Here is a 144,179-nt window from a genome sequence, read left to right on the forward strand (position 1 = left end):
AACAATAGAGGGACTGGGAGGAGAGGGGAAAGAGAACACCCTTGGGATATAGAGTAAACAAACTGAAATTGAAAAAGAAAAGAAAGAAGAAAAGAATGAACCTCTGACCAATCAATGACTGGTCCAGCTTGAGACACATGCCATAAGAAGGAGCCCACCCCAACACTGTTAATGATATTCTGTTATACTCGATGACAAGAGCCTAGTATAACCTTCATCAGAGAGGCTTCACCCAGCAGCTGATGCAAAGACACACAACCAAGCATTATGTGGAACTTGGGGAATCCTGTAGAAGGATGGGGGAAAGGATTGTAGGACCCAGAGCAGCCAAGGACACCATAAGAAAACTGACAGAGTCAACTAAACTGGGCCCATAGCGGCTCACAGAGACTGAACCACCAACTAGAGAGCATGCATAGGACTGATGTAGGCCCTCTGCACGTAAGTAACAGCTATGTATCTTGGTCTTCATGCTCTCTAACAGTGGGAGCAGGGACTGTCTCTAACTCTGCCTTTGGGACCCTTTCCCTCTACTGGGTCACCTTATCTAAGCTCAACAGAATAAGATGTCCTAATTTTACTGCAACTTGATATGCCAGGGCTGGTTGATATTCATGAAGCCTCTCCTTTTCTGAAAAGAAAAAAAGAGAGGAGTATATAGAAGGAAGATGAGAGGAGAAATGGGAAGAAAGGAGAGCGGGGAAACTGGTTGGGATGTAAAGTAAATTAATTAAGTAACCAATCAATCAATTAGCTAATCTAAAAAAAAATGTGGACTTGGTAAGTCATCCTCTCCAGTGGAAGGCAACACATTCAAGGATATAGGGACAGAACAAACAGAACTTGGTGTATTAGAAAGGAAAGGGCAGAGAAAAAGACAGAGAAACAGAACACAAAGTTCAGTGGGTAGGCAACTTTGGAAAAGTGGATCCTGAATGAGTTAGAAACTGTGGAATGATCAAAAAATATTGCATGTGATATTCTCAAAGAACTATTATAAAAGAAGACATATGAGAAGGGAGGGTCTAATTCACTGTCCTTGGAACCCGCATGGCTTTGTGATATCTTTTTGAACAATCCAATTCTAGGTTTTAAGATGCTTTTCCACTTCTTCCTGGACATGTCAGTATATTTACTCTTGGGTTTTTTTCAGAGGACAGAGCTTATACTATGAGACTTCCAAGACCAGCATCCCACTGATGAGCATGCAACTTGAGCTATTACTGTTTGGGATTTCAAGACAGCAGATGGTGCTTTCATTTTGGACGGTGTGGATCCTATTCATGATGTTAACCAATTTTTCTCCAGCAGAGCGAAGAAAATTCAGGATCTCAGCATTACCAACCAAGCTTGTGGATGAGCTATCATGGAAATTCAGCCACTGGAGCAATTAGTTGGCAGCAGTCCTTGTCGTCATCTGACTACATATATAAGATAGGTACAAATGAGAACTGAATTCAGCTGAATTCACAAGTTGCCCATAGCAAATAGGAAGAACAAAAAAATGTTTTCTCCAGTAGGGTTGGCATGCTTCTTAACCAACTACAGGTAACGATACTAATGTCAGATGGAAGGGGAGGACCTCCCCTATCAGTGGACTGGGGGAGGGGCATGGGAGCAGAAGAGGAAGGGAGGGTAGGATTGGGAGGGGGTGAGGGATACAAAGGGAGTAAATTGTAATTAATAAAATAAATAAATAAATTTTGAAATAAGTATTTTACGTAATGTACTCTTGTGCAATGTTCTTATAAAGTAATATATAGTCATATTAATTAAATTTTTTATAATCTGTTGTAGAATCATCCTCACACCTAGGTAACATGGTTAAAAGAGAGAATAAGCAGCGACCCTAATTCTGATGATATCTAAAAATACAACCCTACTGGTAGCATGTGTCTGTAATCCTGGATACTGGAGAATGGAACAAAAAGACTATGAGTTCAAAACCAGCTTGCCAAACATCAGGACATCATAGACAGAAAAAAAGTTAGAGACATAATGAATTGACTATGCATTAGATTCTTATTTTTTACTTTGTGTGCTCGGTATACCAAATTATACTAGTTTTTCTTTAAAGTATGATATTTTATATTTGTTTCCTTAGAAACTTTTTTCCAGGTTCTCACTGTTCAGATTTTATTTATATACAATTCCAAGTCACTACTGAAGAAACTGAAAGTGTAATGCCTTGGGTTGCACCTTTGTGTACCTTCTCATTATCCAAGAACCTTCTAAACATTAATAACTTTATATCACCCTATTTTGATGGTAGCCAATTATGCTTGCAGTAGTGAATCACTCATTCTAGGTGATGTATGCTCAATTCTTATGATTATGTCTTCCTCCGTCCCTCACAAAGTCATTATTAATTCCTAATTGCTCCAAATTCTTTTCTCACATATACACACCCACGAGGCTATTGTGAGGGGAATTCATTTCTCAAAAGGGAATTTAAGACCAAGTCTCAAATGTTCAAAACTGATGAACCAGGTAGTTGACCTGAATCAGCTAATTAAGCTATAGGGAGCCACCAGGGAAAGAGAAAGCTTGCCATTAGGTTCACTTTGCTGCAAAATAACAATTTGCAGGTTTCTGGGAAAACAGATCCAGGCCTTAAACAGAACTTTTTGAAACCATGGCTATGAATCAGCTTTCAGTTTCCAATATAAGCCCAGAGCACGTGAGTGAGACACCTAATAAACTTATTCTTTATTGAAACCATTAATTAACTGTAGCTCTGAAAATAAATTCTGACTTGTTCTTTTCTTTGGGTTTTAATTGTTTTAAATTCAGTTGAATGAATATCGAGGATAAAGAAAGGTAAAACATAATTTCACTTTTTACCAAAAGTTTTTTTTTTATAATTTAATTTGTGCTTGAAATGTACTTAGATTAAAAATATACAATTAAATTTATGTCTGGGTATAGAACAATAATAAATCTATAATTGTAACTCTTTATTTTTCTCATTTTTTTTCAAAAAGTCTGAAACCCATGCTTGACCTTGAACGATGGGACCTTGAACTCCTGATCCATGCCTTCTACTTCCTGAGTGCTGGGATTACTGGCATGCACCATGATACCTAATTTTGATATGGTACAGGGTATTGAACCAATGATGTCATACATGCTAAGCAAGCACAACTGAGCTACATCCCAGAATCTATTATGCCAACATTTGTTGAAAAGAGGAAACAATGTCTGACATCATGATTGCTATGAGAATGGGAAATAGTCATGGAAGGTACATAGTCAGGAAGTATGTCAGGATGTATATTTGTCCTTCATTGGATGAAGACAGAAAGTATGTAGCCTTCTGAGTTTTGCCCTTATAAGTACTATACTAATGTAATTCATGGCCATAGGGACCTGGTTAATGGTCATCAATCTGGTCAGTGTTTAATAAAATTGATTCAAAGTTGGCTCATAAATAAAGAAAGAAAAATTTAAAAAACTGTCTATAATAGCAAGGTATATTTTTTTAAGTAGGAGATAAATATGGATCAATTACCTGTAAGACAAAATATCTATTGTAAAATACATTACCCATCTGTGGATGAGCTCAGTAGATCAGTTGCCATGCCTGATTTGAGACCCTGATTTCAGTCTTCCTCAGCAAAAACACATCCATCACGGAATAACTACACTATGGATTCTTCAATGTCATTTATCCAATTATGCTTTTATGAATATTAAAATACCCGATCAAATGCCTGTAGTTACATTGTGTTTCCCTTGAATAAATATATATGCAAAAATACAAAGATGTACTAGTAACTTACCTTTTATCTGCTAGAATTTTTTTTGAAAGGAAAGCTATATTTTAATCAGGTCAGGGGAGTTTTCCATTTTACAAAATTCCCTTAACTTTTTTAAAATCTTTTTTTATTGTACTTTAGAGCTACTTAGTCAATTTATAAGTCAAAGATTTATAAAGTAGAGGATAACAATACACTATGAACTTTTTCGGTGAAAAAGGAACCCTGAGCATTTTGGCACTTGTTTCATTCAACACAAGAACACACAGAAGTTCTTGTGGTTATGTAGATGATTCACAAAAAATACATGTGGTGTGGGTGAACTAATGAGTGCATAAATTACAAAATATTTCACAGGACGAAAGAAAGTTTGTAGTTGTTACTTCTTCAAGTAGCAAAAAGAAATAAACACTCAGAGGAACATCTTAAAGACAGTCTAGAGCAATTTTATATGTAAAAACAACATAAAATTGTGTAAGTTACTAAGATGTTTGAACTATGTTTAAAATTAGTTCTGGTGCGAGAAGAGGAAGGGAGGGCAGGATTGGGAGGGGACAAGGGAGAGGGCTACAGCTGGGATACAAAGTGAATAAATTGGACGTAATAAAAAAAATTAAAAAAAATAGTTCTGGTGCTCTCACAGTCTCTAATACACTGACCCTAGGCTGTAGTTAGAGTTTCTTAAACATCTCCTGAATATTCAGTTTCATAATATAAGACTAACAATTTAACCATAGGTAATATGTTAAGACTAGTTTGTATAATTTCATCTCTCATATATTTGATTCAAGAAAGTTTATATTATTAATACATACAAATTGTAGCCATAGAATTTTTTAGTTGGAATCATTCAAGTGTAGAGGTCATTTCCCTTGAAAGTCGTGTACCAGATTGTCTTCTTTAAGGTTTGGAATGGAACAGAGTTAATCAAAGCTTATTGGCTAACTTCATTAATAGAAACAAACAAACAAACAAAAAAAAATCAAATGTTAGGAGAGGGAAAGAAATGAATGAAACTTAGAGAAAAACTTACATTATTGGGGTTGAGTTGATGAACCCACAGAAAGGGGGAAGCTGGAGGTCAGACCTTCTGCAAACTGAGCACTCCCGGAAGAGCTAAAGAAAGAACTCAGCTTTAATTATCATAGTGGACCAGGCCAAGAAGACTGTCTGAGTGTCTGGGCCCAGATCCACAGTTCCTTACTATGTTTATAGGCTGTGCAGCATCACTTTTAACCTTTTCTGTTAAAGATGGGTTCACATTTTAGCCTACACAACTGAGACCAAAGGTCAAAAGTTCTTCCTCAGTGATATTTACAGAAGTGGAGCTCATGAGGTTAGAACAGTTATTTTGCAAGTTTTTGCTTCTCAAGATAATAAAAAGAGTTTTTAAGCAGGTACACACACACACACACACACACACACATCAAAACAGAGCATCACATGTGCTATTCTTAGCTTTAAGCACAGTAACAAAAATTTAATGCGTTCTATTCCTCTTCATAACTTTGACGCTGGGCATCTTTCCTGAAACAGTCTAGCCCTCCTCAGCCTCTACTCAGCAATATTGATGCATATTTCTGTGCAATCTCAGAAAGCCATAGTCTGGTCTGTAGATTTTTCACAATAATGTTGATAACATTTTACAGATAATGTTGTAAGGACCATACTGATAGGAGCTAGTTGGACTTTCTTATCAGCATCACTAAGTAAAGAGTTAACATTGATGTCATTTTTTTTTTTTTTTACTAATTTACTCTACTATATTCTACAGATTTTCAAAAATAAATAAATGTTGCTTTAGGAAATTATTGTCAAAAAGCCTCTAACCTCTTACAAATTAAATTGGATGGAAAATAAATTATTAGCTATCCATTTTAGAGAGAAAATATTTATTGGTAATACTTTATGTTATTTTGGGAATGGCTTGGAAACTGAGAAATTATTTTGATGACAGGTCCCTGCTCGCTCAGAATGTGACCAGGGTGTGTTATGTGTGGGTTGTTTGTCATCATTGTCTTGTGCATTCAATTGGAATAATGCTAACTTCTCAGAATTCTTATAAAGATCCAGAGTGATAAGTTATAAAGTACCTCAAATTGGATAACTATTAAATTTTTGTTACCCTATTTTTTTGTTTTTATTTGTTACCATTATGTAACGCTATTTTTTTGATACTATCAAATCATTTTTCTGATAGCCACTAATTAAGATGTTAGCAAAAAATTGCTAGAAGTTATGAGGACTGCATGTTTTTCTCATAATTTTTTAAAAGAATGGACCTAAAAGCTTTTCTATCTGTCTTATAGCCAATTCTTTAAATGATTTTGTTAGATATTTCCACCATCATTCTTCAAATAATCCTCATCGTAAATTTTAATAACCTGTCAGATTATATTCATTTTGGTGATTATTTATTGACCATGTCCTGCTTTCTTGTTTTGGTTATTTTATATGAACTAACAGTAGATCCTATATCATAAAATTGTCATTAATATTTCCATTTTCAAATTTTCTTCTCTTGTCCCATATGTAAAAATAAAATCAATATAGTGAGAATGTAATGTATGGCCAAAACAATGCTTGCTACTCCCATTTCTGAAATGATTTTTCAATAACTCTATTACTCATTATTTGAATTCTGCAATAAATATCTAAAACACAATTACTTCCCTACTTGTTCCATAAACCTCCCAAATTAAAAAGTAAGGTGTTTTTCTAATTCATTATTAAAGACATGTTAAATATCATTATTAATTTATTTTTTCAATTCCCAGTCACTGATTTCCTCCTACAGTTTTCATCAGCAGAGCTGGGTGTTGATGTTTGAATAGCACTGTACTATTTGTGTGTGAGAGGATGGGAGGCGAGTGGCTGGCTCATGCTACACTTCTACGTTATAGATGTGCTTCTGTTGGCAAAGCAGCTCATAAGTTTAATTCTCTGAGAACACAAGTTGTTGTGGAAAATTCCCAGAACCACTGCAGAACTAATACTTTTGTCTACCAAAATGTTTGATAGAAACTATTTCTAATTTTTACCAAATTAACATTTGAAAATCCTATAGGCACATTCTGGTTTGGCTTGTATTTGAGTACCAGACTATAGATCAAATTTCTTGACAAAAGAAAATTATTTGTCTAGTTTCACTGATTTGTTAGGTTTCTTACACAAAACTGTTTGAAACAATTTGATAATTTAGGCCTTTTCAATAAATATAGAGAGAATGTTAATTTGAGTTTAGGCAATGCTGCCTGTTCACTAAAATCCCATTTTATTGGAAGAATTTTAAAATTACTAATAACTTAAATAATCACTTCAATGATCCAATTGGTTGAATTATACCCTCCAAAACTGAAATCTTAACACCATCCATGCAAAGACAGCTTTATTGAAAATATGGCTGCAAAGTCCTCCTCTGTGGCCTAACAGACTGCTCCTATCAGGGGACTTGGAAAGGGGCAGGGAGGAGACCAGGGAGGGTGTGTGGGGTTGGGGAGGGAATGAGGGAGCGGGATACAGCTGGGACACAGAGTTAACAAAATGTAACTAAAAAGAAAAATAAAATAAAAAAAAAGAAATTCAAAAAAAAAGAAAAAATCATATATAAGAATTTATTTTTTATATATAAAATAATTTACATAAATTCTTCAATAAAATTTTACTGCATGATTGAACTAAAAAAAAAAAAAGAAAATATGGGATCTTTGAAGCTTGAATAAAAAAAAAAGAATCATTACTGTATTAGATCTTTACCATGTATGATGGGTGTCCTTATATAAAAAGGAAAAAAAATTGGAGTCAGTGAAATGACTCAAGAAAAAATATAGCTTGCTTTGCAAGTTTGAAGACCTGACTAATACAGAGAAACCACATAAAGCTGGGCGTGGTAATTAGTGTAAGTTTGCAATCCTAGTGCTGTTATGACAAGATAGTAGGACCCTTAGAGACCCACCAGCCAGCCAGCATGACACACACAGTCTAAAGGCAAACAACGAAACAAGCCTGCATCAGGCAACTGACTTCTTTCCTAGACTTCCACATATGCATCTTCTCAGAGATAACATGCACACACATACATGTAAAAATACCTTTTTCTGTCTCTCTGTCTCTGTCTGTCTCTTTCACACACACACACACACACACACACACACACACACACAAACTCAAAGGTGGTATCTTGGACATAGACACAGGCATAGTGGAAAAGGGCCATGAGCAAGCCACAAGGAGAAAGGTCAATGGGTACTGGAGTCAGGCTGACATGAGTAAAGAGACATCTGTATCAGAAACCAAGAAAAGCAAGGAAGCTTTTCCTTTTTCTCAGTGAGAACATACCCTGTTGACAACTTTATTTTGAACTTCCAGCTTCCAGAAATGTGATAATTCATTTTTCTGTGTTCTAAGCCATCCAGGTTTGAGTTCTTTGTGGAAGCCCTAGAAAAAGTAAGACAGGTGAAAAGCCAGCAGTGATTTTATTTGTCAGTTAATATAACATAGACTCTGGCTATTTAAAAGTAGCTCTATAGGTCCATTTTAGCTAAATCGTTCATTTACCATCATGAATCTTTTCTTCAGGGCTATTTTGGTAATACAGTTAGTAAATACTTATTGGCCATATATATATATGGCCAATATTAAATACCACTGTCCAATATTAAAATACTATTTATTTTCTTTACTTGTCTTAATGAATTTTATTCAAATAATTATGCATTGAAATTATAATCCATATTTTTAAGCACATAAAAAATTAAGTAATTTATCCAAATCATCAATTCAAACACACAAAGACTACTCAAAGTGACCATGTTCTCTGTGACGACATTGATCTGGGGGCACTAATTTCATTTTTGATAAAACAGGGTCATATACTGTAGCACAAACTGTCTTGAAATTCATAGTGATCCTCCTGACTCAGTCCCTCAAGACCTGAAATGAGAGCTGAGAACCCCCATACCCAGCTTTAATCATTGCTTATCATGCTTCCACCACCAATCAATCCCATCACTCAATGCTCTTTCACAGGACTATGGTCTCTGAATTCATCCCTTACTACTGAATATTTGTTTGTGGGAGTGTGGGGGGCTGGGTGTGGGGGTATGGGGGGTGAAAATTTTAGGGCTACAGCCATAGTTACAGTATTCAAACTTCTCTAGAACAAAACTTGTGCCCAACCATCTGCAGATAACAAGATCATGCCCATTACAGATGACGTTTGAAGATCCCTGTAGTCTATTTTGCTATCTGTAGTTATTTTAAGAAACTAAACACTAGTGAGTTTAGGGAACAGTAAAAGAATTGAAATACCATGGTATTTCATGGTATTTTTTTGTTTTTGTTTTTTGTTATTTTCCTTTGTCCCCTTTCTCTTCACAAATAGTTTTCCTTCTAGCTTCACATTTGATATTCAGATGTATGTGTGTATGTAGAGGAATTTTAATCCATAAATATGACTGCTGTGGCAAGGGGTCACATCCAAAGGCCTTCTACGTTCATGTGATCTGGCTGGAAGGCAGGCACATCCTGAGTTGCAGTATAATCTTGCTGTGATACAGACAAACCCTGAGTACGCATCTTTATTCCCAACAATGTGAGTACAGTCAGTTAATAGAAGGAAAGAGCCATGTTTGAAAGTGAGGTCTAATTGAGGATCAAAGTGACAATCAGAGGAAGATTTGACAGAATGAGTCAGAGATAGAATACACTCAACTCTCATGAGAACAGACTGAAAAAAGAAAGCAGGGCAGAGAGAGAAAGAAAAAAGAGGCAGTTTTTACCTGGACAGTTGTACAGAGACAGATTGCAAAGAAAGAACAAGCTAGACACAGGTGAAGACAGAAAATGAGAAGGAGGAAGATTAGAACATATTGCCAAAGTTAATATGAGGCCAAGCAGAGCAATTCAGTCAAAAGCCTAGAGAAGCCAAATTGAGTAAGTCAGCTGAGAGAGGAGTTTGAGCCAGAACAACTGAGTTGAACCAGCCAGCAAGAGTTGAGAAAGAACTAGAAAGGGTGAATTTATTCAGCAGTAAGCCTCCAAAATGACAATTATGGCAAATAAAAGTTACTATTACATGTGTACATTTAATTTACTTTCTGCATGTTAGAAAGAAAACATAAGATATTTGCCTTTCTGAAACATTACAGTCTTGATCTGGATGGTTCTTGTCTGATTTTGTTTTATCTTCCTCTTATGTTACCTTCTTTTTGTATATATTTATATACATATATAAATACATATATACATATGACATTTTGTTTACTGGTTTTGTATCAGGATATATTATAGAAAAAGCTGTCTTGAAACTCACTATATATAATACTCACTACTGTCTCCAGTTGATGGCAATCTCCTTGCTCGGGCTTCCTGAGCGCTGGAATTATAGTCACAAACTACCGTTCCTGGACTTCCTACCCCTTTTTCAGAGTACCCACTTCTACAAGTGTAGTATGAGCATGTTTGGTCTTCTTGTTGCCATTTGTGCTTTATTTCTTCCTCTGCACTGCCCTTTCTCTCAATGGTATCATGATATCCATCTGCCACATCTACTCTCCTGCCCCTGCATGCCTGCTTGTCCCACTGCTTGAATGGTAAATTCTGCCAGAGCCCCACCATTCAGCTCATTCATCTCTGGGTCTCATAAGCCTTTGCTGATTTTCTTCCCTTACCTAGTCGAGAACATGTGCCTTTTTCTGTGTTTGTTTGGTTGGTTGGTTTGGCTGGTTGGTTGGTTAAACTTAAGCATGTATGCTACCTTTTTTATGTGCAATGGAGTTGCATGCATTTTGATTCTATTCCATTGAGGATATGAACTACATCTTGTCAGCTGTTGGTTTGTGTGGTAACTAGAGTGAAGCAGCATCTTATTCTCCATCTGAGGAAAGAATGAATGCATGAATTACTGAATAGATGAGCAAATGAACTGATGAATACTAAAGAAAGATCTGCACGTGCCAAAGGAAACACAAGCTGAGAAAAATATTAGACCTGTAGAAAATCCCTAAATCCACTGTCTAGTGCTTTGAAACTATGAATAATAGCACAAACTAGTAACAGCTCAAGAACCCAGATGTAGGGGCAATGTTATATAGCTGTGAGCAATAGCCTGGACAATATGTACATGCTAAAGAGATGTTTACCGAAGCCAACTAATTGGGAAGAAAGACACAGATAGTAAATATCAACTGATTTTAAAGGGTAATTTCCCTTTTCCCTTTCCTTTTTAAAAGCCCTTCCAGATACACACTCTCTGCTCTTTTTCAAATTCACAGCCTCTTTTGTCAGTGTGTGTGTTTCTAAGTATATAAATACAACCTGCTTAGTCAGTAAAATATTACTTGTTTGCATTTTTCAAAGCTGATTATTTGATATTGGGTAACAAATTGGTGTGTTCTTCTCCAGGAGACACTATTTATCTGGCTCTCAGTGTTTCTTACTTACCCGAGGTTCTTTGTATAGAGCTGAGGACTTATGGGCTTTCCCTCATCCACATTAGCTAGCACGACTACTGTTGGGAAGGGAGAAATAACATAAGCACATCATAATTTTGAAAATAAAAAGAATATAAAGCAACTTCACAAGCAGATAATTATAAATAGAAATCGCTACATCAAAAATTATACATGCTTTCACTTATAAAAGTAACATGAAGAAGGATTAAAAACAGGGATTTTAATAGTGATGATTCTAGTAGGTATTTTATTTTTATCTGAATATTTATAAAGTTCCCCTTAAAGGAAAGGGCAACTTCTGTGTCCGTAGCTGGGACCACAGACTCCATTGGCCTGACCTGTGACTAGTTGACTCACTTTCTGTGGCAGCTGCAGCTGAGCGATTTATACACAGAGTACAGAAGTTTTAGTAACAACCCATGCCAACTCCTCTTCACCAGTTCCCTTTTCATTATACCATTTATCCTCTTACCCAGGCAAGAAATTATGAATTGCTACTCCACCCCTCTTCCTCCAGCACTCTCCCAACAGGGTCATTAATAAACAACTCTGCTGAATGTACTTCTAGAATTCAATTTTGGGAACTGATGTACTTTCCCCATTACCACAGTGCTTGTTCGGGTCAGAGTTATTATTCATTTGCACTGCTGCAAATTATTCCCTCTGCTTCTCACTATTCTCCTAGAATAAATTCTTCAAATTAGAACTACATGAGTAAGTGTTGTGCTTTGAATTATATCTCTCAAACAAAAAAACAAAAACAAAAAAATGTAAAACATAGTATCTTCTGTTTCTAACTCATAGTATCCATGAATGTGAGCTTACTTGAACACAATTAGGTTAATATGAGGCCACATTGGTTTAGAGTGGGTCCTAACCCTGAGACTTGCATCACTCTGAGTAATGAGAAAGTTACAAATAGAGACAAATGTAAGATGTTTTGTGCTGATGGTAGGACCAGGATGCATTGGCAGGAAAACCAAAGATAGAGAAAGGTTGCCCACCACCTCAGAAGCTAGAAACTGTAGGCTTTTGTGTAGAGCCCTCTGCAAGGACATAAGTCTGCCTACCTGCAGGGTGTGTTGTCTTGAATCTTTAGTCCCTCAAGCATCCTGTTTTAAAGGCTTGTTCTAACTGGAGTGTGAACATATAGTAGGAGGTTTTCCAGTAATTGATGATGTCTCACTGAAGAGGGTAATAGAACCACAATCCCCCTTTATTTTCTGCTTTACTCCCACTTAAAACACTAATAGTTTTGCTCCACCAGGCAACTGCTCAAGCCATCACTGGTTACCACATGCCCAAAGCAACATTCTTACAGTAATGAGCAAGAATTTCTAAGACTGTGAAGTAAAGAAAATAAAATTGCAAAACTTACAACTATACCTTGATTTTATACTTCTACATTCAAAAAGGCCCAAAATACACTACCATTGTGTTAAGCCTCTGAGTTTGAAGTTATTTGTTGGAGTATCCCCATAAGTGTGATGTGATATGAAAACACGATTTTATTAAATACCCTCAGCCATTCAGCATGTTTTTCTAATAATCTTCATATAACTCAGTTCAATTTTTTTTGAAAGCCTAAAGAAGCCCCTGTGATCTGGGTACTGCCTAACTAGTAATTAATCTGCTGAAAATTGCACTTTCACAGTTTGCCACACTTCAGAGAACGGACGCATTTACTTTCCCCCGTTTGCCTATGCTTCCAGGACCTCATACATGCAGACCTTTTGTCAAAGCATCTCCATTTCTCTTTTCCCTCACTCAACATGATTACTTACTATTGTATTTTCTTATTTTCTCATTGTATCAAGGAAACCTCTTAAGATATTTTATCTCATTCAGGCTCCCTTACTGTGTACAGATTTTAATCTAAATACTAAATTAATTTTATCGAGGATCTTTGTTTGTTTGTTGTTTATGGACTGCAGATTCCTAGAAAGTCAGTCACATCTTTGTCTGCTTTCCCACAGAATTTCTTGTATCTCACACAATGCTGTACAGTAAAGACTATTATGATTTCTCTATAGCAACTACAAAATTGTCGTTACTAGGAATATAGTTCTAATAACTATTAAAGACAGATTTATAAAAGGAATTATGTAAATGATTTTTTAAAATACAGCACATTTAATCCTCTTATGTAGAAGTACATAGAGAAGAATCAACACTATTTCTGAACAATCTCTAAAAAAATGAATTTTAGAGTGATTAAAACACCAATGCAAGGTCAAACTGTTCTGAGCTAATCAGACAAGAACTCATCCTGTTTCCCTCAGAATTCAAAAGGCCATGTTCTTAATGATTTGCTCTTTAAATATTTGTTGATATTCCAATAGAGGGAGCAACACAAATAATGGCCAGGTGTTGAAATTAACACAACTGTGTTTGAGCAGAAAAGAGTTGGAGATTTAACTTTCAGCGATAAAATGAAAAGGAGAGATCTGGTATACATGAAATGTAGATGAATAAGCAAATTGGAAGATCGCTAATGTCCTATGCTTAGAAAGAAAGCAGGCAGAGGAAAAGGTGTAATAATTAGTTGGTCAAACAGAACTTTATTCCTAGGGACTATGTCAATCCAAAAACCAAACAACTGAAAGAACACATTGAATTGTAGAATGCTGGTTGATTGACAATCATCGAAAGTGTAATAACCTGTTGAAATTTTCTCCGAACTCTAAACTTCTTAGGAGAGGCATGAAAGCACTATAGTGCTGTGATATATATATCATAAAAAAGCTTAAACTTGATGATTGTTATTGATTAAATTTCTAAAATTAAATAACATAAAATGTATCAGTGATAAAGAATACAATTTATTTTCTATATTTTAAATTTTTTTTCACAAGATGTCCATGAAAAAAAAATGTCAGTTTTAGCAAGCCACTGGAGAAAATTTATGTAAGAACATATCACACATATACATAGGAGCACCACTAAATGAATTCATTTGTTGTATTTGTGTAGACATATGTGTATCCATGTAAAAATAATAATTAATGAAAAGGAGGTCATGAATTTAAAGGGAAGTGAGAAGGAAAAGTTGGAGGGAAAAGAAGGGTTGGAAAAGATTAAATACAGTAGTGAGTTATGAAATTCTTAAACACAAAAGAAATTTGATTAAAAAAAAGCAAGACTGAACTAATGAAGAAAGGTCACAACATTAAAAACACACCTGAAGCCTTTGATTAACAAATTGTATAGGATTTCTAGAAAAACCACCTTCCATAAGGAAGTGAAACAAAAAAGATACAGTGGAATAAATGACTCATTTTATAGAAAGTCCTATGATGAAAGCAGGAAGAATAACAAGCATAGAAGTTACAGAAGGGGAACAAAGAATAAAACAGGTGACCAAAGTTCTAAGGAGGCATTGATTGTCTAAAATAAATAGTAAGAAGAAGCTGACAACAATGAAGATCGGTAATCCAGTGTCAGAATTCATGTCTCATTAGTGCTTTGCGTTAAAGTAGATTTGAGAAAATGACAACAACGGAAAACACCACGTATTTGAGTAAATAAGAAATGATGAAAGAAACAGAAAAAAAATATTCTGGGCCAGATAAAAATTGTATTTTTCTTTATGAATAAAGAAGGCTAATTTGATTCACTTTTCCTCAGAGTGTTCTTATATATACTCTGGATATACACAGACCAGGGCCACATAATGAATGAGAAAAAAAGTGAAATGCAGTGTTTGAAGAAAAGGTCATCCTCTGGGTAGGATAGCAGCAAAAGACATAGGAACTGTATTCAAGGACTAAAGAAATAAACAAGTTCACCAAATATTCAAATGTCAATTTAAAGGGCCTTATGTAAAAGTGGATCTGACTTGAGGCTAGGAAGGTACAGTTAGGACGCAGAGAGGAATGAGAAAGAAAGAATCCTGGAGACAGCACAGGTAAAATGCAAAAAGTGAAAAATACAGAAGATGTGAGGACAAGCTGCTATGAAGGTTAATGTAAAGGGGAGACTTGTTGACCTTATTTGTTGTTGTTTTTGTTTTAGCAAACCCACTTTGTTTAGTGTTATTAAATGCTTCTACCTCCCTTCCAACCACCCAACACTGGGTAGGAGAGAAAGAAAGTTAGTGGGGACAGGGGGAAGAGTTCTCTCTGCTGCTTCCCGCTGAGAAGGGTCATAGGATTCTGTATGGGCAATACCAATATCAGTCGTCCAGGAATCCAGAGGTCCAGGTAACCAACAAGTGAGCAAGCAAATGCAGCAGCTGGATGAACCAGCAGCAAGCAGTACTCCTCCAAGAAGCCATGTCTTCTTCTTCCTCTTTCTTCTTCCTCTGGGCTGTCTTTTATACCCACCGAAGAAGTCCTCAGAATTTAACTAATCCCACCTGGCAAAGACCACAGGTGTGGATAAATTAACTTGGAATGTTGACAAAAACATGTTTACATATCATAAAACAAAATGTCCACAACAGAGGCTAGCAGGAAACACTTGATGATCCAATTAAGCAACACATTCTAGATAGGAATGAAATTGTTACAAGAAAATGTGATGGGCAGTGGAAGAAAAGCTGGAGGGCTTGTAACATTGGAGATGTTTCAACTTTGGTTAAACTGAGACCTGTGCGATGATATGATGAGAGTGAAAAGTATAATGAAAGGCTGGGGACATACTTCAATGAGAAAAGTGGCTGACGGCAGGTATTTGGACCTGAATTCAATACCAGCAACATGTTAAAAAGGATAGTCAAGGTGGTGGCACATGCTTGTCATTTCAGAACTGGGGAGGCAGAAACCTGGGGATACGGAGCTACTTCATAATACCTAGCCAATGAGAGACTTTGTCTCCAGAGACTGATGTATGGCACTTGAGAAATAACTCTCAGGTAGCCCTCTGATCTTTACATTCACACATGTGTACATATAGCCACACACATGTTCACTCACTCACTGGAGTACATACACAAACACACATACACAAATACATTTTCCCCCTTGGATAATTAAATGGTTTATTATTACTATTATTATTATTATTATTATTATTATTATTATTATTATTATCATCATCATTTATTACAAATTATTCAATTTGTATCCCACCTGTGGCTCCGTCCTTCATCTCCTTCCAATTCCACCCTCCTTCTTTCTTCATCCTCTATGCCCCTCCCCCACTCCACTGATAGGGGAGGTCCTCCTTCCCTTCTATCTGACCCTAGCCTCTCAGGTCTCATCAGGACTGGCTGCATCTTCTTCCTCTGTGCTCTGGCAAGGCTGCAACCCACAGGGGGAAATGATCAGAGAACCAACCACTGAGTTCACGCCAGAGACAGTCCTTGCTTCCCTTACTAGGCAACCCACTTGGAGACTGAGTCTATGGGCTACATCTGAGCAGAGGTTTTAAGACCTCTCTATGCATGGTCCTCGGTTGGGGTATCAGTTTCACGAACACAATTTTAAGGGCAAGTAATACAGTCAGTCTCCTTTCCACAAAAACAAAAACAGAAACTCACTTTAGGAGATGCAGATTAATTTCAACCAGAAAGATAAAGTAAGTTTAATTTATGGTTTATAAGGTTGGTTTATTATTTATACAAAAGCATATCTGAGCACTATTTCTCCATTTTTATTTATTTATTTATTATCCACACAAGAGGAAACTAACTTGAAATAAAGTAAAACCTATTTAGAAGGCAATAACTTTTGTTTTAAAATTACTATAGGTTATAGTTTTCAACAAGAGAATTTGGGAAACTTTACATACTTGTTTCATTTTGTTGGTGATTAATAATAGTATTTCCTTTTTGAAAATCTATCATCCTTACTATTTTCAGTATGTTACTTTACCAGTATTGAAAATATGGTTGTTGTGGTTTCTTCCAATTTGATGATAGAAATATTTAATAAGGATGTATTGCTCTTTGAGCAGGCTATGCAAGAATCATTAACTGTGACTAATATGCTACCCTCAAGATGTGCAAGAACAGCCTCATTAATCACATCAAATTGGTGCTAAAGATATTGCCGACATAAATGGTGTGTGTGTGTGTGTGTCATCATTTATGAAACACCTTTGCAGTTAAAGAACAGAGACAATGACTTAATTAAACTTTGCCCATTGTTGACTTTTTTCCCCCAAATATCAAACACCAGTGTGTATCTGGACAGCTGTTCTTCCCAGCCTGCATTTGGAAATGCTTAGTGGCATGGAGCCATTCAAGCAAACACAGGGTGAACTCCACCTGGCTCTTTTTCTGCAGTCCTCTCATGCTGTGATAAGTCATAAAAAAAAAAAAAATACTGGCTAAAGTGACTACAGATGTTATGTGAAATAGCCAGTATGTTTTCCACCTGTCTGTATTTGCCTAAGGGGTCAGGGACAATCAAATTAAAGCAATATGCAAGATGTGACAGATGTTTGTCCTATTGAGATAAATCTGAGCAAGTTGCAGAAAGGTAGGATAGATGTAATACATAAAACAATACACAGAAACCATTTTAAAAGGTGTCCTGAGAATATCATTTCTAAATAAAGACCCATTATTTTATGCCCTTCCCTTCTAATTAAACCCATAATTGGACACTTTATAGTTCCTAGTAGAAGCATAATTAGTCATTCTTTTTATAGCAGTGTAATTTGTTGGGAGTTAGGATGTTGAAGCAGAAGCAGGGTCATTTTGGAGACATTTTATCTCTTTCTGAGGCAACAGGTAATGACAAGGTTTGTAGTCTACTTTGTTGGGAGAACTTTGATGACTGTTTCTCCATCAAATTAACGTCCTTGGATCTATCTCATGTTCCTCTCTCAATAGAAGTAGTACCGTCTGCTACTTTGGAGACTAGTGCCAGGTGATGAAATGGCCTTTCAATAACTTATTGACTGGAACGTCACAAACATGTCAAGATCAGGGAAAGGGGAGTTTGATGTGACATTATGATTATATAAGTCCTGAAACAAAGCACTCACATGAACATTTTCTCTCTGTGTCCTACTAGCTTGATTTCTCTTGTCAAATACACAATATATGGTTTTTGGCAAAGTTTTCTTCTGATCTTTATCTTTTTCTTCCTATCTGAAAACACTTTATGCTTTGAAATATCAGCCACTGCCCCTAAAAATTATTATACTTAAAAAATGTGAAGTGGACAGCAAAACCATAAAATCAATCAACCAAAAGACATTAACTCTTTTGAAGGCTGTAAAATTTTACAGGATATGATGAAATAGCATTCTTTGCATTCTGTGCAAAGGATCATCCGTTCCAGTTCACATCATTTGTAAATACTTTCAGGGACATAACAGAGGGTTGTTTGCGTGTGTGTGTATGTGTGTGTGTTTGTTTTAACTTTAGGGCGAGAACCTATTATGATTTCTGGGCTATATTGTTTCTTAATTTCATTGCCATACTGTGACACATGGGTCTGAATACAAGCAGTCTGTTTGCTGGTCTAAGTGACTGCCAGCCACAGGTTGATTTAGATGGCAGCCTATGTGGCTATTGTAAGGCCAATGAAAATTACATGAACGATTTTTCTTTCTCTGCTGAAGTTTCCAAACTCTCAATCACAAGGCAAGTCAGGCACACAAGCTAAATGGAGATTTGGAAGCCTGCTTCTTGTTACAGCTTCGCTTCTTGCACATTTAGGAGTATGTGAGAAAACTCTGGTCTTTTGTTGAATTATCTAATATTGGGCCATTTTTAAGTATTGTCAGTGTTTAAGAGATTATTCATTGGGATTCTTAAGTATATCGATGCTTTAAAATTTATCCTGAGTGATCTGCATGTTTCTTGCTTGTTAGCTGTCAGGCCCTGTTCTATGCCCAAGGGTGCCTCAATGTCTGTTTTTTGCAGTGACTGAAAATCTGGAATTACCTTGTTAATGACAGTTCAGTACAAAAGAGCACTCCATTTCTCTTGCTAAATCCTTGAAAGCATAAGATGTATAAATCATCCCTGACCTCCTTGACTGTGCATGAAAGAATCCAAACATTTTTGGGCACTACTAGTGGACATAAAGAACATTTTGGGCAAGTGGGATAGGTATACCTCTCTTGTCCTCCAAAATAAATCATATGGAAAGATGAGGACACCTCAAACTAAAGAGGATGCTAGGAGCAGTAAGGGATCCTTGTCCTACCAAACAAGTCTGTCAGTCACACAGCATATAGGACGATGCGCCTGCCAACACAGATGAAATGGATGGTCTCGTTTAACAAGCAGTAATCAACTAACTGAGCTGGAAATTTCAGTTAGATTGGGCTGATGCGTATACGTTGACAATAGGTTAATTTCTAGGGCAGTTCAAGCATTAGAAAATTCCTCAGCTAATAATGTGGCTTATTTGTGTGTTGTGTGTGTTCTCCACGTTTCAAAGAACACTGCAGCCTCAAAACACGTTTTGAGAAGATTGGAAAAGTGTTTGTCCCCCTCCCTTTTGAGTGAACAAAGAACACAAGAAAAAAAAAAAAAAAACCCAGAGATTGCTGGAATCGTTTCATTCATATTAAACTGTTTCATTCATTATTTAAATAAAGATATATCTTTGCAATTGTACTTTAATGTATAAAAATTTGTCCGTTGTTTATTATGTAAAACGCTGTTCAGTTTTGTCATTGTTTAAGTTTACATGTGTGTTGCATGTTTATATTATTGAGACCTTAAGATTCAGCTCAGACATATTATATGTTTAGACTTTGAATATTGTATGCAAAGTTTCAGCTGACTAGAAGTCAATCTGTGTAATATTATCTGTAGATGATCATATATGTCCTCGGATTAGAGCTGGAGAGACAAAAGAGTGCACTGTGAGACACTTCAGCTTTCACACATTTGTAAAAATTCTGTCTTATTTTATTTTGTCAGGGGAGGGTGGAAGGGTGGAAGGCAGTTATGAAGGGACAGGTAGATGAGTGGGATTGGGGTACATGGGAAATTTACAAGGAATCAAAAAAAAATTAAAAAACATTGTCAAGAGCAATTCTATTTAACAACAAAAACAGGGTGAGTGGATTCATGCTTAATAAACTGAAGAAATAAGATATCTATATTATCATGTGAAAGGAAAACTAAAACATAAATATAAAATTTACTAACACCAGAGTTGTCTATAAACAGGATGTTAATTCCATAATGGGAAGATTAAGAAAATCAACAGTACTGTGACTCCGAAGTTTAACAACTAAAAATAAGTAAGAACTTAAATTTTCTGGAAGTGTGTGTGTGTGTGTGTGTGTGTGTGTGTGTGTGTGTGTGTAAAATAACAAACATTGTAAAGCTATACATTATTCACATTTTATCATTATTTTGACATGAAATTTTTATTTTATTTAAACATAAAAAATTTTTCAGTATTTTTTTCCTTAAATAAAAAAAAAAAAAAAAAAAAAAAAACTTTTCCAAGATATTGCCCATGAAGTGAATGAGCACAGAGAAAGAGCTTTATTGATAGCCCTGGAATATCTCCCAAATGTTCTAAACAGGCAGTGTTGTGATCCAGGTGCCCACCAGTTGTGCTGATAAAAATCTGGCTGTTTATTACTACTCAACAGTTGGAAAATATAGCCATGCACATAGAAACAGCAATTTCAAAATGTGTAATACTGTTAGCCTAACCGACAAAACTGGCAGGGAAAAAAACCATGTGCCGCCACAGGAAATAAAAATGTAATTGATGGTTCATATTTTAGTTGTCAGTGATGATCTAAGCCTTTTGAATACGAAGGATGAATCTACATAGCGAGGTCAGAAGTGACAACAAGGGCTAAAATACAAGACCTGTGTGAGGAGAAGTCAGTCACTCCAGTCATGGGAGATAGCTACACCCTGATTTGCTCTGTTTAATATTTAAGACATTTTGAAAGTTTTAATTTTTTTTAAACTAAAGGTTCTATGTGTTTAGAATTGGAAAAATATAATTGAGGAAATTAGTTTTAATTCCTTAAAAATTCTTATTAATAACTTTATTACGTTTTTTCCAGTTATATGGAAAATAAATATATCATTACAATTCAGAATAAAATGTATATGAGAAAGTTTGATGATTTTATTTTTTATAGTTCGAAGGAAGAAAAAGTTGATGTAACATTGCCTTCTCAGATTGGGCATTCTGAATGAGCTAAATGCAAAACAGATTATTTTACATGACTTTATTACTATAGTCTGACACTGCAGGGTTTCTTTTTTTTTTGTTGAGTAGTTTGTTTATAAAGTAGAAAACTTATTTAGACTAAAATTTAGGTCAGATTGTGGAACAAATCTGGGTTTAGCTATTCGTGTTATAGCACTGGCATGAAGGTGTGTTAAACCTTTCTTTTTTTATCATCTCTACCCCAGACTATAACTACAAAGCCTAGGGAGTTATGAATTTTTTATCTTATTATTTTATTATTATTATTAATTACAATTTATTCAATTTATATCCTGGCTGTGGCACACTCCTTCATCCCCTGCCAATCCCACCCTTCCTCCCTCTTCTCCCCCTATATCCCTCCCCTAGTCCACTGATTGATAGGGGAGGTACTCCTTCCCTTTCCTCTGACCCTAGCCTATCAGGTTTCATCAGGACTGGCTGCATTGTCTTCCTCTGTGGCCTGGCAAAGCTGAACCATCCAGGGAAAGGTGATCAGGGAGCCAGCCACTTAGTTCATACCAGCGGCAGCTCCTCCTGCCCTTACTAGGAACTCCACTTGGGGACTGAGTCTATGGGCTACAACTCAGGCAGGGGTTTAGGTTTCCTCCATGCATGATCCTTTGTTGTGGTATCATTCTCTTCAGGGGCTCCTGGGCTCAGTTTGTTGTTGTTGTTGTTGTTGTTGTTGATGTTGTTTTTTTGTTTTTTTATTTTTGTTTTTGTTTTGGCTTTGTTGGTCTCCTTGTGGAGCTCTTGTCCCATCCAGGTCTTTCAATCTCCTCTTTCTATCATAAGATTCCCTGCACTTTGTCCAAAGTTTGGCTATGGCTCTCAGGATCTGCTTCTATACCTTGATCAGGAGAGTATTTCAGAGGCCATCTGTGGTAGGCTCCTGTCCTGTTACATGTCTTAGGCTTCCAATGTCCATCATGACATCTAAATAAGGATTGAGCATCTTCACTGTGGTCTTCCTTGTTGTTTAGCTTCTTTAAGAGTATCAATTTTAGTATGTTTATCCTGTATTATATGACTACTATCCACTTATGAGTGAGTAAATACCATGTGTGTCTTTCTGCTTCTGGATTACCTCAATAAGATGATCTTTTCTAGTTCCCACCGTTTGCCTGCAAATTACATTATTTCCTTGTTTTTAATAGCTGAGTACTATCCCATTGTGTAAAAGTACCACACTTTCTGTATCCATTCCTCCATTGAGGGACATCTGGGTTGTTTCCAAGTTGTGGCTATTATGAATAAAGCTGCTATGAAGATGGTTGAGCAAATGTCCTTGCTATATACTTCATCATATTTCAGATATATACCTATGAGTGGTGTAGCTGGATCATGAGGTAGCACTATTTCTAATTTTATGAGAAAGCACTAGATTGATTTCCAAAGAGGTTTTACAAGTTTACATTCTCACCAGCAATAGAGGTGAGAATGTACCTCTTTCTCCAATACTCTCCAGCATGTATTGTCACCTCAGGAATTTTTCAATTTTTTTATTAATTACAGTTTATTCACTTTGTATCTCAGCTGTAGCCCCCTCACTCATCCTCTTCCAATCCTACAATCCTTCCATCATCTCCTCCCATGCCCCTCTCCAAATACACTGATAGGGGAAGTCCTCCTCCACTTCCCTCTGACCCTAGTTTATCAAATTTCATCAGGATTGGCTACATTGTTGCATTGGCCTGGTAAGGATGCTCCCACCTCCCAGGAGGTGATCAAAAAGCCAGTCACTGAGTTCCTGTCAGAGACAGCTAATGTTCCTATTACTAGGTAACCCACTTGGACACTGAGCTGCCATGGCTACATATGAGCAGGGGTTCTAGGTTATCTCCACACATGGCCCTTGGGTGGAGTATGAATCTCAGAAAAGACTCATATGCCCACATTTTTTAGTTCTGTTGCTCTCTTTGTGGAGCTCCTGTTCCCTCTAGGTCTTTCTTTCTCTGCCTTCTTTCACATGATTCCCTGCACTCTGCTCAAAGTTTGGCTATGAGTCTCAGCATCTGCTTTGATACCCTGCTGGGTAGAATACTTCAGAGGCCCTCTGTGGTAGGCTCTTGTCCTGTTTCCTGTTTTCTGCTTCTTCTTGTTTTCTCTTTCTCCCTTTGTCCGTCCCATTTGTCTTTCTGAGTGAGGATTGAGCATCTTACCCAGGGTCCTCCTTCTTGCTTAGCTTCCCTAGGTGTACAGATTTTAGCAAGCTTGTCCTATATTACATGTCTAGTATCCACTTATAAGTGAGTATATACCATGTGTCTTCCTGCTTCTGGGATACGTCACTCAAGATCTTTTCTAGTTCCCACCATTTGTCTGCAAATTTAATGATTTACTTGTTTTTTAATAGCTGAGTAGAATTCCATTGTGTGTATGTACCACAATTTCTGTATTGATTCTTGAGTTGAGAGAGACATCTGGTTTGTTTTCAGATTCTGGGTATTACGAATAAAGCTGCTATGAACATGGTTGAGAAAATGTTTTTGTTGTATACTTGAGCATATTTTGGATATATGCCTAGGAGTGGTATAACTGGTTCTCGAGGTAGCACTGTTCCTAATTTTCTGAGAAAGTGCCAGATTGATTTCCAAAGTGATTTCACAAGTTTGCATTCCCACCAGCAGGAGGAGGGTTTCCCTTTCTCCACATCCTCTCCAGCATGCATCATCCCTTGAGATTTTGATCTTAGGCATTCTGATGGTTATAAGGTGAAATCTCGGTCACTTTGATTTGCAGTTCTCAGATGACTAAGGATGTTGAGCATATCTTTCAGTGTTTCCCTGCCATTCTATGTTCCTCTATTGAGAATTTTCTATTTAGCTCTGTACACCATTTTTCAGTTGGATTACTTGATTGGTTGCTTTTTAATTTGTTTAGTTCTTTATATATTCTGGATATTAGCCCTCTGTCAGAGATAAGGTTGGTGAAGATCCTTCCCAGTTTGTAAACTGTCATTTTGTTCTGATGACAGTGTCCTTTGCTTCACAGAAGCTTATCAGTTTCATGGGGTCCCAATTACTGATTGTTGATCTTAGAGTCTGTGCTGTTGGTGTTCTGTGCAAAAATTGTATCCTTTGCCAATGAGTTCTAGGCTCTTCCCCACTTTTTTTCTAATGGATTTAGTTTGATTTTATGTTGAGGTATTTGATCCACTTAGACTTTAATTTTATGCAAAGTGATAAATACGGCCGTATTTGCTTTTTTTTTCTACATGTAGACATCCAGCTAGACCAGGACCATTTGTTGAAGATGGTGTCTTTTTTGCCATTGTTTGGTTTTGGCCTCTGTGTCAAAAATCAAGTATCAGTAGATGTGTAGGTTTATTTCTGGGTCTTTTATTTGAATCCAATTATCCACCATTCTGTTTCAATGCTAGTGTCATGCAATTTTTATTACTGTTGTAAGTAAGCTTGAGATCAGGAATGGAGAAACCTCTAGAGGATCTGCTATTGTACAGGATTGTCTTAGCAAATCTGTTTTCTGTTTTTCCATATGAAATTCAGTATTGTTCTTTCAAGGTCTGTAAAGAATTGTGTTGGTATTTTGATGGGAATTGCATGGAATCTCTAGATTGCATTTGACAGGATAGCCGTTTTTTACTGTGTTAATACTACAGATCCATAAGCATGGGAGATCTTTCCATCTTCTGATATCTTCTTCAATTTCTATATTCAGAGTCTTGAAATTTTTTTCCAAACAGGTCTTTCACTTGCTTGGTTAGAGTCACAACAAGGTACTTCATGTTATTAATGGCTATTGTGAAGGGTACAGTTTCCCTAATTTCTTTCTCAGCCCTTTTGTCTCTCTTATACAGGAAGGCTAGTGATTATTATTATTATTTTTTTTTTTGGTTAATTTTGAATCCAGCCACTTTGCTGAAAGAGTTTATCAGCTGAGGAGTTCTCTGGTAGAAATTTTCGGGTCACTCATGTAGACTATCATATCATCCACAAATAGTGATACTTTCATTTCTTCTTTTCCAATATGTATCCCTTGATCTCCTTTAGTTGTCTTATTGCTCTAGCTAGGACTTCAAGTACTATGTTGAAGAGATACGGAGAGAGTGGGCAGCCTTTCCTTGTCCTTCATTTCTTTGGGATTGGTTTAAGTTTCTCTACATTTAGTTTGATGCTGGCTAGAGGCTTGCTGTACATTGCCTTTACCATGTTTAGGTATGTGCCTTATATCCTTGATCTCTCCAAAACATGAATGAATGTTGGATTTTTTTTTCAATGCTTTATTGGAATCTAAACAGATGATCAAGTTGGTTTTTTTTTCCTTCAGTTTGTTTATATGGTGAATTAAATTGATTGATTTACATATATTGAACCACCCCTGCATGCCTAGGATGAAGCCTACTTGATCATGGTGGATGATATCTTTTATGTGTTCTTCAATTAGGTTTGCAAGTATTTTAATGAGTATTTTTGTGTCAATGCTCATAAGAACGATAGGTCTGAAATTCTCCTGTTTTTTTCTGTCTTTGTGTGGTTTAGATAACAAGGTTACTATGGCCTCATTCAAAGAGTTTGATAATGTTCCTTCTGTTTCTATTTTGTGGAATAGTTTGAAGAGTTTGGGCATCACCTTTTCTTTGAAGGTCTGTAGAATTCTGCACTGAAACTAGAAAATATTGTTGATTTTCTCTAAAAACCAGCTCTTGGTCTCATTAATTCTTTGTATTGTTTTATTTGTTTCTAATTCATTGATTTCAGCTCTGAGTTTAATTCTTTCTAACCATCTACTATTCTTGGGTGTGTCTGCTTCTTTTTTTCCTAAGGCTTTAAGTATACCATTAAGTTGTTTGTATGAGATGTCTCAAACTTCTTTCTGAAGACACTTAGTGCTGTGAAATTTCCTCCTAGCACTGCTTTCATTGTGTCCCATAAAATTGGGTAAGTTGTGTCTTCATTTTCATTGAATTTCAAGAAGCCTTTAATTTTTTTTTCCTGATCCAACTGTCATTGAGTGGAGAGTTGTTTAGTTTCCATGCATGTATAGGCTTTTTATTTCTGTTTTTGTTGAGGTCCAGTTTTAGACCATGGTAACCTGTTAGGATTTAAGGGAGTATTTCAATCTTCTTGTATCTGTTGAGGCTTACTTTGTGTCTGTCTATATCTTCAATTTTGGAGAAGGTTCAACTGTATAGTCAGTTTTGGAGAAGATTTCATGGGGTGCTGAGAAGAAGGTATACTCTTTTAAGTTTGGGTGAAAAGTTCTGTAGGCATCTATTAGCTCCATTTGATTTAGGGCCTTGTAAGTGTCATGAACAGTGTAAGTGTCAGATTTAGCATCTGTCTAGATGATCTGTCCCTTGGTGAGAGTCGAGTGTTGAAGTCTCCCACTATTAAGGTGTTGGGGTCAATGTGTGATGTGAGATTAACAATGTTTCATTTACAAATGCAGGTGCTCTTGTATTTGGGGCATAGATATTCAGGATTATGTTGTCCTCATGGTAGATTTTTTTCTTTGATGAGAAGGAAGTGTCCCTCCTCATCTTTTTTGATTAATTTTGGTTGAAAGTCTATTTTCTTAGACATTAGGATAGCTATTCCAGTTTGTTTTTTAGGTCCATTTGATTGAAAATCCTTTTCAGCCCTTTACTCTGAGGTAGTGTATTGTCATTGTTGAAGAAGTGAGTTTCCCCCAGCATAATTGAAATCCAAGAAGATGACCTAACATCTATGCTCATGAAGAGGATAACATAGAAAACAAATAAAATACATAAAGACCTAGAGGAAGATAAACTCAAGCAGATTATGGCCATCTGTAAAGAAATAGAGGAAGATGCAGCCAAACAGTTTGTGGCCTTTAGAGAGGAAATGCTTAAATCACTGGATGAAATAAAAGAAACAGAGGATTGTTCAAACAAACAGCTGAAGGAATTGATGGAAAAACAGAAAATACAGTCAGACAGGTGAAGGAAATCAACAAAACAGCTCAAGATCTAAAAATAGAATTGGAAAAATTAAAGAAAACACAAGTGGAGGAAATTGTGGAGAGAAAGAGCTTAGGAAGAAAACAGAGGTAAGAATAACCAATAGACTACAAGAGGTGGAAGAAAGAATCTCAGGTGTAGAAGATACAATGGAAGAAACTGATGTATCTGTCAAAGGAAATTTTAAATCTAAAAAATTCCTGATACAGATATTCCAAGAAATTCAAGCTACCATAAAAAGACAAAACGTAAGAATAATAGGAATAGAGGAAAAAGAAGATTTCCTGCACCAAGGCCCAGAAAATATTTTAAACAAAATCATTGAAGAAAATTTTCCCAACTTAAAGGAAAGGCCAACAAGAATACAAGAGACCTATAGAACACCCAACAAATTTGACCAGAAAAGAAAATCCTCCTCCCGCCACATAATAATCAAAACAGTAAGTATACAGAACAAAGAAAAAATACTAAAAGCTGCAAGGGAAAAAGGCCAAGTAACATATAATGGCAAACCCATTAGAATCACACCTGACTTTTCAACAGAGACTATGAAAGCCAGAAGGGCCTGGACGGATATCATGCAGACCCTAAGAGAACACAGATGTCAACCCAGGCTACTATGCCCTGCAAAACTCTGAGTCCTCATAGACGGAGAAAACAAGATATTCAATGACAAAAACAAATTTCAACAATACCTTAAACAAATCCAGTGTTACAGAAGACACTAGAAGGGAAAATACAACCCAAGAAAACTAGCTACTTTCAAGAAAACACAGGAAATAATTAACCACACTACAGTAAAACAAAAAGCAACCAAACACACAATCTTATGACCACAGCCAACATCAAAATCAAAGGATCTAACAGCCACTGGTCATTAATCTCTCTCAACATCAATGGACTCAATTCTCCAATAAAAAGACCCAGACTAACAGAATGTAAACGTAAACAAAACCCAGCAATCAATTTCATATGGAATAACAAGAAACCCAGAATTGCTAAAACAATCCTCTACAATAAAAGATCTTCTGGAGGTATCTCCATCCCTGATCTTAAGTTGTACTATAGAGCAACAGTTTTAAAAACTGCATGGTACTGGCATAGAAAAAGAATGGTGGATCAATGGGACCGAACAGAAGACCCAGAAATAAACCCACACACTTATGGACACCTGATCTTTGACAAAGATGACAAAACCATACAATGGAAAAAAGATAACATTTTCAACAAATGGTGCTGGTCCAGCTGGATGTCTACATGTAGAAAAATGAAAGTATATCCATACTTATTGCCCTGCACAAAACTGAAGTCCAAGTGGATCAAAGACCTCAACATAAAACCAGGCACATTAAATTCGTTAGGAAAAAAAAAAGTGGGGAATACCCTTGAACTCATTGGCACAGGAGACAACTTCCTGAACAGAAGACCAACAGCACAGGCTCTAAAAGCAACAATCAATAAGTGGGACCTCATGAAACAGAAAAGCTTCTGTAAATCAAAGGACTGGGAAAGAATCTTCACCAACTGTTTCTCTGACAGAAAGCTAATATCCAGTATACATAAAGAATTAAAGAAGCTGAAAAGCAGCAAACCAAGTAATACAATTAAAAAATGGGGAACAGAGCTAAACCGAGAACTCTCTGTAGAGGAATATCGAATGGAGGAGAAATACTTAAAGAAATGCTCAATCTCATTAGCCATTAGGGAAATGCAAATAAAAACAACCCTGAGATTTTACCTTACACCCATCAGAATGGCCAAGATGAAAAACTCAAGGGACAACACATGCTGGAGAGGTTGTGGAGAAAGGGGAAATCTCCTCCATTGCTGGTGGGAATGTAAACTTGTACAACCACTCTGGAAATCAATCTGGCGCTTTCTCAGACAACTAGGAATAGCGCTTCCTCAAGATCCAGCCATACCACTCCTAGGCATATACCCAAAAGAGGCTCAAGTACACAGAAAGGACATTTGCTCAACCATGTTTGTAGCAGCTTTATTTGTAATAGCCAGAAGCTGGAAACAGCCCAGATGCCCCTCAACTAAAGAATGGATGCAAAAATTGTGTTTATCTACACAATGGAGTATTACTCTGCAATGCAAAATAAGGAAATCATGAAATTTGCAGGTAAATGTTGGGACCTGGAAAGGATCATCCTGAGTGAGCTGTCCCAGAAGCAGAAAGACACACATGGTATATACTCACTCATATAGACATATAACACAGGATAAACCTACTAAAATCTGTACATCTAAAGAAACTAATCAAGAGAGAGGACCCTGACTAAAACGCTCAATCCCCATCCTGAAAGGCAAAAAGGATGGACATCAGAAGAAGAAAACAGGAAACAACCTAGGAACCTGCCACAGAGGGCCTCTGAAAGCCTCTGCCCTGCAGACTATCAAAGCAGATGCTGAGACTTATGGCCAACTGTTGGGCAGAGTGCATGGAATCTTATGTAAGAAGTAAGTCTTTTCTGAGACTGACACTCCACCAAGGACCATGTATGGAAATAACATAAAACCTCTGCTCAGATGTAGCCCGTGGTAGCTCAGTGACCAATTGGTTTCCCATAGTGAGGGGAACAAGGACTATTTCTAACAGGAACTCAATGGCTGGCTCTTTGACCTCCCCACCCCCCAAGGGAGGAGCAGTCCTGTTAGGCCACAGAGGAGGACTTTGAAGCCAGTCCTGAAAATACCTGATAAAACAGGGTCAGATGAATGGGGAGGAGGTCCCCCCCCCATCAGTGGACTTGGAAAGGGACAGGGTGGAGATGCAGGAAGGAGGGTGGGATTGGGAGGGAATGAGGAAGTGGGATACAGCTGGGATACAGAGTTAATAAAATGTAAGTAATAAGAAAAAAATAAAAGAAAAGAAGTAGGAAATAGTAAGAGCTGGAGAGGACAGAAACCCCACAAGGAGAACAACAGAAGCAGAAAATTTGAACACAGGGGTCTTCTCAGAGACTCATACTCCAACCAAGTACCAGGCATGGAGATAACTAGAACCCCTGCACAGATGTAGCCCATGGCAGTTCAGTGTCCATGTGGCTTCCATAGTAATGGAGAGAGGGACTGCCTCTGACATGAACTGATTGGCCTGCTCTTTGATCACCTCCCCCTGAGGGGAGAGCAGCCTTAGCAGGCCACAGAAGATGACAATGCAGCCACTCCTGATGAGATCTGATAGACTAAGATCAGAAGGAAGAAGAGGAGGACCTCCTATCAGTGGACTTGGGGAGAGGCATGCATGAAGAAGGAGGAAGGAGGGAAGGACTGGGAGGGGAGAAGGGAGAGAGGCTCAGGAGGGATACAAAGTGAATAAAGTGTAATTAATAAAATATAATAAATAGCATAAAAAAGTTGTGTTTCTTGATGCAGCAGAATTTCAGACATTGCCTCACAACCATTCTGTTAGTCTGTGTCTTTTTATTGGGCAGTTGAGTCCATTGATATTAATAGATAATAATGACCAATGAATTTTTGTCCCTTTTATTGTGGAGTTGGTGATGATAGTGTGCTTGTTTTCTTTTGAGGTTATCTATGTTCTGTATTTTCTTGGGTGTAGCTGATTTTGTTGGATTGTAGTTTTCCTTATAGTACCTTCTGTACAGCTGGGTTGCTGTATAGATATTAAGTTTAGATTTGTCATAAAGTATTTTGTTTTCTCTTTTTATGTTGATTGAAGGTTTTGCTGAAGGTATAGTAGTCTGGTTTGACATCTGTATTCTCTTACAGTCTGTATGACATTTGTCCAGGCCCTTCTGGCTTTCATGCTTTCTGTTTAGAAGTCTGGTGTGATTCTGATAGGTCTACCTTTGTACGTTTCTTGGCCTTTTTCCCTGCTGCTTTTAAATATTTTTTTTTTCTTTTTTCTGTACATTTAGTGTTTGACTATGATGTGACATGAGGAGTTTCTTTTCTGGTCCAGTCTATTTGGTGTTCTGTAAGCCTCTTGCTTTAAGTTGGAAAAATTTTCTTCTACGATTTTCTTGAAAATGTTTTCTAGACCTTGGAGCCTGGAATCTTCTTTTTAATCTATACCTATTATTTTTAGATTTCGTCTTTTTGTGGCATCCTTGATTGCTTGGATGTTTTGTGTTTGGAACTTTTCTGATTTTATTTTTTCTTTGAGAGATATATCAATTTCTGCAATTGTATCTTCAGCATCTAAGATTCTCTCTTCCATCTCTTGTATTCTGTTGGTAATGCTTACCTTTGTGGTTCCTGATCTTTTCTCTAAGTTCTCCAGCTCCAGGGTTTTCTCTGTTTGTGTTTTCTATATAGATTCTAATTCTGTTTTCATGCCTTGTACCATTTATTTCATCTGTTTGAATGTGTGTTCCTATCTTTCCATGATGATATCTATATTTTTATTCATTTCATCTTTATGTGACTCTTTTTATGTGGCTATATTTGCTTGTATTTGTTTGAGAGTTGTGTTCATTTCCTCTTTATGTGCCTCTAATAACTCTACAAGCATAGTTTTAAAATAATTTTTCTGTGTTTCCAATAAATTAAAATATCCATTGATGTTAGGGGGTTGCTGGTGAAGCCAGAATGCCCTGATTTTTGTTGGATGTGTTGTTAGGCCTGCCTCTAGCCATCTGATAGTCAGTAGCCTTCTCTATTTTTTTCTGGAGCCTGTACTGAAGACTGGGTCCATCTGTCTCTGGAGTCTGGAGTATTCTCAAGGAAGATGAGACTGGTCCACCAATTTGAGAGTGGGTGTTGGTGTTTCAAATGCAGTTAAAGGAGGAAGGTCGCACTCACAAGTGCATGGAGCAGGAGTGTGCATGGAGGTGTGCCTGCCTGGAAGGGTGAGGGAAATGGAGAAGCACAAATGCAGGTTGTGGTATAGGCAAGCCCAGGCGCAGTGCACCTGCACAAGAGCCATGAATGTCTCAGTGGCCCACAGTTCTCTCTTGGTATTGTGCTCCAGGAGCTCAGATCTGCCTGAGCTGCACAATCTTGGCTTCAGGAATTGATTGGCTGGACTCTACTGGAAGACCCACAGAACAGGGGTTTCAGTGTTGAGAACACTGTTCCTGGGATCCTTAAGTAGCCAACAGAGGGGGTGTGGGTGGGAGGGATCTGAGGTCTGGATGCTAGTGTAATAGGACTAGGGTCTGAGGCTTTGTATTCAGTCTCTTGCAGAAGCACTCACTTGCAGGCATGGGTGACAAGCACAGAGCGCCCACATGCATTCACTGACAGGTTTCTGTGGGAAGCACTGAGGCCCATGAACTAACTTGCAGGTATGTGTGTGAAGTGCAGAGAGCCCACAGTGTTCTACTCTCTGATTTGGGTCCCCTGTTTGGCCAATAGAGTAAGGAGGCACCCCATACCAGGGGTTACGCACTACAAGCCACTGCTGCAGCTGCTGCCACAGGAGCCAGGGAAGATGCAGGGGGTTGATTGTCACTCTGAGCCCCGGGTCTCCCAGGAGACTCGTGTAGGACAAGGCAGCAAAAACATCGATTAGGGCTGAAAAGATGGCTCCATGGTTATGAGAGTCTATTTCTTTTTTAAAGTTATTTACTTTTTATTCTGGTTGTAGCCCCCTCCTGCATCTTCCCCCACTCTCACCCTTTCTCCTTCCCCTAGTCCGCTGATAGGCAAGATCCTCCTCTCCTTCCATCTGACCCCAGCCTGTCAGGTCTCATCTGCACTGGCTACATTGTCCTCCTCTGTGGCCTGACAAGGCTGCACCCCCCAGGGGGAGGTGATCAAAGAGCCAGCCACTGAGTTCATGTCAGAGACAGTACCTACTACCCATACTAGGGAATCCATTTGGAGACTGAGCTGCCTATGGGCTTCCTCTGAGCAGAGAGTCTAGGTCCTCTTCATGCATGATCTTTGCTTGGAGCAGAGTCTCTGCAGGTCCCATTGGGCCCATATTGTTTGGCTCTGTTGGTCTCCTTGTGAAACTCCTGTCCACTCCAGATCTTTCTGTCTCCCCCTTCTTCCATAAGATTTCCTGAACACTGCCTAAAGTTTGGTAGTCTCAGCATGAGTCTCAGCATCTGCGTTGATACCCTGGTGGGTAGAGTTTTTCAGAGGTCCTCTGTGGTAGGCTCCTGTCCTGTTTCTTATTCTTCTCTCATTTCTAATGTCTATCTTGTTTGCCCTCCTGAATGAGCATTAAACATCTTCCCTAAGGTTCTCTTTGTTGGGCTGGAGAGATAGCTCAGCTGTTAAAGGCTAGGTTCACAACCATAGATAATTTTTTTTTTTCGGAGCACCTGAGTTCAGTTATCAGCACCTACAATTACCCATAATTCTAGTTCTAGGGCATATGACACACTTTCTGGTCTATGTAGGCACTTACGCTCACATACATAATCACCTCCATACAAAAAATACATAATTCAAAAAATTTTAATTAAAAAAATTAAATTCAGGGGTGGAGAGATGGCTCAGCAATAAAGATCACTGTCTGTACTTCCAGAGGTCCTGAGTTCAATTCCCAGTAATCACATGGTGGCTCACAATCATCAATACCCTCTACTGATAGCCTTATGAAATAAGTTTCTAATTAACTTAGATTATTTTTAATACTTATTGGTAGTGGTTGTGGGTTTTTTTCCCATTTTTAGTGTGTAATTAAATATTTGGTTGTAGGATAGATGCCAAAAGTAGGAGAAGACAGGAAACAGGACAGAAGCCTTCCACAGGGGACCTCTGAAAGTCTCTACCGAACAGGGTATGGAAGCAGATGCTGAGACTCATAGCCAAACTTTGGACAGAGTACAGGGAATCTTATGAAAGAAGGAGGAGATAGAAAGACATGGAGGGGACAAGAGCTACACAAGCAGACCTAGAGAGCCAAAAACACCTGTGCACAGGGGGCCCTCTATAGACTGATGCTCCAACCAAGGACCATGCTTGGAGAGGACCTACACCCCCTGCTCTGATGTAGCCCATAGGCTCAGGTTAAGTAGCTACTGTCTTTTCTCTGGGTTTAGTCTTGTGGGGGAGAGGATATGATTTCACTGAAGGGTAAAGACAACTGGAGAATTCATTTACTGGTGTTGGTTACTGTATCAGTCCTCGGCCCTCTCACTCAGTTTCTCACAGTAATCTGCCCTCAGAAACTCTGTGTGTGTGTGTGTGTGTGTGTGTGTGTGTGTGTGTGTGTACACACATGCACACATGACCATGTTCGTGTGCATGCATGTGCACTTAAATCGAAAGTGTTTGACTTACTACATTCTTCTCCTCCAACAGAGAGCATCTTTCCTTTTCCGTGAGAAGGGTATGAATAAGATAGGAATGAAAATATACTTTTCAGTTTTTGGTTTGGCAAGATGGGAAACTATATATATATATATGTAAACTACATGTATAGAGTGATTTAATAAAAGGGGGGGAGCTAAAGAATGGCATCCTTACAAGACATCATATCAAATCCTCCTGTTCTGTTGGTTGAAATTTCCCTTCTATTTCATTCTATTTTTAGTTTTTATTCATTTGACCTAAATGACTGACAGTCTTTTTGTCAAAGTTATTTTTACCTAAAAATAAAAACTATACATAATGATATACATATAGTTATAGATTAGATAGCTACATATGTATACATAAATAGATACATAGATAATCATTTGCAATAAAATGTAAACGTATAAAACAAGAAAATGCTGAAGGTAAATCACAGTACACCCTTTGATGTTGAATATTTAGAGATCTTCTTAAGTCTATAAATAAAAAAAATTAGATGTTAAATTCAGTTCCCAATTAGTCTGTTAATCTCTCTGACTGGCTGCACTGCTAATTCTGATGTAGCTGGCTACAGCACATATTTTGCAGTTTAAAATATCATTCGGTTTAATGCTTCAGCATAGTGGTGGCCCTCACCTCCTCTGGGGTCCTTTCTCTCACACTTCTGATGCCTAGTTCCACACTGGAGAACATGATGCTGTGTTGTGAGCAAGAACATAATTCAGAATTTTGATAAGTTAATTTTTGCCCTTATTTAGAGGTTAAAGAATAAAAACAAACCTCTTGTATGTGGTATATTTGTTTGTTTGTTTTTAATTTTCTCTAGTTTACATATTCTTATTTTGGAAAATCTCTTCCCTCTAGTTTTTGCACTGAATCATTCCAGTAAAATAGTTCTGGGCTTGCTCTTGGTTTGTTTTTTTTGTTGTTGTTGTTTTGTTTTTTGTTTTGTTTTGTTTTCATTTTGAAGGGTGTCTACCTAAAAGGGCCACAGCAGGGAAAAGAAAAAGGAGGCATGCAGTGTTCAGCATGGGGCAGCTCTGCCCTAGAGTGCAGAGGGAAGTCTCTATATGGGGCATTTGATACTTTTAAGGCTGCCTGTATCATTCAGGGTTCCTGCCAGAAACAGATGGTACACTCAAATTAGGCTAATTTGAGGAGGATTTAATTAAAGGGCGATTTACAAAAATGAGGGTAGTGCATACAGAAACCGCAAGGGATGGCACAGACTCTCATGCCATTACCTAAACCCATAGGCTTGAAGGAAGTGGGTAGGGAATCATCACAGGGTCCCAGCGGCCCAGAGAGCTGGTAAAGAGGACCTCCTACAAGAGCTAATGCTTCAAACAAAGGACTAAGGATCCTCGTAGGAATACTGCATGGAGGAAGATGGGAACTTTTCTAACCCTCTCTGTCTCTGTCTCCCTCCTCTCTCTCTCTCTCTCTCTCTCTCTCTCTCTCTCTCTCTCTCTGTGTGTGTGTGTGTGTGTGTGTGTTTGTCTCACCTATTTCCTTTATTTGTATTTGGTGGGATTTGCAATGTTTGGTGACATTTAGATGTCATCTTCTAAAGCAGAAGGATAGAAAATAGCTTTGCTTCATCTAGAATACATTCATGATAGAGAGGTAGGGTGATTTTAGAATTTTGGCTTTTTTGATGGTGTCAGCAGCAGACCATACTGTACAGAGTTAAAAGAGCTAGTGACACTGTCCAGTATCCTGTGGTGACAGCAATGGCACTCCCTTAGATGACCTTGTGTCTGCCTCTAGCCAGTTGAGTATCTTGTTTCCCTGTTGTAGCTGGTGTGTGTATGTATATGAGTGTGTGTGTGTGTGTGTGTGTGTGTGTGTGTGTGTGTGTGTGTAATAACTTATTTGGCAGCTCAAATTCACCTGAGGCTACTTGTGATTTTTAGAACAGAGAATTGTTATTAGCTGGAAAGAAAACACAAGCATACAGTAAGTGGATCACAGAGGTGACATTGGAAGGCTACCAGGATACAGGAGAGATCCAGGCTTTTATCCTAAGTTTTTCACCCTGAAAGAAATAAAAAGGAATCTGCAATTGCTCCTATTCCTTAATTAGGACTGAAAACAACCCCAATAAGCCTTCTAATATTCTAAGAAGAGAACTGTAAAAGCCAGCACAAAGCACCTCCTATATGACTCAGTTTTAACATAGAATAATCTGGCACAAAGAGACCCTTGGAGGTGCTGAGAAACTGAGCAACTATTTTTCTCAAAACAGAATGCCAGGAATGGGGGGGCATGCGGAAACTGCAGGGTGAGCACATACTTCTAATGACACTGGGTAATTCTGGGAAAACATCAAGCAGCAGCCCAAATCCCTACATTCTGGGCTCAAGACACAGTCTGAAACCCTGGATTCCTAACAGTGCAGCTTCTCTGGCATAGCTGAGATTCAGGGACAGTTACACTGGTGATTACAGTTATAATGTGCATTTAACAGTATTCACTTCCCACCCACACTTCCCACACACTTCACTTGCCTACCCAGCTCTTATCTGCCAAACAAAAGTGTAATAAGGACAGATGTCCAGTTTTTGAAGTAGATTTGCATCTGGCTTATACCCTCTGAAACCCAAGTTGATATTTGGTTCACTGTGTAAGGAGTTTAAGACACAGTGGAGCTGTTAACTGGTTAAGACAGGAGGGATGGATACCTTTTTACAAGGGACTGCTTATTTCATAGGATCGGGTATGCTGAAAGCAGACATCATGAAGGAATGTGAAATGGAAGGATGGAGCATTCAGGGAAGTTGTTGCTTGGGGAGCATTAGGACCTGAGTTCAGAATCCCAGCACCCATGTAAAAAATCAAGAAGGGTACCACATCTATAATCCCAATGCTGGGAAGAAGGAGGCGGGTGAATCCCTGTTACTTACTGGGTAGTCATCTTAGCTAAATCAGTGCGCCTCAGAGTCCATGACAGACCCAGTCTACAAAACTAAGGGGGAAAGTATTTGAGGAACACACTAACATCAATCTCCAGCCTCTGTAGCATTCGAGGCCAGCCCTGGAAGCCACCTGAGGGTGTTAGAACAATATCAGAAATGCCAGGAGTGTAAAAGACTTTCCAAAAGTGCAGATCCTTGAAGCAGCCCTTCCCTATTAGCTGAGCTTTAGTCCCAAATCCAACCACAGGTACTGTGGACAGCTACAGCTTACCTAAAATTCAGCTAATTAAAAGGCAATAGAGTTACAAGTCTCAGTATCTCCTTCCAAACCCTGGTGGGTAGAGTCTTTCAGAGGTCCTTTGTGGAAGGCTCCTGTCTTGTTCCATGTCTTTTGAAACTTCCAATGTCTGTCTTGTTTGCCTTTCTTTTTTTTTTTTATTCATTTTGTATCCCCTCATAAGCCCCTCCCTCCTCCCCTCCCGATCCCACCCTCCCTCCCCTTTCTGCATGCATGCCCCTCCCCAAGTCCACTGATAGGGGAGGTTCTCCTCTCCTTTCTGATCTTAGTCTATCAGTTCTCATCAAAAGTGGCTGCATTGTCCTCTTCTGTGGCCTGGTAGGGCTGCTCCCGCCTCAGGGGGAGGTGATCAAAGAGCAGGCCAATCAGATTATGTCAGAGGCAGTCCCTCTTCCCATTACTAGGTAACCCACTTGGACACTGACCTGCCATGGGCTACATCTGTGCAGGGATTCTAGGTTATGAGGATTAAACCTCTTCCATAGAGTCCTCTTTCTTGTTTAGCTTCTTTAGGAGTATAGATTTTAGTACGATTATCCTATATTATATGTCTAATATCCATTTATAAGTGAGTATATACCATGTGTGCCCTTCTGCTTCTGGGATACCTCATCAGGATGATCTTTTCTAGTTCCCATCATTTGCCTGCAAATTTCACGCTTTCCTTGTTTTTAATTGTTGAGTAGTATTCCATTCGTGAAAATGTACCACGCTTTCTGTATCCATTCCTCTGTGGAGGGACATCTAGGTTGTTTCCAGGTTCTGGCTATTACAAAAAAAAAAAAAAAAAAAAAAAAAAAACCCTGCTATGGGCACAGTGCCAGAAACCTTATGGAAGAAGAAGGAGATAGAAAGACCTGGAGGGGACAAGAACTCCACAAAGAGAACAACAGAGCCAAAAAAATCTGTGTCCAGGGGGGACTGCAGAGACCAATACTCCAACCAAGGACCTTGCATGGAGAGGACCTAGACCTCCTGTTCAGAGGAAGCCCAAGGCTGCTCAGTCTCCAAATCGGTTACAGGAATACAGGGGATATCTCTGACATGAACTCAGTGGCCTGCTCTTTGATCACCTTCCCCTGGGGGGGTGCAGCCTTTCCAGGCTTCAGAGGAAAAGGATGCAGCCAATTTTGATGAGACCTGATAGACTAGGGTCAGACAGACTGGGAGGAGGTCTTCCCTTTTCAGGGGACTAGGGAAAGGACATAGAGGGAAAAGAGGGAGGGTAGGTGGAACTGTGAGGAGACAAGAGAGGGGACCGCAGCAGAGATACAAAATGAACAAATTGAAATAGATAAATAAATATTTTAAGACTTTCAATAGAGTTTGGGTGGCCTCTCCATGTTTTTGAACTAGCGCCCCCTTCTTGAACAGGCTTTAATGCACCTGATAGGAAACAGAGTCTTCAGCAGCTGAGAGAAATGGATCAGCAACTACCGTAGGAATGAAAAAATAGAGATGGGACCTTCGTTTTAAGGAGCATGAAGTGAGAGCTAAGAGGATCATTTGTATTTACCTAGGAAATTATTATACACAAGCAAAGGGTTGCTTAAAAGGAAATTGAAAAAAGAGAGATTCGACAAAGAATAAATTTTCTCACCTGTAAATGTTTTTCTTTCTCTGGGTTTATTTAAATAACATAGTGTGTCTCTAAGCTTTTATGATGACTGCTATGGACAAGAAGTTTCTACATACATTTTATTTACCATGAATCAGTTATATTTTATTATTTAATAGCACTGTGTTCTTAGTTATAGCTTTTAAAAACTTGATGTGGTCCTGTGATACAGTCTTTTATAGATTCCTTTTTTTTCTGAGATTTTTATGTAAATTAAGCATGAGTTTTATAGTACTACCAAAAAAAAAAAAAAACTGTCCATAGATAAATTCTTTTTTTTGTTGTTGTTGTTTTTTTTTTTTAATTTTTTTATTTTTATTTTATTTTTCTTTTTAGTTACATTTTGTTAACTCTGTGTCCCAGCTGTATCCCGCTCCCTCATTCCCTCCCCAACCCCACACTCCCTCCCTGGTCTCCTCCCTGCCCCTTTCCAAGTCCCCTGATAGGGGAGGACCTCCTCCCCTTTCATCTGACCCTGTTTTATCAGGTATCTTCAGGGCTGGCTGCAAAGTCCTCCTCTGTGGCCTAACAGACTGCTCCTCCCCTGGGGTGGGGGTCAAACAGCCTGCCCTTGAGATCCTATTAGAAATAGTCCGTGTTCCCCTTACTTTGGAAAACTACTTGGTTACTGAGCTACCACAGGCCACATCCAAGCAGAAGTTCTAGGTTATATCCATAGATGGTCCTTGGTTGAGTGTCAGTCTCAGAAAAGACCCTGTGCCCAGATATATTTGGTCCTTGTGGAGCTCCTATCCTTTCCATATCATACTAACTTCCCTTCTTTCATATGATTCCCTACACTCTGCCGAGGGTTTGGTTATGAGTCTTAGTGTCTGCTTTGAAACACTGCTAGGTAGAGTCTTTCAGATGCCTTTTGTGATAGACTCCTGTCATAAGTTCAATGCACATCCCATTTGTCTTTCTAAATGAGGATTAATCACCTTCGCCTGTGTCCACTTTCTTGATTATCTTCTTTAGGTGTGTAGATTTCATTATGTTTATCATGTCTTGTAGGTCTATATAAGCGAGTATATACCAAGTTTGTCTTTCTCCTTCTGGGATACTTCACTCAGAATGATCTTTTCTAGATCCCACCACTTGCCTGCAAATTTCATGATTTCTTCCTTTTTGATTGCTGAGTAGTATTCCATTGTGTAAAAATACCACAGTTTCTGTATCCATTCCTCCGTTGACGGACATCTGGGTTGTTTCCAAGTTCTGGCTATTACAAATAAAGCTGCTATGAACATGGTTGAACAAATGTCCTTGTTGTGTACTTGAGCAAATTTTGGGTATATACCTAGGAGTGGTATAGCTGGGTCTTGAGGTAGCACTACTCCTAGTTGTCTGAGAAAGCGCCAGATTGACTTCCAGAGTGGTTGAACCAGTTTACATTCCCACCAGCAATGGAGGAGGGTTCCCTTTTCTCCACAACCTCTCCAGCATGTGCTATCACTTGAGTTTTTCATCTTGGCAATTCTGATGGGTGTAAGGTGATATCTCAGGGTCGTTTTGATTTGCATTTCCCTAATGGCTAATGAGGATGAGCATTTCTTTAAGTGTTTCTCTGCCATTCGACGTTCCTCTTTCGAGAATTCTCTGTTTAGCTCTGTTCCCCATTTTTTAAGTGGATTACTTGGTTTGTTGCTTTTCTGCTTCTTTAGTTCTTTATATATACTTGATATTAGCCCTCTGTCAGATAAAGGGTTGGTGAAGATTCTTTCCCAATCTGTAGGCTGTCTATTTGTTTTGATGACAGTGTCTTTTGCTTTACAGAAGCTTTTCAGTTTCATGAGGTCCCATTTATTGATTGTTGCTCTTAGAGCCTGTGCTGTTGGTGTTCTGTTCAGGAAGTTGTCTCCTGTGCCAATGAATTCTAGGCTGTTTCCCACTTTTTTTTCCAGCTGATTTAGAGTATCTGGTTTTATGTTGAGGTCCTTGATCCACTTGGACTTTAGTTTTGTGCAGGGTGATAGATATGGATCTATTTTCATTTTTCTGCATGTAGACATCCAGTTGGTCCAGCACCATTTGTTGAAGATGCTGTCTTTTTTCCATTGAATGGATTTGGCTTCTTTGTCAAATATTGAGAATTCATAGGTGTGTGGGTTTATTTCTGGGTCTTCTATGCGATTCCATTGATCCTCCTTTCTGTTTCTATGCCAATACCATGCAGTTTTTATTACTGTTGCCCTGTAGTACAGCTTGAGATCGGGAATGGAGATACCTCCAGATGATCTGTTGTTGTACAGGATCGTTTTGGAGATTCTGGGTTTTTTGTTTCTCCATATGAAGCTGAGAATCTTTTTTTCAAGGTCTGTAAAGAATTGAGTTGGTATTTTGATGGGAATTGCATTGAATCTGTAGATTGCTTTTGGCAGGATGGCCATTTTCACAATGTTAATCCTACCAATCCATGAGCACGGGAGATCTTTCCATCTTCTGAGATCTTCTTCAATTTCTTTCTTCAAAGACTTGAAGTTTTTCTCAAATAGGTCTTTCACTTGCTTGGTTAGAGTCACACCAAGGTACTTTATGTTGTTAGTGGCTATTGTGAAGGGTGTTGTTTCCCTAATTTCTTTCTCAGCCTTTTTGTCTTTGGTATACAAGAGGGCCTCTGATTTTTTTGAGTTGATTTTGTATCCTGCCACTTTGCTGAAGGTGTTTATCAGCTGAAGAAGTTCTCTGGTTGAATCTTTGGGGTCGCTCATGTATACTATCATATCATCTGCAAATAGTGACACTTTGACCTCTTCCTTTCCGATTTGTATCCCCTTGATCTCCTTTAGTTGTCTTATTGCTCTGGCTAGGACTTCAAGTACAATGTTAAAGAGATATGGAGAGAGTGGGCAGCCTTGTCTTGTCCCTGATTTCAGTGGGATTGATTTAAGTTTCTCTCCATTGAGTTTGATGTTGGCTATAGGCTTGCTGTATATTGCCTTTACTATCTTTAGGTATGTGCCTTGTATCCCTGATCTCTCCAAGACTTTAAACATAAATGGGTGCTGGACTTTGTCAAATGCTTTTTCAGCATCTAAGGAGATGATCATGTGGTTTTTCTCCTTCATTTTGTTTATGTGGTGGATTACATTGATGGATTTCCGTATGTTGAACCACCCTTGCATTCCTGGGATGAAGCCTACTTGGTCATGGTGGATGATATCTTTGATGTGTTCTTGGATTCGGTTTGCAAGTATTTTATTGAGTATTTTTGCATCAATGTTCATAAGAGAGATAGGTCTGAAGTTCTCTTTTTTTGTTGGATCTTTGTGTGGTTTAGGTATCAAAGTGACTGTGGCTTCATAGAATGAGTTTGGTAGTGTTCCTTCTGTTTCTATTTTATGGAATAGTTTGTGGAGAATTGGTGTTAGTACTTCTTTGAAGGTCTTGTAGAATTCTGCGCTGAAGCCATCTGGTCCAGGGCTTTTTTTGGAGGGGAGACTGTTAATGACTGCTTCTATTTCCTTGGGAGATATAGGACTATTCAGTCTTTCTACCTGATCTTGACTTAATTTTGGTAGATGGAATCTGTCAAGAAAGTTATCCATTTCATTTAGATTTTCAAATTTTGTGCCATATAGGCTTTTGTAGTATGACCTAATAATCGTTTGGATTTCCTCAGTGTCTGTAGTTATGTCCCCATTTTCCTTTCTGATTTTGCTGATTTGTATGGTTTCTCTCTGCTTTTTAGTTAGTTTGGCTAAGGGTTTGTCTATCTTGTTGATTTTCTCAAAGAACCAGCTTTTTGTTTCATTGATTCTTTGGATAATTTTATTTGTTTCTAATTGATTGATTTCTGCCCTTACTTTGATTATTTCCAGCCTTCTGCTCCTCTTGGGTGTATCTGCTTCTTTTTTTTCTAGGTTTTTCAGTTGGGCCATTAAGTTGTTTGTATGTGATGTTACAGATTTCTTCTTGTAGGCACTTAGTGCTATAAATTTTCCTCTGAGCACTGCTTTCAATGTGTCCCATAAATTTGGGTTTGTTGTGCCTTCATTTTCATTGAATTCTAGAAAGTCTTTAATTTCTTTCTTTATTTCTTCCTTGACCCAGCTGTCATTGAGTAGTAAGTTGTTCAGTTTCCATGTGCGTGTCGGCTTTTTGTTGTTTCTGTTGTTGTTGATGTCCAGCTTTAGTCCATGGTGGTCAGATAGTATACAAGGGATTATTTCAATCCTTTTGTATCTGTTGAGGCTTGCTTTGTGACCAACTATATGGTCTATTTTGGAGAAGGTTCCATGCGGTGCTGAAAAGAAGGTGTACTCTTTTGAGTTTGGGTGAAAAGATCTGTAGACATCTATTAGGTCCATTTGATTTAGGGATTCTGTGAGTGCTTTCATTTCCCTATTTGGTGTCTGTCTGGTTGATCTGTCCCTTGATGAGAGTGGGGTGTTGAAGTCTCCCACTATTAAGGTATTAGGATCAATGTATGATTTAAGCTTTAATATTGTTTCATTTACGAATGTAGGTGCTCTTGTATTTGGGGCATAGATATTCAAAATTGTGATGTCCTCTTGTTGGATTTTTCCTTTGATGAGAATATAGTGGCCCTCCTTATCTTTTTTGATTAACTTGGGTTGAAAGTCTATTTTATTAGATATTAGGATGGCTACTCCAGCTTGTTTTCTGGAACCATTTGCTTGAAAAACATTTTTCCAGCCCTTTACTCTGAGGTAGTGTTTATCTTTGTTGCATAGGTGTGTTTCTTGGATGCAACAGAATGTTGGGTCTTGTTTCCGTAACCATTCTGTTAGCCTGTGTCTTTTTATTGGTGAGTTGAGTCCATTAATATTGATAGATAATATTGACCAATGCATGTTAGTTCCTTGTGTAATGGAGTCGATGATCTTACCTTGTTTCATTGCTTGTTTTCTTTTCATTTTTGTTGGGACATTATCTGTATGCCCTGTTTTCTTGGGTGAATTCGTTTTCGTTGGATTGGAGTTTTCCTTCTAGTATCTTCTGTAGGGTTGGTTTGCTGTATAGATATTGCGTAAATTTAGTTTTGTCATGGAATATTTTGTTTTCTCCATCTATGTTGATTGAAAGCTTTGCAGGGTATAGTAGTCTGGGTTGACATTTGTGATCTCTTAGAGTCTCCATGATGCTTGCCCAGGCCCTTCTGGCTTTCATAGTTTCTGATGAGAAGTCTGGTGTGATTCTGATAGGTCTACCTTCATATGTTACTTGGCCTTTTTCCCTTGCTGCTTTTAATATCTTTTCTTTGTTCTGTAGATTTAGTGTTTTGACTATGATGTGACGTGATGTGTTTCTTTTCTGGTCTAGTCTATTTGGTGTTCTGTAGGCCTCTTGTATATTTATGGACATCTTTCTTTAAGTTGGGAAAATTTTCTTCTATGATTTTTTTGAAAATATTTTCTGGACCTTGGAGCCTGGAGTCTTCTTTTTCATCAATTCCTATTATTCTTAGATTTTGTCTTTTCATAGCATCCTTGATTTCTTGGATATTTTGTGATTGGAACTTTTCTGATTTTACTTTTTTTTTGAGAGAAGTATCAATTTCTGCAAGTGTGTCTTCAGCTCCAGAGATTCTCTCTTCCATCTCTTGTATTCTGTTGGTGATGCTTACTTTTGTGGTTCCTGATCTTTTCTCCAAGTTCTCCAGCTCAAGAGTTTTCTCACTTTGTGTTTTCTTTATTGATTCTAATTCTGTTTTCATGCCTTGCACCATTTCTTTTATGTGTTTGAATTTGGATTCCTGTCTCTCTACGATGGACTCTATTTCTTTGTTCATTTCCTTTTTGTATGCCACTAATTTCTTCTCTACTTGTGCCTCTATTTGTTTGGCTATGTTTGCCTGTGTTTCTTTAAGGGTTTTGTCTATTTCTTCTTTCTTTACCTCCAATTGACTGGCCATCTCTTTGAAAGATTTGTTCATTTCCTCCTTATGAGCCTCAAATAATTGAGCAAGCATGGCTTTAAGGTCATTTTCCTGTGCTTCTGATGAATTGGAATATCCATCGATTTTGGGGTTTGCTGGTGAAGTCATGATGTCCTGATTTATGTTGGAAATGTTCTTTCGCCTACCCCTGGCCATTGGCTTATCTGAGACCTTCCCTGTTTGTTTTTTGGATTCAGCCGATCAGACTGGTACTGTCTCTCTCTCGAGTCTGGAGAATTCTTCAGGAAGTTGAGAGAGGTCCCGTGTCCTTAGCGTATGCTGAGGACTAGCTGTACAGGCAGGACACTTGGCAGAGATCGGCGTATCTGGGCTGTCTGCTCTCTGGTTTGGCCCTGCTTCTTTGATGTGCTCCGCCAGTTCCGTGCTGCTGTCACTGCCAGGTTATGAGGTCTTGCTGCAGCTGGAGATTTCAGGGTGGTCACGTCAGTGGGAATCGGGGTAACCAGCCTTTCTGTTCTCTGGTTTGGCCCTGGTTAGTCTTAAACTGGAGGGCTGATGTGCCCCGCCAGCTCAGTGCTGCTCCGCCGCCAGGTTAGAAAGTCCCGCTGTAACTGGAGACTGGGTTGCTAGTCCAGATGCTTTCTGGGAAGTCCTGGGGTCTCTTTACTTTGCTCTCCAAGCTTCGGAGGCCCAGCGCCTGGTGTGTCTAGCTTGTATGGCGTTTCTGTCTGGTTTTGGTGAGTATATAGCGTATTCTCTGTCACTGTGGTATTGGGCGGGCCGTACCGTCAGTGATCGCGATCCTGCGGAGCTAGTATGGCGTCTAGCAGACTCGGGCCCTGGGAGGATGGTGCAGCTGCCGCGCGTGAATCTGGGGCTCCGAGACACAGTACTGCTGGCCTTTGCCGATAAAGGACTTGGGGCTCAGCCTCAGTGGCTGCAGGCCCCAGGCAGTTAGGTCTGCGCTGAGAAAAGCGAGATTTAACCTTGTTGCGACTTTGGAACTCGCCTGAAACCCCTCAGAGCACACAGCAGCCGCACTCAGACCACAGCACACAGACCATCAAGCCTGCTCAGCTACAGAGCGACCAGGGAGCCCATAGATAAATTCTATTGTAACCAACTGTCAAGAAATAATCACAGAATGGTTTAATCACTGAATTTATTCTGACAGACTGTTATGATGTGTATAAGAAAACTATCTCTAAAATCAGCACGAGCACAATTTAAATGTAAATGTTTTGCTTTCATGTGTCTTCTTTGAATCCTTGTAAACAAAGAGAAGTGAGGGTCAGCCCTGAAAGGAAATGTGGCAATTGAATAGCCATTATTAATCTTCAATGCGTAGTGAATTTCAAATATCAGTAATATCAGTCAATAAAATTTATATGTTCAGGAACTGAACTTTTTCCAGCTCTATCAGGCAGTAACTCTGTGTTCCTCCTTGCTCCACCTCATGCAAACATTGTTATTCTATCCATTTGATGCTTACCTATTCCTTGTCTGCTCTCTTCTGTTGGGTTATTAAAAGTCACCATCATACTGAAAGCACATCTTAGCCCTTAATTGTCTCCAGTAGATCCTAACTAGGAGCTCACCATTGGTGTGGCTCTTCTGACCAGGGACTGGGCATGACTCCATCTCTGCCTTGAGCCACTCCTGGCAGGAAACTCTTCAGCATGAAATTTAGAGCTGCAGAAGACCCCTGAATTTGTTGCTTCCCATGATCTCTGCTGGGTTTTGACAACATCCTCATGCGGCCTTTCCTGAAATCTCTGCCCAGGCTGTACTTAATTCCTAACAAGCACCTGACCCCCATGGATTACCTTCACGAACCTACAGGAATTGCATGATTGCTTACTGCTGTTATACTGAGGAGAAAATGGCAATGAAAACTTAGCTCCATTTTCATATCCAGATATCCTCACCTTGCTGCTATGGTCCCTACCTCTTCATTGATATTCCAGGGTTCTAGGGCACCTTTTGGAATCGCTAATAGCAAAGTTGGCTTAGAAAGAAAAACTGAAAGGTTATTTGCAATTAAAATGAGAAGTGTCAAGTACTAACCTACAAGGGAAGTAGTAAGAACTATTGTCTAAGTGCTTTTTAAGAATAATATAATGAAAGCAAGAATAGAGCAAGCAATTAAACTCACATGAAGTAATTTTAAGGGTACATATTAACATCCATTAATAGAGACATAGGAAAATCACAGATTTTCTGAAATTGATATTCTGTGCTATAGTATTAACTGCGTAAATGGTAGATAAAAAATAAAATAACTTTAAAATAACTTTTGTTAAAACATATATAAATGTATATGTATATGTGTACATATATACATACAACATATAATAAAGTGGGATTCAATATTTTCTTTCTTTAAGTGATAATCACAATAGTTATTTAAAAGTTATGTAAGAGGAGTGTGGCATACAAGACCAAATTACCAGAAGTGGTAAAGAGAAAAAGACAGCAAGGGCTTTGAGCTACCAACCCTAAGACTCAGCTCTATCAGGCAGTAATACTTAATGATTCATTGTATGAGTCATGTGGTATGGGTAGAAAGCTTCATGTGTTATGTTAATGCTCATCTGAGATATCAAATGTAAAGATCAGAGTTTGGTAGATTCTAAGTGTGATATATGTTTAATTTTACTGTGACAATGGTATATAGAATTATGTGACATTCTTCATTTATCCATTCTCCTGTGGTACTGTTCCTCAGTGTTACACTCCTGGTGTCCTCTACTTGAGAACCCTCTCCTATCATGTTGCTCTTTGAAATTCTTTTTGTCCCTTAGCCAGATACTCTCTGTTTCTTGGCATATTCAACAATTATAGTATGCAAAGTATTCCTTCCTCTCTAACAGGCATTGTGTTTTGTTTGTATTTTATGAGTGTCTATGATGTTCTAGTGATATTGTCTTACTCCAAAAACTCTAATGAAGCAAATACTATTCTTACATAAAGCTAAGGGTTATGTAGATTTATTTATTAAGCAGTAAAGAAGGAGCTACTAAACCATCTGAGTCAGATCCATCAGTCTCCTGTAGCCACTTTCTAAAATTATTCTTTCCAGTTGCTTCAACCTCAGATTTGCCACTCTCAGCCATTTTGAGCTGCCATTGTATTTCACTCAGTAAATTGTGAGCTCCCCAAATTATTATTTTTTCATTGTATTGTCATCTAAAACAAAAAGGGCAGCCCGTAACTGTAGAAATTTAAAATAAAAAGATTCTCTAAAGAACAGAGTTTGGAAAGATTTCAAGACTATAAAGACTGAGAGAATTGTCTTAACTTTTACAAGCTATACAAAAGAAATCTGAATCTTTGGCATGTCACTACTGATGATACATGTCAACTTTCATGGGGTCAAGAGATAAATAGTAACCTAAGCTGCTTACTTCTGATGCTTTTGCTCCTGCTCAAGGATGCCATGTTTGTTGCATGAAGTCACAGGCCCTGTTATACCTGCTACAATCAATACTGCAATTAAAGTGTAATCCTACTTGAAGGAATTGATCAAACAGGCCCAAACCAATATTCTCTATTTAGTAGAAATTCAAAACAAAAAACCATTAGTAAACACATTAAGCATGCAAAGGAATGACTCTTCCTAAGAGTGATAAACAAGATTTTGCAGAAATTAAAAAAAAAAAAGTCAAAACAGCAAGTGACCACTCTAAAGAAAGAAGTACTTGCAGTTATAGTCTTTTCCTTTCAAATTGTAACCATTCCGTGGATTCAACACAGAGCTGAAAAGATGCTTGGCTCTTTTACATTTTTTGTCAATAAGATTAAGATATCAATGGCAAGCTACCATAGCAGATGAGATCAGCATTTTGAGCTGTAAAAGAGAAGGTCTTTGATTTGTCTGTACAAATTCAATAACAACTCATTAACTATAACTGTGACTTATGACTTGTATCTTAGAAGATAATTCCTCAATATTTTGCCTTGTGAAATAAGGTAAACGATTTCATGTAATCTGAGATTTGAAGAGCTCCTTAAATATCATTAGAGGAAATGCCTGAGTAGTTAAAGTCTTTTAGAGCTTGAGGACAAAGTCAAATAAAGGTTAACCTCTAAGTCTGAAACTTAGAAATATAATAACTTTTCAATAACAGATTTAATTAAGTATATTGAGTGCATACTATTAGGTAGCTTTTAGATATTAGCAAGTTTGGAGGACATTGGAGCCAGACACTTTCTTCATAATCAGTAGCTGCAAAACAAAGTCCTAGTCCAGCAGGATGTTAATTACAGGTCAGGAGAAAGAAGCCTCAGTCACATTTCTGGCTCTGGCAAGGATGCCATGGGCTGCTTGCCGTTGAAGTCATTGGCAGGCAGTTATATAAATCTGGCTCTAAGGTTTTTCATAGGTTTAGTAAAGAGCAAGACACTTTCTGGCAAAGAGCAAAGCATACAGTCTATGCTGTACACCACTGACCTTGGTCCTGAAAATGTTACTGAACAGGCCTGCCACCCACCTGGACAGGATCAAAGTTGTATATTCTAGAAAATGTGAGTTCTGTGTAAAATGTGGATTAGAATGACTGTCTCCTCAGATTTTGTTTGCCATTGCCCCTTAAAAATGTACACTCCTGAAAGGCAAAGAGGATGGACATCAGAAGAAGAAGAAAACAGGAAACAACCTAGAAACCTGCTACAGAGGGCCTCTGAAAGCCAGAAGAAGAAAACAGGAAACAAACTAGGAACCTGCCACAGAGGGCCTCTGAAAGCCTCTGCCTTGCAGACTATCAAAGCAGATGCTGAGCCTGATGGCCAACTGTCGGGCAGAGTAAATGGAATTTTATGTAAGAAGTGGGAAATAGTAAGAGCTGGAGAGGACAAGAACTCCACAAGGAGAGCAACAGAACAAGAAAATTTGAACACAGGGAACTTCCCAGAGACTCATACTCCAACCAAGGACTATTCGTGGAGATAACCTAGAACTCCTGCACAGATGTAGCCCATGGCAGTTCAGTGTCCAAGTGGGTTACATAGTAATGGGAAGAGGGACTGCCTCTGACATAATCTGATTGGCCTGCTCTTTGATCACCTCCCCCTGAGGGGGGAACAGCCTTACCAGGCCACAGAAGATGACAATGCAGCCGCTTCTGATGAGAACTGATAGTCTAAGATCGGAAAGAAGGAGAGGAAGACCTCCCCTATCAGCAGTCTTGGGGAGGGGCATGCATGCAGAAAAGGGAAGAAGGGTGGGCTTGGGAGGGGAGGAGGGAGGGGCTTATGGGGGGTTACGAAATGAATAAAGTGTAAATAATAATAATAATAATAATAATAATAATAATAATAAAGTATACACTCCTCTGCTCCACACTGAAATAAATTCTGCTAATCTTCTACACTGTGTTGTCTGTGTCTTGTCTTCATTCTTTCAATAGAAAGTATCCTATCAGGGAGATATGGCAACAAAAACATACTGAGATCCCTGAGACAATGTCATGTCATTTACATAACAGCTGCATGTTGATTCTCTCACTAATTAATTTTATTATTTGGTGATGCATGTTTCATACAATTGGAATAAATAGCTCAAGAGGAAGAAGAAAAAGAAGAGACATAAGTAGAATTTAAATAGGATTACCAATGCACTTCAGGAAGTATCTAAAATGAAGAAACTTCAACCACACTCCTCAGCAGGCCCAAACTCCATTTATAATTGGTCAATATAAAATAGCCAAAAAGACAATAAAAACTTTGTGGTTTTCTTTTGTTTTAGTGGGGTTTTGCTGTTTTTGTTTGTTTATTTGTTTGTTTGTTTATTTTGCTTGTCTGAGAGAGCAAGAAAGAAGGTGAGGTTGGGTGAGTGTGAAGGTGGGGAAGAGCTGTGAAGTGCTGGGAGTGGGTAAAGAATATGATGAAAACACATTGCATGACAATCACATTTTAAATAAAAAAGAGTATTCCTCCTGTAAATACTACGTCTCTGTGCATAAATTCATTATTGTTCTATTGTTTTACTATATTGAATATTATGACCATTTCACATATTTCGGTTTCACATGTTAAATCCTTCCCACCAATAAAGAAGCAACAACTGCTATGCTACTTCCAATTCCAAATTCCCCAAAAGGGAATCTAGTTTGTTTTGATTGTTGTCTATATCCATTCACCATGGAACATTTCTGCTAAACAGAAGCAATGGCGTAATGATTTAGAAGTAAGAACTTTCTCTTGGAGATCAGCTCTTTTCTGAAAGGCAAATACAGGGGGAGAAGGAGAGTGGATCTGGGAAAGAAGAGGGGTGCTTAGAGGGGCTGGAAGGAGTGGAGGGAAGGGCAACTGTGCTTTGAATGTATTATATAAAAGAAGAATCTATTTTCAATAATAATAATAAAATAGCCTGAAGAAGAAAGGTATTCAACCCTTTTCAATTAATGAGACCAAATATATTTAAGCTTCCGAGAAAGCTGTAAACTGCTGAAGTTTCATTAGAGCCCTTCTGGGTTGAAATTCTTATTTGAAATCAGAGAAACTGTGGCGTTGCACAAAGCCATGATTACAAAGATACTAAAAAGTTAGTCAGTGTTAAAGAACACTAGAGATAAGAGCTGTGTTGCATAGTATAATGGTACACTTGGGGTAATTCTCTTGGATGTTGTCCAAACTAGATGAAAGATATCAAGCTGCAATTGTTGTTAAGAATGAATGCCCTGCATTTATACAACTTCTTGGTTCAGTTTCCATGGTAGCATTACATCAGGAAAATAATTAATACGTTTCTCACGACTAGTAAAGAATAAACCCACTCTAAGTAAATATCCATCCACTCTGCAAATGAGTATTGTAATTTTTTGTTATCATGAGGCAGTACTTTAAAACAAATCACTCATCACTCAAGCAGTCCTCCCAAACAGGGATCTTTTTCCATGTAAAACTGTATGTTCAGGGCTAGGGAGAAAGTTTAGAAAAGCGCCCACGGTATAATCACAATTACCTTTGATAGACCCACAGCAACAATTGCCTAAAATCCCGTAACTGGAGAGACAGAGACAAGGGCGTCCTTGAAGATTTTTGGCCATATCCTTGAAAAATTACTGAGCTCTAGACTCAGTGAGAAACTGTCTCAAAAATCAAGGTGGAAAATGCCTAATGTTCACTACTACCCTACACAAACACATACACACCACATAGATTCAGTCACATGGCGGAAAAGACATTCTCAAGACCAAAGGCAGGCTCCTTAGTTTGCTAATGCAAATAAATTACAAAGATTTCAATATATCCTTAATTGGTGAAATTACTCTCTTACCAATATAAACTCTCAAAATGTATTTAATGGCATATTTAAGTTGCATTTTACAAGTGACCAAGCCTAACATTTTTTGATGAGATGCTATGTGAAAATTCTTTGTAACAAAAAAGTATATACAAGTAAGGCACCAATTATATATTATAATAATAAATTCTATGGGATTTAAAACAACAAAACCTAAAATATTCTTAACCTATTTAAAATGTTAATGAATTGTTTTTGAAAAGTTAATTATTTCCAGCAATATACAACATATACTGCATGGAATATGCTTTTGAGAAGCTAAAGATCAGAGGAGCAAGGGGGAATTAAAACAGGAGTTCGATTTAATCTCTTTGGTAATATTAAAACTTGATTTTAAAAGATAATGAAATTCAAAAACTCTAAATAGTCATCAGGTGTTCATCAAAGTTCACTTGGGAACCTTGAAAATTCTTTAAGACTTGGTTTCAAATTATCTTTTAATTGCAAACCCTTCTTACATAAAAATTAAGAAAGAAATATATCAATAAACAATATTAAAACCACTATGAACAAATTAGTAAAAAATTTAAGAAACAAAAACTATCCATGGAACCATTCCCTATGAATATATCCTGAGGATAGAGCTGATCAGTTGTTAAAATTAGCAATGGTTTTCGAATGTTCTGTGAGTTTTGCAGACACGTTGGAAAACAATGCTCTCTGGTACTTAAGTCATTTCCTCGTGTCTGCAGTGCTATGTCTCTAAACTGCTCTTTGATGTGTGATGACCTGAGGCTCCTTCAGTGACCGTTTACACTCATGTTGTGGCCCTCTACATAGGTTGAGGAGAAACAAATGGTTATTTTTCAAAATGCCTGTTGTTTTCTTTTTCTACAACATTTTCTTATCTGTGTTTATTGACTTGAAATCTTATAAACAAAAAGACATGGGTGCCTAGAGCAGATATCTTTTCATTATTCAAACGTGTAGGCTAACAATATCATTAAGTGAATAGGTAAATAGAATATGAATTATAGAGAAAATTTCTACTAAAACATTTTTCTGTAGTATATTATGTCTTAATGATATGACTTCTGAGACCCAAATCATATTACATTTGCCCAAGATACATGACTATGCTGTACTCTACTTTACTCTGTGGTTAAATAATTAGCAGAGAAGATGGTAAATTATATTTTATTATTATTGCCTATTTACCTAAATTCCTACTTAAAATACATACAAATTTCACCAAAGGTAAAGAGTAGAGAGGGATAAAGAAGATATTCTTTAGAGAGCATTAAATCTCCTTTAAAGATTTATTGTTATGAAATTAGAAGGCAAATAAACCATAGATTTGGAGAATATTTATGAAAGATTCAGCAGATAAATGATTTACATCTGACTATATAAAGAATTATTACAACAATAAGAATGTGAACAACTCAATTTAAAATTGTGTAAAATATCTAAACAAACATATCTCACTAAAGGAGACCCAGATGGCAAGTAAGAACATAATATATAATCAACATTATGCCATTAGGAAATACAAATGTACATGAGCTATTACTATATACCTATCATAGTATATATATAACCCAAAACCTCAGCAATATAAATTATGAAATAAAACTCTTCTTTATTGAAAAATGGTACATCCATTTTGAAAAACAATTTGGCAGTTTCTTATAAAACTAAATACACCCTTTTCTCTATACCTCAGTAATTGTACTTTGTGGTATTTACACAAAGTGAATTGAAATTTTTTTTGTTGACACAAAAACTTATGCATGGATGTTTATAGCAGCTTCATTCTTAATTCAAATTACAAACAAGAATATGTCCTTCACTAGGTGAATAACTAAAATACAGCCTTTTCACATAATAGAATATAATTCAGCATTAAGAAAGTAAGTTAATCTTGGAAAAAAACCTGGAGGGAATTTAAATGTATTACTATGTGCCCGTTTGGCTAAACAAAAGGGTACCTGGGGAGCTACTGAAACATTTCCTGTGAATTTGTGTTCAGGGTTATTTCTGGAAGACAGTAGCATCTGAACTGGCAGATTATGAAGATGGACGCTCCTCCTCAGTAAGGACAGGCAGCCACCAATCTCCTGAGGTAGCAGTAGAATGTTAAGGACACTCTTCTTTGGATTGCATGAACTGGGACATAGGCTGTACCTTATTGACTCTGTCTTTCCATTTTCATTTTCCACATCAAATTTGTTAAATAACCTCATAAAGTCTATCATGTTTCTCTGTGTTCACTAGCAGAAATTAATTCTCGCTTTTGGTCCTGCTGTTTTCATTTTTTTTTTCCAGTTGTTTCAATTTTCTGTTCTTTCTTTCTTAAAAATTTGTCTTTCAAGCTCTTCTTCTTTTCTCTCCATTGGAAGCAGAGTGGATTTGTCACGTTTATGTGGGCATCAGATCACTCCCATCCCCATGATGTACTTTAGCCAATGCTTGTAATTATTTCTTTAGTCATGTTCCCTCACTACCTGGAAGCAACCAGAGAAAAGGAGAATGTCCTATTAATGCTTGACTAGCCATCATGCTTAAGACTTGGCAGCTCGGTATCTATTTGCTGTCATTAGTTCAAAGAAAATAATTTTTTTTTCATTATCATCTGGTATTTGGATGAATCATGAGAGCATTTATATAGAATTCTAATGAGAAAAATTAATATTAGAAAATGCATCATGTTTCTTTGAGGCAATATGATGGTTTTCTTAGTTTTTTGATATACTTGGGAATAATGGGTTTGAAGGAAACAAACAAATTTATTTTCTACTCACACTTTTTTTGTATAAAGAAATGTCTTGTACCATCAATCCAGGTACCTGCCTAATTTTTCAATCATTTATTCACTTGATTGAAAAAAAAAAACAGGAATGGCTTTCAGAGGATATCTCTGGTAGGCTCCCATCCTGTTCTCTTCTGCCACTTCCAGTGTCTATCCTGTTTGCCCATCTGAATTACTATTAAACATCTCCTCTAGGGTCCGACTTGTTGTTTAGCTTCTTTAAGTCTGTATATTTTAGTATGTTTATCCTATATTATAATAGCTAATATGCACTTATAAGTGAGTATATACTATGCATGTCTTCCTGCTTCTGGGATACCTCATTCAGGATGATTTTTTCTAGTTCCATCCATTTGCCTGCAAATTTCATGATTTCCTTGTTCTTAATAGCTGAGTAGTATTCCATTGTGTAAATGCACCACAATTTCTGTACCAATTCTTCAGTTAAGGGCATTTAGGATGTTTCTAGATTCTGGCTATTCCACCCAGCAGGGAATCGAGGCAGATGCAGACTCACAGCCAAACTTGGGGCAGAGCACAGGCAGTCTTATGGAAGAAGGATGGAATAGAAGGACCTGGAGGGGATAAGAGCTCCACAAGAAGACCAACAAAGCCAAAAAAAAAGGGGTGGGGGGCATGGAGTGCCAGCAGAGATTGCTCAAAAACCAAGAACCATGCAGTGAGAAGACCTAGACCCCCTGGTCAGATGTAGCCCATGGCAGCTCAGGCTCCATGTGGGTTCCCAAGTAAGGGGAGCAGGGGCTTTCTTTGGCATGAACTCAGTAGCAGGCTCTCTTATCATCTCCTCCTGAGGCATGCAGCCTTTCTGGGCCACAGAGGAAGACAATGCAAAGAGTCCTGATGAGACCTGATAGGCTAGGGTCACATAGTAGAGGAGAAGGGCTCTCCCTTTCAATGGCCTAGGAGAGGGGTACAGGGGAAGGAAGAGGGAGGGTGGAACCAGGAGGAGATGAAGGAGGGGGCTACAATCAGGATATAAAGTGAATAAGTTGTAAACAACAAAAAAATGTTTTAAAGTTAAAAAAACAATAAAATAATTTTAAAAAAAGAAAGAAAAACATATGCCACAGTATGTATATGGAGGTCAGAGGACAATTTGTATGAGTTGTTTCCTTCTACCATGGTATCAAACTCTGGTCATTAGGCTTGATGGTATTTTTACCCACTGAGCCATCTCACCAGCCCTCAAACTTCTCCTTTTTAGAGAGTAGAAATCATTATCACTTCTTTAATGCTCTGTTTACTAGCCCTGCTTAGCATCCTTTACATACATGACCTTAGGGCTCAGTCACTTCAAGTTGGGGTTAAGCCTGCTTAATTTTGTAATATGTATGAAGCTGTCAAAGAACTTCAACACAATTAGTATTTTCAAATGTGTTTATATGCCTCAATGAGCCATTCTAAACTTGTAGAAACTATGACTTCTTTTTTTTCCAATTTTTTTCATTTTTATTTTTTTAATATTAGTTACAATGTGTTAACTTTGTAGCCCTGTTGTATCCCACTCCCACTTTCCCTCCCAATCCCTCCCTCCCTCCCTCATCTCCTCCCTGCCCCTTTCCAAGCCCACTGATAAGGGAGAACCTCCTCCCCTTACATCTGATACTGGTTTATAGCTATGACTTGTATTTAATTAATTTTTGAACTTTTGAGTAGATGTGTCTTAATAGGTTTAGGGAGTTTTCTTTGCTCCACCGATTAAAGATTTAGCATGTCTATATTTATAACTTTATCAGCTATTTGCTTACTTGATTTTTTTAGTTCACTTTTGCCTTCCACCCTGGGAAGACAAAAATTCAGGGTGATAAATAAACTGCTTTCTCTCCCTCCCCAGTAATAAAGGAAGTTGAAGTACCTGAGGTTTTATTTCAACAATATTTACCAATTTTGTTTACATATCCAGTAGAGCTACAGCCAAGCTTACTCGTGATTGCTGCTTTAATGAATTATTTTGATTGCTTATTTCAGAAAGGCTCGCTGTTTTACATTAAATCCTCCTCAATTATTGAAATGCTGATTTAAATTCTCTATTGTGGACTGGTGAATTTTCTTTAAATCATTCTCACTGTTTTCTAACAACACATACTTATCTAACAGAGGAATACCTGCCTGTCTCCATGTAATTATTTAAATCACTCAAGTAAATTTAAAATTACTCTCTTCTAGTTAAATTACACATTATAAATTTTAGCTGAAAACCAGCTGTGATAACGCTACTTATCCTTTCTATTCCTTAAATACAAAATAGTAATTTATTGTTTCCCTAAAATTGTTTAAAAGTTATTGTCACTACTGAGAAACATAAATAGTCCAGCTTCCCAGAATTAGGGAATATCCATAATAAATACTAAAAGGTCACTATTAGTTCAGCAAACATTTATTAATATAAACCCATATAAATAACAAGTATAATTTTTCTTAAAATCTTCATATAAAAGGCTTTCTAGTTATAAGAGTTTATTTTAGAAAACATGATAGGTGCTCAGGTAAATCATTTCATGTGACATTTTTAAGATTTGAATATCTATGTCCCTGATGTAATATGTGTGTATGGTTATATCTATCTATCTATCTATCTATCTATGAGAAATTTTATATATTAGTGTGTATAATATATAGAGAGACAGAAAAAGAATATAGACACATATTCAGCTTTGTCACTAAATATACCGTAACAATGAGTAAAGAGAAGCCATTCATACTTAGAGTACGAGTATTATCAATCCCCAACAGGCATCAAGAATGAACCTTTAACTTTTAAACACTCAAAGATATGCTTTGCTCTTCAAACCTATTAACCACCATCTGCCTGGTCAACAGAAAAGACTACATCCTCAGAATAAAAGTGTCTGTGCTCTGGATTACATTGTAACTTTTGCAAATTTAGGAAAGAATTCTCTTTCTTTGTTATTATTTATTACAATTTATTCACTTTGGGAATCATATGAAAGAAGGGGAATTAGTATGATATGGAAAGGATAGGAGCTCTACAAGGACCAAATACATCCGGGCACAGGGTCTTTTCTGAGACTGACACTCAACCAAGGACCATCTATGGATATAACCTAGAACTTCTGCTCGGATGTGGCCAGTGGTAGCTCAGTAACCAAGTAATTTTCCAAAGTAAGGGGAACAAGGACTATTTCTAACAAGATCTCAAGGGCAGGCTCTTTGACCTCCCCACCCCCCCAGGGGAGGAGCTGTCCTGTTAGGCCACAGAGGAGAGCTTTGCAGCCAGCCCTGAAGATACCCAATAAAACAGGGTCAAATGAAGGGGGAGGAGGTCCTCCCCTATCAGTGGATGTGGAAAGGGGCAGGGAAGAGACCAGGGAAGGAATGTGGGGTTGGGGAGGGAATGAGGGAGCGGGATACAGCTGGGACACAGAGTTAACAAAATGTAACTAAAAAGAAAAATAAAATTAAAAAAAAAAAGAATAGAAATGGTTTCTACCAAGAGTCTACAGCCAGGTGGTCTGATCTCCAAGCAGGAAGAAGGGAATAATATGGAGAACAGTATGTGGCAAGCCTCGATTCACTTCCCAACTGGTATGCCATGGCATGAATAAATTGGCCAACTTGGAACTCATAGACAAAGTTCCAGGAGAATGTCTGTCAGTATGTATGAAAGCAAGAGAAATGTATTAGAAATACTGTGGTTTCAGCAGGGTCTAGATTCTAAGATTAAAGTAGGTGTAATATAGGTCATCTGGAGTAAATATTTAAAAACTAGCATATTGTCTGTCACCTGCCTTTTCCTCTGTACTATTCCTTAATTTTCAGAGAGAAAGAGAGTGAAAAACAAAATTAAAATCACTGGAAATGAAAAACAAAACAAAACAAAACAAAACAATTTATTCACTTTGGATCCCCGCTGTGACCTTCTCCCTCAACTCCTCATAACCCACCCTCCTTCCTTCTTTTCCTTCTATGCCCTTTTCCTAGTCCACTGATAGTGGAGGTCCTCCTCCCCTTCTATCTAACCCTATCTTGTCAGGTCTTATCAGGGCTGGCTTTACTGTCTTCCTCTGTGGCCTGGCAAGGCTGCACCCCCAGGGGGAGATGGTCAAAGGGCCAGCCACTGAGTTCATGTCAGAGAAAGCACCTGCTCCACTTACTAGGGAACCCACTAGGAGACAGACCTGCTTATGGGCTACATCTGAACAGGGGGTCTAGGTCCTCTACACCCATAGTCCTTGGTTGATTCATCAGACTCTGCAGGGACCCCTGGGCCCAGATTTTTTGGTTCTGTTGGTCTCCTTTTGGAGCTCCTGTCCCCTCCAGTTCTTTATATTTCCCACTTCTTCCATAAGATTCCCTGCACGCTGCCCAAAGTTTGTCTATAAGTCTCAGCATCTGCTTCCATACCCTACTTGTTAGAGTCTTCAGAGGCTCCTGTCCTCTTTCCTATTTTCTCCCTCTTCTGATGCCTGTCCTATTTGCCTTTCTGAATGAGGATTGATCAGTTTACTCAGGGCTCTCCTTCTTGCTTAGCTTCTTTAGGTGTACAGATTTTAGCATGTTTTTCCTATATTATATAGCTAATTTTACTTATAAGTGAGTATATACCATGTGTGTCTTTCTGCTTCTGAGATACCTCACTCAGAATGATCTTTTCTAGTTCCCACCATTTGCCTGCAAATTTCATGATATCCTTGTTTTTAATTGCTGAGTAGTATCCATGTGTAAATGCACCACAATTTCTGTATCCATTTCTTAGTTGAGGGACCACTGGGTTGTTTTCACATTCTGGCTACTACAGATAAAGCTACAACACACATGGTTGAGCAAATGTCCTTGTTGTATAATTGAGCATATTTCAGATACATGTTTAGGAGTGGTATACCTGGATCATGAAGTAGCACTATTCCTAATTTTCTGAGAAAGTGCCAGATTGATTTCCAAAGTGGTTGTATAGAAAGGTATTCTCAATTACCCTTTCATTCTTCCCTCTCCTTCATGGCTTTACCATGAATATATATGCCTTTATACCACAAACTTGTCCCATGACATTTTCATGTTTGACACCAATGAAGATGTTCTGAGTTTAGTTTGGATATGAAGCATCCTCCAAGCTCATGAATTTATAAAGGCTTTGTTGCCAACCTGTGCCACTATTGCAAGGTTATAGAGCCGTGAGCAGAGATCTAGAAGGATGTTGTGTCATTCTTGACTCCCCTAGGTACTGCAAACATTTCTAAAAATGCTTCCTAACCTCTTTTTCAGTTCTTTCTTGTTTAAATTATACAAGTTAAATGAGTATGTTATGCTCACCTTTGTGATTGTGAGAACACAGTTGAGCAAATCAACTCAAGTGTAGAAAACTTTGTTTTGACCTTTGTATCTAATCCTCCAGGACAAGGTAATTTGACCACATTTCTCTTTAGCCTGTGTCAAAGAAGACAAATCAAGGTAGAAGGGTGTGACATAGAAAACCTGTTTAGCTAATAGCATCTATGAAGCAGAGAATGCAAAAAAACAGAAGAAATGTACAGGAATGGAAATACATCCCCATTGTTCTACTTTCTCCATTTAGATTTATTACCAAAAGACCCATTCTGCCTCAAACTCATCAACATATTCATCCAGTGTTGAGCAATCCACCCTCATGACATTTTTCCCAATAGTGTCACCAGCTAGAGAACAAGATTTCAAAATCCACATGAAGCTTCAGGAATAGAGCATATATCACATCCAAACCATAACATCCAAATGCAGTATCTACAAGAAAACAAATTCTTCAAGTCCTCACATTTTTAATACTTTCTCTCATGTGATAACTATCAAATACTGATGACTAATGTCCTCCCCATCCCAGGTACACTAAGCACCTGTACTTCCCTATCTGAGGACAACTTCCAAAGACACTCCTTCTGAAACTTGAGTTTCCCCCTCTCTTATTGGACTATCCCGTGCTCTAAAATGTATGTTGCATAGTTCATCTTGAAAACAAACTTAAAATTTTTTTCTCCTGCTGCTCCTTCATTTTTCTGTCCTTTGCAGGAATATTTCTTAATAAAATATGTATGTTTTTTTTCTTTCTCTACTAATCTTCTAAATTTAGTACATTTAAAATTTTTCCACTCAGGTGTACTGTTTCTGTCCTTATCATGATGCCACTGAATCTCAAGTTGCTAAAGCATTGGCTGAATTCTCAAGTGACACTTACATGGCCAACCAATAGCAGCACAGATGATTGAAACAGTGGACAATCACTTTCTCCTTGAAAGGTGTTATTCATTTGACTTCTGTGGTTCTCCCCTCTCTTTCAGCTTCTTTCATCTCAGCTTCATGCACTGGCACTATTTCATATCCTTAAAAAAATGTCTCCGTGAATTTCCTAGATGTCTTTGACTTTTGTTATCTGTGATGTTGATAGATTTAACTTCTTATCCATACAATTATCATCCTTAAATTATACCTCAAAATTTGCCTCTGAAATCCAATTGTCTATTTTCATCTCTCTATTTGGTGTGGAGGTTTAACATTGTGAAAACATGCTCCTAAAGAATGAAGATCTTCTGATGAGAACTGATAGACTAAGATCAGAAAGAAGGAGAGGAGGACCTCCCCTATCAGTGGACATGGGGAGGGGCATGCATGGAGAAAGGAAGGGGGAGGGTGGGACCGGGAGGGGAGGAGGGAGGGGCTTATGGGGGGATACAAAATGAATAAAGTGTAATTAATAAAAGTTAAATAAAAAAAAGAATGAAGATCTTGGAACCTCACTGCTGTATTTCAACAATGAATCAACATTTTATAGTGACATAAAATACAAATTTGCAGTGCTTTAGTTTCTTTCACTATTGAGCATGGATAATATTACTATCTACAGCATAGTATTGCTGAATACTATGACCCAATAAGGATTTAATTTTGCTTATTATTTCAGGAGAAATATTATTCAGTGAAATGAACAGGACATATTCTTATGTCTCTCTGATTAGTAAGAGATTTTGAATGACTGATTAAATTTCATCAAGTTCTTTTGTATAACCCACTAAATGGTCATGAGGGTTTGGGGGTTGTAAGTACATGCACAATGTGGTCTTATAGCAATAGATTTTCTATTATAAGTGATAAACATTGAATAATCTTTTCATACTGTATGGTTTTTCAAATATAACTTTAAATTTATTTGCTGGGCATTAGAATACATTTATCCACAATTTTTCATTAGATTTTTTTCAATTTATATTTCCTGGTTTTGTCCAACTTTGGTGAGAAGGATTATACTGGCTTCAGAAAATGAAATGGTAAGCTCTGCTTTTCCCTCTAAGTCAAAATCAGATCATACAGTGAGAAAATTATGTTCCTTAATCAGTTGTTAGAGTTTTCTTATTAAATTGCTTATGTCCAACGGTACTTTGGTAGGCAAACTTTCTCTCTTGGCTGGCAATACTTTTTGTTCTATGATTGTCTCTTCTGCTGCTCTTTCCTCATGGTTCTTTTTTTTTTTCAGATTTTATGAGTTTAGTAATTTGATTTATTATTCGTTTGTTTGTTTGCATACTTGCTTTTATGAAGTAGGGTCCTGCTCTACAATTCAGGCCAGCCTCAAACTCTTAAATACCACTGCCTCAGCAGCATTGAGGTCTAGGATTACAAGCTGAGTTTCCTGTAATCTATTTCATGTTCTTTGAAATTCAGGTAATAAACAGGTCTTCTGAGAAATTTAATTTAGAAACCCAATTTTGTAGAGAAATTGTGTTTTCTTATCCAATCAATATAGCCACTCTATACCATAATCATCTTAAATTCTTTGCTGAGGCACTTCATATACCCCATTATTTAAATTATTGACTAATTTGTGCATAAGTAAATGATTGAGTTTTTAGTTCTCCAAGGATAGCTCTAATTTTACCTTGAAGCAATATCAATTATGCATACCAAGTTTACCACTAGGGTCTCATAAAAGTTCCTAGAGTGGATAAAAAGCCACAAAACATAAGGTAAAAATTTACTACAGTTTGAAAAGTATGTTTATAGCAAAAGCTAGCTAGCACTAGAGTAATTGGTATAATGTATGTCAAGCTTTTCCATGGTGTCCTCTTATTATTTATATATACAAATAATTCCAGCTTTCAAATTCCATCGGTCCTTGTAAGAGTTTAGTAAAGAGCACATTTGTTATGTCACCTTTGCCAAAATGCTGCTCTGTAGATATTTATTCCCATGCACTCAGTTCATGTCATGACTAAGTTAAATTTCCTTGAAAGTTCTGCACTGATGAATGAGCAAGAATATTCTCTCTGAGGAGTCCCTGCAATTGTCTGAATATTTGGTCATTCACTTCATAAGAAGTGTATAGCCATATGCATCACGTGTATCATAACATTTGCATCAAATGTTTACTATGAAGATACTATGGTACAGACACGTGTTTGAAGCAGAAAGACAAAATAATAATACAAGGTAAGGAAAAGAGAAATCCTGGGCCTGGAGAGATGGCTCAGAGGTTAAGAACACTCACTGTTCTTTCAAAGGTCCTGAGTTTGATTCCCAGCAACCACATGGCTTATAACCATGTATAGTGAGATCTACTGTGCAGGCAGAATGTTATATAAACAATAAGTAAATCTTTTTAAAAAAAAAAAAAAAGAAAGAAAGGAGAAATCCATGGAGCTGTCCCATGCACTAACTCATTAGACAAGATACATAAGCTCCCTCTACCTCTAGAAAAAAAAAAAAAAAAAGCGTAGCAACAGGACTGTAACATTTTTGCCATGCAAAGCCTATTTCCAGCCCAGCATGTAAGAGTTTTATTAGGAACTGGGCACATGACCTTTATGGCCAGTGACTACTGGCATTCCAGAGTCACCGAAGGAGAGCAAGTGTTAATAAAAATTACATGATGTGAGCCTTACATTAAGTTACTTCACAGTTTAGGGAGTTTTTCCAAAGCCAAGTTCTCAGACACCAGGAGATCTGCCTTTGACCTGCTGTGTTAATACAGGCCCAGAAATTTTCCAAACACACTAATATTCTGATTGGTTGGAGATTTTTTAAATAAAATTATAATTAAAATTCATCTTAAGTAAGCTCGTCTGAGAGGATAGGCTTAGTCTTATCGTAAGGAGCCAATCAGAGAATTCTGTGGTCTACCAGAATCAGGCAGAATTTAGCATCCTTATCCTTTCTGCTCCTCTCAAGATGCTTGCATACAACAATCGCTTCCTTAATCAAACAACAGAGATCTTCAGGGAGATTAGGGCAGGCCTTTGGACTTAAGAGTTCTCAAGACTTTATTGCCAGTCACAAAACAGACCCGTATCATGTCTATAATCCTGGCACTCAGAGAGACAAAGGCAGGCAGCTCTTTGTGAGTTCAAGGCCAGCAAAGTAAGTCCAGGACAGCCAAGGCTACACAGAGAAACCCTGTATCAAAAAAATAATTGTCTAATTCATTTATCTTCTTCAATAATCACTGTTCATTTCTTTTTATAAATATTAATACAAAGGTTTTTTTAAGTTTTATTCATGTATCATTTATTGCAATTTATTTACTTTGTATCCCAGGTGTAGCCCCCTCCCTTGTCTTCTTCCAGTCCAACCCTTCCTCCCTCTTCTCATCATATGCCCCTCCCCTAGTCCTACAGAGCCAAAAAATCTGGGCCCGGAGGGAACCTACAGAGACTGATGTTACAAGCAAGGACTATGCATGGAGAGGACCTAGACCCACTGCTCAGAGGTAGCCCATAGACAGCTCAGTCTCCAAATGGGTTCTCTAGTAAGGGGAGCAGGGACCACTTCTGACATGGACCCAGTGGCTGGCTCTTTGATCACCTCCCCCGGGCCTGGTCACAGAGGAAGACAGCCTGTCCTGATGAGACCTGATAGGCTAGTGTCAGATAGTAAGTGAAGAAGACCTCTACTATGTTTGTTTCTGCAGTGACATAGTAAGAAATTTAACTTATAGTTTGCAAATTCTGTTTTTACTATACCTATAATTTTAATAAATATTTCAGTTCTATCCTGCTTTTATTTTTTGAGACAGAGTCTCATCTAACACAGGCTAGCCTTGAGCTCACCATGTAATAGAGAATGGCCTTTAATATCTGATCCTCCTTCCTCCAACTTTCAAGTGAAGGAATTATACACTTACAGCACCACCCTGGTTTTATGCAGTGCTATGACCAAAGTCAAAACATTCCTTGCATGCTATGTAAGCACTCTACCAACTGAGCTATATCCCAGATCCCATTCACTTGTTTTCACCAAGTTTTTACTTTGAGTGACCCAGCAAATTTTAAATTAATTGATCGCAGTTATATGAAGAAAAATTGTACCATTGGAGATATATAAACAAAAAAAATGGCTCTCTAATCCATAGCAGAAACCATTCCACAAAAGTCCTGAACCTTGATATTAAAAAAGTAAGGAAGTGTAGTCTAATATGCCATTTCTTTTTTCACCAGCTGTTTGTCTATACATGTTGTGGTAAAGGAACAATCGTCTATTCAGAATGCAGTAGAGCTGTGGAAGCTACTTGTCAGAGAGAATGAAAATTGTTCTCATGTGACTTTGGATAAATCATTATATAATAGATATAATGACACACAGATTCTTGCCATCAGGACTGGAATTTAAAGATCCCTCATAGAAACTGAGGACAAGCAGAGACAGATAATCTCAATCTGAATTAATTTCATCATAATTAAGTCTGTGGTAAAGTTTATGGAATGCAAGGAGAAACAATGTCATCTGAGGTGAGGCATCTTTGCAGCAGCCAGGAAGAAAGTCTGCTGTATCCTTCCTCAGAAGCACACATACTGCTTTGGTTGTGTGATAATTCATGAAAGGAGAAAACAGGACAGAATTTTAGAGTAAAATAAGATTTTCTCTTTGAATTGTGAAATTATAATTGGCCAATCTCTAGCAACTGCCTCCTAGAATTTGTGTTTTCCAAATGTTAATAGACCCCAAGTTAGCAATAAATGTGAACACTGAGTGGAAATCTTTGTTTTGTTTTTGTTTCATCAGGGCATAGAGTCCTTTCTGGTATATTCTTGCCATTCTCCAAACTAATAAATGATGACATATATTAAGTCAGGAGTATTATGATAACCAATTTTTAAAACTGTCGGTTACAGATTATTTAAACTATCCAAAGACAGTTCTTATAAAACACAGTGTTTATGGAAGGGTAGCATTATTTAAAGCATATATTTCCTATGTTTCATTTAATGTACAGTTCATTTTCTAGGCATACATATGTATTAGATGTATGATAGGTAGATAGATAGATAGATAGATAGATAGATAGATAGATAGATAAATAGATAGACAGACATAGATAATACATACAATTAGTATGAGATTAGAACTGAACTATTTAGAAACCTTAGTGGAAAGGGAGCTACTGTGTTTATTTATAGTTTAAGTTTAGGGGTTATTCTTCCACTTGGAATCTAGATGTAATTTTTTCCCAAGGTTTTGTTCAGTATTGGCTAAACTACAATCATAAAATATTACTTCAACCATAACAAGGTTCTCCAGAAAATTCTTACTTGTTACAATAAAAGCATTCATTTGTAAAACCCTAAAATAAAAATCAATTTACTCCTAAGTATATGTTTACTGATGAATTTTAAAAGAAACTTCATAAGGGACAGCCCACATCCTTAAAAGGATCATGACATTGCATTTGTGATCTGAATGAAAGCATAATATAGAAATTAAATTAGGTTTCCTTTTTGAATTGACATTCTAATTTCTGCTGGGAGTGGGTAACTAAATTTGGACTGTGGACACTTTCCTCACAATTCAGAATTTTCAACGGCATTTAAAACAAATTACAACCGCCTTCTCTGGATCAACACTCTAACTCATCAATAGAAATCGAAACAGAATTTGAAATAGATACTTTATGCTGCTGCCAAGAGGAGAAAGTTCAAAGTGAAAGGTGTAATTAAAAGTATGACTATGCAGACATAGTCACAAAGAGGAGACTTCTCACAAGGCAGAAAAGAAAAAGTGGAAAACTGAAGCATGTAACGCCCCCCCTCCAACCTCCAGTTGTGATATTTCCACTGCTGACTAAATCATTTGAGCTTGAGAATCTCAGCTTTCTGGTATAGGGCCCAGTTGCTATAGAAACTTACAACTGGGAGCTAAATAAAGTAATTTCTATGCTAGTGTTGGTGTCTATAACTTCAGCACCTGATGCTAACCAAATTGTGCTCAATAAACAAATTTAAACTTTAAAAGCCTGCAATGCGATCACAATGCTTTCTATACAACTGATTAATCTCAATTGATCTTGGCTCAGAGCACAAGAACATAAGAAATCTCAGAAACAGAAAAAGACTACTTAAGGCCAATATACCTGCATCCTTTGTTTCTCTTATCTGATTTCCTGCTTTATCCCCCTACTTCTATCCTGTCTTAGTTCTAAAATAAAAAGTCAGCTCCCTCACTCCTCAGCTCATCGATAACCCTGCCTTCACTGATCCCTTTTAGACAATTTATTCTATATTAAACCACTCCCTCTTGGCCTCCCCCTTTTCATTTATCCTACTCTAAACCTAAAGAACAAAGAGATCAGGCAGCCCAATAGGTACTTATTTCTTAATCCCCCCAGCTGGGCCTGTTACTGCACATTTGATTATTAGATTACTCAGTATTTGACAAGAAAACAAAAATCAAAAGCTGCCCTTTGATGCCCATGTTTGTATGGGCATGCCTTACCGTTATGGCATAAGGCAAACTTTTTCATGCTGTCAAGGATCTCTCTATCTATCTACCTCTATCTCTCTCTCCCTCTGTCCTTCCCTCCTTTTCTCTCTCTCTCCCTCTCTCTCTTTTTCTCTCTCTCCCTCTCCCTCTTTCTCTTCCTCTCCTTCTACTTGGCTTTTGGAGACAAGGTTTCTTTATGTAGCCACAGCTACCCTAGAAGTCATTATATAGACCAGGCTGGCCACAACCCAGAGACCTTCAGAGTGTTTTTTGTTTATGCACATACATATGTGTCCATCCATTTCTCTTCCTCAGCATTTGATTACATAGGAATAATTGTGTAAAATCTGTGATCTCCAGTGGGAAGACATTTCCAGGTCACTGTCACTCTGAGGATTTAATTAAGGAAGAAAAAATATATTATCTCATTAAAGTGCATGGATGAGGTTCCTACAAGCACCAAATATATATTTATGAATTCGTTGCTTCTTATGAAACATTCATTATGATATGTAATTGAGCAGGACTTCCACGTGTTCGAATGTTGTGTTTATTTCACATTGTGTAAAACTTTGGCCCTAGTCCCAGTGTATACTTTGCTGCCTCAGATGACTCTGAACTGGAGCAATCCAAGATCCATCCAGAACAGAATGTTTGATGCCAAAATGGAAGATCTTTGTTTAATTAGGAAAAAAAATAGAAAGATGATACAATCAATTTTCTAATCATTTATTGTCTAATTCTTTTTTCTAACAGCCATTGTATTATGTGCAGAGAAAAAAGACTTCTTTTATAGAAGGAATATGGAGGAAAGAACTAAGGAAGAGGGAGAGGGAGAGCAGGGAGAGAAGCCAGAAAGGAGGAGGTGTGAATCCAGTGCCTCCAGTCCCCGTAAACTGAAGCACTATTTTTTAAGTTTTTCTTTGAAATGAAAACAAAGATTTTTAGAAGGCAATATTTTCTTTTAATTATCAAGATGCTCTCAAACACCAGGGGAGATTTTGAAACACCAAAATAGGAACTGATAATATGAGCTCACCATGCATTCATAAATCTCTCCCCTTGGGTTCCTCTGGATTCTAACTGCTTGCTTGGCTTTAACCCAATGAGCTTTCAAAAAAGCAAAAAAGGAAGTGCTGGGGGTTAAATCTAACGTTTAACCTGCCACTGCCACTCCGTGTTTGACCAAAATTCTCATTAAGAAACAACATGGAGCAGTTTTTACTGCAAAAAAGAGGGGGGCACCCAAGAGAATTATGGAAATATATTAGGTTAACTTTCAGATACATGGAGCTGCCTATATGTCAAAACAAAAACATCTTGAGAGAGATGAGCTATGTCAGAAACAAAGTCAGCCAACAATTGTCAGCTGGGATTTTTGAATAGCATTTAAATCTACCCAGCAGCACTCAGGAACAGGTGACTTGTAAGAGGTTGAGGGAAATGAAATTCTCTTAGCAATGGAAATAGAAAGGACAAAATTTATTCTCTCTTGCCGTGTGTGTGTGTGTGTGTGTGTGTGTGTGTGTGTGTGTGTGTGTAAATTTTGTAGGTGTCTTTCTTTCCTTTTCTTTCTTATATACATCATCCTGATTCTCACATATCTGCCTATATATGAATAGCTGATGCATCATATAGAATTCCTAGCACTTGATAGGCAATTTGTGAACATTTCATATATAGAAAGAAAAAAAGAAGGAAAAATGGAATAATTATCAGCTCAGAACTCTCACTAATCTAAATGCTGGAAGTGGACAGTTTAGACTGGGCTGAGGGTAGGTATCAGACCGCTTATGCTTTGGCCTTAAGCTGTAAGTGGCAGCTGCCAAGTAGCTCCAGCTAGGCGGTCAGTTGCCATTGGCTAGTAGAATTTGGCATTTGGGTCAAGCAGCTGCAAAGCAGAAACAGCCTGGTAGCTTTGAAGGAAAATATTCTGGCTCCAGGCTGCCAGCCAGTCACAACAGGAGACATTTGAGGACATCTGCCTGTGCCCACAGTGCAAAGCACAGACAGGGCTTGTCTATGGCAGAGTGCTCCCCACAGGAAGAACCATGGTCCAGCGTGTCACTAAGGCCTCCTGGCCAAAGCTGAGGATGAGGCATCTTGCAAGTGTGACATGCTCTGTGGGAATACCCAAGTGTGAACCTGAGTGGGACCTTGAGATCAAGCTCCTATCCCAAGTGTCCACAAGAAATCACAGAGAGAGAGAGAGAGAAAGATATGAAGAGACAGAGAGACAGAGAAAGACAGAGACAAACAGACATAAATCTTAGGGCCTTATAGTGAGCTTGTGACATAGTAAATACTAAAGAGTAGGTTTAATAATTCCTACTCCAAAGCTCTTCCACAATAACTGAATCAAGGCAAATCACTTCCATTCTTAACACCATTGCTTTACTCAATAGCAATGTTCAAAGTTTACTCAAAGGTATTGTAAAGCTACTGAAATCATCTTTAATTCCACTTTCATTAAAAAAAATCCAGAGTGTATTTTAAAATAAATTTGCAAAATAGAAATAATTATAAACACAGTTTTATCATTTTAGCTCCCAAGAATATTTATCATATTACCGAGTCCCAGGTACAATTCCAAAAGAATTAGAAGTTCTTTATTCTCATCCTCTATGTGATTTTCTAAATTCAAAGACTGCATCACAATATGGTTTAAAAATTTTTAACCTTAAAACTTTATTTTCCTCTAATTTGTTTCCAGGCTTACCTCTGAATTACCTAGGGAGCTTTGGTGGAAGATACTAAATATTTAAAGGTAAATCATTTAATTTCTCATTTGATTGTTTCAAGAGACATTTCATGTATTTAATATACCATATTATAGGAAAACAACAAAGGTAACTTAGAGGTTAGATCAAGAGACATTTCAGAGCCAGAGTCAAAAATAAAAATCTAAGTTTCTTCAATACATTCATATATGGTACATTCTCTTATTCTGTCCTCTATATCTCTTTTCCATGTCATATCAAATATCACTGCAAATTTGAGGAAATAAGCATTAATTTGGACATTATTTATGCATGATGCATCATTGTGAATGGGACGCTAATTTAGGGAACTAGAAACTGCATACTGTGTGTTTTCCTTTATCGTCTTTCTTACTTTTTTGGTATAGATAAATTGTATCTGTATGTATCCACAACATAATAGAATGCCATCAAGTCTCCCTAAACATCATTTATTTATTTCATTTGACAATTTTAAAGATGAATACAATGTATTTTCAGCATCTTGGGCCCTTGGTCCCCTCTCTCCTACTTTTCCAAGACTCTCCTCCCCCAGGGTTGTTCCTAAAGGGTATAAACATTCTGTTTCTTGATTGACAAAATATCAACTACTTTAAGAATAGTTACTGCATATGTACATGAGAGGTGAATTTCATTCTTTTGTTTATTATGAGATCTTTTATTATATTATTGATAGAGAAAATTCTAAATCAATATTCAAAGCTCTTATTTGGTCTCTACCAAATGAAGATACTTATGATTTCATTATTATTACATGCTATAGGGACAAAGAGACTTTATGAGAAATATGTCCTACCATTTAGCACAGTGACAACCTGCTTTAGGCTTCCCCAGGATCAGTCAGCGTTATCTTTCTAAAAATCATGCAGCCAGCTCAAGTGGTATAAGGGAGAGGCAGAGAACATTCCTTTGACCCAGATAAGGCTGCCAATTATAGGAAACTGTAGCCCTGACTATGGGCTTTCTTGAATTCATGCTCAGGCTATTTGACCCTGGTGTTCTTAGAGCCTATCATAACAGTGCACATACACATCACCATACCCTGATGCTGTCTATTCTAAGGCCAAGTGAGGACGGTCCGTCTTCTTGATGGTTTGATAAACAATCAAGTCAAATAATTTCTGAATTTATATTTTAAAACCAGCCTTCAATATAACTTTGCCTAGGGTAAATTTTCTAGTCTTTGTAATTTCATTTTCATGTGTTTTCTTTGCTTTCTCTTACACTTTTACTAAATATCTTCTTCATGAAATGACTAAAATAAATGGTTCAAAACTCTTAATTTATATCTTCTGGTTACAGTAATTTTTCTCTAAATATACTCATTTCCATTGCTGCTTCACATTTTATTAACATTCAAGCCTACACAAAAGCATGTTTGAATTTCAGTCTTCATTAAGATAATGAAAGAAAGACAGAAACATACTCACAAGGTGGGGGAGGTATTTACAAGCCGAAGTGTGTGCATTTGACATTTGGATTCATTTAATTGCAATTCATATTGGTTATTTGTTTTCCTAGATTTTCAAAAGAAATGAGAGTAGTGTGTTTAAATGTATCGTGCAACAAAAACTATTTCTTCTCCAAGACTTCTATGATGTGTTTTATACACACTGAAAATAAAAGCAAGAGCATTAGACATTTGACACAGATCAGACTGGAAAGCTGAGCCTTTGTGAGAAAATTGCTTAAGATACACAAACCATTATTATGCATCTAGCAAGTTTAGTAGGGGAAAAAAAAACCCAGCATGAAGAGTAAATGTCTTCATGTGCAAGCATTCTGGCCTGTTCCAAACTTTAGCATGGTGATGAGCAACATTGGCTCCGCAAAATGTCTGTAGACGATACTGTAACAGAAGTGCAAAGGAAGGGTGGAAAACAAAGGCAAGCTAGCCTGGGGCTGGCCTGACCGTAAAAAAAGAAACCAGACTTTTTGAAGCTGCACAGAGAACTGCAAAACAAAGCATATATTTTGCTTTTGCCCCATTTTCTCAGCACTAATTGCAGCAGCTATCACACAGTATTATGTCATACATTAAGAGTGACTGACAGAATGCTGTGAAAAAGGAGGCTCCAGGGAACCAGACCAGAACTGGTTGAGTTGACCCATTACTTAAAACTAATAGGTTTAATGCAAAAGCCTTGCATCAAGCAGGAGGGAACTTAGTCAAGTCAGAGGCAGTCAGCGAAAACTCAGTAAATGTCTGACTGACATTGACACTGTTCAGTCTCATCAAGTGGCTGATGAGGATGAGGATGTTACATTGTTCCCTGAGGATAGAAATGAGCCAAATAATGACAACATGTGGGAGGGAGACAATTTAAAGGATTTGGAAAGCATGACAATTACATTTCAGTTTCTGATGAGTGGAATAGAACCACTTAACATTGCTAGGTCAACACGCCCCCCCCCAACATGAACTAGGGACAGATGATGTAAAATAGATGCTTAATAGTCAAAGTATGGGAAGAAGGAAATTTCCCATGACAATGCGCTTCAGGTAGGCATTTCTATGGCAAAGATAACCTGAGGACAGACAGAAAAAAAAAGCAGACCAAAGGAGTTGCTGTAGGGTGACTCACACTTACAATTAGCACCATATCATCAGAGTACATCCTTCCAATAGAAATCAATTTAGTCCAGCAGAGAAAATGTCATGTGTCTATTGCTTAAAGAATTACAGGAAGATGAAACCACAAGAAGGGGATGATGGAGTAACTCAGAGATAATAGCCGTAAAATGTGAAGAACAACAGAAAAGTTAAAAGCGCTCAGAACACATTGATTTTCAACGTGTGAGTTGTGACCCTTTGGGAATAATAGGTCAGATGTCCTGCATATCAGATATTTACATTACAAAGTATCACAGTATCAAACCTGCAGTTATGGTGCAGCAACAAAATGATTTTACGGTGTAAGGAGCACCACAACATGAGGCCCTGTGTTAAAGAGTCACAGCGTTAGAAAGGCGAGAACCACTGCGCTAAAGGAAGAGATGGGGCCACGCTGTGATTTAGATCTCTTAGTACAATCCCCTGACTACGGCTGGTCTCCAAGGAGCTCAAATCAAGTACCTTGTTAAGCTAAAAGAGAGGGTGCTGCTCGACTATCAATGGTTTCCCAAAGACATGCAATATGACTGGTTCTGTGGGTGAAGAAGAAAGCAACAAACGGGATTAGCCACTGCTTCAGTGGTTAAGAGCTATGTCTGAAACCAAGCTGGCAGGTGTAGAAAACATCTGAAGTGTCTTCATTTCCCAACTACTCTCCATCCTTTCTTGGTGATATTCATTAAGGTGAAGCAGAATTCACAAGGGCACAGCTGTAAACAGGAAATGTGGCTTGAAGTGTCATTAGCATCGCAGAGCTGTAGAGCGCTAAAATGGTTGATAACTGTCACCTCAGTGAGCATGAATCAGAACATCCATTGTTAAAACACAGCATGAAATTCCTCAAAAATTCAAAATAGAGCTCAAATGTAATTCAGTGTTACCAATTTTGGATATGTTTAACCAAAGAAAATGAAGTCACTGTTTCATAGATATATACCCTCCTGTATTCACTACAGCATTATTTATTAATAGTCAAGATAATGGAATAGTCTATGCACCCATCAGCTAAAAAAATTGTAAAGAAAATCACACACACATATGCACACACACTCACACATGCACACCAACTGGAATACTATTTACACTTATACACAGGCAAACTTAACAATGTTATGTTAGTGAACTCAATGCTGGCTCTTTGACCTCCTCCCTACCCCCCAGAAGGAGGAGCAGCCTTGCTAGGCCACAGAGGTGGACATTGCAGCCAGTTCTGAAGATACCTGATAAGCTAGGGTTAGATGGAAGGGGAGGAGGACCTTCCCTATATGTGGAATTGAAAAGGGGCAGGGAGGAGATGAGGGAGGGAGGGTGGAATTGGGAGGGAATGAGGGAGCGGGCTACAGCTGGGATAAAAAGTTAATAAACTGTAACTAATATTGAAAAAAATAAAAGAAAAAAAATCAATGTTATGTTAGATGAGATAAGCCAGGTACAGAAAGACAGAAAAAGCCTTCTGTCACTTATACATAGATTCTAAACATGAAGTGCACAGAAAAAGAAAATTTAATCCAGTTATCAGGGCTTCATATAGAGGAATGTATACATTCAGGGAGTTATGGAGAGATGTCATCAAAGGATATAACATTTGAATTAGTAAAAATGAGTTATAAAATAGTTATTTTTATAACTTTTATAAAAAAAGTTATTTTTATAACTTTTATAAAAAAAGTTATTCCACATTTGAGTGACTCCAATTAACAATATTGCATTAAATTATTGGAAAGCCGAAGGAAAATAAATTTTAAGTATTCTCACCAAGAAAATGGCAAGTATGAGGGTAAATTATAAATTAATAATTTGAATAGCTTTTCCATAGGTTAATATATGCCAAAACTCTGATTGAGATATATAATTTGTAGGCTTATATTCACAAAACCTACTTTATTTAGGGTTTTTAAGTACCTTTAACTCCCTCTCCTTCACCCCCTCCTACCTCCTCCCCTACAACCTTAGGTAGGAGATTGATAGGGAAAAGGGCTATAGACCTCCTGCTGATTAGAATCCTTGGATTGTTAGGGATTACCAGACTCAGTAATCAAGATACCAGCCGTCCAGTCCAAAGGCCAATATGAAGCAGCGGAAACCTAAACTCAGTTGGATTGCCCAGAGAAGCTCTTTGGAACTTTTCTCTCTGTGCAGCCAAGTGTTGAAACAAGAAGACCAGCACAGCAATGTCGATTCAAAAAGCAATGCCTTACTCTGCCTGGGTCTCTATATATGTCCTTTCCTCAAAGTCCACCCACGATGCTATCAGCAGGCCATATTCACACTACTCCTACGAGAGAGCAAAACACCATGCGCCCTCCCACAAGCCAACCCAGGCAAAACCTCATGTGCCCAGCTCCCAATAAAACATTACATGACCAAACTGAGTTCAAAAACTTCTATGTCAATAACTCTTACCTGTTATTTTAAAATAAATACATGGGCCAGCAACATGGTTCAATGAGAAAAGATGACCTAAGTTCAAACTCAGAACCAACAAGGTGGAAAGGGAGAACCAACTTCTGAATTTGTCATGGGACATTCACATTTGCATTAGGGCTTGTGTAAGACCACAAACAAACAAATCATTAAATGAAATCATAAGTTTCACTACAAAATGTAACTTTGAATTTGAGGGCCAGGGCAACTCATTACTCAAACTGTTGTGTTTGAAAGGGTTTTGTTTGTTTGTTTGTATTGTTTTGTTTTCTTTTGTTTTTAATTTCTTTTTATTTATTTTTTATTAATTACAATTTATTCACTTTGTAGTCCAGCTGTAGCCCCTTCTCTCATCTTCTCCCAATACCATCCTCTCTCCTTCATTTCCTTCCATGCCCCTCTCCAAGCCAAGGGATAAGGGAAGTCCTCCTCCTCCCCTTGCTTCAGAACCTAGCCTATCAGGTCTCATCAGGATTGGCTACATTGTCTTCCTCTGTGACTTGGTAAGGCTGCTCCCACCTCAGGGGGAGGTGATCAAAGAGCCAGCCACTGAGTTCATATCAGAGACACTCTTGTTCCCATTACTAGGGAACTCACTTGGATAATGAGCTACCACGGACTACATCTCAGCAGAGGTTCTGGGTTATCTCTATGAATGGTCCTTGGTTGAAGTATCAGTCTCAGAAAAGACATACGTGCCCAGATTTTTTTGGTTCTGTGGCTCTCCTAGTAGAGCTTCTGTATGCTCGAGGTATTTCTGTCTCCCCTTTCTTTAATAAAATTCCCTGCATTGTGCCCAAAGTTTGTCTATGAGTCTCAGCATCTCCTTTGATACCCTGCTGGGTAGAGTTTTTCAGAGGCCTTCTGTGGTAGACCCCTGTCTTGTTCCTTATTTTGCCCTCTTCCCATGTAACTTATTTGCCTTTCTGAATGAGGATTGAGCATCTTACCCAGGGTCCTCCTTCTTGCTTAACTTCTTTAGGTGTACAGATATTAGTATGTTTATCCTATATTATATGTCTAATATCCACTTATGGGTGAGTATATACAATGTGTGTCCTTCTGCTTCTGCGATACCTCACTCAGGATGATCTTTTCTAGTTCCCAACAGATGCCTGCAAATTTCATGGTTTCCTTGTTTTTAATTGCTGAGTAGTATTCCATTGTGTAATGTACCACCCTTTCTGTATCCATTCCTCTGTTGAAGGACATGTGGATTGTTTCCAGATTCTAGCTATTATGAAAGAGCATAGTTGAGCAAATTTATTGAGTATATTTTGTATATATGCCTAGGAATGGTATAACTGGATCTTGAGGTAGCACTATTCATCATTTTCTGAAAAAGCACCAGATTGATTTCCAAAGAGGTTGTACAAATTTCCATTCCCATCAAAATGGAGGAGGGATCTCATTTCTCCACATCCTCCCCAGCATGTATTGTCACTTGAGTATTTTTTCAAATTAAATTTTTATTTTTGAGTTTTAAAATGGGAGGGGCCAAGATGGCGGCACCAGGAGAGCACTGTGTCTGAGAAGCGGGACAACACTCTCCATGCAGCAACAAGGAGACTAAACTCTGGGCCCTAAAATTACAGCGATCTTGTTTCCCAGGTGAGGGGAGGCTCCCACAGCATGGGAATCGGTTGGGTCCACTCTCGGGCCGCACAGCCAGAACCCGGAAGAGATCAGGGGTAACACAGGCTTTGGGTTTCCAGGCTGGAGCTGCAAGCCTGCATGTCCTGATCACTTTCCCAGGCTGATTGGTGGGCACAAGGGTGCCAGAGACTGACAGTACCAGTCGCAAGAAAACCCCATGGGGAAGGAAGTTGCGAGACTGATCACGGGTCACCCAGTCTTTCCCTGGAAGGTCTCGCTGACCACAGGTACCTGCCGCCATCACAAATGAGCTCCCGCCGCGCACAGAGAGCAGATGCGCGCCCAGCTCAAAATCCCTACTCCCTCTTCAGAGAAGGCAGAAGGCGTCCAGCAGAATCTGCCACAGACCACATTGTCTGTACCCCAACCCGAGATTGGGGCTGAGAAAACCCAATTCTTTCGAGCACTCACCCAAATGCCACCATAACCCTGCCTCGGCAGAGCTGAAGGATAATGAGGCACACAGCAGCTTCACAGTGCCAGGACCCCAGTGCTGCCGGCTGTTCCTAGCAAACAAACTTCAGCTGGGGATCTGGGACTGTGGTCATTCAACATGTCCTGAGATTCTCCTGGGTCCAGCACAATAAGGTCTAGCACCAAGTCCTATCACCAGCGCATCCCCACAACCCCTGGCAGAGAAACCCCAGCACAGGATCGGACTGAGAAATACCAACCGCTTCTGGCACTCCCCTGAGAGCACCTCCATAAGCTTGCCCTAGTGGAGGGAAAGATCAGAGGGGAAGGACAGAGAGGCAGCCTGCCACAGGACACAGCACCCCCTCTCCAACACACCAAGCGGCCCCTAGCAGAGAAACCCAAGCTCTGGATCTGAGGACACTCAACCCTACCTGGTACTCTCTCAGGATCATCAAACATAGGTTCTTCCACCAGGCTGCTTCTGGCAGAGAGATCTGGGGCCGGGATCTGGGATTGAGAACACTCAACCTAACTCTTTCCCGAGCTACCCCGGGACCAGTCAACATAACCCCGCCTGGCAGAGGGAAAGGACAGAGAGGCAGCACACAGGAAAGGTGAACACCGAGTCCTGCGGCCACAGTGTCACAGAGCTGACTGTTAGCCTACCCGTGCATTTTCCCCAGCAGAATCAAATCAGAGAGTAGAGAGCAAGGGGAACCCTGTGTATTCCAACTGGTCCTGCAAGAGAGTGAGTGAGCCTTCAAGGGAGAGTTTGCCCCAGACCCAGGGCCTCTCCACAGAAGCAACCAGACGAGATCCCTGCCACCCACACAACCAGTGTGGGCATCATAGGGATTCTTGGAATAGTGACCCCAATGTTAAAGCCTCTGCTTTGTGGGTCCCCCAGTGTAATCCAGGCAAACAATCCCTGGATCTCAGACAGAACTGCATAATAGTGGCCTGCAGGCCACTGCAATAATCAAAGAATCCGTGCATGCACACTGTGCCTCCTAAAAGCACATGCAAATAGCACCAGCATCACATTCCTTACTTAGGCAAAACTGAAACCACAACGCATACTCCCAAACCAGTGAACCTCTCTCATCTTCCTGAAAAAACAGTCCAGAAAACAGAAAGAGACAATCATAACCCGAACTACAAACTCGAGGAACAAACAGTGAGGGTTATAAATAACCAGATCGCTGAAGGCAGACGTAACAACACTCCCAACAAAAATCAGGACATAATGACCTCACCAGCAACCCCACAAAACAATGGACAGTTCAATTCACGAGATATACAAGAAAACGACCTCAAAACTATGTTTCTCCAGCTATTAGAGGCCCATAAAGATGAAATGAACAAAGTCCTCAGAGAAATAGCCAAAGAAAACGAGACGAACCAAGAGGAAACAAATTGAGCTCTCAGAGAAATGACCATGAAAATTGAGGCAAACAAAGAAGAAATGCACAAAGCTCTCAAAGAAATGTCCACACAAATAAAAGCAAATAAAGAAGAAATAAAGCTCTCATAGAAATACAGGCAATTATAGCCAAAGAAGTAAAGGCACAATTAGTGATATATAGAGAGGAAAAAGACCAAAAAAATAGAAGCTGTCATTGAAAAGCAGGACTCCACATTCAAACAGATGAAGGAAATGGTGCAAGACATGAAAACAGAATTAGAATCAATAAAAAAACACTAATAGAGAAAAACCAGGAGCTGGAGAACATAGAGAAAAGATCGGGAACTACAAAGGTAAGCATCACCAACACAATACAAGAGATGGAAGAAAGAAACTAAAGAGCTGCAGATACATTTGCGGAAACTGACACGTCTCTCAAAGAAAAAATAAAATCAGAAAAGTTCCAAACACAAAACATCCAAGAAATCAAGGACACCATGAAAAGACAAAATCTAAGAAAAATAGGAGTAGGAGAAAAAGAAGACATCAGGCTCAAAGGTCCAGAAAATATTTTCAAGAAAATTAAAGAAGAAAACTTTCCCAACTTAAAGAAGGAGATGGCCATAAATATACGAGAGGCCTACAGAACACCAAGTAGACTAGACCAGAAAAGAAATTCTTCACATCACATCATAGTAAAAACTGAGCCTACAGAACAAAGAAAAAAATTTTAAAACCAGCAAGGGAAAAAGGCTAAGTAATATATGAAGGTAGACCTATCAGAATCACACCAGATTTCTCAACAGAAACTATGAAAGCCAGAAGGGCCTGGACAGAAATCATACAGTCCTTAAGGGACCACAGATTCCAACCCAGACTACTATACCCAACAAAACTTTCAAACAACATAGACGAAGAGTTCAAAATATTCCATGCAAAACCAAATTTAAACAATATCTACATAGTAACCCAGCTCTACAGACGTTACTAGAAGGGAAACTCCAAACCAAAGAAAACAACTACATCTAAGGAAACAGAGGAAATAGATAACTACACACACACACACACACACACACACACAAATACAAGCAATGAAACTCAGTGACACCACCAACCCCACATCAAAAGTAAGTAACAATTGTTGGTCACTAGTATCTATCAACATCAACTGACTCAACTCCCCAATAAAAAGACACAGACTAACAGAATGGTTGTGGAAACAGGATCCAACATTCTGTTGCATCCAAGAAACACACCTATACAACAAAGATAAACACTACCTCAGAGTAGAGGGCTGGAAAAATGTTTTTCAAGCAAATGGTTCCAGAAAACAAGCTAGAGTAGCCATCCTCATATCTAATAAAATAGACTTCTAACCCAAGTTAATCAAAAAAGATAAGTACTGCCACTATATTCTCATCAAAGGACAAATCCACCAAGAGGACATCACAATTTTGAATATCTATGCCCCATATACAAGAGCACCTACATTCGTAAATGAAACAATATTAAAGCTTAAATCACACATTGATCCTAATACCTTAATAGAGGGAGACTTCAACACTCCACTCTCACCAAGGGACAGATCAACTAGACAGAAAACAAATAGGGAAATAAAAACACTTACAGAGATGCTAAATCAAATGGACCTAATAGACATCTAAAGATCTTTTCATCCAAACTCAAAAGAGTATATCTTCTTTTCAGCACCGCATGGAACCTTCTCCAAAATAGACCATATAGTTGGTCATAAAGAAAGCCTCAACAGATACAAAAAGATTGAAATAATCGCTTGTATTATATCTGACAAACATGGACTAAAGCTGGACCTCAACAACAACAGAAATAACAAAAAGCCGACACACACATGGAAACTGAACAACTTGTTACTCAATGACAGCTGGGTTAAGGAAGAAATAAAGAAAGAAATTAAAGACTTCCTAGAATTAAATGAAAATGAAGGCCAAACATACCCAAATTTATGGGACACATTGAAAGCAATGCTCAGAGGAAGATTTATAGCACTAAGTGCCTGCAAGAAGAAATCCGTAACATCACATACAAACAACTTAATGGCCCAACTGAAAAACCTAGAAAAAAAAAGAAACAGATACACCCAAGAGGAGCAGATGGCTGGAAATAATCAAACTCAGGGCTGAAATCCATCAGTTAGAAACAAATAAAATTATCCAAAGAATCAATGAATCAAAAAGCTGGTTCTTTGAGAAAATCAACAAAATAGACAAACCCTTAGCCAAACTAACTAAAAAGCAGAGAGAAACTATCCAAATCAGCAAAATCAGAAATGAAAAGAGTGACATAACTACAGACGCTGAGGAAATTCAAATAATCAGTAGGTCATACTACAGAAGCCTATATGCCACAAAATTTGAAAACCTAAATGAAATGGACAATTTTCTTGATAGATTCCATCTTCCAATATCAAGTCAAGATCAGGTAGAAAGACTGAATAGCCCTATATCTCCCAAGGAAATTGAAGCAGTCATTAACAGTCTCCCTTCCAAAAAAAAGCCCTGGACCAGATGGCTTCAGCCCAGAATTCTACCAGACCTTCAAAGAAGTGCTCACACCAATTCTCCTCAAACTATTCCACAAAATAGAAACAGAAGGAACACTCCCAAACTCATTCTATGAATCCACAGTCACCTTGATACCTAAACTACACAACGATCCAATAAAAAAGAGAACTTCAGACCTATCTCTCTTATGAACATTGATGCAAAAATACTCAATAAAATACTTGCAAACCGAATCCAAGAACACATCAAAGATATCATCCAACATGACCAAGTAGGCTTCATCCCAGGCATGCAAGGGAGGTTCAACATACGGAAATCCATCAATGTAATCCACCACATAAACAAACTGAAGGAGAAAAACCACATGATCATCTCCTTAGATGCTGAAAAAGCATTTGACAAAGTCCAACAGCCATTTATGTTTAAAGTCTTGGAGAGATCAGGGATACAAGGCACATACCTAAAGATAGTAAAGGCAATATACAGCAAGCCTATAGCCAACATCAAACTCAATGGAGAGAAACTTAAATCAATCCCACTGAAATCAGGGACAAGACAAGGCTGCCCATTGTCTCCATATCTCTTCAACATAGTACTTGAAGTCCTAGCCAGAGCAATAAGACAACTAAAGGAGATCAAGGGGATACAAATCGGAAAGGAAGAGGTCAAAGTGTCACTATTTGCAGATGATATGATAGTATACATGAGCGACCCCTAAAATTCAACCAGAGAACTCCTCCAGCTGATAAACACTTTCAGAAAAGTGGCAGGATACAAAATCAACTCAAAAAAAATAATCAGAAGCCCTCCTGTATACCAACAACAAAGGGCCGAGAAAGAAATTAGGGAAACAACACCCTTCACAACAGCCACTAATAACATGAAGTACCTTGGGGTGACACTAACCAAGCAAGTGAAAGACCTGTTTGAGAAAAACTTCAAGTCTCTGAAGAAAGAAATTGAAGAAGATATAAGAAAATGGAAAGATCTCTCATGCTCCTGGATTGGTAGGATTAACATTGTGAAAATGGCCATCCTGCCAAAAGCAATCTACAGATTCAATGCAATTCCCATCAAAATACCAACTCAATTCTTTACAGACCTTGAAAAAAAGATTCTCAGCTTCATATGGAGAAAGAAAAAACCCAGAATCTCCAAAACAATCCTGTACAACAACAGATCATCTGGAGGTATCGCCATCCCCGATCTCAAGTTGTACTACAGAGCAATAGTAATAAAAACTGCATGGTATTGGCATAAAAACAGAAAGGAGGATCAATGGAACCGCATAGAAGACCCAGAAATAAACCCACACACCTATGAATACTCGATTTTTGACAAAGAAGCCAAAATAATTCAATGGAAAAAAGAAAGCATCTTCAACAAATGGTGCTGTTCCAACTGGATGTCTACATGCAGAAAAATGAAAATAGATCCATATTTATCACCCAGCACAAAACTAAAGTCCAAGTGGATCAAAGACCTCAACATAAAACCAGATACTCTAAATCTTTTAGAAGGAAAAGTGGGGAACAGCCTAGAACTCATTGGCACAGGAGACAACTTCCTGAACAGAACACCAACAGCACAACAGCACAGGCTCTAAGAGCAACAATCAATAAATGGGACCTCATGAAAATGAAAAGCTTCTGTAAAGCAAAGGACACCATTATCAAAACAAAACGACTGCCTACAGATTGGGAAAGAATCTTCACCAACCCTTTATCTGATAGAGGACTAATATCCAGTATATATAAAGAACTTAGGAAGCTGAAAAGCAGCAAACCAAGTAATCCAATTAAAAAATGGGAACAGAGCTAAACAGAGAATTCTCAACAGAGGAATATCGAATGGCAGGAACCCTCCTCCACTGCTGGTGGGAATGTAAACTGGTACAACCACTCTGGAAATCTAGCGCTTTCTAAGACAATTAGGAATAGTGCTTCCTCAAGACCCAGCTATACCACTGCTAAGTATATACCCAAAGTTTGCTCAAGTACACAAAAGGAATACTTGCTCAACCATGTTTATAGCAGCATTTTTTGTAATAGCCAGAACCTGGAAACAACCCAGATGTCCATCAACGGAGGAATGGATACAGAAATTGTGGTATTTTTACACAATGGAATACTACTCAGCAATCAAAAATGAGGAAATCATGAAAATTGCAGGCAAATGGTGGGATCTAGAAAAGATCATTCTGAGTGAAATATCCCAGAAGGAGAAAGACAAACACGGTATATACTCACTTATATAGACCTATAAGATATGATAAACATAATGAAATCTGTACACCTAAAAAAGATAATCAAGAGAGCTTACATGGGGTAAGATGATCAATCCTCGCTTAGAAAGACAGATGGGATGTGCATTGAACGTATGACAGGAGTCTACTGAGCACATCTGAAAGACTCTAACTAGCAGTGTTTTCACAGCAGATACAAAGACTCATGACCAAACCTTTGGCTAGTACAGGGAATCATATCAAAGAAGGGGACCAAATATATCTGGGCACAGGGTCTTTTCAGAGACTGACATTCAACCAAAGACCATGCATGGATATAACCTAGAACCTCTGCTCCAATGTAGCCTGTGGTAGCTCAGTAACCAATTGGTTTCCCATAGTGAGGGGAACAAGGACTATTTCTAACAGGAACTCAATGGCTGGCTCTTTGGCCTCCCCACCCCCCAAGGGAGGAGCAGTCCTGTTAGGCCACAGAGGAGGGCTTTGCAGCCAGTCCTGAAGATACCTGATAAAACAGGATCAGATGAATGGGGAGGAGGTCCCCCCCATCAGTGGACTTGGAAAGGGGCACGGTGGACATGAGGGAGGGAGGGTGGAATTGGGAGGGAATGAGGGAACGGGACACGGCTGGGATACAGAGTTAATAAAATGTAACTAATAAGAAAAAAATAAAATTTAAAAAAATTATTTTTTTACATTAATTACATTTTATTCACTTTGTATCCCAGCTGTAGCCCCTCTCCCTCATATCCTCCTAATACCAGCCTCCCTCCCTTACCTCCTCCCATGCCCCCTGCCAAGTCCACTGATAGGTGGATTCCTCCTCTCATTCCATCTAACCCTAGCTTATCAGGTCTCATTAAGACTGGCTGCAATGTCCACCTCTCTGGCAGCAGTGTATCAAAGCAGGTGCTGAGACTCATAACCAAGCTTTGGGTAGATTTCAGGGAATCATATGAAAGAAGGGGGAGTTAGTAAGAACTGGACAGGACAGGAGCTCCACAAGGAGAGTAAGAGAAGCAAAAAATCTGGGCACAAGCGTCTTTCTTAGACTCTTACTCCAACCAAGGACCATTTATGGATATAACCTAGAACCCCTGCTCAGATGTACCCATGGCAGCTCAGTATACAAGTGGATATCCTAGTAAGGTGAACAGAGACTATCTCTGACATGAACTCAGTGGCTGGCTCTTTGACCACCCACCCTGAGGGATTAGCAGCCTTGCCAGGCCACAGAGGAGGACATTGCAGTCACTTGAGTTTTTGATCTTAGCCATTCTGATGGGTGTAAGGTGAAATCTCAGGGTCATTTTGATTTGCATTTCCCTGATGACTAAGGACTTTGAGCATTTCTTTAAGTGTTTCTCTGCCCTTCAATATTCCTCTATTGAGCATTCTCTGTTTAGCTCTGTACCCCATTTTTAAAATGAATTATTTGATTTGTTGCTTTTTAACTTTTTTAGTTCTTTGTATATTCTGGATATCAGCCCTCTGTCAGATATAGGGTTAGTGAAGACCCTTTCCCAGTATGTAGGCTATCATTTTGTTCTGATGACAGTGTCCTTTGCTTTACAGAAGCTTTTCAGTTTCATGAGGGCCCATTTATTGATTGCTGATCTTAAAGCCTGTGCTGTTGCTGTTTTGTTCAGGAAGTTGTCTCCTGTGTCAATGAGTTCAAGGCTCATCCTCACTTTTTGTTCTAATAGATTTAGTGTGTCTGGTTTTATGTTAAGGTCTTTGAACTACTTGGACTTTAGTTTTGTGCAGGATGATAAATGAGTCTATTCACATTTTTATGCATGTAGACATCCTGTTAGACCAGCACCATTTGTTGAAGATGCTGTCTTTTTTCTATTGTATGGTTTTGGCTTCTTTGTAAAAAAAAAAAAAAATCAAGTATCTTTAGGTGAGTGGGTTTATTTCTGGGTCTTCTATTCAATTCCATTGATCCATCATTCTGTTTCTATGCCAGTACCAAGTTATAAGTTTTTATTACTGTTGCTCTGTAGGTCTGCTTGAGATCAGGGATGGAAATATTGCCAGAAGATCTGTTGCTATATAGGATTGTTTTAGCAATCTGGGTTTTCTGTCTTTCCATATGAAATTGAGAATTTTCAATTCAAGGTCTGTAAAGATTTGAATTGGTATTTTGATGGGAATGACATTGAATCTCTAGATTGCATTTGGCAGGATGGCCATTTTCACTATGGTAATCCTACCGATCCATGAACACGGGAGATCATTCCATCTTCTGATGTCTTCTTTAATTTCTTTCTTCAGAGTCTTGAAGTTTTTTTTTCAAACATGTCTTTCACTTGCTTGGTTAGAGTCACACCAAGGTACTTTATGTTATTAGTGGCTATTTTGAAGAGTGTTGTTTCCCTAATTATTTTCTCAGCCACTTGGGTTTTCATATACAGGAAGGCTACTGATTTTTTTTTTTTTTTTTTTTTTTTAGTTAATTTTGTATCCAGCTACTTTCCTGAAGGTGTTTATCAGCTGAAGGAGTTCTCTTGTTGAATTTTTGGAATCACTCATGTATACTGTCTTATCATCTGGAACTAGTAATACTTTGTCTTCTTCCTTTCTGGTTTGTATTCCCTTGATTTCCTTTGGTTGTCTTATTGCTCTAGCTAGGACTTCAAGTACTATGTTGAAGAGATACAGAGAGAGTGAGCAACCTTGTCACATCCCTGATTTCAGGGGAATTGATTTAAGTTTCTCTCAGTTTGATGTTGGCTATAGGCTTGCTGTTATTGACTATTATCTTTACTATGTTTAGGTACATGCCTTGTATCGCTGATCTCTCCAAGATTTTAAAGATGAAAGGGTATTGGATTTTGTCAAATGCTTTTTCGGCACATAAGGAGGTGATCATGTGGTTTTTCTCCTTCAGTTTGTTTATATGGTGGATTACATTGATGGATTTCCATATATTGAACCACCTCTGCATGCCTGTGGTGAAGCCTACTTGGTCATGGTAGATGATATCTTTTATGTGTTCTTGGATTCGGTTTGCAAGTATTTTATTGAGTATGTTGCATCAATATTCATAGGAGAGATAGGTCTGAAGTTTTGTTTTTTTGTTTGTTTGTTTTTTGGTTGGGTCTTTGTGTGGCTTATCAAGGTGACTGTGGCTTCATAGAATGAATTTGATAATATTCCTTCTGTTACTATTTTGTGGAACAGTTTGAAGAGAATTGGAATTAGCTCTTCTTTGAAGGTCTGGTAGAACTCTGCACTGAAACCATCTGGCCCTGGGCTTTTTTTTTTTTATTTTTGGAGGGGAGACTTTTGATGACTGCTTCTATTTCCTTGGGGGATATGGGACTATTTAATCAATTTACCTGATCTTGTGTTTGAAGGTTTTATTTCTGTCATTTCAATTTATAGTCTCATGAAGCCATGGCATTTTTATTTCCTTATATATTTATGCAACTACAGAGCATCCTATTTAAAGCCTTTCTTAGGAATTTATTTTTTGCCTATTAAATAAAAGGTAAGAAATTCAGCTATTTGCTGTAATGAGGTAAAAATGAATATCCAGACTTTGCTTAATTCAAAAGTTTCATCATTTCCTAAAGTCTCAATTAGTTTGCCCAGCATTTTTTTTTTTGCCACAGGCATAAATGAGAACCAAAATGGGCCATTAATGGACTGAAAAGTACTCAAACACAGAGAGAAGAGAGTAAACAAAACAATATGAGTAGTCTAGAACAAGATAATTGGACTCTGAATAATTAAATCAATTCTATAAAAGCATCTTCCTTGGGAATCTCTATTTTAATGGCATCACAATGAGATGACAATTAATTTATACAAGAAATGAGACACAAAATAATTATAATTGCTATAGTAGATATAAAAAATCTAGTGAAAATGTAGGAATTCTTTCCTAGGTGGTAAAGAACAGAAATATCAGGAAAAAGACACAAGGTAAATGACCTTTATTCTCATTTGTGTTTTATTAGTTACAGTATTTATTAATTATAATACATATATGCCAATAGCTAGATTATAAATGAATAGATACAAATATATGGATATTTGACTATTAAATATTAAATGAAATATTGCAGGACACATAAAGCCCTCCTGTCTTGGTGTTGAGTAGGAAGGTACATTGAATTTGTGTTTAGCTGTAACTATGAGATATTCACCAAAGGAATAAATAGGTTTTATTTCCACTTCTCCTGAATACTGTGAAAACAAACTAGCATGATGTTATGATTGAAACAAATTTGATCACTCTGTGATGTGCAGATTAAATGAGCATGGTTAGCAGGGGGCTGGCTCAGCATTTGACTCAGCTTCCCCTGTGACTGCCATAATTCACCATACCCCTGGAATGGCTAATCATCCACATGCCCTCTGAACCAGTTTTGTTAACCTGCCACCTGAGCTATTCTTCATTTGTGGCAATCTGGGGAGGGCAAAAGGAAAATGAAAGTACATACAGTTTTTCCTCCAGCTTTATTGGTGTATAACTGACAAACATTGTCATGTCTGTATCATCATATGCATCCAAAGAACTACATTGTATATTCTGATATTTTTCATATATCTTGAAATTATTATACCTGCCAATGTGCTTAAAATATTTACTACTTTACATAGTTTTTTTTTAAGTGTAAAAATGTATCTTTTTTTAGTTACACTTTACTCACTTTGTATCCCCCCCCTTGGTTCCCTCCCTCCTCCCGTCCCAATCCCTCCCTTCCTCCACCCTCTGCCTGCATGCCCCTCACCAAGTCCACTGATAGGGGAGGACTTCTTTTCCTTCCTTCTGATCCTAGTCAATTAGATCTCATCAGGAGTGGCTGCCTGCACCGACCAGCAGGGCTCCAATGGGGTTCCTAAGGGAGGAGAATGGAAGGAATGGGGGGGGGGGACAAGAAGCGCAAGGAAGAAAGCCAAGTCTGTTTGTCTGATCAAGGCTTCATTTATTAGAAATTTTTACCAAATTATATAGGGAGAAGGCAAGAAAAGGGGGAAGGTAATTAGCTGCTGCAGGAGACAGGAAGACTGCTTCATTGTGTTACATAGGGTGCCTGCAAGATAACTTAGGGATGTTTTCTCACAGATGCTCTAACAAATGGATGTCCTTACAGTCTCTCACCCATGAGTTAGGGTCCTAGATAACTTTCACTAAATAGCTTTAGGTCTCCACTAAATGACCTTTGCTCACTATTTGGCTTTGGCCTAGCAAACACCTTTTGTCTCCACTAGATAGCTTTGACTCACTAATTGACTTAGGCTTCAGTAGATAGCTTAGTCTTCACTAGATGGCTTTGGCTTTGGCTTCCGTATATAGCTTTGGCTCCTGGCAGCTGCCTTGTCTTCTGCTGTGGCCAGGTAAGGCTGCTTCCCACCTAAGGTGGAGGTAATTAAGGAGCAGGCCAATCAGTTCATGTCAGAGACAATCCCTGTTCCTATCACAATGGAACCCATTTGGATACTGAACTGCCATGAGCTACATCTGTGCAGGGGTCTTAGGTTATCTCCATGCATAGTCCTTGGTTGGAATAGCAGTCTCAGGAAAGAACCCAGTGCTCAGATTTTTTTGGTTCTGTTGCTCTCCTTATGGAGTTCCTGTCCTCTCCAGATCTTACTGTTTCCCACTTCTTTCCTAAGATTCCCTGCACTCTGCCCAAAGGTTGCCCATAAGTCTCAGCATCTACATTGATAGTCTGCAGGGCAGAGCTTTTCAGAGGTCCTTTGTGTCAGGCTCCTCACTTGTTCCCTCTTTTCTCCTTCTTCTGATGTCCAGCCTCTTAGCCTTTCTGGATAGGAATTGAGCATTTTAGCAAGAGTCCTCTCTCTTGATTAGTTTCTTTAGGTATACAGATTTAGTAGGTTTATCCTATATTATATGTCTATATGACTGAGTATATACTGTGTGCATCTTTCTGCTTCCGGGGTAGCTCACTCAGGATGATCTTTTCCAGATCCCACCATTTACCCAAAAATTTCATGATTTTCTTGTTTTTTATTGCTGAGTAATATTCCATTGTGTAGATATACCACAATTTGTGCATCCATTCCTCCACTGAGGGGCATCTGGGGTGTTTCCAGCTTCTGGCTATTACAAATAAGGCTGCTACAAACATGGTTGAGCAACTGTCCTTATTGTGTACTTGAGAATCTTTTGGATATATGCCTAGGAGTGGTATAGCTGGATCTTGAGGAAGCGCTATTCATAGTTGTCTGAGAAAGCGCCAGATTGATTTCCAGAGTGGTTGTACAATTTACATTCCCACCAGCAATGGAGAAGGGTTGCCCTTTCTCCATAACCTCTCCAGCATGTGTTGTCACTTGAGGTTTTTTTTTTTTATCTTGGCCATTCTGATGGGTGTAAGGTGAAATCTCAGGGTCGTTTTGATTTGCATTTCCCTAATGGCTAATGAGGTTGAGCATTTCTTTAAGTGTTTCTCTGCCATTCAATAGTCCTCTACAGAGAGGTCTCTGTTTAGCTCTGTTCCCCATTTTTTAATTGGATTACTTGGTTTGCTGCTTTTCAGGTTCTTTAGTTCTTTATTTATACTGGATATTAGCCCTCTGTCAGATAAAGGGTTGGTGAAGATTCTTTCCCAATCTGTAGGCAGTCATTTTATTTGATGACGGTGTCCTTTGCTTTACAGAAGCTTTTCAGTTTCATGAGGTCCCATTTATTGATTGTTGCTCTTAGAGCCTGGGCTGTTGTTGTTCTGTTCAGGAAGTTGTCTCCTGTGCCAATGAGTTCAAGGGTATTCCCCACTTTTTCTTCTAAGCCATTTAGTGTGTCTGGTTTTATGTTGAGGTCTTTGATCGAGTTGGACTTTAGTTTTGTGCTATTGTTATATACACACGTGTGTACACATGCATATGAACATAAATACAATTTTCTTAGTTCATTTAGTGTTAAATATGTTGATGCGAGATTTTCTTTTTACTCATATTGGACAAACAATTAGGATAGGTTACTGTAATGAGTTGGAAAGAGTACTTCCCTATCTCAGCATTCCTTAAGTGGCTGAGACTTTCTTTTGGGGTAAAGCTTTAGGAAATACACTTCTTCCATGTAAGCTTGGCTCTTGTTTTACTTGTTCAGATCTTGTTTAGGCAGCCATGTTGTTGAGATATCATGAATGAAGCTTCCCTGTCATTTTTTAGGAGACAAAATCTCTGGATGAATATGGTTCCTTGGTGTGGTGTGCATGGATCTGTGCATTAGTACTTGTATTGAGTCCACATTCTAGCCATTGGGAATAATGCTGGGATTAACATGAACTATGAAATATTTCTCTAAAGAACTATTTTAATTCCCTGGGGATTTATATATGGTCAGAAATAGAATTTGGGCATCATATGGCAAGCCTATTTTTATTTCCACTGTTTTACATAATGTAAAACAGAGCACAAGGATCCTCTTTCTTTTTTTAAATATTTTATTTAACTTTTATTAATTACACTTTATTCATTTTGTATCCCCCCATAAGCCGCTCCCTCCTCCTCTCCTGATCCCACCCTCCCTCTCCTTTCTGCATGCATGCCCCTCCCCAAGTCCACTGTTAGGGGAGGTCCACCTCTCCTTCTTTCTGATCTTAGTCTATCAGTTCTCATCAAAAGTGGCTACATTGTCCTCTTCAGTGCCCTGGTAAGGCTGCTCCCCCTCAGGGGGAGGTGATCAAAGAGCAGGCCAATCAGATTATGTCAGAGGCAGTCCCTCTTTCAATTACTATGGAACCCACTTGGACACTGAACTGCTATGGACTACATCTGTGCAGGGGTTCTAGGTTATCTCCATGAATAGTCCTTGGTTGGAGTATGAGTCTCTGGGAAGTTCCCTGTGTTCAAATTTTCTTGCTCTGTTGCTCAAGGAGAAGAGTTCCTGTCCTCTCCAGCTCTTGCTATTTCCCAATTCTTACATAAAATTCCATTCATTCTGCCCAACAGTTGGCCATCAGGCTCAGCATCTACTTTGATAGTCTGCAGGGCAGAGCCTTTCAGAGGCCCTCTGTGACAGGTTCATAGGTTGTTTCCTGTTTTCTTCTTCTTCTGATGTCCATCCTCTTTGCCTTTCACGATGGGGATTGAGCATTTTAGTTAGGGTCCTCTCTTTTGCTTAGTCTGTTTAGATGTACAGATTTTAGCGGGTTTATCCTATGTTGTATGTTTATATGAGTGAGTATATACCATGTATGTCTTTTTGCTTCTGGGACAACCCACTCAGGATGATTCTTTCCAGGTCCCACCATTTACCTACAAATTTCATTATTTTCTTGTTTTTTATTGCTGAGTAATACTCCATTGTATAGATGTACCACGATTTCTGCATCCATTCTTCAGTTGAGGGGCATCTGGGCTGTTTCCAGCTTCTGGCTATTACAAATAAAGCTGCTACAAACATGGTTGAGCAAATATCCCTTTTGTGTACTTGAGCCTCTTTTGGGTATATGCCTAGAAGTGGTATGGCTGGATCTTGAGGAAGTGCTATTCCTAGTTGTCTGAGAAAGCGCCAGATTGATTTCCAGAGTGGTTGTACAAGTTTACATTGGCACCAGCAGTGGAGGAGGGTTCCCCTTTCTCCACAACCTCTCCAGCATGTGTTGTCACTTGAGATTTGATCTTGGCCATTCTCATGGGTGTAAGTTGAAACCTCAGGGTCGTTTTGATTTGCATTTCCCTAATGGCTAATGAGGTTGAACATTTCTTTAAATGCTTCTCTGCCATTCTATATTCCTTTACAGAAAGTTCTCTGTTTAGCTCTGTTCTCCATTTTTTAAGTGGAATATTTGGTTTGCTGCTTTTCAGCTTCATTAGTTCTTTATATGTACTGGATATGAGTCCTCTGTCAGATAAAGGGTTGATGAAGATTCTTTCCCAATCTGTAGGCAGTCGCTTTGTTTTGATGACGGTGTCCTTTGCTTTACAGAAGCTTTTCAGTTTCATGAGGTCCCATTTATTCATTGTTGCTCTTAGAGCCTTTGCTGTTGGTATTTTGTTCAGGAAGTTATCTCCTGTACCAATGAGTTCTAGGGTATTCCCCACTTTTTTTTCTAACTGATTTAATATGTCTGGTTTTTATCTTGAGTTCTTTGATCCACTTGGACTTCAGTTTTGTGTAGGGTGATAAATATGGATCTATTTTCATTTTTCTACATGTAGACATCCAGTTGGACCAGCACCATTTGTTGAAAATGCTATCTTTTTTCCATTGTATGCTTTTGTCATCTTTCTCAAAAATCAGGTGTCCATAAGTGTGTGGGTTTATTTCTGGGTCTTCTGTTCCATTGATCCACCATTCTGTTTCTATGCCAGTACCATGCAGTTTTTATTACTGCTGCTCTATAGTACAGCTTGAGAACAGGGATGGAGACACCTTCAGAAGATCTTTTATTGTAGAGGATTTTTTTTAGCAATTCTGGGTTTCTTGTTATTCAATACGATGTTGAGAATTTTTTTTTCCAGGTCTGTAAAGAATTGTGTTGGCATTTTGATGGGAATTGCATTAAATCTGTAGACTGCTTTTCATAAGATGGCCATTTTTACTATGTTAATCCTGCCAATCCATGAGCATGGGAGATCTTTCTATCTTCTCATATCTTCTACTAATTCTTTCTTCACAGACTTGAAATTTTTTTTCATTCAAGTCTTTGACTTGCTTGGTTAGGGTTACACCAAGGTACTTTATGTCATTTGTGGCTATTGTGAAAGGTGTTGTTTCCGTAATTTCTTTCTCAGCCCTTTTGTCTTTTATATACAGGAGTGCTACTGATTTTTTTGAGTTAATTTTGTATCTGGCCACTTTGCTGAAAGTGTTTATCAGCTGTAGAAGTTCCCTGGTGGAGTTTTTGTGGTCACTCACGTATACTATTTTATCATCTGCAAATAGTGATAATTTGACTTCTTCCTTTCCCATCTGTATCCCCTTGATCTCCGTCAACTGTCTTATTGCTCTAGCAAGGACTTCCAGCACCATGTTGAAGAGATATGAAGAGAGTGGGCAGCTTTGTCTTGTCCCTGATTTCAGTGGGATTGCTTTAAGTTTCTCTCCGTTCATTTTGATGCTGGCTATAGGCTTGCTGTATATCGCCTTTACTATGTTTAGATATGTGCCTTGTATCCCTGATCTCTCCAAGACTTTAAACATGAATGGTTGTTGGATTTTGTCAAAAGCTATTTCAGCATCTAGGGAGATTATCATGTGTTTTTTTTTTCTTTCAGTTTGTTAATATGGTGGATCACATTGATGGATTTCCATGTATTGAACCACCCCTGCATACCTGGGATGAAGCCTACTTGGTCATAGTGTATAATATCTTTGATGTGTTCTTGTATTCGGTTTGCAAGTATTTTGTTAAGTATTTTTGCATCAATGTTCATAAGGGAGATTGGCCTGAAATTCTCTTTCTTTGTTGAGTCTTTTTGAGGTTTAGGTACCAAGGTGACTGTGGCTTCATAGAATGAATTTGGTAATGTTCTTTCTGTTTCTATTTTGTGGAATAGTTTGAAGAGAATTGAAGTTAGCTCTTCTTTGAAGATCTGGTAGAATTCTGCCCTGAAGCCATCTGGTCCTGGGCTTTTTTTGGATGGGAGATTTTGATGACCGCTTCTATTTCTCTGGAGGATATAGGACTATTTAGTTGATTTACCTGGTCCTGATTCAGCTTTGGAAAGTCAAATCGATCAAGAAAATTGTCCATTTCATTTAGATTTTCAAATTTTGTGGCATATAGACTTTTGAAGTAAGTCCTAATGATTGTTTGGATTTCCTCAGTGTCTGTAGTTATGTCCCCCTTTTCATTTCTGATTTTGTTGATTTGGGTGGTGTCTCTCTGCCTTTTAGTTCGCTTGGCTAAGGGTTTGTCGATCTTGTTGATTTTCTCAAAGAACCAGCTCTTGGTTTCATTGATTCTTTGAATTGTTTTATTTGTTTCTAATTGATTGGTTTCAGCCCTGAGTTTGATTATTTCCAGCTGTCTCTCCTTTTTGGTGTGCCTGCTTCTTCTTTTTCTAGGGTTTTTAAGTGAGCCATTAAATTGCTTGAATGAGCTGTCTCGAATTTCTTCTTGAAGGCACTTAGTGCTATGAACTTTCCTCTTAGCACTACTTTCATTGTGTCCCACAAGTTCGGTATGTTGTGCCTTCATTTTCATTGAGTTCTAGGATCCTCTTTCTTTACATACAGGAATACTTGCTTTCCTGTGTGTGTGTTTAACAGTAGCAGTCTGAATGAACACACAGGGGTATCTTGTTATGATTTTGAACTTAGATTTTCCTGATAACTGGTGATAATTGACATCTTTTCAAACACCTGTTATCTAATTGTTTGTTTTCTTTGGGACAGTTTCAGGCCATATCCTATTACAGTTTTTAGTTGCTTTAGTTTTGCTTTTGAATTTGTTTTGCATTTTATATTGGCATTTTTCAAGGATGTTTACAAAGATCTTCCATTCTGTAAGATGGCTTCTCAGCTTTCATCATTTTTTTTTTCCTTTGCTGGACAGATTTTTTTTTTTCTAATAAAATCCAAGTTGTTCTATTTTCATTCTTGGAATTATATCAAAGAGATCATTTCCAATACCAACAGCCCTAACGTTTTATACTAATAATTTGTAGTTTTACTCTTATGATTTTGTATTTAAAGCAATAATGTGAGTTTTTATGCCTTATGAGATCATTTTAAATAAGAAAATGTCCATTTCCTCAAAACCATATTTAATTTAATCATCTTTTTCTTTTCTTTTCTATCTCTTTGGATTCCTTATTGAAGACCAGTTAACATTACATGCTGGCACTTATTTATGGACTTTCTACTCTATTCCTTTAAATACCAGGATTGGTTGAGGAGGAAAAATACCATAGAAATTGGAATGCATTAAATCTGTGGGTCACCTTGAGTGGAAGGAACTTTTTTTTATTGTTTGTTATTATTAGTTACATTTTATTAACTCTGTATCCCAGCTGTATCCCGCTCCCTTATTCCCTCCCAATCCCACCCTCCCTACCTCAGCTTCTCCCTTGCCCCTTTCGAAATCCACAGATTGGGGAGGACCTCCTCCCCTTTAGTCTGGCCCTTTTTTATCAGGTATCTTCAGGGCTGGCTGCAAAGTCCTCCTCTGTGGCCTAGCAGAACTGCTCCTCTCTTGGGGGGTGGGGAGTCAAAGAGCCTGCCATTGAGTTCCTGTTGAAAAAATCAACAAGATAGACAAACTTTTACTCGGAAGGAAATTTAAACAAATTAAATCTTCTACTCTGTAAGCAATGGGTGTCTTTGTTTTCTGTTTTTAAGTTTTTGTTTTTTTTTTAAGAAATTTGAATATTTATTTGGTTGTGGTAATATTGTGATTATATATATATATATAATTTATTTATTTTGTTATTAATTACGATTTATTCACTTTGTATCCCAGTTGTAGCCCTTTCCCTCATCCCCTACCAATCTCACCTCATGCCCCTCTCATGCCCCACCCCAAGTCCACTGATAAGTGAGGTCCTCCTCCCCTTCCATCTAACCCTAGTCTATCAGGTCTCATCAAGGCAAGCTGCATTGTCTTCCTCTGTGGCCTGGTAAGGCAGCTCCCCCATCAGGGGAAGTCAGCCACTGAGTTCATGTCAGAGACAGTCCCTGTTCTCATTACTAGGGAACCCACTTGAAGACTGAGCTGCCATGGGCTACATCTGTGCAAGAATTCTAGGTTATCTCCATCCATGGTCCTTGATTGGGGTATATGTCTCAGAAAAGACCCCTCGGCAGAGATTTTTTGGTTCTACTACTCTCCTTGTGGAGCTCCTGTCTGCTCCAAGTATTTCTATATCCCACTGCTTTCATAAGATTCCCTGCACTCTGCTCAAAATTTGGCTATGAGTCTCAGCATCTGCTTTAATACCCTGCTCAGTAGAGTCTTTCAGAGGCCCTCTGTGGTAGGCTCCTGTACTGTTTTCTGTTTTCTCCCTCTCCCGATGTCCATCCCATTTGCCTTTCTGAGTGAGGATTGGTCATCTCACCCAGGGTCCTCCTTCTTGCTTAGTTTCTTTAGGTGTACAGATTTTAGTATGTTTATCCTATATTATATATCTAAAATCCACTTATAAGTGAGTATATACCATGTTTATCTCTCTTCTTCTGGGACAAAGACATTTTTCTCAACCATGTTTGTAGCAGCTTTATTCATAATAGCCAGAATCTGGAAACAACTCAGATGTCCCTTAACAGCAGAATAGATACAGAAATTGTGTTGCATTTACACAATGGAATACTACTCAGCAATTAAAAATGAGGAAATCATGAAATTTGCATAGAACTAGAAAATGGGTATCTTTGAATTTATGTCTTCAATGTATTTTCACCCATGATTCATCATTTCTACCCCAAAATCTTTTCCCTTCTTGGTAAAATTATTCCTAATGATTTTATTGTTTTTAAGCTAATGGAAATGAAATTTTGTATTCATTTCTTTATTTATATGTGCATTGTTAGTATGTGAAATGTTGCTAATTTTTTGGATTTTGTTTTGTATCTTGCAATCTTACTAAATTTATCATTTCTAACATTTTTTTTGACCCATGGGTCTTCTATGCACAGGTTAATATCATCTACAAAAAGACATAATTCTATATCTTCCCTTCAATTTATGTGTTTATTAATTTATTAATATTTATTTATTTATTAATTTATTTAGTTTTATTGAAAATAGGTTCTTCTCTCATACAATGCATTCCAAGTACAGGTAGAATGTATTCTCTCCACTCCTCCAAGCTCCTTGCTCCACCACTCTTCTTTCCCCAGATCCACTCCCTATTCATTTATTCTTCAGAAAAGGGCAAGCCTCCAAGAGAGGACAGCCACAGGACAAAACAAGACACAATAAGTACATGTAAAAATCGTCTAAACTAGGTTGGACAAGGCAACTCAGTAGGAGGAAAAGACTCCCAAGAGTAGACAAAAGAGTCAGGGACTTTCTGAGCAGTCACCTACTCCCACTTATAAGAGTCCCACCAAAGCACCAAACAAATAGCCATAACATGTATGAGTAAGACCATATAAGCCCCATGAGGTACCCATGCTTACCTTTTCAGTCTCTGTGAAGTATGTGAACCCTGCTTATTTTATTCAGTGCACCTTGTTCTTCTGGTGTCCTTTGTCCCCTCTGACTCCTATATTCTCTCCTCCCCCTCTTCCAATGGGTTCCCTGAGCTCCAAGAGGAAGAACCTGATGGAGACCTCCAGTTAAGATTCTCTGCATATTGTCTAGCAGTGGGTATCTGCAACCATTCCCATGTGCTGCCTGAGAAAGTGCTTCTGAGGACTACAGGACAAGGCCCCTTCAGGAGGAAGTGATCAAAGAGCAGGCAACAAAGTCCATGTCAGAGATAGTGTCTGTTCTCCTTACTAGGGAACCCACATGAAGAATGAGCTGCCTATGAGCTACATCTAAGCAGGGGGTCTAGGTCCTCTCCGTGCATGGTCCTGGGTTGGTGCAGCAGTCTCTACAGTCCCCCAGGGCCCAGATTTGTTAGCTTTGTTGATGTGCTTGTGGAGCTCCTGTTCACTCCAGGTCTTTCTATTCCTCAACTTTTCCCCAAAGCTTCCAGAGCTCTGCCCAAAGTTTGGTTGTGAGTCTCAGCTTCTGCTTCTATTTCCTGCTGGGTCCTATGGTAGATGTCCTCTGGTCTTTCAGAGGACATCTACCATAGGCTCCTGTCCTGTTCCCTCTGTTCAACTGCTTACAGTATTTATTCTATTTGCCCTTCTGAATGAGAATTAAGAATTCTCCCTAGGGTCCTTTTTGTTATTTAGCTTCTTTAGCTCTATGGATTTTCGTATGGTTATCCTGTATTACATGGCTAATATCTGCTCATAAGTGAGCATATACCATGCATATCTTTCTGATTCTGTGTTACCTCACTCAGGATGATCTTTTCCAGTTTCATCCATTTGCCTACAAATTTCATAATTTCCTTGCTTTTAATGATTAGTATTCCATTGTATAAATGTATCATAATTTCTTTATCCATTTTTTCAGTTGAGAGACATTTAAGTTGTTACCAGTTTCTGGCTATTCCAAATAAAGCCACTATGAACATAGTTGAACAAATGTCCTTGTTGTGTAGTAGAACATCTTTTGGACATATGCCCAGGAGTGGTATATCTGGGTCTTTAGGTAGACCTGTTACCAATTTTCTGTAAGTTCCAGATTGATTTCCAAAGTGGTTGTAAAATATGCACCCCCACCAGCAATGGAGATGGGTTCCCCTTTCTCTTCAACCTCACCAGCATGTGCTGTCTATTGAATTTTTGGTCTCAGCCATTCCTATGGGTATAAAATGAAATATCAGAGTTGTCTTGATTTGCATTTGCCTGAAAGACTAAGGATGTTGAGCATTTAAGTGTTCCTCCGCTATTCAATATTCCTCTGTTGAGAATTCTCTATTTAACTCTGTACCCAATTTTAATGGGGTTATTTGGTTTGTCAGTGTTTAATTTCTTGAGTTCTTTATATATTTTGGATATTAGCCCTCTACCAGATGTAGGGTTGGTGAAGATCTTCTCCCAGTCTGTAGGCTGTGGTTTGGTTTTGTTGACAGTGTATATTGCTTTACAGAAGCATTGTAGTTTCATGTGGTCCCATTTATTAATTGTTGATCTTAGAGCCTGGGCTGTTGGTGTTCTATCCAGGAAGTTTTCTCCTGTGCCAATGAGTTCAAGGCTCTTTCCCACTTTTTCTTTTAACAGATTTAGTGTGTCTGGTGTTATGTTGAGGTCTTTGATTCACTTGGACTTCAGTAGTTTCTTAATTTTTAATGTGTATGGGTTTTTTCTATTAAAATATTTTCTATTATAGTGGTTTCAAACTGACATTCAATGAATGACAATTTTTAGAAAAACAAGAACCCTTCTGACTGGGCACCATAATTGACTGTATGTGGTTGTCCATATTAGTTCTCTGATACAAGTCTAGCACATTTGATTAAGAGCAAAAAAATATGATAAAACCCAAATGAAAGCAAATCAGAGCTCATGTTTTTTACATACAAACAGATGTGACTAAAATAAGTGCAGGTAGCAAATTTTGACTAAGAGGTTGTTACAATACATGTGTCTATAGCATATGGTTCATAAATAGTTTTGTCATTCTTGAAAATTAGTTTTTTAATTCTTATTGAGATGAACTTAAGATTTTATTTATAACATGTTACAATATTGTTTAATAAATGGGTTGAACATATTTGAAACCTTTTCCTTAGCTATGAATTAATCTACAAAGCATTTTAAAGGGATAAATGTTCAAGCTGAGAAATTAGCACATCTGTTTCGTGACAGTGACCAATGAATTTGTCTTGATTTGTTATTTAAAAGTGGTATATCTTAAAATAGTTTCTGACTGTGGTGTGGTTTTCTAGTTAACCAGAGATTTTTTTTAAATAAATCAGAAATAACAAATAAAAGCTTAATTTTTGTATTTCTACCAAAACAATCCACAATGAACAAAGTAAGTCATAATCTTCGATCTAGAAGAATTAATTCACAGTTGTTGCTATTGCTTTAACTCATGACATTCTAATTTCCTCTATTGCTTTAGAGGCACTGTGAATATGCTACTCTAAAAACATACATCATATCTATATGATGGTAAATTAAAAAACTATTTAATGTCTACATAATTTTTGAATCATAGAATTATTGCATAGAGCAAAAGAATTTTTCTCCCTTAATCCTCTTTGATTGCTAAAACTTGTTGATAAATGAATTCTGAGGAGAGTAATACATGTCTCACTTCAGTTGGCTTATGTGCAAATGCAAAGACTAGCCTCCATGTGTAATTGAAATGGAATTGAATCCATCTCCACTGAGTTAATACTTCTCTCCTTCATATGTTGGATTGTTAGCAGTTTTCTAGAGTGCTGAGAAACACATCAATACAAAGTTTGGATATGAGAAACTTTTGATGGTATATTTCCTAATCTTGAATTTTAATATCTGTATTGCAAGCACTAAACCTACTCTCCAGTGTATAATGTATGTTCAGTAAATGTTGCCTGCATGGCTTCCTGTATGTTTATATACAAAAACTCATATTATTTTTCTATAAATTGTTACTGGTTTCCCTGCATGCATTGTCTAAATTGGAGTCAATATATAAGTTTGGTTTAGGATTTGGTCTTTCATAGGAATCTGGATTTGTCATATTTTAGGCTTGCAGGCCATACAGTGTATTGTCAATAGAACTCACCTCTGCTCTTATAGGCTCAAAGCAGCATATAAACATATCCAGCAAAGATGGGAATAAATATATTTCAACACTATTATCATCAGCTTTTGGTAGTTAGAGTTTATTCAGTATACTATAGCTGACACATGACATAGACAATTTCAGTTGAACATAAATTGAAATAAAAATGACTCGGTACTGTGTCTCGGAGCCCCAGATTCGAGCAGCGGCTGCACCATCCTCCCAGGGCCCGAGTCTGCTAGACGCCATACTAGCTCCGCAGGAGCGCCATCACTGACGGTACAGCCCGCCCAATCCCACAGTGACAGAGAATACACTATATACTCACCAAAACCAGACAGAAACGACATACAAGCTAGACACACCAGGCGCTGGGCCCCCCAAGCTTGGAGAGCACAGTGAAGAGACCCCAGGACTTCCCAGAAAGCATCTGGACTAGCAACCCAGTCTCCAGTTACAGCGGGACTTTCTAACCAGGCAGCAGAACAGCACTGAGCTGGCAGGGCACATCAGCCCTCCTGTTTAAGACTAACCAGGGCCAAACCAGAGAACAGAAAGTCTGGTTACCCCGATTCCTACTGACATGACCACCCTGAAATCTCCAGCTGCAGCAAGACCTCATAACCTGGCAGTGACAGCAGCATGGAACTGGCAGAGCACATCAAAGAAGCAAGGCCAAACCAGAGAGCAGAGAGCCCAGATACCCCAATCTCTGCCAAGTGACCTGCCTGTAAGTGAGTGCACCCTTGAGAATCTGCAGATCCCCTGATCCTGGGTCCTTCTAAAACAGAAGCCAGGCATCAAACCCCCTCCCACCCATATACCCACTTTGGGAAACAGAGGGGCACTTGGAACATTGAAGTTCCTGCTCTGTGGGTCTAATTGAGGAGTTAAGGCAGTTAATGCCAGAAATTGTGCTGCTATCATCACTAGCACCTGCGACATATACATTGCAGAGCCCCTCCCACACACTCAAGGGTTCAACATTAGCCATCACTCTGTCCCTCGAGACACACGCCCATGCCCACTTACACACACACACACACACACACACACACGCACGCACGCACGCACGCACGCAAGCTTGCATTTGCCTCTGTTTGTGCCTGTGTACTTTCCTCCCACAGGTACAGCTAGTCCTCAGCACACGCTAAGGACACGGGACCTCTCTCAACTTCCTGAAGAATTCTCCAGACTCGAGAGACAGTACCAGTCTGATCTGCAGAATCTAAAAACAAACAGGGAAGGTCTCAGATAAGCCAATGGCCAGGGGTAGGCGAAAGAACACTTCCAACATAAATCAGGACATCATGACTTCACCAGCAAACCCCAAAATCGATGGATACTTCAGAAGAACAAGAAAATGACCTTAAAGCCATGCTTGCTCAATTATTTGAGGCTCATAAGGAGGAAATGAACAAATCTTTCAAAGAGTTGGCCAGTCAATTAGAGGTAAAGAAAGAAGAAATAGACAAAACCCTTAAAGAAACACAGGCAAACATAGCCAAAAAAATAGAGGCACAAGTAGAGAAAAAATTAGTGGCATATAAAAAGGAAATGAACAAAGAAATAGAGTCCATCGTAGAGAGACAGGAATCCAAATTCAAACACATGAAAGAAATGGTGCAAGGCATGAAAACAGAATTAGAATCAATAAAGAAAACACAAAATGAGAAAACTCTTGAGCTGGAGAACTTGGAGAAAAGATCAGGAACCACAAAAGTAATCATCACCAACAGAATACAAGAGATGGAAGAGAGAATCTCTGGAGCTGAAGACACACTTGCAGAAATTGATACTTCTCTCAAAGAAAAAGTAAAATCAGAAAAATTCCAATCACAAAATATCCAAGAAATCAAGGATGCTATGAAAAGACAAAATCTAAGAATAATAGGAATTGATGAAAAAGAAAACTCCAGGCTCCAAGGTCCAGAAAGTATTTTCAAGAAAATCATAGAAGAAAATTTTCCCAACTTAAAGAAAGAGATGTCCATAAATATACAAGAGGCCTACAGAACACCAAATAGACTAGACCAGAAAAGAAACATCACGTCACATCATAGTCAAAACACTAAATCTACAGAACAAAGAAAAGATATTAAAAGCAGCAAGGGAAAAAGGCCAAGTAACATATGAAGGTAGACCTATCAGAATCACACCAGACTTCTCATCAGAAACTATGAAATCCAGAAGGGCCTGGGCAAGCATCATGGAGACTCTAAGAGATCACAAATGTCAACCCAGACTACTATACCCTGCAAAGCTTTCAATCAACATAGATGGAGAAAACAAAATATTCCATGACAAAACTAAATTTACGCAATATCTATACAGCAAACCAACCCTACAGAAGATACTAGAAAAAAAACTCCAATCCAACGAAAACGAATTCACCCAAGAAAACAGGGCATACAGATAATATCCCAACAAAAACGAAAGGAAAACAAGCAATGAAACAGGGTAAGATCACCGACTCCATTACAAAAGGAACTAACATTCATTATTCAATATTATCTATCAATATTAATGGACTCAACACCCCAATAAAAAGACATAGACTAACAGAATGTTGCGGAAACAGGATCCAACATTCTGTTGCATCCAAGAAACACACCTATGCAACAAAGATAAACACCACCTCAGAGTAAAGGGCTGGAAAAAAGTTTTTCAAGCAAATGGTTCCAGAAAACAAGCTGGAGTAGCCATCCTAATATCTAATAAAATAGACTTTCATCCGAAGTTAATCAAAAAAGATAAGGAGGGCCACTATATTCTCATCAAAGGAAAAATCCACCAAGAGGACATCACAATTTTGAATATCTATGCCCCAAATACAAGAGCACCTACATTCGTAAATGAAACAATATTAAAGCTTAAATCATACATTGATCCTAATACCTTAATAGTGGGAGACTTCAACACCCCACTCTCATCAAGGGACAGATCTACCAGACAGACACCAAATAGGGAAATAAAAGCACTCACAGAATCCCTAAATCAAATGGACCTAATAGACGTCTACAGATCTTTTCACCCAAACTCAAAAGAGTACACCTTCTTTTCAGCACCACATGGAACCTTCTCCAAAATAGACCATATAGTTGGTCACAAAGCAAGCCTCAACAGATACAAAAGGATTGAAATAATCCCTTGTATACTATCTGACCACCATGGACTAAAGCTGGACATCAACAACAACAGAAACAACAAAAAGCCGACACGCACATGGAAACTGAACAACTTACTACTCAATGACAGCTGGGTCAAGGAAGAAATAAAGAAAGAAATTAAAGACTTTCTAGAATTCAATGAAAATGAAGGCACAACATACCCAAATTTATGGGACACATTGAAAGCAATGCTCAGAGGAAAATTTATAGCACTAAGTGCCTACAGGAAGAAATCCGTAACATCACATACAAACAACTTAATGGCCCAACTGAAAAACCTAGAAAAAAAAGAAGCAGATACACCCAAGAGGAGCAGACGGCTGGAAATAATCAAACTAAGGGCAGAAATCAATCAATTAGAAACAAATAAAATTATCCAAAGAATCAATGAAACAAAAAGCTGGTTCTTGGAGAAAATCAACAAAATAGACAAACCCTTAGCCAAACTAACTAAAAAGCAGAGAGAAACTATCCAAATCAGCAAAATCAGAAAGGAAAATGGGGACATAACTACAGACACTGAGGAAATCCAAACGATTATTAGGTCATACTACAAAAGCCTATATGGCACAAAATTTGAAAATCTAAGTGAAATGGATAACTTTCTTGACAGATTCCATCTACCAAAATTAAGTCAAGATCAGGTAGAAAGACTGAATAGCCCTATATCTCCCAAGGAAATTGAAGCAGTCATTAACAGTCTCCCCTCCAAAAAAAGTCCTGGACCAGATGGCTACAGCGCAGAATTCTACAAGACCTTAAAAGAAGTACTAACACCAATTCTCCTCAAACTATTCCACAAAATAAAAATAGAAGGAACACTACCAAACTCATTCTATGAAGCCATAGTCACCTTGATACCTAAACCACACAAAGATCCAACAAAAAAAGAGAACTTCAGACCTATCTCTCTTATGAACATTGATGCAAAAATACTCAATAAAATACTTGCAAACCGAATCCAAGAACACATCAAAGATATCATCCACCATGACCAAGTAGGCTTCATCCCAGGAATGCAAGGGTGGTTCAACATACGGAAATCCAGCAATGTAATCCACCACATAAACAAACTGAAGGAGAAAAACCACATGATCATCTCCTTAGATGCTGAAAAAGCATTTGACAAAGTCCAACACCCATTTATGTTTAAAGTCTTGGAGAGATCAGGGATACAAGGCACATACCTAAAGATAGTAAAGGCAATATACAGCAAGCCTGTAGCCAACATCAAACTCAATAGAGAGAAACTTAAATCAATCCCACTGAAATCAGGGACAAGACAAGGCTACCCATTGTCTCCATATCTCTTCAACATTGTACTTGAAGTCCTAGCCAGAGCAATAAGACAACTAAAGGAGATCAAGGGGATACAAATCGGGAAAGGAAGAGGTCAAAGTGTCACTATTTGCAGATGATATGATAGTATACATGAGCGACCCCAAAGATTCAACCAGAGAACTTCTTCAGCTGATAAACACCTTCAGCAAAGTGGCAGGATACAAAATCAACTCAAAAAAAATCAGAAGCCCTCTTGTATACCAAAGACAAAATGGCTGAGAAAGAAATTAGGGATACAACACCCTTCACAATAGCCACTAATAACATAAAGTACCTTGGTGTGACTCTAACCAAGCAAGTCAAAGACCTGTTTGAGAAAAACTTCAAGTCTTTGAAGAAAGAAATTGAAGAAGATCTCAGAAGATGGAAAGATCTCCCATGCTCATGGATTGGTAGGATTAACATTGTGAAAATGGCCATCCTGCCAAAAACAATCTACAGATTCAATGCAATTCCCATCAAAATACCAATTCAATTCTTTACAGACCTTGAAAAAAAGATTCTCAGCTTCATATGGAGAAACAAAAAACCCAGAATCTCCAAAACGATCCTGTACAACAACAGATCATCTGGAGGTATCTCCATCCCCTATCTCAAGCTGTACTACAGGGCAACAGTAATAAAAACTGCATGGTATTGGCATAAAAACAGAAAGGAGGATCAATGGAACCACATAGAAGACCCAGAAATAAACCCACACACCTATGAATACTCAATATTTGACAAAGAAGCCAAATCCATTCAATGGAAAAAAGACAGCATCTTCAACAAATGGTACTGGACCAACTGGATGTCTACATGCAGAAAAAATGAAAATAGACCCATATTTATCACCCTGCACAAAACTAAAGTCCAAGTGGATCAAGGACCTCAACATAAAACCAGATACTCTAAATCAGTTGGAAAAAAAAGTGGGGAACAGCCTAGAACTCATTGGCACAGGAGACAACTTCCTGAACAGAACACCAACAGCACAGGCTCTAAGAGCAACAACCAATAAATGGGACCTCATGAAACTGAAAAACTTCTGTAAAGCAAAAGACACTGTCATCAAAACAAATAGACAGCCTACAGATTGAGAAAGAATCTTCACCAACCCTTTATCCGACAGAGGGCTAATATCCAGTACATATAAAGAACTAAAGAAGCAGAAAAGCAACAAACCAAGTAATCCACTTAAAAAATGGGGAACAGAGCTAAGCAGAGAATTCTCAAAAGAGGAACATCAAATGGCAGAGAAACACTTAAAGAAATGCTCAACCTCATTAGCCATTAGGGAAATGCAAATCAAAACGACCCTGAGATTTCACCTTACACCCATCAGAATGGCCAAGATGAAAAACTCAAGTGATAGCACATGCTGGAGAGGTTGTGGAGAAAAGGGAACCCTCCTCCATTGCTGGTGGGAATGTAAACTGGTTCAACCACTCTGGAAGTCAATCTGGCGCTTTCTCAGACAACTAGGAGTAGTGCTACCTCAAGACCCAGCTATACCACTCCTAGGTATATACCCAAAATTTGCTCAAGTACACAACAAGGACATTTGTTCAACCATGTTCGTAGCAGCTTTATTTGTAATAGCCAGAACTTGGAAACAACCCAGATGTCCATCAACGGAGGAATGGATACAGAAATTGTGGTATTTTTACACAATGGAATACTACTCAGCAATCAAAAAGGAGGAAATCATGAAATTTGCAGGCAAGTGGTGGGATCTAGAAAATATCATTCTGAGTGAAGTATCCCAGAAGGAGAAAGACAAACTTGGTATATACTCGCTTATATAGACCTACAAGATATGATAAACATAATGAAATCTACACACCTAAAGAAGATAATCAAGTAAGTGGACATGGGTGAAGATGATCAATCCTCATTTAGAAAGACAAATGGGATGTGCATTGAATGTATGACAGGAGTCTACCGCAAAAGGCATCTGAAAGACTCTACCTAGCAGTGTTTCAAAGCAGACACTAAGACTCATAACCAAACCCTTGGCAGAGTGCAGGGAATCATATGAAAGAAGAGAAGTTAGTATGATATGGAAAGGATAGGAGCTCTACAAGGACCAAATATATCCAGGCACAGGGTCTTTTCTGAGACTGACACTCAACCAAGGACCATCTATGGATATAACCTAGAACTTCTGCTCGGATGTGGCCCGTGGCAGCTCAGTAACCAAGTAGTTTTCCAAAGTAAGGGGAACAGGGACTATTTCTAACAGGATCTCAAGGGCAGGCTCTTTGACCCCCCCCCCCAGGGGAGGAGCAGTCTGTTAGGCCACAGAGGAGGACTTTGCAGCCAGCCCTGAAGATACCTGATAAAACAGGGTCAAATGAAAGGGGAGGAGGTCCTCCCCTATCAGTGGACTTGGAAAGAGGCAGGGAGGAGACCAGGGAGGGAGTGTCGGGTTGGGGAGGGAATGAGGGAGCGGGATACAGCTGGGACACAGAGTTAACAAAATGTAACTAAAAAGAAAAATAAAATTAAAAAAAAGAAATAAAAATGACTCTCAAAATATAGTTAACACAAGTGAATTTTGTTGTATATATCATTTGAATCCACATCTATAGAGTTTGTGAACATTTATGATATTTGTGCTTCATATAAGTAAATTAATTGTTCAAGCTTTCATATATTCCAAAATACCTAAATGTTGTAGTATTTAAAACAATAAAGTCTTCTTTCCATTGTCCAGATGGTGTGAAAACATGAATGGAATTAGGTATGGAAATATGTTTCTTGCAAGGTTAAAAAATAGAGCTCACAAATGGAATTTAAAACCCTGTTGTCTCAACCTGTGACGTTTATTTTGTTAGCTTATTAAATGGTATTAATCTGTAAAATGGGAAAGATAAAAAACTTTATTACATTAACTTTGAAAATAAGAAGAACACTTGCCTAAACCCCTTCAATAATGGAAAGGAAATATCTTTAGCACCATTTTAGGTCTCTCTGGATGGGAGGGCACGTCTAATTTCTTTTAGTGTGACCTTTCAGTGTTTCCATGTCTTTCTCTAAAAGGCATGTTGATGTCAGCAAGATCCTTCAGTATATTATGGAAAAAATATTCAGCCTAAATGTCAGAGAGAACAATATCATAGAATTGACATTGCTGGTGAAAGCCTGGAAGAATCAAACAAAACTGATTAGAAAGATTTTATAAGGAAAATGCTATCTAAATACCCCCCGAAATTTCTGCTAATGGCTTGCCTCTCCTAAAAGTACTCCCCAGTCATTTGATCTCTTTCACATATTGTTCATTCATTTTAGTCCATCTTAGTGTCTTAGATGCCATTCAGTGGTTTAGAACTATTTGGCAGGCATCCATATACTATCTGCAACAAAGAATAGAAATTTTATTTAAGTTCTTTATCCCAAAGATCAAATTGCAATCACTGTTAGGTGAAGTATCTGTCTATTAACTGTTTTAATGGACATGTTTACTTTTTATAACATTAACTGTAATGAAAGCTAAATGTATGAACACAGCCACTGACTGCTTGTAATAATGCTATGTCCTAAACAGGTATCCTATCTAACTCACACTTACAGAATCTTTGAATTGCTAATTTATGACTTATTGATTCTACTTCTATGTTTTATTGCCTCTAGTTAAAGAAGAAGCTTTTCTTTGAGATTGTGAAAATGAAAAATAGATTTGCAAGAGAAAGGTGCACCTGGGAGCGCACAGCAAAGTCTGATTATGGGAGAACCTCTTTGATCCTAATTCCCTGAATCACATACAGGTGTCGAACTTCCTCAAACACCACAGATATTAACTAGGTGAGACAAGAGGTGACTTGTACAACCACTCTCTGCTGTTCCAGACTCTTTCCTACCACGGCCCTTCAACTTGTCACACTGTAGGAAAAGCTCTCCCCAAGAGCAATAGCATCAGCACACTCTATGCTCTGTGCACAACACAGACAACTAGAAATGATTAGTTTACCTTGCAAATTTAAATTGAAGTTTTTACGTTGTGTTCACTCATCCTTTTCTCAAAGTCAAAAGCAAAGTATTTGATTTCTTTCAGGCCCAACTAATTACAGTTTTTGCTGAAAACCCAGTTGAAAAATATAGCTGGGTAAGAATCAAGGCACATTAGAAGGAATGCCAGCATGGAGTTCATAGCCTATGGAAATAGTTTCAAATTTTGCTAATTTATATGAATAAACAAATATTAATCCAGCTGCTTGGATATACTTTTAAACATATTGTTTTGTTACTGGAATTTAAACTATTAAAGAATATACTTTAACATAACACAATAATCAAGAGTATTTTATTTAGGACTTAAAAGTATGACTTAATTTTTTTAAAACTATTACTAGTTTTAAGACTATTAAAAAGCAATTCAGTTATAAGCCTCGATTTCCACATTTATGATACGACAGTAGTAGGCGCCCTCTCCTTACACAATCATCATGAAGAGTAGATGAAATTCTTAAAAAGTTGTTGGTCCAGAGCCTTGTGAACAGTCGACACTGATTTCTGAGACCTTCTTTAGTTAGTGTAGAGGGAAATAAATTTATGAAGTATTATCCACAGATTGGTCACATGAACCAATCACACTGACACATCAGAAATGCAAAGCTTGTTATATATAAGAAATAGGATTTCTGTCCATTTAAAGTAGGCCCAAATACTAAGGGACTGCAATGAGTACAACGTTTTTTCTGATTTCTCATTACTATATTCCCTACATAAGATCCAGACATATGGGGCAAAGTAACTATTAGATCAACCTGAAGATTTCTAATTGTGAAAATGTTTGTAAAGTTCTGAACCAAAGCATAGAAAATAGATTTCATGAGAAATATGTTTCTTATGAAACATGAAGCATACCTATAAAACTGAATTATCTCCCTTACTTGACCAATGCTGTTTTTTTCTTTTAAGGTACTCAATTGGCCATGTCATTTAGTCTTATGGATTAATCAAGATTATTCAATCTTGTAAAATTAAACAGATAATATGTCAATTGGACAAGTATTTATTCACTTAGGTATCTTGGTGAAAACAATTCCGATAGGTGACAAACACAATATGATAATGTAATACAATTCATATATTTCAAAACTCTTTGATTTTGGTTGGAAAGACTCATTTCATCCAGACAATAGCATAGATTGATAATTGCTTACATTATTTTCAATTGAATTTCCAGAAATTCATTGCAAAAGAGCTGACTACTATAAATGTCCAAAATATCATCATTATTCATTTTCAATGTACTTAGTATTTAAAAGTATTTAAATTAACTGTCTTATATCCCCACATTCTTCAGCTCTGTGATTTTCTAGTTCCTTGATATAAGAGAACCATAGACTTATTATTGCTAAATTGACATAAAAAATGAAAATCACAAAAAACAATGATAGTTATAAAGGCAAAAACTCTGAGAAACTGTACATTAGCTCAGTGAAAATGATTCTGCTCATGTAACTTAGAGACATCTTTGGAAATGTTGCCTTTCATCCATGTTTAAATCTTCCTTAACTACACCTTCTGAGATGCTATTCAACAGTTTCTTGAGGTGGACTTTCAGAAAGCAATAATAGCATGGCTCACTGTGTCCCTGTTTTAGATTTTGGTCTTGCAGCTTAGTTGATCTGGAACACCCTCTTCTGCCAAGCTAATTCCAGTGTGAATTCAAGATACAACTTATGTGTTTCATTTTCCTGGAAAAAAATACATTAAGCTTCTCAAGTTTCATATTATATTCTATGCAAGCCTGAACCAGAACATCTATGAACATTTTATCACCATCGGGACTCAGCTAGTTCCCCTGCAAAATAAAAAAGTCTTTGAAAACAGAATGAGCCATATATACCCAAAGCAATACCTGCCACAAAGCAGACACATAATTCAAGTTCAAGAACAATATAATTAATGGGTAAGTTAAGAAGCTTTGGTAGAAATTAGAAACAAATATTGTATAAATGTATATAATAGAAACAAGCACCCAAGGGCAGTACTACTTTCTTACAGCAACTTTTAATCTTTCTGTAATTTTATTTTAAAAGGTTGTCCTAGGGCAGAAACTCTGAGCATTTGTCAACTTTTTGACAACTGTGAAATCAATAACCAATATTTTCAGGGCACTCTTAAAAATGAGGTTAACAAAAGAGAGAAAAATTAAGAATGCCAGTCAGAAGACAGAAGTGAGGAAAATGAGTTCTGCTCCACTTGAGTTAATGGTAATATGTGTCTTCAATAAATCTCCCTTTCCTCTAAGCCAAGTCTTCTGTTGTGTTACTGTAGCTGCTGAAAGCATGATGGTCCATAAGCTAACTGATCATCCTGATAGAGCGCAGCACAGACATCACTAGCCCAAAGCCTTTACAGATGTACTGGGTAAACAATTAGACTGAATCTCCTGAGGATGCTTTTAAAATCTCTCCTATATCATATTCATTGTCCATGTTACAGATGTCCATGTTACAGTAACTTCTACTGGGCAGACTATCTATGCTGCAAGGGTGATACTGTCTCAGCTTAGAAACAACAATGTTAAAGGTAATAAACTGTAAGACAGGTAAAGTATGGCACCTTTCTTTCTCCAAGCTTCCAAAACAAAACATACTTTTTAAAAATAATTTTTTATGTTAATCCCAGGTTATTTACTTTGTATCCCAGCCATAACCCCCTCCCTCAATCCCTCCCAATTCCACCCTCCCTCATCTCCTCCCTGCCCCTTTCCAAGTCCACTGATAGGGGAGGTCCTCCTCCCCTCCATCTGACCCTAGCTTATCAAGTATCTTCGGGACTGGCTGCCATGTCCTCCTGTCCCCATACTTTTACAAGAGAGGAGACAGCACATTTATGCAAGCAGAGTTTCACATGGCATGGAATCCTTCAGAAAAACAACTCCAAGACCCAAGGAAATCCCTGCATTTTATTCTTAGAATTGGTGAAGAATAGACACCCATGTAGCAATATGACTGAGCAAAAGATTATACTATAATGACTCCAGAAGAAAGGGGGGCGTAAGCCTGTCTACTAGGGTTCTGCATGGTCTCTCTGTGGGTTTCCAGCTTCCTGCTTGTGGGACAGAACCCATTCTGGAATGAGAGTCTTCTGATCTACTATCAGTCAAGGCAGGTCAGGAAAGTTCTTTATAGCCAGCTCTTACACAGAAAGGCAAGGGGAAGGTTAGAGCAATATTTATAAATGATATAGCTGTCTTTGGCGGCGGGGTGGGAGGGTGCAGAAGGATTCTAGTTTCTATGACTCACCTAGAGAACGACAGATTCTTATTTCTGTGATCTGCCTTGGGGTGGAAAGGGAAGCGGGAAATAGGGCAGAAAGTAAAAAATAAGCTGCTCCTGAGGCCCTTCCACTGTCTTTCAGTTCAAAGTACTCAGCACGACGACGCATTATACTTAGGGAGGCCATTCTCTGAGCTGCAATAAAGCACTAAGCTTGAGAAGCCGCAGTCTCGCCATTCTTAATAAAATGAATTTTCAGAAATTTAATCCAATACCTCATTTCTAAAGAATTCTCTGCGTAGCTGTGTGAATGTAACTCCATGGGTGTTCCAAAAGAAAGTGATGAACGCATTCCTGTCTACCTCCGGGAGTTTACATTCTTATTTCATCACGCTCCTCTGTGTTGTAAAATTATAAAATGCCTGCTGTTCAGGGGCCAGCTCAGATTTTCTTCCAGCTAGCATTATACTCAACATAAAAATGCATGAAACGTAGATGATACTTTACCTTTATAAAATAGCCTTTCTCTCTCTCTCTCTCTCTCTCTCTCTCTCTCTCTCTTGTTTGACTGTTTCATCTGATGACTCTCAGCCCACCTTGCAATTTATGTGACAATGATGGCTGCTTGACCGGAGCACCTGTCTTTCAAGTGCTTCACCATGTGCCCCAATCCTGTGTGAAACAGTGATAAATTCCATCTGAAACACATGGGACAATAGGTAATTTTAAAATATATATTTTTCCTGAATTCTCACTTTCTTCTGTGAAGTCTTTCATTCTATTTCTGAGTTCAGTTGATTGATTCTGAACTAGATTAAACTCAAGGTCTAGAGCAACAAGCTGAGAAGGAAATGGTAAAGACATATTTTAAAAGTGTCTTAGTTTTATCTTCTGATTAATTCAATAGAAAAGCTCTTTTATGGATAAAAGTTTCTTTTAGTAAGCTGTAGTAGTCTCAGTCACTACTAGACTAAAGCATTGCAAAGAAGAACCTGAAAAATGCTGACAACTTAATACTTACATGTAAAAGAATAACTGACTATTGAAAAGATAGATTTTAGGCACTGTTTCTAATTTTACTGTCATGCCACCTTCTCTCAGTGTGTGTCTGTCTCTGTGTCTCTATCTCTGTCTCTCTTGTGTCAGTCTCTGTGTGTGTGTGTGTTGCTTAATTAGTTCAAAAATTGAAGTAAAAAGTTTTAACTAGGAATGGTAAGTACATAACAAATGAATATTAGATACATACTAAAAGTTGACCTTGAATAAACTTCACAGAAAAGTAAAAGTATTTTTTTTTTTGCTCATCCCTGCAATTAAGGGATTTTGCACTACTTTCAAATAAAATTACTAGCTGCTAAAATATTAAGAACCTCCTCAAAATTCTCCCTTATCTGCTGATGCCTTGAAACCCCATTAAATTTTTTCCTGCTTTTTCCTTTAATCCTCATATGAAAAGAAACCTCACCTGGGAAGGGTAAAATGAAGCAAATCCAAGTCAATACTCATGCTTCAGAAGTGCTTATGCCATGAAATGCTGTGGGGGAACTTTTTATATAACAATAGGGACTATATTGGGATGATAAAGATTTTCAATCTATACCCATACCCTTGAGTAGCAGTGTCTTATGTTATCCAGAGAACATGTGATAGGAAATTACAATAGTCTCTATACTGTTTATACACCATAATTTGTAGACTGAAACAATTTAAAATGTTCTTTTTCCAAAGTACATTTTCTGCATTAAAAACAAACTCTTTGAGGTCTATTAATTTGTAATCATGTTTATTGTTATTCAACACAATGGAAGATGCCTTGATTAGTATATTTAGAGAAAGTTTTATTCATCTACATTTTCCTTCTTATGACCATCCACATTAACCTCAGATGACAGGGAATAAAAGTGCACAGTACAATAATTGTTACTTGTTGCCCTAGTACATGATTTCAAATTTAATTCCTATGGGGTTTTATTTTTGTGGGAGTTAGTGGGACATATGTGTTGTATAATATGTGGAGAGGCTTGTGGATTGCCTCTCTCTCTCGCTCTCTCTTAGTGTCTGTCCTAGTCCCCTGACGCAGGGTGTGCCTCTAAGCCCAAAGTTTATCATTAGACTAACTAGCCACCTAGCTCATGGAATTGCCTTTGTCGACCTGCCAGTGGTGTGTTTATAGGCACACACAGCCACACCCAGCTTTTACGGGGGTGAGGGGAGTCACACTGGAATCCATGTGCTGCTGCAGCAGGTGCTCTCAGCTGCTGAGCTGCCACCCAGTATTGTAATTACCATGTGAATGCTACTCATACTTAATACTCGATGTATTTCTACCTAACCAGTCTGCTGTACAGAACCTCCAACGCCGCTATTCTCTTCTCATGAGATTAACTACTTGCCTGTTTTTTTTTAATATTTTTATTTTTTAAAGTTAAAATACAATTATATCATTTACTCTTTCCTCTTCCCCCTCCCTTTTTATTTATGTCACCACATTGCTCTGTTGCAAATACATGGTCTCTATATCTTCAATTTGTGTGTCTGTGTGTGTGTGTGTGTGTGTGTGTGTGTGTGTTCCTAAGTAAATAAAGCACTCCCTTACTTCATATAATATCATTTGTATGTCTATGATTTCAGGACTGACCACTTGGCAACAGATAGACAATTCAGAGCATCTTCACTAAAAAAGACTATTTTTCCTCATCTCAGTGTTCCTTAGTAGCCTGTAGCTATTTGCCTACGGTTAAGGCCTATGATATTTACTCCTTCCATGGTAGCATGTCTATTGTGGTCATTCCTGTTTAGTCATAGCAGAAGAGAGAACAGAAAGATTGTTCAAGTCTGAGAGAAAGGAAGTTTGCTGTGAAACTTCATCACCTAGAAATATCAGAGAAGCTATACTATGAACTCTCACTCCTTAACCAAGAGTTAAGCAAGAGTTTCTGCATACTAGTTCTTGCTAAATTATATATATATATATATATATATATATATATATATATATATATATATACACACACACACACACACACACACACTCACATACATACACTAAGGTACACTAAGGATTGTTGAAATAGTGAATATTGTAGGTTCCAATGATGATGTTACTATTCTATTCCTGTGAGGAAACACCATAGCCAAGACAACTTACACAATAAAACATTTAATTAGGGGCTTGTTTACAAGTTCAGAGTTTATGGTCATCATGGTGGAAAGCTTAGAGGCAAGCAGGCAGGCAGGCAACATAGCTGGAGCAGTAGCTGAGAGTTTACATCTGATCCTCAAGATGGAGGCAGAGAGAGAGAGAGAGAAAGCTAGAAAGGTACTAGCATGGGTTTTTGAAATCTCAAAGCCCTTGTCAACTGACCATGTCTCCTTTAAGAAGGCCATGCCTCTTTACCTTCCTAAATTCCCAAAATAAGGAACCAAACATTCAATCAAATATATGAACCTATACACACCATTTGCATTCAAACCACCACAGATACTATACATTCTTTTTATCTGCATGTAATCTTATGCACAATTAGCTTCCATTACTTCACTCTGTTTTCTTTTCTTTTCTTTTCTTTTCTTTTCTTTTCTTTTTTTTTCTTCATAAGGAAAGGCTCACCAAGTAGGGCATCTGCATGACAAATAGTGTTGTATCATACACCACAGTTCTATTGGGCCTGAGGGAGGGCAGAGAACCAGTAGCAGATGCCTGCTATTATTGAAGGAAATGGAAAAAAAAATCTATTGAGATTCTTGTTGGCAGACTTTAAATTCTATCTTCTTTTTTTTTCTTTCTGAGATGTAATTATTTCATTGATATTCAATAAATAATCTGTTGCTCTTAATCTAGCTATTTTATAGCTAATGGTTAAAAGGTAAAATTCTCATTGTCTATTATCAAATTCTGAAGAATGTTTATATGTTTATGCTAAAAAATGGGATCTCATGATAAATGACATTTCATAAGGCTGCAGGGTTTTTCAGCAAGTACCATTAAAAATATAAAGGCACGCAGAGGGTTTTAAATCATTTACAATGGGAAAGGTGCACACAGGAATTCTTAATGAATGTATGGCTACAGGGATGTGCCAAGCACCGCTGTAGCAGCAATGATTGAGATGCTCCACAGTGTTCAGAGATCATCTCCCAGACCTCTTCTCAGAAATGGTCCACAGTGTACAACAAGAAAACGGACCATAGTAGCCGGAGGGAGGAGATGGTCTCAGGGAGGGTGAAATAATATGTGCATGGTGGATGGTGTCTGCACAGTCGGGCAGGATGCAGCAAATGTCTCATACAGCTTGCTTTGGTTGTTGTTGTCCGTTTGGTTCACTCTTTAATTTTCTTTCTTTAATTTTCTTTTTTTTTATTTTTCAAAGAACTAAAGATACAAAACAAAATATGCTTTTGTTTAAACCGGGCTATAAATCTCAGGAATGTTCTTAGGAAAATGTTTTATAAAAACATGAAGCACAAAGGGATACATATACTAATCTATGAAGACAAAGTATGATCATTGAGCAGGAGATCATGTAAAAATCCTCCTTCATTTTTTTTAACTTTCATTAATTATGCTTTATTTACTTTGTATCCCCCTATAAACCCCTCACTCCTCTCCTAATACCACTTTCCCTCCCCCTTCTTGAGGCATGCCCCTCCTTAAGTCCACTGATAGGGGAGGTCCTCCTCTCCTTCCTTCTGATCCTAGTCTATCAGATCTCATCAGGAGTGGCTGCATTATCATCTTCTGTGGCCTGGTAAGGATACTCACTCCTTCATTCTTATGTTGCTTCCCTCCTGCTGAAACCAATGGCTTGAAGGAGTCAAGATGGAAATGTGAAAGATATTAAAAGTAAGGTGGTTTTAAGTTAGGTTTTGCATCAAATGAGCTTAAGACAAATGATAAGTAGGTGATTCCTAGGATGTGAAAACTTTTCTATACTATGATAATAAGAAAACTTTTTAGTGTACTAAATATGAGTAAGTTAGAATATATCAGTTCTATTATTTGTAATTCAGTGAAGCAGCAAATTCTAATGAAAAGAAGCACTGAAGTGGGCGGTGGGCATTGAAATGCTGAATCCTAGAAACATATGACTTTTCCAACCATTCCACAGAGTCCATGCTTTATTAACTCTTTTTTTTTTTAAGGCAGAAAAGTACTAAGAGTACTAAGAGAACTCTAAAAGGATACTCCAAGGAAAAATGCTACATCTCTGATATTTTAAGTATTATTTACCTTGATGATATAGTCTGATGGTCCAGGAAAACTCTAATAATTAAAGAATTAAGCTGAAAATATGCATATATATATATATATATATTAAAACTTTAAATCAATAAAAGCTTAAACAACTGTCAAAACAGTTTAAGATTCCTTTATATATTAGGAGCAATGTAAGTATTCATTCTTTTTATGGCTCATTTCCCACTGTAAGAAAACTTAAACTTTACTAAAGTTTTAATATTAGACTCTGTTGAAACAAACAGACAATGGACAGATTAATAAGACAAAAAGAAAATGAATTCAATACTGTGCATGTGCACAAAAGAGCCATGAACTGTATGTATCTCAATGTATTCTGATGATTGATGATTAAATGTTCATTTCGGGGGAGGAGAGGTGAGAAATAATGGGAATCTTGTAAAAGTCATCAAGGATTCATAGGGAGGTAGACACAGAACAAATTTCCTCTGGGCTCTGGTTGTGGAGTTTGATTTTCAGTTTGTTTCTATGTGGTATAAAGATAATCTTCCTTGGTTAATTGCAGTCTACCTCAAACATGAATGGCAACTGTGTTCCTCTTTGGTAGTCTCAGCCTGTCAGCAGATAAAGAAAGTCTGGAGAAAGTTCAATTACTCTAGGAGAGAGAGAAAATAGTATTAAATAAGAGTAGTCCAAAGTCAATCCTTAAGGCTGAATATATTCCTTTAGCTTAGCATGTCAACAAGTCCAAGCATTCCACTTTGAAGTATTATTTTCAGAACCCCAACACTACCAAAATGGAAAGTCTGCTATTTGTTGATGACATGAGCAAGCAGTGTTACAGAAAGTATCAAAATAGCTTTTGGCAAGTACTAGACACTGCTGGTGTAAGATCGACATATGCTAAGCCACTTGAGTTTCACAGTAATCTTAAACACCAATTACTGGTGAGAAAATAAAGATCAAACTCTTTTCTTGTCCAGTGTTCTACAGCCCTGGCACTTGATGTCCATATCAGTCTATTGCTGTGTGAAGTTTTGTCTTTCTAAGTCATCCATAAATTTCTTTACATGGGTAATTCTAAACAAAGGAACAACCTTGTCTCTCTTTTCCCCATGCCTTTTAGTTCCTTCATTACACCAACCTTAAACTAGCATTATGTTTCCAGTCTAGATTCTGACCACAGAATTGCACCTGGGATTCCTCACCTTCAAGCCTTGCTCCAGTTATTCCTCACAATTCTATAAGAAAATCCTGTCATAGAACCCTCTATGACTTTTTAGATAGCGTATTTGTTTTGTTATATCATCAGATTCCTACTCTAAAGTCCCCTTGACTTTTTTCCTCTGGAGATGTCAAATTCATTGATACACAGAGTAAAATATAGAAGACAGAGTTTATTTCATAGCAAGCTACATTATAAAGAATGAGAGTAGATAATGGCTAAATAGAACATTGTCATGATCAGTATATTATATATGCTTTGTGCTTTATTTGAAGTCTGTAGAACAGCAGCATTGCTTAGTTAAACTTGCTCCACCCTGATGACAGACAGGTTTATTTAAATTGATTCTTATGCAGGAAGAAGTAACACAATATATTTCAGAAAGTGACTATCCTAGTTAGCATTAATTGTCAATTTAATATGTCCCCAAAATCACCTGCAAAAGGAATCACAGCTGAGCAGTTGTCTTTATCACTTGGCTTGTGGGCATGTCTGGGAGATGCTGTACATTGGTTTATAAACCTCAAATCGCTAGAATGAATCCCTGAACATGTGAACCTAAGCTCAATAAGGAAATCTGAGCATAGGTAAGCCAAGTATACCAAAGGGAAAACAAAAACTAAAAAGCAAACTCTTCCACAGTTTATTCCTTTGAGCTTCCACCCTTGCTGCCCTCAGTGAAGGGCTGTAAAGATAAAATGGAAATAAATTTTCTCCCACTAAGTTGCACCAATATAACTTTCTACTAAATGGTAATCTTATAAGATTTAGGGCTCATAGAGCCAGGTTCAGCTAGCCATCAGTGGCTTTCTGGACAGTCTGTGATGTCATTTTGCTCTCAGAGCCAAGGTGAGCCAGGTCCTATTCCTTAGACAGGGAATTAAAGCACTACTGTTTCATTTCTTGGTTTTAAAGGCTGTTGCTAATGAGGGACGGATGCTACATCAACTCAATCTCAATATATTCTGAATTTTATAATGTCTGACTAATTACATAACAATCATAAAATGAATCCACATAAAATTATTTATAACATGGCAGCCTCCTTGAGTATCATTCCTAGGTTCTTTTACATTTTTAAAGTGATTCTGCATTTAATTCATTCATACCTTGAGTGAGTCCTTGCCACTTACAAAAACTAGCTTACAAAATGTCCCTTGCAAAAAAAGAAGGGGACATTGAAATGGAAAAACAATATGTGATCTCTGCCTTCAAAGAGGCTACTTCTAGTCTACTAGAAGACATTATAGTAAGTCATTTGAAAACACCATAATGCAGTGCAAAACTTCTCATAGTGTAGAGTCGTGGCTGACAGCAGCAGAATTACCTGAAAACGTCACACTGCAAATATTCTGGTATCTTACCTAGAAAAATATTAAACTTATACACACTGGATTAGGAACTTTGGAGCTGGGGTCCAGCTTCCATTCTAGCGATCTGAGGTTTACAAAACAATGTACAAAGCGTAAGATGAAGTTGCTCAGTCCACCTACATCAGCTCACTGTATGATTCTAGGCAAGTACCTTACATATATTAACTCAAAAAGCACAGCTCTATTCTTAAAAGGAATAATAAATAGTTTATTCTGGAGCCATTTTTTTTTCTTAGTAAAAAAGGCATGGGAACATTGCCGTAAATTCCATATTCCAAAGTGGAAGCAGTTTCATGGAGTTTTATAAAACAAAGAAGGTCATAACTCAAGGCAATATTAAAATACTTTGGTGGGCATGTCAGAGAGGCATTTTCAGAAAGATGGGAGAAGCTTTTCTATAGGCCCAAGATGTTAGGGGAATTCTTGGAAGCTAGGGGTCTGTTAGGTTAATAAATTCTAATAACTTTATCTATAAGTCAAAAGATGTTAGTTCTAACACTGAGATGTGCAAGGATGGCTATTCCAGACATGTCTGCAGCCACCATATCCTTTCAGGACTTTTCGTTCATATATGTATAGTTTCTTCTTCATAAAATAATTGTAATATAAAAGACAAAACATGCCTGATGAAATTATTGAAAAGATAAAAATAATTTATTAGGCATAAAAGTACCTGAAAAATATGAACACACAATAAATGTGCTTTTCGTTTGTTTCAAGGTGTAAAGTGTTTAAAATGGTATTTGTCTTAAAACAAATAGCTCTTAAAAATAATCTTATGAAAGAAGGGGGAGATAGAAAGACCTGGAGGGAACAGGAGAGCAAGGAGAGCAACAGAACCAAGAAATCTGGGTACAGGGGTCTTTTCTGAGACTGATACTCTAACCAAGGAGCATGTATGGAGAACCCCTGCTAAGATGTAGCCCATGACAGCTCAAGTCATGGACAATCTCCAAGTATGCTCCCTAGTAAGGGGAACAGGGACTGTCTCTGACATGAACTCAGTGGATGGCCCTTTGATCACCTCCCCCTGAGCGGGGAGCAGCCTTAGCAGGCCACAAAGGAAAACAATGCAGCCAGTCTTGATGAGACCTGATAGGCTAGGGTCAGATGGAGGGGGAGGAAGATCTTCCTTATCAGTGGACTTGGAGAGGAGTCCTCCTCATGGGAGGAGATGAGGGAGAAAGGGTGGGTTGGGAGGGAATGAGAGAGGGAGTTGTGGCTGGGATACAAAGTGAATAAACTGTAATTAATATAAAAATTTAAAATTAAAAAAAATATTCAAATACCACTACAATGTCTAAAACTAGGTTAAAATTTTAAGTTTTACTCAGAAGGCTGTTCTATTTTTAAGCAATAGGTGCTGTAGTGTAATAACTAAGAACATGAATGAGGGAGCTAGAAATATCTGGGTTATAAATGGGGGGTTTCTTTTCATTAAAAGAGACTTACTGGGAGTTTATTATCTATGTGCATATCACTGCATGTATTGGCATTCATTAAAAGGAACCAAAGTGACCATCAGTTAACTCTACTTCTAGGTGCGGTGTTTAATATTTGATTGGTAATGTTTGAGTATTGCTTTAATGGTAAGGATAATACTTTTTTTGGGAGAAACACCTGATCCTTGCAGTACATTTTCTGCATGTGAGATGCTACATGAGAAGGCAAGTTTCTGTTCTCTGTCTTAAATTTCATCTGCTATTTTGCTAGAAGAAATAGAAGACTTATTTAAATAAACAAGAAAGAAGCCTCCTAACCTGAAAATGGACCTTTTAGATTCTATTGGCTGTAACTTTCTGCTTTCCAGGAATTGGGGTAACAGAAGCATCTCTCTGTGCTCCCTGCTTCTCACAGTCTGCCAAGCAATTAGCATCTCTTAACATTTCCAGGCAGCTGTTTAATGAAATGCTTGTTTCTCCAGAAAATCATTTTGCATGTAAAACTGTCTGGTCCTCTGCAACTAACAAAGGTGTTTCCAGTCCAGAAGATGCTCTCTCACTGCCAAAACAAATGTTCAGATATTAAAAAGTTCCTTCCAAAAATGTTGTTAGACCTATCTATAGAATATCAATTAAAGCAAGATGAACACTTTAAAAAGTATGTAGCTCAGTGGGTGAAATGCCTACAGGCAATACCAATGACCTGAATGCTAGGCTAAACCCACGTGGTAGAAAGGAAGATTTGAGTAATGTTTTCCTCTGACGTCCATTCATGCTCACTGGCATAAGCCTGTACCCCCCCCACACACACACACACATACACTACACACAAATACACACAGACAGATACACACATAATAAGTAAAAGAAAAAAAAAGAGTATTGACAACTTTTTTTGTTAGAAAATATCTTCACCCTTTAGTACTTTCAGCATCTTTTGAAATACCAGGTAAATTTCTTCATTTGATTTCAGAAATGGATCCTGAGAGGGAAATCAACTCTTAGAGATGATTTAAATAAAAAGCAAAGTGGCATTTTAACTTTTCCCACAAGTTCTTAGCTCCGTCGTCTCATAAGTACTAGACCTTTGCCTTATTCTTCAAGCTTGCAAAGATGAACAGATTTCTGCCCAATCTTTTGTAAGCATTTAGGGTTCTATTTTCAAGACACAGGCTTAATTCCCTTATCTTCTTATTTATTCAGGACAACCTAGAAAGGTTTAGGGCTTAAGTTTAAGTGAAAAAAATGCAACTGCAGTACCAAAACACCACTTTCTGACACTTCTACCTTGACTGCATTCACAATTAAGCTCAAAGCTCTGGGCTTAACTTCTCATTAATGCACATGTTATTATAAAACTTTGCAAAATGTGGCAAAAGTGATGATATCTTAAGGATGGAACAGAAAATCATTCTGTATTAAGGATGTATCAAGGTCATAAAGAACACACCTTGACAACTGATATCGCACTAGAGTTATTGTTAAGGCCCAGACCAGGGAGAATCTGATCTTTGGAGAAGGTTAAAAAGACGGAATGATTCCTGGTGTCAGTGCAAGAGCAATAGGATATTCCTAGGATCAGAGCAAGGAGATCTGTTTCATTGGTTGTATTGTAATCAAACTGTGATACGTTCACAGTCGGATGGAATGGTTTCTCAATTTTCCCTGATCTGATACTGATCATGTCATAAACACAAGGCCAAGCAAAGTGAATTGCGTTGTGACTTCCAGCACAGGCTTTTATAACTATTATGCCCTGAAGGTACACAGAGAGAGGAAAGGATCAGGAAATACATCGATTTAACATGAATCCTAATATCTCCAGTTATATTAGAAATGATTAAGCTAGACTGTATTGTGTTTTATTTACAGAAGAAAATGAATGGGAAACATACAGTTTTACCGTATAAAACTTCAACCGAGCACTGCTCTCTTAATTCAAAGTATTCACCAGAAATACTCGATTCTTTTAATGTTTTAGTTTTACCTTGCCATATAGAAATTTCTAAAAATAAAATCTCTCTTTAGCAATATAGGAGTACATCAGATAGAGCACAATGAACATGCACACACATAGCTGATTGTCTTGATTTGGGCCTTTTCAAATGAAATGAAAACTTCAGAATTTGTCAAAAGGTCTTGGGACTTTTGTACTCCACACAAAACCTAACATACAATTTGCTCAAAATGTCTCAGCTGGAAATAAGCTTGGACTTTATTGGCTGTGATGAATAGAATATTCCCAAGTGGTTGAAGTCTTTGCATTGGATCAACCTGGATTCTTAGCAAGCAAATTCTAAAAGAAGAGAAGGTTTTATAGTCTGGTATTGTGGAGAATAAAGATATTGTGTTCTTTAGCTAAAAATAATTATCATCTAGGATTTAATCATGTTGGTTCTCTATTTTAGTATTATTACTGTTTAATTCTACTTTAAAAAAAACAGAAAGGTAAAGGGAAACGGTTGTCATTAACACATCCCTATTTTATATTAAATATTTATTATGACTCCTACTATTTCAGGTTTATAAGAAATGGTGTTTATGGTTAAACTAGACTGTATTGTGTTTTACTGACAGAAGAACAACTGCATAACAACACATTACATGAAGCCTAAATTAGTTGATTTAAACAACCTGGGTTTGAATATTTTCATGTCCACGAGTTTCTTTTCAATAACTATTTTATACATGCTAGTCAAAAAAAAAAAAAAGACAATTTCTAGAGGTTCTGAAGCATGTTAAAAATTAAATATATTTTAATTATTTGTTAAATTCAGCAACTAGTAAGTCATGTGAAAAGAATTGTACCAACTTTGCTGTTACTATAGCTCCACCTAATATCTGATATATATCCCTAACATTATCCTGTAAATGTTGGAAGTTGGTCTGATGCTTATATTTTGATGCTAATCACTAGCCCTCAAGAGCTGGTTACTGCCTGGGTACAACCTATCTGATTGGTTGATTAAATGGCCTACACCCTGGGCAGGGTAGAATGGGGTAGCTGTGGCTAAGATTCCTGGGCTTTTGAGGACAGGAGAATCATGACCTTAAAAAAGACAGGCAGAAAGAAAGGAGGAGGTTAGCGTGGAGAAGAAAATGTGGGCTGGGAGGAAGGACTTCAATAAAAGTGTGGAAAGAATACAAGCCATTAAGTTGAATAGTCTACTTGTGACACAATGAAACTAACAAGCAGACACAGATTGAGCGATTTGTTTAAAATAAAAAGACAACTCAGAAGAAAAAAAGGACATTAGAAGTAGTAGAGAAAGAAAAAATAGTATAGGATAGAATTAGTGTTCTATAATTTCAAATATTCAATTATTATTGATTAGGTTTTTATGCAGTCTTTGAGAAAATGGATATATAGCAAGCTAAATGTTCTTTTTTTTGTACTAAAAATAGATTCTTCTTTCATAGACTATCTCCAGACCACAATTTCCCTTCTTTCCTCTTTCCCCAGATTCACTTCCCTTCTGTTTCCCTTCAGAAAAAAGCAGGAAGAGACAACAACCAAACATGAAAAAACAAGATACAATAAAACAAGGCAAAAGCCCTCCTAATGTGGCTGGACAAGGCAACCAAAAGTGAGGAAAGGCTCTCCAAGAGCAGGTAAGACTAAGAGACACAGATGCTTCCATATTCTTATTAAAAGATATGCAGGAGCGGAAGAGGTAGTTCAGTGAGTAAATGGCTTGTGATGACTGTAAGTGTGGAAATCTAGAAGCCATGTCAAAAGCCAGGCCCAGACTCTGTACAGGATAAGGAAGGCGGGGAAGCAAGCCACGGAGCTCATTGACAAACATCAGCTTCAGTATAACAGCTTGCCTCAAAAAGTAAAGTAGAGAGTGAATGCAGAAGACACCTGACCTCAGCCTCTGTCCTCCACTCACATGTACTCACATACATAGACACATACACCCTTCCCTGAAACACAAATATACCACAGCATTTTAAAAAAATTATGCAGGATCTAAGACTTTTACTTCAAAATATCCCAGCAGGGAAATGGAGGGGCCTGTGACATATATACACATCTATCTATCTATCTATCTATCTATCTATCTATCTATCTATCTATCTATCTATCTACGATGAACACTGAATTCACTTCTAAACTAAATCTCACCTGAGAAATAAAAAGGCAGTTGTATTAACAGGGATATATCAGTTTTTAACCAAGGAGTGTGGTAGTAACAAGAAAGCCAAGAAGTAAACACTGTAATGACCTTTCTACATTACCCATACAATACTGATGTGGAAGATGCGTTATTTGACCCTCATAATCTTGTACAATATTTTGAAGTTTTCTACATTAAAGTTCCTATAATACACACATATTTGATGCTAATGCTTACATGACTTTGATAACACTTTCTGTGTTACATTAATTGACCTCCAGATATAACAAAGTCCCCTTCCCTTTAAAAAACTTGAAATCAACAATTAGAGAAGTTCAATTTTATTTTAATTAAAAATAAATATAAAATATAAAAGAAATGAATAAGGGGTCTATTAAGTAATATCGTCTTTGCATGATACTAATGCATCCTATAACAGAAAAAAATAGTAATTATTTTAGTGTCATATGGAAACACTCATTAATGTGAGTCCTAGAAAGAAAACATTAAAAGTGTATATCTTAGTTTGAATGTAAAATACCCTCTATAAACTCATGTGTTTGAATACTTGTTCCCCAATTGGTGGCATTATTTGGGGAGATCATAGAACCTTAGAAATTGTCACCTAGCAAGCAGGAATGAATTGTTGTTTATTTGTTGACTTTGGGGATTTATTACCATAGTTTGTGAGTGTGTATATGTGTGCGTGTACATGTGCATTCAGGTGACCGCGGAGGCCGAAAGAGAGCATCACATTTCCTGAAGCCTGAGTCCCAGGCAGTGGGGCAGTCTGATGCAGGATGCCAGGAAGTGAATTTGAGCTCTCTAGAAAAGTACTGAGCCATCTCTACAGCCCAGGAATTGACTAATGAGCATAGGGCCGAGGGTGTCCATTCTGAGCTTTCTGCTTCCTGATCCACCAAGATATAGAAAATCTACATGGGAAAGCCCTAATGTCACAGAAGGAGTCACCCCAGTCACCATGCTTTCCTCAACAGAATAGATCATACTCTCTAAATGTGATCCAAAATAAAACTCCCTTCCTTAAGTGGCTTCTTTGAGGTATTTTGTCACAGGAATTGAAGCAATGCAGCACACTTGCCAGTCTTTTTTACCGTTGCTGAGTAAATACTAATGCTGTGAATTTGCTGGGCAGAGGAAGCAGTACTGAGAAGATGTAAGCATCATTTAAACTGTGTCTCCTTCCAGGCAATAAGAACCAACCACACAGTCCAGATGCAAAGCTTACAGATGACCCCTGCCAGTATCATCATGATGTGAAACATGGCTACTCTGTGCTGATTGTGGAGGGATTGTAACCCAAACCCATCGTCTGAGTGTACAGAGCTGCAGCCCATATTCCTCAATAGCAATGATACCACAGGTATCATTAGTTAAACTTAACAGTCTCTCTACTTCTCCTCCTTCTTCTTTGTCACTCTCATCTTTGTACCCATTACTCACTCATACACATGCACACACACACACAATAAGAATCATTATTGTTGAAACAAATGTTAAAGGAAAATAACCTAAAAAATAATACTATTAAGATAGTATTATTAGTCTCTCAAGTTCTGCTGAAAATCGATCATAAACTCAGAACACACTTATTCACAATGCATTTTCTACCTTATTATTTAATTTATACAAATGTTACATAAGATATCACATAAACTTAGGTACTGTTGCTACATCTTCATTTTAGTGACATAAAATTGTGGCATTGAGTACTTTAAGAACTTAATAAAGTCATCCCTACTGACTATCTACAAAAGAAAGAAAGGAAGGATGGAAGGAAGGAAGAAGGAAGGAAGGAAGGAAGGAAGGAAGGAAGGAAGGAAGGAAGAAAACAATCCAGAAACCCAGATAATGTAAGTACTATCTCTGAAGCCCCTCTTGAAAGACAGCATAGTCAAGGAAGTAATAAAAACTAGGTGTTCCAAAATGGACCCAAAATAAAGAAGTTTAAGCTATAAGCTATACTTGGCCTCACTGGATAATGACTCCCAAGAACTATTAAAAACCCTTTGTTTCAAGAAAATGAAATTAAAAATTGGTTCCAGTCTTATATTTCTAAGAGACCTTGGTTAGTTCCCAGCTCCAGACAGTGATAAACGTGACTGTCAGCCTTAATGACAGAAGGTTCACGTTTCAGTGTAGAGCAGGGAATGAACAGACTCACAACTGCTCCAGGTGCAGAGACTAAGTACCAATAAGTAACAGTGCTCAGAACTAAACAGAACATGTCTCTCACCGCACTCTAAGGTTCTGGGAATATGACAGAAGAGGTGCAAAGAGAAAATAGCTGCTGGAAGATAAAAAGAAGGGCTGTAAAATACCACCATCTGTGTGTTAAGCAGACATTGTGCCCCTGAACTCACACTAATCTAAGCTGAGGAAGCAAGCTGCGGCCCTTGGGTCAAATTCAGCCTTTGCACTTTTCTCTCTCTCCCTTTTTTGAATTTAAAAAGAAAAAAAAATTGGCAAAATAGACACATCTATCCATTCATTCATTACTGTCTGAGAATGCCTTGTAGTTACAACATAAAAATATGTGCCACTCTTAATGACTTCCTGTCTGGATATTTACAGTAAACCATGCCAGCCTCTAGTCTAAGCCAGTCACAGTGAGCTCATACCCCTCTTCTGATTGGTTTACATAAACAAGGTGATATTTCCTTGTTGTTGGGATGCCTGGATGAATTGAGATGTGTGCAGTAGAAGGACGTGGGGATGTGTAATTTTCAAAAGAAAATAAGGACAAAAGCAGAGTGTCTCTGAGGATGTATTATCACTGTATGAGGCTGTGATGCAAAGGCTTTATTATGGATTTAATTCTACTCTTACAAAAGATATGCTGTAGCTTTAGCCCTCATACCTAGAATATAACCTAATTTAGAGATACTATCATAGCTGACGTAATTTAAGACAAGGTCATACCAGAGAAAGAATGACCTCTGTTCCATTTATTATTGTCTTTTCAGGAAAATGGTTATTTAAAGATGTAGACCCAGAGAGAGTATTTTATATGGAAATGGAGGCAAAGATTGAATGTTGCATATGTACTGACATGAGAGAGAATGTTAGAAATTGCAAACTGCCAGAATCTAGGACAGAGGCATAGAACAGGTTCTCCTATGCACTCCTGGGGAGAAATAATGGGTCACAAATTGACTTCATACTCCAACTGCAAAGATTATGAGACAATAAATATCTATTGGTTAAAACACTGTACTGATGGTACTTTGTCCTAGAAAATAAAATATGCAAGCTACTTATAGCAAACATACATTCATTAGAGAAGTGGATACAATGCAAAGTGGATATATATATATATATATATATATATATATATATATATATATATATACCAGGATATAGACACAGAGATAAAGCAAACCAAAGCCAAAAGTGACAAAGTTGAGCCTCTTAATTAGCCGGTCTCTCAATTTTACCTTTGAATTTATAAGTGGGAAACTAAACCATTTATTGTTTAAATAATTTTGCTTATTTTCTTCTGCTAGTTGCAATGAAAATGATCATAAGCAGTATAAGACAGAGTCTGCATTTTCCATAGCAATCTGGATTTCAAATTTATGTATCACTGTACATATAGCCATAGTCACACTTATTAGACACCACTTTCTTCGGTTCACACTGAAAAGAACTACATTAATACGAGACCTAAATGGAAATTAAAAAGGAAAAACATGAAATTTACAGGACAAGCAGCAGCAAGGGAGATTTGGAGTATACACGCTGGAGTAGTTAAGACAAATATAGACATTAAAAGCCAGACTTCAAATAGACGATGTGATGAAGCACAGTACTACATTTTGAAAAGAGAGGTAAATTTGTTACCCATCAATTAAGAGTTTACTACCAGCAGAATTTATGGTATCATGCATGTACTCTCTCCTGTGGAGCAGGACCCAGTGCAATCAGAGAAGGGTCAGTTATTCCCATAATAGTCATGCCACTATTGCAAATATATATATACACTTTTCCCGAGACATGTGACTAGAGAAGTCAAAAGTTCTGCTGGAAAACTTGTTACTGGTATTTAGTTAAATTGGCATACTTTCCAGATATTTGTGCTTAAACCCACAGATAAATGTGACTCTCAGCCTTAATGACAGAAGGTTCACTTGTCAGTGTAGAGCAGGGAGTGAACAGACTCACATTATTCTAGGTGCAGAGTATAAGTACCAAAATACCACCATCTGTGTGCCACAGACATTGTACCCCTGAACTCACAGTGGGACTAGTTACTTGAACTGAGCCTGCACAAAACTGACAGGTTACTGAGTTAGGGTTGGAAAGGGAGCTCATGGGGACCTGGCCATCCCTGCCCAACTATCGGTTTCTGCAATATTTGGCAAACAGGAGTTCTTGTCTTTGGTTGTTTATCTAATGGTGAGTCCATCAGGTTCCAATAGTTCTAGACCCATGTTACACTGATAGCCTGTTTTTCCATAATGAGTTACCTCCCAAGATTCACAGCAATGTTGTATGAGAAGAATATCCTTTACACAAACTCTCCAAAATTTTGTAAGTCAATAATTTTTAGGAATATAATTTTAGAAAAAAAAAGGGTTTCAAAATTAATATGTGTAGGGCTATAGACATGAATCAATGGTTAAGAGCATTTGCTGCTCTTCTGGAGGAACTGAGTTTGATTCTCAGCGTCCATGTAGTAACTGCCAACCATCTCTGACTCCAGTTCCAGGGGATTTGCCATCTTCTTCTGGCCTCCAAGGGCTCTGCATGCACACGGTGCACAAACTAATGCTGTAAGCGAAATGCCTACCCTCATAAATAAAATAGCTATTTAAAATTCAAAAAGCTAACATATGTACAGTCCTCAAAGTGATACAACCCTCAGCCCCACTACCACCACCCCAAGACACAGAGAACCACCTCAAAACCAGGTACTGATGGTGTGTCCCTCAAAGGGACAGAAACCATGGTGCCAGAGAATACTATTCACTATCTTGAGCTAATAGCTGAAAGCAACTCAAACCACTGTTAGGAATAAAATGACCCAGGACTCAAGATGTGACTAATAATTGGATTGCCAGTGGCTTGGTTAGATGATGGTTAGAATTGTTTCTGAATTGTTGGCATTTCCTTTAACTACTCTATTCAGCAAATATTTGTAGACACAAAAGTTTTCAAACAAAATGGTAGCAGCGTTTCTTGTCAAATTAACTTCATAAGACACTGACTAGAGAAACGACTGAAATCTCAAAAATTGAACTTTTACAAATAATTGCAACTCAATGATAAACTCATCACTTCCTTTTTCTGGAGTTATTTCATAAAAGGCCTTTTTTAAATTTTAATGTTCAAATTGTTTATCTGACTTAGCATCTTTCCTCCTCCTTGTGACAGTCATCAAACCAGTCAGTCAGCCTCACTCTTTAAAGTCATTTTACATGCTGCATTAGCTCTCCTGGATCCTGGTTCTTCATTACATCTCCAGATAAAATCTGAACATCCTGTTCTTTATCCAAAGGGAAGGAAGACAGATCTCAGTTCTTTACACATCAGTTTTCACCTCAATCAAAACAATCATGCTTCAGTCTTTGCATATATTTTCTGTTATCTCCTTTTCACATGGCAAATAAAAAGTTCCCATGATCATGAATATAATCACCAAATCACAATTTGGAGAACATTTATCTGTCTCTGGAAGCAGTTCATAATAGAGCAGTTTGATTTTTTAATTCCCTTTTTTTCTCTCTGTTTCTCTGTGTGTGCGTGCATGTGTGTGTGAGAGAGAGAGAGAGAGAGAGAGAGAGAGATGATAGAGTGGAGAGAGGGAGGGACTGGGGAGGGAGGAAGGAAGGAGAGAGAGAAAGAGGGAATGGAAGACAGACACCAATACTGAGGCAGGAACAGGGAAGCAGAAACAGTGTGTTTCTTCATCTCTTACAGCATATTTCTTCAAGATGCTGTTTCTTCAAGATCTTGTTAAATGTCTGTGTTTTGTTTTAGTCTCTATTTTTTTTTTATGGACATCTCTCAAGGACAAGGACATCTTCTTTTCTGAGATGTCCTCAATCCCCATAATTTCCACCCATAAGAACGTCTAACTGTAAGCCTTCTGACTTAAGCCTGCCTTCCCTTAAGCTCATTAGCAGCTGGTAGAGAATGCTGACTTGAAAAGTTGCTCTCATATATACAATAAGGGATACATTTCATGTTTGGTGAGTAACTGCATCCAATTTAAAATTCTAAAGTACAGCATAAAAATAGCATATGACAAGACTGTCCATCTGGAAGTAGTGTTCTGTGCATTACAACGTGAGAAGCTACTAAATCTTGAAGAGGACTCAAATTGGAGAGACCAGTGAAGTGTTTTGCCAACAGGAAAGGAAGATGATTGCTTTTCTCAAATCACGCCATGTTGCCAAGTGCAGAAATCCAGCTGTTGTACGAGATTTATACTCATTTCACTTAACTATAAATGCACCATGTATCACTTTTCTTTAATTAGTCAGATTAACTTGGGTAGGTGTAGGTGATGCACCGAGGTCCGGGTGTAATCAAAATGAGCTACTGTGATAGAGTGAAAAGAAAATATTTTTGTAGTCAATGGAGGGAAAGTATGTTTATGTGATAAAATAAAATCTTGTCACTGCAACAATCTAATTAGCATTAGAGTCTCCTTAGTTAGTAAGGATTGAGAATCTTACAAATATAGATGAAGTGATTTTATAGAAGAAACATACACCAAATTTTATGCTTTTAATTACTTTTCCATATCTCTCCATCATACATAGGCCAGTCTGATGGCAGGTTTTTCCTCTGGAAGAATGCCTATTCTCCTCTCTCCTCATATCTCTGAAAATTTTTCAATTTCCTGACTTTTGACAACAGAATTCTTGGTCAGATTTTTCAAATCTCATATTAACTTATTCTGCACTCCTTAACATAAGTTAGTTTTAAGTTACTCATCCAATTTTCTCTGTGGAATGCTTTTCAGATTTTTTTTTTCAAAATGTTCAACATTCTCTAAGTACTTCTAGCCCATCGACCATATTTGGAAACAATTTTTGTCTCTTAGAAACTTCTGCTGACTTTTAATACCCGGTTTGTAAATATCTATTGATAGCACTGGATTCACCAGTGTGTCTCCTTAAGTTTTTCAAAGTATATTCATTTATTGTATTTAACAGCTGTACATATGCACCTGTTTTATTTATCATTAAGACACCGATAAGTGGAATAAAAGTACACTGAAACTGTATTAAAAATAAAAGCCATATAACAGATCTCTACTATTGTACAGGCTATCTTAGGACCTAGAATAACATTGTATGCAACATAAAGTATTAAAGATCATAGAGATCAACCTTAAAAATGCTTGCTCTTTTCTTCCTTTCTTTCTTTCTTGATAAAATTCTTAATACATTAATTTATTGAGGAAAAAGTAACTTTTAAACTGCAAGCTAGGCTTTCATAAAGAAACAATAAAAAGGCAGTGGTGATAAATGTTTTCCTTCTATAATTTTTTTTTCTCTTGTTTTTTTTTTTTTTTTTTCCAGAGCTGAGGACCGAACCCAGGGCCTTGTGCTTGCTAGGCAAGCACTCTACCACTGAGCTAAATCCCCAACCCCTAATTTTTTTTTTTTTAAGTAGTAAAATAGATACTTCAGTTTGGATAAAAGTTCCCTAAAAGACCAGGTGTGAAAGGCTTGGTTGCTAGATATGGCAGAACATACAAGATCTGGAAACTTTAAAACATGGGGCCTAATACTGTTAAAGGAATGTGCTTGAAGGGGATCTTACGATCAAAACCATCTTATTTCTGCTCTTTTCACTTCTTGGCTACAGTGAAGTGCCAAACTCACTCTCCCACATGCTTCTTGCTAGAATATACTCTTTCTCCACAGGCAGAAAAATAATAGCCTCATCCTGCTACTGACAGAAACTTCTAGAACCAACAGCCAAAACAGATCTTTACTTTTTATAAACTGATTATCTTAGGTATGTGGCAAAGCCAAGAATTCATTGTAAACTGATTACATGATCGCCGTGGCATCCCCATGCTCTTGCCACCACTTACAAATGAAACTTTCTTGTTTCCTCCAAGAAGTCTTACTGGGGAAACAAACTACTCTTAAGTGTAGGCTGCATGCTTCACAGGAAAACAAAACAAAACAAAATCTCATGGCACCTTTGGAGGTTCCTTGTATTATAGTGCTATATCACTGCCTTTCTTTTTTATTTTGTCTTATTATTACTATTATTGTATTTGTATTTTTTTCTCTCTTTTTACACCACAGTCCTTTCTATACACATTATGGCTTCCAGTTTGGTGTCTTTATGGTACTCCCAAGTATATGAATGAGTGGGTCTGTTTCTTGTGCCTTCTTCTCTTGGGTTCTTTTCCTTCTGTGTGTTTAATCCTAGTATGATGTGGTAGTTTAGGTTGTATCTTATTTTATCTTTTAATGTTTCATTTTCCCGCTGAAGGCTATGTGTCTTCCAATGAGAGAGAAAAAAAATAGAGGGATGGTAAGGGGATCTGAACAGGAGGGAAGCTGGGGAGAAACTGGGAGAGTGGAGGGAGGAGGAACATTAATCAGGATCTATTAGGAAAAAAAATCTATTTTTAATAAAAGGAAAACAGTATTTGATAAAAGCTCAGATGTTATATCTTAAAGCCTTTTCAATGTTATCTCTGCCACCAAGCTTTTCTTACAAACTTCCATAACTCACTATAAGTGCGTAGCTCAAAGACAGTGGGACTATCAGTCATTAGTATAGCTTATCATAATAATGATAACTGGTATTTTTATAAACAGTTATGAATTGTTAGTTTTTATCAATGACAGATAACACTGTACTACCTCATTCACTTACTGTTGATAATAGTTCAGTGGGCTCCACCTCTTCTCCACTCCACCTTGATCACCATTAATCTCAATCTTCTAGAATATAGCTTTCGTGCAACTATAAGTTTTCACTTGAAAATGCAACCCCTTTCACTGTTGGGAAAAAAAAAAATCTTAGCACTTTGCCTTGAGTCCCAAGGCACATCTGTTGACCAAGTTAGTATGTAAGTCCAGGGTATGTGTAGAACATGTGGCTTTTTCAGGAAAGAATGAGACTCCAATATAAACATGTGCAATGAACCATGTATTTTTATGCTTGGTGGGGGATGATTATTTTCTCTCTCTCTCTTTTCCTCTCTGTGTCTCATAAGTGTTCTGCAGGAGATGAAAAACTGTTTTAGAATGTTTAAAAATTAAAGTAGTTCCCAGTAATTCCTTCTTTGAAGACACAATGACAAGCATGACATCAAATGTGAAGGGGATAATTTAGCTAGTTAAGCATTTGGTGAAGACTCATCTGGGTCACAGCAACGTTTTTGCTTCTCAAAGTGGATTTTAAATCCTACATCAAGGATAGACATGAGGCTCATACATAAATACATAATCTGGTCATGGACTCTGTCTCTGGACAAGAGGACAGAGAGAGTAAAGTTCTCAGATCTTTTGCTAGAGCCATCTCTGTCTCTCTGTTCTCCTTCCCTCCCTCCCTCCCTTTGTCCCTCCCTCTCTCCCTCCCTCCCAATCTCTTCATTACCTCTTCTTTTTCTCTTTTTCTCTCCTGTCCCTCTCTTCCTTCTCATTCTCTCATCCCAGCAGAGGAAACAGTAGTAATGAGGCATTCCTGAATATCTCCACATTATACTCAGATGCTGAAATGTTTTTCAAAATGCACCACTAAAATTAAACATGATATTCTTCCTTTCATTTTTCACAGCCATACCTGTATATGTGTGTCCCCTCTTCTGAAATGATACACTTTCTGAAATTATCCAAAGCAATAAATCACTACTATAGAGTTTCAAGTCTCATTCATTTAATGTAAGAATTATGCAACAGAAATAGTCCTATGAATAAAAGCCTCTTTGAAGCACCAAAGTTTGAAGCTTTAAAGATCCAAGTCTGGAATGCAGTGTTCCAAATGGTTCGTATCTGATCCTGTCAACAGCAGCATGGCTTTGAATGATGACAACAAGGACTGAACACATTTCTCTTACCAGTTGCATCCTCATATTCCCCGTGTTCACAAAACTCAAGAACAACAGCTCCGGTTGTTGTTGGCCCAACAAGTTTCAGCAATTTTACCTTATGTCCTAACGGGAAGAAAGTTTCATTAAGCTTTTGCAAGCACTATTCCAAATAAGAAATGCAAGCAAAGCAATGAGTAGCAATTTTCCCTCTAGTTTGTTATGCTCTAGGCAAAGGATTCAACCCTGAGGGCCGCACTGCTGAGGAAAGGGGGGAAAAAAGCCCAAGAAACAGGTAGTGACTTAAGAGATTGCTGCTGGAGCCTTCAGAGAATAGATGAGAAAGAAAACACTGAAGGCAACCAGGAATAATTAGGGATAAGCAAGACCATTAATGAAAAAAAAATGATATTTGATAAGGTAATAAATGAGCAAAACAACGTGTTCTCCTGAAATGTAAGAACTTTTGACACCTTGTCACCTGATCTTTAGAGGCTGGAAGTGTTAATAATGGACTTGGGGATATTTAAGTTTCTGTTACCAGTGTGCTGATATTGCTGTTTTTTGCTGCAAAATGGCTTTTGGGTAAGTAACAGCCTTCCATTTAAAATCTGTCTGCCCTGCTGTTGCTTCCTGATCGCATTGCTTACTCAGACCAGGTGTTTCGTGAATCCAGCTTTAAGTGGCAGTAATGAAGCACCTTGGAGGGCCTGCGTCTCAGCGCAGATGTATGTAGCTCTGAGGATGAAGCCTCGGGTGTGCAGAAATTTGGAAATCTAAAGCAAAGAGCCCATAGTTTCCTTGTATAATGTTAATGCCTTTCTCTTCTTCTTTAGGAAATATGCCGGCTTCGTGTGTCAGAAATGGATGTTATTTTCCCTGCATTATGGCACCATACGAAAGATCTGTGAGTCCTAGAAGCTTTCCCCTTATTATGTGTAGAAGCACTAAGAAATATGAACTCCTTCAGTGGTGCAGACTAAAAGATTTCATTTCATCTGGAGGGGAAATGTGCCAAAGAGGTTGAAAATAATTCAAGTAATTGGCAAAGAGCTGTACTCTAAGGAGCCTTTTGGTGTAATTTGATTTTGTGCCTTTTAGGGGAGCAAGTGAGATGTGATTCTTTCTGGCCCTGAGAGACAAGAGATTTGAAACATTACAGAATCCTTCAGGTAGATGATGACAAACTACGATGTCAAAAGACAGTCTAGAATTATGTCCTTAAGATATAATAATCACAATAAAGATAGTCCTCAGCTGAGTTGGAGCAAGTCCTAACTGTACATAGTTTGCACTTGGCCACAGGGCTGTGGAAGCAGCCTTACCTAAGACTTAAGTGTTCCTCTGCCTACAAAATCACAGGATTACTGTTATTGTTCATAAGTACTGATAATACAGGAGGAAAATCGCCAGCTCAGTCAGAACCAGCCATGTATTGATGGGCATTTTGCCATTACACAACAATGGCCCCACTTAAGGCAAGTAATAAAGTTGTGCCAAGTTTGAATTGGCACACTCTCATGTAGGTGCCCATCAGCTCCCATCTCATCATGATGTCCTCGCAAGTCTTGGGTCTTTTTCAAAGAGAGGCTTAGATCTATTCATTTTTAACTCATTCCTCCTCCATTGCAAAGTAACAGACAGCTGTATGTGATACTTCATGATAGGAGAGACCAATCCCTTCCGAATTATCTCAGTGGTGGGATTTTAGGCATATTTTATACAAGAAAAACATTAAACATTATTCTTTTCTGGGATTTTTAGTGGAAGTCAGGAAGAGCATTAATATCACTCATGTGGAAATATGCCTATCTGCTTTGCCCAAAATTTGATAAGCTGAGACAAAGCTTTGCTGGCAGTGTAAGAACAAATAAACATATTAAACTCAATGATAAATCAATAGAGGACCAATTCAGAATCCTTTATAATTGTGATAATGATGTTAAAAAAAAACACATTTGAAGTCTAATATTGTAGTTAAAATGTGATGCATTAAAATACCTGTAGTTTTAAAAATGCAATCAGTGAGAGCCTGCACAGCATAAAAATGTGTATTGTTATAACAAAACTTTTTAGCCATAAAGAACAAATAAGTTATGCTGTTTGCAGAAAAATGGATGCAACTGTAGATAATCATAGTAAGTGAATTAAGTCAATCTCAAAAATACAAGTATTGTAGGTTTCTCACATTTGTAGTTCTTATATTTTATATGGACACATAAAATCATGACTGTAGACTGTACATGAAAGTCGAAGTGAAACCATCTAGGGGGATATCAAATAAAGGAAACCAGTGGGTGATGAGAAATGGAGAATAGAGAAGTCTGAGAAATGTGCTTAATATATGATGTTACTGAATTTAAAATAAAATTAAATTAAAACAAGTACAAATTAAAAAGTACAAATTATGACAGAAATAACACAAACATGGAAGAATAAAACTTCGGATTTTTTGTATCAAAATTAAGTCCTTAACTTAAAATAGTATATTGTAAGTGTAACATGTTTTAATTTTTTTTTGTGGATTTTTCTTTTTTAATTTATATCTTTGGAGACTGTCATACATACATACTTTATTTACATAATGATCACCCTTCTCCTACCAACTCCTCCTGTGTCTCCCCCTTTCTTTCTTTCTTTTTTTTTTTAATTTTATTTTTCTTTTTAGTTACATTTTGTTAACTCTGTGTCCCAGCTGTATCCCTCTCCCTCATTCCCTCCCCAACCCCGCACTCCCTCCCTGGTCTCCTCCCTGCCCCTTTCCAAGTCTACTGATAGGGGAGGACCTCCTCCCCTTTCATTTGAACCTGTTTTATCAGGTACCTTCAGGGCTGGCATGTTTTATGTGACGCTCACAAGTAACTACAAAGAAAAAGCCCATCATGGATACCCAAAAAGATTCAAAGAAAGGAATCAAAGGACGTTCTGCAAAAAGCCAACACTTCACAAAGATAGCAAGACAGGAGAAAATGAACAAAGGAACTGCAAAACAGAAATAAAAAAAATAAGAGAACTGCAATACTTACTTCAGTAGGTAGGTGGTAATCATCAGTAACAAATTATGTATTTAAATAATGTTGATTCTTTTCAATATCTCTTTCCCCCCCCAAAAAAAAATTGATGGGAAACATGTAAAATCATTCTATAAGACACATGGTACAAAAACCAGGACACCCCAGACCAACTGCCCTACTAAAAGTCGACTCAGATTTTACAGCAAAATGAAAATTGAATTTAATACATTTAGACTATTTTGTTTTAGAAGAATGTTTCACAGATTTGTGGTATGAACATTTGATCTATGATGGTATTTAGTTATTGTTTCTCTTTTCATTTTTTTTTTAATCCAGATGATCTGTGTATTACTGAGAATAGGGAATTGAAGTTAACTCACTGTTACTACATTGGGTTTAATCTGTGACTTTATTTCAGGTTGAATTTGTTTGACGAAATTGGGTGAGCCTACATTTGGTGCATATGAGTTAGAACTGTAATGTCCTCAATATAAATAGTATAAGTAGTATAAGTAGTATAAAATGATCACGAAAGTAGATATACAGGTGGTAATGTTGTGACAGGATGGATACATTAAATAACTTGATTATGCTACTTATTTTGCATTGTCTATGTGTATTAAAATTGTTATAAACACACATTCAAAAGAAATAATTTTAAAAAGTTGTGAATGATTATAACAGCAGGAAAAGTACCAAACTGACGCAAGACTAGTTTTATAATTTAAAATTGCTTTCCACATATTTTAATATTATGTTTATTAGAAACTATAATGATTTTATTGACTTAATTTAAAAATAAGAAAACAATGAGAGTATATACACCTTTTTTTTTTTTTTTTTTTACATAAATGCAAGCTTGGTTCCAGAATACACATAGATACAAAACTCTTGATTTTAAAATTGCTTTGTCATTGTAGCACCTTCGTGTTATTTATAGCAACTAGTAAACTACACACCAATGAGAAATAAATAGTACCTAACGTAATAAACTCTACACCTATTTAGGAAATAGCTGTAACAAGAAAAGTTGATATATGTTCAATACATAAGTAACTTTTTTCCAGAAATTTTGAGTTGTTGTTTGTTGAGTCATGGGCAAGAGAGAAAAAAAAAAAAAAAAAAAAAAAAAAAGGCATGGATACAGAAGTTTGACCCTGTAGCTTATTAAGTTTCTTCATGCAAACTTAATTAACTCTACCATCAGATATTGAAGTTTTAGAACTTTCTCCCCTTAAGTATTAAATAATAAAACTCAAAAATGTGTGTCTTATCATGTCAGAAAAGAAATTTGACTAAATTTAACCTCTCAGTCCTCTAAGGGTGATTATTATTGTAGTATAATGGGTAGAGTACTTGCTTAGCATGAATGAAGATCTGAATTCAATTTCTAAGGCTGCAAAAAGCCAGTTATAATGGTACCTGGTACACGCTTGCATCCCAGCACTTTGAGGGTGAAAGCAAGAAAATAAGAAGCTCAAGGCCATTCTGGGCCAAGTTGGAGGCTGGCAAGCCTGGACTACCTGAGATCTTGTTACAATAATAAATAAATGAATAAAAATAAACAAATAAATCTCCTGAGGATAATTTTCAGCATAATAAAATTAAGTCTTTCTTCTGGAATAAGATTTTGGGCTGTAATGAATTGAAGTCAAATGAAGCTGCATCTTGACTTTGTTCCTCTTTACATTGCTTCCCATCAATCTCACTCTCATTTCTTTTCTTTTTTATATTTTGTGGGTTTTGTTTAAACGTTTTTCTGTACTACCCAATCTATATCAGTCTCTACTTCTGTAGTTTTGTTTTCAGGTTATATTATATTGCTCTGACACTGAGCAGTGCTTGAAATGTTGTCATAACAAAAGGAAGACAGAGAATATGCAAAGGTAGCCATGATCAAAGGCCATGATCAAGGAACAAAGTTCAAAAGAAAAAAATGAGGCGAGGAGAACCTGCAATCACCTTACCTGAAGTTGCCATTAGTGACCCATATGGTATTAGGTGACAGAAGGTAAAGGGGGTTACTCATTTGTATGAGGAGGGCTGCTCAGGGAAACCTGGCAAGACACCAGCCATACTCTTTTCTCTGTCGTTATACGTTATATTTAAGGAGAAGGTGGGAAAACTGTTGCCAAGACATATTCTAAAATCATTTTTATTTTATGTCCTCAATAATTCAATAAAAATGCTAGTTTGGCAAAAACATTTGAAGATTTCAAGAACAAAGTCTTTCCCACAAAGAAAAAAAAAAGGGGGGGGGAATATGGTATTTAAAAAGCCTGTTAGGGAAGTACATTTCAGCCTTTAGTTATGGCTACTCTAACTTTTCCAGGCTTATTTCTTCTTCAGACAAATTCCATTCCCCCAGAAGGTACTCTATCAAGAGCTTCTCAACCATGCTATTAATGTGAAAATGAAAAATCTGCTCCTGGGAAGTAGCACGCTGGCTCACTGAGCTTCTGAGGCCCTTGATTACCTGGAATTCCTAAAGCTTTTGCAGTTGTTAATGTACCTCTTGCAAAATAATGAGATTTCAACCTTTTCTAAACAGAGTGGCTTTGCTTTTCCTTAGACAAATCGGTGCACATATTTTACATTTCCAGTTCCAATTTTCCCTGGCTGTCTTCCCAGCACTGTTACTAGCCTTCTACCTGCCATTTGCTTTTAATCTAGAAACCAAAATAATAATAATTATTCTATCAGATAACTGGTATATTTCTAAAAATATAGTAGACAAGAAATGTATTTATTTTATCATTCTAAAGGGAAATAATACATTGGTTGACTTAAGAAATGAAATAATTCAACATTTTAAATTATCAAGTAATTGTTAAAAGAAGTATATGGTTTTGCATTTGTATTTTGAGAAAGCAGTCTTTCTGAAGGTAGCTTAACTTGATTTTAGAAAAAGCCAAGTCTTTACTGAATTCCTATTCTTTAGTTTCCATATCTTACCACACTAGGCTTATCATTCCTTTAATATGGGAGATGTTCCCCTGGTAGACCAAAATAATCTGTAATCTCTACTAAGGCATAGCATTCCCTTTGAACTTCTATTTTAAGGGTTCCTTAATTTTTTTTTCTGATTTTTTTCTCACTAATTAGAATGCTTGATGTTTCTGTAGCAGGTATCATGAATCCTAGAAGGACATACCCTTACACACATAAAATTCTTTTTACCTTAAATGTTTTACAAAAAAAAAAAAAGAAAAAAGAAAAAGAAAAAGAAAAAAGGTTGGACTATGGTTTTGGAATATTTATAACTTCTACTTGTTTAGAAAAATAGCAAAAAAGTATCTTTCTTGTCTTCTACTTGTTGCTCTGTTTATTTCAGTTACTTTCTTTTCCCTGTAATGATTTCTGGTGTGATACTAAAAGCTTAAATATTATCTCATTCTAGAAAGAGAAATGCATTAAGCCACTGTAAAAATACACTATAGGATGTATCTGTATGTAGAAAATAGATATGGATATGTGAGCAAAATATCATCAAATCTAACTTGACAGCCTTAAAAGTCCTCAAGAAGATGGTAGATCAGTGCTGGCATCCAATTATAAAAACATCCTCCTCCCTTTTCAAATTGGATTCCACTCTAATCTGATATCTCTAAATTCCAATATGTAACAGTCAAAGCAGAAACATGATTTAGAATGTAAAAAGTTGAATTTTAAATCTCAGGCTTGCACAGGTAACTCTTCCATTGTTCCTCTAAAAGAGCATGTTGTCATTTGAATCTGAAACATCCTGCAAAGGCTCTTTATTTTGAGCTCTCATTCCTTAGTTTGGGGCACTGTTTTGAAAGGCTGTGTAACTTTTGGAAGGCAGGACCTAGGTGACAGATTATGTGCCTAGGGAAAGGCTTTTAAAGATAATTGACTGACCCCTTGTTCTGGCTGCCTCTGTTTCTTGGTCCACTATAAAGTAAAAACAGCTCTAGAACAATGTTTCTCAACCTTCCTAATGCTGCTACCCATTAATACAGTTCTTCATGTTGTGGTAAACCCCAATCATAAAATTATTTTCATTGCTACTTCATAATTGTAATTTTGCTACTGTTACGAATCATAATGTAAAATTAGTGTTTTCTGATTGTCTTAGGTGACCACTGTGAAAGGTTCTTTAGATGCTGCAAGAGATCGTGACCCACAGATTGAAAACTACTGCTCTAGGATCAGCTTTCTTCCTCCTCTCATGATGGGCTGAGAGCCTCTAAAGCCATGACCCAAAATAAGTCTTTCCTCCCTCAACACTGTTGATGTCAAGAATTTAGGTCACAATGATATGAAGGTAGTAAATAAGGTGATATTAATGTATATCATTAACATCCATTTCTGAATGTTAAGAAAATTTTAATCTTATTATAGTTAGGCACATCCATTTACAATCCGTTTTGTAAAACTTTTGAGAATACCAAATGGTTAATTCAGTATTTCCTGCCCCTTTGACCTTTCATTCTCCTGACTTGGATAGTTTTCCAAAGAAATGGGCACAGCATTATTTCATGGATGAAAAAGCTAGGTATGAGAGGAGGAAAGAAAATTGAGAATGCTACAAGTTTATGGTTGTATCTTCTTCCTTCTTTGACCTATTTTGAGTATGCCTGATCCCTTTTACTTTCTGTATTGAGTGTGTCTGATCTTCCTTTACCATCTGAGAATGGCTGTAATTCAGTCTTGACCTCCATTTCTACAATAAACTTACATATTTTCCAAGGTATTTCATTGTTTGTTTTCCATGATTGGAAACTGGAGATTAAGGAGGTTGCCAAACCTGTATTTAGCTGTTCTACATTGTTTGTATATGTCTACTCATCTAATTTGTGGAAACTAATATACATA

Source organism: Psammomys obesus, unplaced genomic scaffold (assembly GCF_907164565.1).
Source record: "Psammomys obesus unplaced genomic scaffold, mPsaObe1.curated_primary_1811, whole genome shotgun sequence".
Lineage (NCBI taxonomy): Eukaryota > Metazoa > Chordata > Mammalia > Rodentia > Muridae > Psammomys > Psammomys obesus.